This window comes from Vipera ursinii, assembly GCF_947247035.1.
Source record: "Vipera ursinii genome assembly, chromosome: 1".
Taxonomy (NCBI): Eukaryota; Metazoa; Chordata; class Lepidosauria; order Squamata; family Viperidae; genus Vipera; species Vipera ursinii.
This window is the reverse complement of record NC_139512.1, coordinates 326,818,252-326,962,430: the sequence shown is the minus strand read 5'-3', so window position 1 is coordinate 326,962,430 and position 144,179 is coordinate 326,818,252. Positions and strand designations below refer to the sequence as shown.

Sequence of the window (144,179 nt, the reverse complement as noted above, 5' to 3'; positions counted from 1 at the left end):
CTCTTTGCCACACACGGCCTCCCCGACGTAATTGTGTCTGATAATGGGCCTCGGTTTACTGCTGCTGATTTCCAGGCGTTCTTGAAGGCGAACTGGATTAGGCACGCCACCTCCGCGCCTTTCCATCCATCTATCAACGGGCAGGCCGAACGGATGGTAAGGATGACCAAAGACGCACTCCGGCGCATCATCAGCGGGGACTGGCACCACAGACTGGCCAAATTTTTACTAGCCCAACACACAACACCATGCGTGGCTACCGGCAAGAGCCCAGCAGAACTGCAATGGGGACGGCGCCTCATCACCAAGCTGGACCGCCTACACCCAGACCGGGTAGCAGCCGAAACCGGAAGGGCAACATCACCATCATCGCCAGCATCACTACCATCACCATTGCCATCATCACCCACACACAGGGTCCTCAACCTGGGGGACCTGGTCTGGGCAAGGAACTACGGGGCTGGACATCCTTGGGTTCCGGGGACAGTGGTCGGGAAAACAGGACCCCTTTCGTACATTGTAGGGTTGGAGGGGGACAGACGCATAAGGCGACACATCGATCACCTCAGAGGAAGAGTCCCTGAGCACGTCACACACGCCCCTGAGCGCGTCACACACGTCCCTGAACTCAACACACACGATCAGCAGGAGGACCACACTCCAGGAGGGGTCAACCCAGCTGAGGACGTCACAGGGCAGGGACCAGAGGAGGAGGACTTCCTGATGCCGGCTCCTTGCAGCCCTGCACAAAGGCCTCAGGAACCCACGGTCCAAGCCCAGGGGCCAAGCACACCCAGACGATCCACCCGTCCACACAGGACACCAGCCTACCTGTCGGACTATGTGTGCAAGTGACCCTCACACAAGGACACCACTGTTTTTTATATATATATATACTCATAGTTATAGTAGTTGTATGTTGTTGTTGTTATGTGGGTCTTCTCTAAGGGGGGAGGGGTGTTATGTATGCAGGTATCTGCATAGCAACAGCCTTCAGGGGGCGTTGGCCTGGACAGTTTCGGCGGGAAACCTAGGGCCAACCCCATTGGCTGTTAGCTTACCTGGCCAGGTATATAAAGAGGCCAGGTAGCCCTCATTCCCCAGTTCACTTCCCCTTCCAATAAAGAGCTGAACTCACACACCGGCTGGCATCTCTCTTGCGTCGGACCCACTACACAATAATGAGGACCCAGATTGTTGAGGGCAATATGCTGTCAACTCTACAACGTCGTTCTAGGTTGCTGCAAGAGGGGGAGGGAAACCGAGGTATTTTTGCTAGTCTAAACATGAATAGATCCCATGGGAACCAAGCTCATTCCCATGCTGTAGTGGAGAAAGAGGGATGTCCAGCCAGAAAGCCTGCCAAGTAGTTCTATTGCAGAATGTGATTTATGCCTAAATGGGGGTGGGGGGAACTATTACATTGATTTACTTTGAACCTTTTTGGGGGGAGGGATTTTAGATTTGGTTTAATTTTTGACCGTGTCATCATCATGTATCCAATAAACATGTTCTTTGAGGAATTCTCGTGCCTCGGAGTTCTGATTTATTTGGTTCCACTAGTCAGAACCATGACACTCTGTAAACCGCTTAAAGTGGGCTGTAAAGCACTATGAAGCAATATATAAGTTTAAGTACTATTGCTATACAGTATTACATCAATCTATTCCATACATGCACACATACAGAAAGAGAACATATTTGTGTGATCCTCAGTGAAACTTTGAATAAAATCATCTGTCCTGCATACTGTTGATATATTCAGCTGGGGTGAACTCTCTTAATTTAAAGTGATAACACACATCCCACTTCCTATCTCATTTATTTAAAAAAAAACACAGAAGTTTTTAAAATCAGTTTTACTACTTTCCCCTCTTTTGCACAATATGCTCAAATGGCTAGACTGTGCAAAAAGCTAATCTCCACTAGTTATGTACCAGACATCCTTTAACAGAAACAGCAAGCATCCAACAGTGATGTTGGATAATCAATAGAGTCTTCAAGGATAAAAATAAGCTGGGCAAAATCTATAGTTTTGCTTCTAGTGTGTTGGGGAAACACTGTTAATGAAAAATGAGGTGGATGTACCCACTGCACATTTTTGGATTACTGTTTTGTGCCATCAATCTGAAGCCTAATGAAACATAGACCACCTACAGGGGAGGAATATTGTGTCCTTCTGATAAACAGCATCTAATTTTCTAACTGACACTGGCATCCCTGACTAGGATCAACTGAAAACATTTCCTGTTTCTGGTCAAAAACATTGCAAGCAGAAATCTCAATGCAGCTACAGCCCCCCCCCCCACCACCATCCAAGGAAAATTCTTGTTATAGATGCTAAGAAAGAAATTACAGCCATCTGCATTACACTGAAGTGTCAGGTATCTCACCTCCAAGGATGGACACAGCTTATATTCAAGTCAAAACTAATAAACATTCCTTTGCAATGTTGAAATATGACTGTCCAGCATAAGTGCTATTCAGGAGGCTGCATGTTTAATACTTAAGGGAAATTGCAACTCCATCCAAATCGGCATATCCTCTGAAACCTGAACCTCTCTAGGTTTTGATATTAACCTGTCTATTGTTCACTATGTATAAAAGAATTAAATTTTTGATGAAGACCAGTCCTTCCAAGATGATTGCCTAAACATGGTTTGGGTTTTAACTCCTATCAGCCATTACAAATATAGCCATTTAGTCTTCCAAGGGGAGCAGAAAGTTAGTACTGTTTGGTTCATTTCTTACAGAAAGTATTTTTGGAGGAAGCATATGTCTTCCATATGACTGGATTCCAGATTAAATGGGCCTTTGATCTGACCTCAAAAAACCTTTATTTAAATTACAGCAGAATTTCAAAAAGAGTAAAAAACACCCCAAGTTAAATCTATTTTACATAAGAATTGCCTTTTTTCTCTACATCTTTTTATATCTCAGCAATGCCACCTTATTACTGTATGTATTTTTGACACAGTGAAGAGAAGCATTTGGAGCCACAATTTTTTGTAATTAGGCCTCTTGCCACCACTGATCATAATTATGTGCACCTGCACAGATGTAAGAGAGCAAAATTTACGAGGATAGCTGCTTTAAGGTGAAACATCTGATCACAAGTCAATGATGCGATTGTAGAGCAAAGTTATATTTTACACATTCAGTATTTAAAATACATGACAGGTTTTTTATAATATTCCCTTGAACTTCTCCAGTTTTATGTGAATATTTAGAATGTATGCATCATAGGCACATTTGCTTACACATTTCCTTACTGTTGTCTTCTACTGAGTGTTCGAGGAATATAGAAAAAAAGATACTGCTCACTGTAGGCTTGATATTATGCAAGAAACAAGCATATTTGTCAGAACCCTGTCTTTCTATGGGCAATAGAATTTCTGTTCTCTTTCGGGTTATAATAATAATAATAATAATAAGTTGGAAGGGACCTTGGTGGTCATCTAGTCCAACCCCCTGCTAAGGCAGGAAACCCTATACCATTTCAGACAAATGGCTGTCCAGTCTCTTCTTAAAAACTTCCAGTGTTGGAGCATTCACCACTTCTGGAGGCAGGTTGTTCCACTGATTAATTGTTCTAACTTTCAGGAAATTTCTCCTTAGTTCTAGGTTGCTTCTCCTTGATTAGTTTCCATCCGTTGCTTCTTGTCCTGCTTTCAGGTGCTTTGGAGAATAGCTTGGCTCCCTTTTCTTTGTGGCAGCCCCTGAGATATTGGAACACTGCTATCATGTCACCCCTCACCCTTCTCTTCATTAAACTACACATACCCAATTCCAGCAACTGTTCCCTATATGTTTTAGCCTCCAGTCCCCCAATCATCTTTGTTGCTCTTCTCTGTTCTGCCATTCCTCTGGGAGGCAGGGAACTCGGGGTTGCTACAGTGTATTTCCTTTGCTTTGTTCCTTGTTGTATCCTCTGATGTTTCTTCCTCGCAGTGAGAATGGAATGTGCCTCCAGCCATCTGCCATATCTCCTGGCGTGGAGAAGAAGTGCAGAGACCTAACAGCCTTGAAATAGCACTGTTGTGTATTCAGTTCTTGGCAGGCATTGAGTGAGATGGGAAGTTCATATAGCAACAGGTTTTACTGAAAGTCAGAACATAACAGAAGCAACATAGGAGCTGCTGCATAGCTATTTATACGGTTGGCCGATAGGTGGTGACCAATAGGTTTAAAGCAGTGGTTTCCTGCCCAAAGACCTACTTTACTGGCTGGAGACAACCAGTCTAGGCCGGCCCAGCAACTGTTACAAACATACACTTGAATTAAGCAGTTAGCAAGCAGTACAACACAAGCAAACACTTACAGCATGTAAAGGCCAGTACATTACATCCCTTCCCCTTGGATAGCACACACATTCATTTGGTTACAAAATCTTGTAGGTACTTGGTGGGTCTTTGTGCTCATTCAGAGTGTCGGGGGGGGGTTGCCGGAATCTCCAGGTCTACTGGTTTGCCTCTGTGCTGGGTAGACCCGGGCTCTGCAGTTCGGTAGAGTCAAAACAACTTGAGTCCCTTTGGTTGGCCTGTCCTGTTCGACCCATCCCAAAGTCTAAAAGTGCCGTGAAATTAGCAGTGCTGCTACTGGGTGTCAGATGGCTGTCCGGCTCCTGAGGTCCAGTTTATTATTATTATTATTATTATTATTATTATTATTATTATTATTATTATTATTATTATTATTATTATTATATTTATATACCGCCCTTCTCCTGAAGGACTCAGGGCGGTGAACAGGGCACATATAAAAATACAGAATACAAAAATTAAAAAGAGAATTAAATACGAGCCCGAACTAAAAACAGTAGAAAAATGTAATAATCCCCAATAAAAACCCCAGCACATCCCCCATCAGGCCAGGCCGGCTTGTTCAAATAGGTAGGTCTTCAAACCGCGTCGGAAGGAGCGAAGGTCAGGTGCCATCTGGAGCTCAACCGGCAGCTGATTCCATAAAGCTGGGGCGCCCACAGAGAAGGCTCTCCCCCTGGGGTCCACCAGCCGACATTCTCTGACCGGTGGCACCCTGAGGAGGCCCTCTCTGTGGGAGCGCACAGGGCGGAGGGAAGTTGACGCTGGCAGCAGTTGGGGGGAGAGCTTTTACAGCCCCATTCTCTTGTGCGCGATATGTCTCAGAGCATACAAACTGCTCTGCTGGAGTGTGGGGTTGTGGACTCCAGGTCTGTTCCCCTTAGGAGTCCTGACCCAGCGACTGCTCTGTTAGTCGCCGGCACAACTGATAGACATGTTGGTGAATGACATGCCCATCTTCCAGGACCACCTCGTAGGAGAGTGGTCCTGACACCTTAACAACTTTCTCTGCCACCCACAACTGCCCTTGCCCATAGTTCCAGGTCCAAACCCGGTCCCCCACCTGTAAATTCCTAGGTGCCTTTGGATGTGCTGTGTCAGAGGCTATTCTATTGGAGTGCAGTCTGTCCAGTTTGGTTATTAGCCTCTTGCCCAGCAAAGCTCTGTGGGGCTCTTGCCGGTGGCTGTGCAAGGCATTGTATGCTGGCATAACAAAAAATCGCCCAGCCTGTGGTGCCAGTCCCCTGTATTAATGCATTTGAGGGACTCTTTGGTTGTATGAACCATCCATTCTGTCTGCCTGTTCAATGACGGGTGAAAGGGAGCCGACGTGGCGTGCCTTATGAGGTTCGCACTGAGAAAGGCCTGGAATTGACGTCCAGAAGCCCATGCGTTGCAAACAGTGACTGCAACACCTGGATGGTCTTTGCAGTAGTCATATTGGGAATTGGAACCACCTCCAACCATTTAGAGTGGCTATCGACCACTATTAAAAACAACTGTCCCTGAAAGGGCCTGGCAAAATCTATGTGGATTCTTAACCACGGTGTGTGCGTTTCCTCCCATCGGTGAACAGGGGGCTGCGGCATCTCCGGTCTGAACTGCTGACACATGTAACACCCATGTACTTGGGCCTCAATAGCTATATCTAGCCCTGGCCACCAGAGGTAGCTCCTCACCAGTGCCTTCATCCGGACGATGCCCGGATGACCTTCATGCAGAGACTGAAGAACCCTGGGCCTGAGTGAACTGGGGACTATAACCTTGCTGCCCTAAAGGATGCACCCCTTGTGAGCTGAAAGCTCATTTTCCAATTGAAAAAACTCTGGAACTCAGGGCCCCCACTATTTTCCAGCCATCCTGTGTGAATCCAAGCCAACATGCGAGTTAGGATTTTGTCGACTGCTGTTCCTGCAGTAACATCTCTCATATGTAGGGGAAATTCCGGCAAGTCTTGTATGGCTAAAATGCATGCAGCTAGAGCCGGATATGGCTCCACGTGTGGCAAGGGGAATATGCTAAGGCCATCTGCATGGCCCATTTCTTTGCCAGGTTTGTGAACCAGCTTGTAGTCGTAGGCCGAAAGGAATATAGACCACCTCAACATTCGTGGCGACAGAATTTGAGGTGTCTGCTTGTTCATTGTGAACAAGCCTAGCAAGGGCTTGTGGTCAGTAAAGACCGTGAACTGCCTTCCATATAAATAGTCATGGAACTTCTTAACCCTGGCCACGATGGCCAAGGCCTCTTTGTCAATTTGCACATAATTGTGTTCCACTGAGGACAAGGTCCTTGAGTAATACGCAATGGGTGACTGTCTCCGACAAGTGACTCAGCACATTTCCAACCTCATATGGGGATGCATCACATGCGATGCAAACTTGCAGCTTTTCGTTAAAGTGTGTGAGCACCAAGTTCGAGGACAACAGTGCCTTGACTGCCTGGAAACTCTTTTTGTGGAGCTTGGTCCACTGCCATTGAGTATTTCTGTCTAAGAGCCGGTGTAGCGGCTCTGCCATTGTGGCCTTGTTAGGGAGGAATGCATGATAAAAGTTTAGGAGGCCCAAGAAGGCTTGAAGCTCTCCCTTGGATCGCTTTCAGCTTTAACTCTGCAGGATGGATGCCCTTGGCATTGATTCAACACCCAATTTGTCTCTTTTTAATCTAAGTCCTGCGGCATGGAACCGCTGAAGGACAGCTCTAAGCCGCTCAGCCTGAACTTCTGTGGACTCCCTAGTGATAAGTATATCATCAAAGTAGGGGCAGACTCCCAGAATACTCTTGAGCATGCGCTCCATGATTCCCTGAAAAATCCCTGGGGCTACACTCACCCCGAATTGAAGGTGCTTGACCTTGAATTCCCCCCTGTGTGTAACAATCATTTGGGCAGCTGACGTGGCCTAGTCCACTGGCAGCTGTTGATAGGCCTGCACTAAGTCTAATTGAGCGAACATGCGGCCTCCTTGCAACGATGCCAGAATATGGCTGATGACTGGGACAGGGTACGCATGCTGCTGTAGTGCCCGGTTAATGGTACACTTGTAATCAGCACATATTTATATCTCTCTGTTGGCCTTGAGTGGTGTTACAATGGGGGTCTCCCACTCCCCACTGTCTATGGGCTGCTGCAAAACCCCCTGACTGACAAGTTTGTCCAGCTGTGCATCAATTTTATGCTTTAATGCAAATGGCGCATGGCGGGGCTTAACCCGAATTGGCAAGACCTGGATATCAAGTTTAAAAGCTATTGGAGGGACCTTGTACTCTCCCAAACTTGGGCCGAAAACATCTGTGAATTCCTTGCAGACGGAAGACAAGTCTTGAAGTTTGACCTGCAGTCGCAACTTTTGTTTAAGAGATCAGTGGGCACCAGTGCGGAAAACACTCTGGCGGCTGGAGCAGAATCCTACTTGGTGTTGCCCTGGGGCCCCGGTACCTCTCCTGAATGGCTCGTCCAGCTGGCGGTCCCTCTTGCGACCTCGACAGATGGCAGCAATGTGGCCTGGTTTTCCACACGCCTGGAACGTGGCTATTCTGAAACAGTAATCCGCATGTTGATGGCAGGCTCCGCAGCCCAAACACCTCAGGCACAGAACTGCCTTGTCAGATGGCCTTGTTCCCCTTCCGTGGTGCCGCTGAATCTTGTCAACTTCGTGGTCGGAGTCAGTCTTCCAACCGTTCGGCATCCTCATGGTGGACAGTTTCTGTATAGTTGGCACACTTTTGGAGGGCCGCAATGCCTTCACGGCCCCTCCATCAGTCTTGTCCGCCATGACCTCCTTTAAGGCCTCTTGTAGTGAGAGAGTCTCCTTAGTGAAGAGTTTTTGTTGGAGCTCTCTATTCCTGAGTCCACAGACTAAGCGGTCTCTTAGACGCTCCTCTAAGTCAGAGACATTGCAGAGTCACGAAGCTTGATGAAGCGCTGCAATGAATTCTGTCACTGACTAACCGGGTTGTTCTTCACATTGTTTGAAGGCATACTTCCATGCTATCACTGATAGCTTTGGCTCAAAATGGTCACGCAGTTTCTTCTTGAGGTCAGCATACGGTTTCCAGTAGTGCCAGGATGACCAGGTTCTCGGCAATATTGAAGGTGGCTGGGCCGCACATGCAGAGGAGTGTCACGGGCTTCAGCCCATCTTCGCTGACTTGATTTGCATGCAGGTGGTTCTCTACACAGGAAATGTAGGACAACCATCTCTCCGGGTGTGTCACATCGAACTCTTCGAGCTTTCCAGCCTTCGCCATGCAAGTCTTCGTGGCTTGTGGCTTGCATTGCCTCATGCTGCTGGCTTCTGCATAGGCCCTGGGACAGATCCTCAGGGCGGGTTGGTCTCCAGCGTAGCTTGCTAGGCAGACCGAGGTGGGGGAACACTGTTCCCTACCAGGCTCTGTGCTGGTCTCACCCCATAGTGACTTCAGGCTCTTACAATGAAGTAGCACATCCCATCCTCATTGCCAGTGTTGTGTATTCAGTTCTTGGCAGGCTTTGAGTGAGATGGGAGGTTAAAATAGCAACAGGTTTTATTGAAGGTCAGAACATAACAGAAGCAACATAGGAGCTGCTGCCCAGCTATTTATATGGTTGGCCGATAGGCAGCAACAAAAAGGTTTAAAGCAGTGGTTTCCCACTTAGAGACCTACTTAGCCGGCTGGAGACAACCAATCTAGGCCAGCCCAGCAACCATTACAAACATACACTTGAATTAAGCAATTAGCAAGCAGTACAACACAAGCAAACACTTACAGCATATAAAGGCCAGTACATTACAGGCACCTCATCGCTCCGTTCCCACAACATTTTCACACCTGCAGATTGACCTATTTGAATCATCCAGATGGACAGTTGGAGTAGGGTTTTCATTGTCTCTTTTAAACTATTGATTCACATGGGAAACCCTCAGATCCTGCCTTCTACTACTGCTGTCAACACTTTCTAATAAAAGTTCCCTTTGAAATTTCAAGAGTTCTGCTTTCTTGGGAGGCTTAATTGAGGCAGGCCCTTACAATATTTCTACTTGAGTTTGAATGGCCTGCTCTCAGTAAAAAGAAATAACTTTACATACAAATGCCAATAGCTGAACTAACTTCAGCCAGAGTATGGCAGGGTGCCATGCCTTGCCTGAAGTACAGTATTTTCTATGGCCTGATCCTCTGACAAAAACCAACAAAACCCAGACAATGTCTGTGCAAGTTTACGCAAAATGTTATAGACCAAGAATTAAAGTGGAAGTGTGAATTCTTAAAATTGACTTCAGGCGCATTTTAACTAATTTTCAGCTGTGGGAAATTCCTTTGTTTAAGTGTAGATCTGTGTCTGGGTAAACATAAAGAGAAATCTACTAATGCAAAGAGGGCTTTTGTAATATAGGGATTTTCTCCCATTCCAGAATTGGCACCCTGATATCAAATTGGCACCATGTTATTCATTACATTCATAATGAATATGAATAGCCCCTTTCTAATGACTGAGTAACTGAAATAAGTAACTCTTACAATGGTTTACAAGACCAACTCCCTCCATTGGAGTCATCTTCTTCCATTGGAAGTAGGTAGTACATGGCTTAGTGTAAATTCACCTCAAATTAGTACCAAATTGACCATGAGAAAGCAGGACATGGCTGGTTTCATCCTTAACTGGAAATGATCAGATATACATAGCCAGATCCATTTCTTCTTTGAGATTCAAACCCTCATAGTGAATTAACTTTAAAGGTACCCAGATCCTGGCACTCAGCAGTATTTCAGAAAGGGATATATAGAATTTATCACAATAATATATAGCAGAGTTCCCCAACTTTTGGGGGTTGGCACCAGGAGTGGGGGAGGGGCGAAAGAAGGGATGGTTTTGTGCATGGGGGTGAATGCATGTGTATGTGCATGCACATAAAAACCTGTTGCTCACTCGAGTGGGACCACAAACACCTGCAACACTCACACAAGTGGGGTCACAAACACTTGCGGCACTCATGCAAGTGGGACTGCAAACACCCACCGTGATGCTTGGCCAGCCACTCATGTGGCCCAGAGGTTGGGCACCCCTGATATATAGAACGATATGTATCCTATAACAGTATACAAATGGATTCTATATTAACGTAGTATATACATCATTGTTTTTAGCCAATAGTTTTTGTTAAAGAAAAATACTTTGGATCATCTTGATTATCCTGTCGATTTTAGATACAGTGCCTCCTCCATATACATAACCTTAAAGCTAGGCTAATATGTAACCTGTACAAGGTATCTCTTTTGAACTGGGTTTGCCCCCCTGTGACTTTTCTATGCACCTTTTTTACAAAAGTGTAAGAATTTCTTGTGGAATTTATTTCCAAATCAAAGATCTTCAGTCTTTCACCAGTTTTTAGTGGGGCTTTTTTATGGCCTCCTCCCTACAGTACCTTGGTAATTGCCCTCCTTTAGACACATTCTGTTTTTTCAGGGTAACACAATATATTTTTCTAATAGAAAGGTAAGATTGCTTTTTTTAGGTTCTCTTCACTATGAAATGAACTTGTCTTTCACAATATATGAGATTAATTGTCAGTAATTGAACAGAGTTTGGAGGCTAATTATGTTAAAATTGGTATTAAAAGAATACTACTGGATTGATGGAGTTTAGCAGTTCATATTTAGTTTTTACAAATTACATTGAGTTGGGAGGCAGCAGTAAGAAACAATAAAAATACACTGAGAGCTGCTAAAGTAAATTAAGGTTTACTAGTCCTTTGAAAGACAAATGATCCAAGCACTTGTAATGCAGAGAAGGTAGTAAAATTGTTCATGACATTTACTGTAGATTTAAAATATCAAATAGTCTTGGCTGACATATGTTGAACACATTTCCTTTCTATTTTCCTTTTAGGAGAAAGACATTTTTATTCCAAAGGATGGTAAAAACAAAGGAACCCACCCTAGGTTCTTCTGGCTTTAGTTCTCTTAGGTTGCAGTAGGAATATTTAAAAATCTTAAGTTTTTCAAACCATGGTCCAAAAATAATGCAGATATTCTTCTGAAATTCATTATGTATTTTTCCAAAAAATATTTACCTAAGATATGATAAGTGTGTCTAAGGAAAATAAACACATTAATCAAAAGGTCCAAGATTCAAATTCTGTCTTCTTCGATTGAAAGGATCAAGTAACAGATTATCACTCAAAATAGTTTACAACTATTGTTCTTTTGGTCATTTTTTTCATCTGATTTTATACCTTTTTTTAATCTGTGTATATGAAATATTTCTGATGAAAGGTGATATATAAATTTGTTGCAGAAGTATGGACTACATTGAAAATATATTTGTTTCCAAATCCAAAATAAACATGTCATATTTCAGGTGGGCTATGGGTGACAGAACCTGGATTTGTAAAAACCTGGAGGTATCTTTTGGGGTTAGAAGGCAATGTTAGTGTGCCTTATGCCTCTTTGCCCTCCTCTGCATGACCTGTATACCAAACCCCCAATCATCCCAAATGACTTCCCATTTGTACATTCCCTTAATCACCACCAATGATTTTGGCTTCAAGCAAGACATATCCAAGTGGCACCCTGCCAAACTTACCAGTCCTTTCCTAACTCCCTTAAATACACCTATCAATATGGTGTTTTTTCTATCTCTCCCCCCCACTCCCCCTTCAGCTTAGAACAGGTCTCTGATCAGTGCCTGGACAGACCACCTGAAGCTAGCTACTCCCTGAATATGTTTGTGTATAGATCTTTTGCACATATTTAATTTGTTTTATAAATAAATATATCATGATAACCTTACAGCTGATTGCTTCCTCTGATTCTGTAAATATTTTCACTACTGCAGAGCTTTCCTGAGAAGTATCTGTGTTTAGCCAGAAGACTCTGATCATCTGCTCCCAATACAGCCTCTATTGCATTCATTAATGATATTTTGCCAGTATTTATTTATTCATTTATTTTCATTTATTTATTATTTGTATTTATTCATTTGTTTTTCAAATTTATGGAACTATGTATCTCATTAAGACAAGTGACTTTAATTTATTATTATATATTATTTAGCCTAGTTCAGAGAAAGGAAGTACTGTAGTTGTAGGTAATCTGGGTGAATTCACATAACCTGATCTACAGGTGTGTTTTAAAAAATAATTGTTTTATTCACATAATATACATCCAAATAAATAAAAAAGTATTATGGTTTACAACAATGGTCTGGATCACATAATATGCTAAGACATATTGTATACCTGAGGTATACAATGAGGTATACCTCATCTGAGGAATACAAATCTCTCCCAAAATTTTCAAGTTTGCAGTTAGCCTGAGTAAACAACTGCCTGAAAGTAAAAAGCATCTGCACTCTGTGTTGCAGTCAGTTCTGAACTATAGTAAAAACCTGACTTGGGAAAAGGCAAATTTCTAGAATTCATTCATAGAATTCCACTGTGCTGGAAAACTCACTTTGAATATAACTGGTATAAAACAAAGAACTAAATGCTTAGACACATTCTGGAGCTCTGGTTACTCTGGACAGATGGAGTGATGATATTTGTCATTGCCTAATTTGCCTCTGTTAGTCTTCTAGCTGGTTGGGAGACTCTTTGGTGCAGCTTAGGCAGAAACATGCTGAATAAAACAGGACATAGGTAACTCAGTCTGTAAAATCCAAAGTCTTGCTTCCTTCATTAGAAAGTTTCCATTGCAATTTGGCTCCTCCAAGAAGAGAAGAACAGTTCTATTTCTAGAGGAGCAATTTTAGATCTGATGCCATGAATGTCTTTTGTAAATATTCAACTGGCATGCTTATATAATAAAACTTTTTTTAAAAATGAAATATATTCATGGATGACAAATAAATGTGCTAAAGGTTGACACCTAGTCTCTACTAAAATAGTTGCAGTGAAAAGTATCCTACCAGAAATATTAGGATGATAGCTTTTACTGGCAAACTATGTAGGGCAAAGAAAAATATAGTAGCTTTATAGGTTCCAACATTTTCACAAAAGTATATGTGCCATGTAAAGTTCCACAGCTGATGAGAGAAAAAGCACAAGTTAAGTTTGACCAGATGGTAAAATTGGATGTTCTCAAATAAAATCAGATGGTCAACTGGTCTCTATTATAAAACCAAGAAAGCCAAATGTTTTTAAAGTTCAAAAGCACAAGGACAGAAATGGTAAATAAAAGGAAACTACTTGCAGCTCAAGAATGTGTTTGAGGGGTTCATGTATAGGCTCCAAATATGACACACACACACCCCATTTTGGATGCAGACCAAGAGTTTTGAGAGGCTAATCTTTATAGTATATATACAGAATTCTGGGCTTCCTCACAACAGCTGTTTGAGAAAGTAAAGGGTGATCCCCAGAGATAAAGTAATAGCAAAATGCAATATATCTGTGAGGGATATATTCAGATAAATTGTATTTGAATATGGGTTTAGCAGATCAGCAGAATTAGGTGTCTATGTTAGAAACTTATTTTTCATCAAACATGCTATAAACCAATCTATGTTCATTTCATCATTCTGAAACTGATGTATTGAGGGATATAAGTGAGAAATAACATTTCTTCCAGAACTGGCATGTTAAAAAGATCTAGAATATTTACAAGAAGCATATCTAGTCAAGATACAGACATAGGATCAGTTTTATAGAAGTTATGTTACATTACCATGTAGTAGGCAGTATAGACTACATATTGGCTAGGCTTTGTTTGACAAACTATAGCTACCTATTTTTGCCTGGCTGATTGACTATTTCATATCTTCGATATCACAAATCCAGAACTAAAATCTAATATACAACTGACTATAGCTCAAGGTTGCCTTGACATAGCAAAAGAAAGCAAAGAGAAATTCAAAGCTAGACAAATATTTAAATCCAAGTATAACAAAGCAAACTGGAGGATTACAGCAAGACTTTTCCTGTCTCATTCAGTAATTCTACTGAGAATCCATTGTATTTAAACCCAGTACAATGCAGCTGGCTCTGATTTCCATGATGATGTGTGCCAAAATGCAAGATTAATCTTGATACCATAGTAGATCCGACCTGGATATTGTGTACTGGGCATATGCTAAGCCATTTTACCACAACCTGGTGCTTTCCAGATGTGGTGGGACTAGAACATTCAGAATTCCCAGTCCATATGTCCTTTATCCATCCTGACTATGATTTCTGGGAGTTATGGTCCCACCACATATGCCAAAATAGGGGACTTCTGGGGAGGAAATGGCAAACTGAAGACTGTAGCATGAAGAGTCAGTGATAGACTGCGTCTTTGTAATTTGTCTCTGGACAAGGAGAGGATTGAGCTCATTCACAAGTACTCCATACTGTTGCTCTTCATGAGGAACTGCAAGGCAGTGATCTCCAGCAGGTTTAGAGCTCTGGGAGATGAAAAAATAGTTATCTTGTTCAACCCACAGTGAGCACCGTTAAGGACCCTGGGTTATTTTCAAACATGGGATAATTTTTACAAATGGCTAGAGAAATGGAGTAGAGAGTAGGAATGGTTGTATTACTATTAATGTCAAATATATGGACCCAGACAACATTGTTATTAAGCACTAAAGATTTGTAACTATAAAAACTTAATAAAATATCTATTTTTTAAAAAAAGACCCTGGGTTTGCATACTTCATTTTGTTATCACATTTGGAAATTGCTTGTTAACTGCTTTTCAGCTATTAACAACCTTTGGATTGATAAGTCTTAGAGAACTCTGTGATTTTTCTCTCAGTCCATAGGTAAAGGTAAAGGTAAAGGTTCCCCCGCACATGCGTGCTAGTCGTTTCCGACTCTAGGGGCCGGTGCTCATCTCCGTTTCAAAGCCGAAGAGCCAGCGCTTGTCCGAGGACGTCTCCGTGGTCATGTGGCCGGCATGACTGGACGCCAAAGGCGCACGGAACGCTGTTACCTTCCCACCGTAGTGGTCCCTATTTTTCTACTTGCATTTTTACGTGCTTTCAAACTGCTAGGTTGGCAGAAGCTGGGACGAGTAACAGGCGCTCACTCTGTTACGTGGCACTCGGGATTCGACCCGCCAAACTGCCGACCTTCAGATCGACAAGCTCAGCGTCCTAACCCACTGAGCCACCAGTCCATAGTGATGGAGTTTTAATTACAGATTTAAGAAATTATTTTTTTCTGGAATTAACAGAATAGCAGACTTGGAAGTTACTTTGGAGATCTTCTAGTCCAACCCCCTGTTCAAATAGGAGACCACATGCCATTTCAGACAAATGGTTGTTTAAAATCTTTAAAATCTCCAGTGTGAGAGCACACACAGCTTCTAAAGGCAAGTCATCCACTGATTGATTAATTGTTTGAGCTGTCAGGATTTTTTTTTCTTGGTTGGTTCTCTCCTTGATTAGTTTCCATCCATTGCTTCTTGTTCTGCCTTCAAGTGCTTTGGAGAATAGGTTGACTCCCTCTTCTTTGTGGAAACCCCTGAGATTTGGAACACTGCTGTCATGTTGCCCCGAGTCCTTCTTTTCATTAAACTAACAGCAAAATGATGATTGCAATTTTGATTTTATAAAGTTACAAACTTACTAAAAGAGAATGAAACAAAATATTTTAACATTTGAAATACTGAAGGATATGTTTGTACAATGGACCCAGAACTTAATTTTAGGAATGTCTGCCTCTATTGATGGATTGTATCCAAAAGATGTTATGGAAGAGGAACAAGTTTTATTAGGCAAGACCGAGACTGATCTGGATTTAGAATTGGATTTAAAGTGGATTTAAAAATAACAAGCTAAAAGAAAAAGATGCTAGAGTCAATATAAAAAAGAAACTGATGTTTTCATAATTAAAAGCAATTGTATAAACAACAGGATAATTTGGATAATGTGGATAATTTTTCTATATTGGTTTTATAAAAGTCTTGTTAAAGATTAGAAGATTTTTGTGAGAAAGGACATTATTTGAAAGGACTAAAGTAGGTTTATTTGTTCAAGATGAAAATGTAACTAAAATTGTTTATACTTGTGATGAAGATGGATTAACTCCATGTATTTCTTTTTTACTGCATTATTTTTCTTTTTCTTTTCTGCACATATTTTTTTATTTTTGTTATTTTAGTTTTGTTCTGTTTATTTTCTGTTTATTTGTTTGTTTATTTGTTTATTTGTTTATTTATTTATTTCCACACCACCCATCTCACCTAACTGACTATGGGCAATTTGCAATCAATAGGATAAAATAATATAAAGATGTGGCTAAAAAGTACATTTAAAAACAAAAATAAAAAACAAAGTTAAAAAAATCAAAGTTATAAAGTTAACAAAACTAGAGCACCATCAAGCCAAAAGCCATCTCCAGGATTGCAAAGCACTCTTCAACCCTCGTGCTAACTGGCAGAGCCAGTTCTTAACACTTTTCTGCAAAGCCAGAAACTCCTCTCTCTTCTCTCCTCTAGGCGTAAGGTGTTCCAAAAGACAGGTACAACAGTGGCAAAGACCTTCTTCCTAGATCCTTCCAGTGAAAATTTTTTAACCAATGAGGCACAAAGTATGCCCTCCCTGTTTGACCAGGTGGGAGAGGTTGCTGTAATTGGGACAAGATGGTAATAACCAATACCTTGAATAGGACTCAGAAGCAAACTGGCACCTAGTGCAGCTTGAATAGCAGAGGTGTTACATGCATAACCCTAGAAAGCCCAGAAATACTGTGCTGCTGCATTTTGCACCAGTTGCAGCTTCTGGATACTCTTCTAGGGTAGCCTCATGTAGAATGCATCACAATAATCCATCCGTGCGATGACCAAGGCATGAATGAGTGAAAGGAGAGCTTCTGTAAACGTTGCATAACCCAAAGTTGAGCAAAGGCCACAACTGCCACCTTCTTCAGTAGGAGTCATGAATCCAGGAGGACCCCCAGATTACACACTGGTCTGTCTAGGGCAGTGCAAGACCAAGACCAAAGATAGTAAACCCCCAGATACAGAGGAGTTTCCAATCCATAGCCACTCCACTTACTAGGGTTTAGCTGAAGCCTCTCACTATCAACACTGATTGAGACCAGTCCCAGAGGAAGGAAGTGAACTAGCACAAGACTGATACATCTTTCCTGATTAATATATCTTATAAAAAGCCATAAACTTTCATAAGTTGCAGCTCAGTTCATCAGAGATATCTCAATGACATTCAACATCATTGATCATTATATCTCTCTGGATGGGAAATGAAACATTGCCTTGCGGGTTTTTAACTGAGCTTTAAGACCATTGGCAAGAGAATAGAATGTTTAGTAACAAGGCATACACCAGTAGTGTGTGATGTTCCACAAATTTCCATTTTCTGGCTCTGTCTATCTTATCTATCTATGTATCATCTGTCTATCTAATTTATAATCTGCTTAGTGCTACTATAGTGGTTCACAGGGAAAAAATTCAGAGGAAAAGGCTGCTGAGACAATTGGGAGTTGCGTTCTTTTATGGTTGATAGAGCAAGAATAAATAGGAGTGTAATCAGCCTCGGTTTTCAGGAAGTTCTGTTTCATTTTTGGTTTTTTAATAACAGTTTCTAGTGGGAGAAAGGACCATAAGACTAATCATAATCACTGTAGAGAAGAGATAGTGATTAGGCAGTTGTGTGGAATTAGATTTTTGGTTATGTATGTAGTGTTTTCAATTTAGTTTTGTAAGTGAAAACATTCCTCAGTGGTAAACCTGAAGGAATATCAACATTTAATGTGGATTTATATATTTTTTCTCTGTTGATCTTCTAATTAAGGAAAAGGCCTTTGAGTACTGCATATCAGGCTCTTTCATCACAATTCTAAATCAAAATTTAAAATGTATAGGGATTTCCTTTTTTGGATTAGAAAAAGAAAACCTTCACTGATGGCAGACTATTTTTGAAGGTTTGTGCCATCGCATCAGGAAGACACTGCTGCGTATTCTTAGTCAGCTCCTAGTTCTGAAAAAAATACCAAGAGTACCAGTTAGTCAAGAGACAAGGGTCGTGAAATACAAAGGACAAATATTGCCAAAATATTCTATTTGAATCTGGAGATATTTAATAGTTAGATGATGTCCAATGAATACGTTAAACCCAGATTTAGTAGAAATATACTGTATTGTGTACTGTACTCAATAAGTTCTCCCCAAGTCTTGTTATACTGTGTCGTCATGATGACTGTGCATGTACGATCCTTGTAGGAAGGAGCAAAAGCCATTAGACTTGTATGCCAAAAGTGTGTATTTCCAGCAAGGTCACTAAACTATGGAGGTCATCCCAGCTGCCCAGCTAAAGCAAAAAGGCACATATATTGGGTAGCAAAGACATAGCAACGTGCTGGAGACAAATGATCAGTTTAGTGACAATAGCAAAGACATCATTTAATATTGTGTGAGAGAAGGCAATGATAAACCACTCTTGTACTCTATGAAGAAAACCACATGAACAGACAAGATAAAGAGACTGATGATATAATGTTGTACAATGGGTTCCTATAGTTAGATGGCATTTAATATCCTACTGAGGAAAAGCTGAGGATCTTTTAGAGTACTAATGGATTTATGACACAGCTAGAATGGAACCTTTCGGATATCTAGTTGCTGATATTGCCATATAAAAACAGAACAACCAAAGCTGTGAGGTCAGAATTACAATGGGAACATGGAACATACAAAGTATGAACATGGGAAAGCTTAACAGAGTGAAAGATGAAGTGAATCTATTATATATTGACATCTCCAGCATTAGCAAATTGAAATTGCCTAGAATTGGACATTGTCAGTCAGGAGATCATGCTGTTTATTACTCAGGATGCAAATAACAACAATAACAAAGCAATGGTGCTGCTTTCATAGTGAAGAAAGATATAGCAAAGGCAGTACTTAGATACAATGCATTCAATAAACAAATAATATCACCTAGGCTTCATGGACAACCCATTAATATGATAGTTATTCAAGTTTATACTTGAAGAGGATATGGTGAGCTTTATGATCACATTCAACACACCATGGAAACAAAATGTTCTGCTTGTAATTGGAGACAGGAATGCCAACATTGGAAACAATAAGAAGGAAAATATATTTGGACTGTGTAACCTAGAAAACAGAAATAAAGTCAGATAATGACTTATCACCTTCTCCAAGTCCAGTGATTCTTTCATTGCTAACACATTCTTTAACTAAAATGAAGCCTATAGGCATGGACATTACCAGACAGAACACACAGAGAACAAATTGACTCTGATAGGAGAGAATGTTACGGTAATCTATGTGGGATTAATTTATACATTACGGTAATCTATGTGGGATTAATTTTATTGCATAGGTCTTTATTTTGTACAATTGCTTTGGAAATATTTCTAATAAAGAAAAACAAGCAAAATATTTTATAAATAAATAAGAAAAACAAACAAACACACAAATAAATATCTAATATACTTTCTTTGCTTAGGTCCTGGAATGTATCTTTGTTGATCAGAATTTGGAAGCAGACATCTAAATATTGATTATCTGAAAAACACTAAAAGTATATAGACAAAAGGTTTGAAAAGTTAGCTATAGACTGAATCAGAGAATAAAAAAAGAGAAAATTGCCGGAATGATGAATTTTAAACTTGGTTGAAAGAAAATCACTTAACTCTAATCAACTGATTACACAGAACAAAAAACAAAGTGAGAAAGAGAAAAAAAACTCTAAGAAATGAAAAGCATAAAAGTAAGGCAAAATGCAATTTGAAAAGGAAAAACATGTTTTTATATTCTCCCCCTACCTGTGCCTAATTAAAATTATAGTGAAAATGAAAGAGAATAAACTTATATCTTTCTCCTACTGATACTGTCTTTTTAATCATCTTAGTATTCAAAAATGTTAGTTTGTTCATCAGAGCCTTACAATTCAAAATTGTTTTATTTAATTTAAAATGTTTCTCCCTAAATATGAATTTGGATTTTCTCAATTGTTTTCTAACCTGCTTTCCTTTTCTCCCTCCCTTACATTTTTCCTCATTCACCCTGATTACATCATATATTATTTCGATTTGTGGCTTCTTATTTTTATCTAAAATTTGATACCTACTGATGGATTTCTCAAAATTGTTTATCTTTAATCATGTTTACATGTAAATTCACTAGTACGATCTATTTGTACTTTGATGAGAAAATATTATAGGTACGAAAAGCCATAGAAACTATAGCTCTGATGGTTAAAAAGGTTATGCTAAAAAGTAGGCTTTGAAAAAGGATTCACAGAAACATTTTTTAAAAGAATGTTAATGCAAAACTTCATCAAGATCTTATTTGACAGCTTCAGGATTTCTACCTACATCTGTAGAGAAAGCCTTCATTGGACAATCTGGAAATACTCCAAGTATTTTCAAGGTTTGGAAGGGATTAAGAGCATTCTTTTGGGCTTTCAAAATCAGTACAGCATATGGATTGGTCTGGTCTTATACTGTTGGCTATCCCTGTAAAAGGATTTTTTTATATAATACAAGGAGACGTAAATGAGTCATTAGAGAACCTATGTACTTTATGTGTGGAAGGTAGCTGATTTATATGGTTGCTATTGGACTTTTGCCAGGAAGAAATAATTCTGGGGAGTCAAGATCAATCTTTGTATGTGCAGATAGATAAATCTCAAGGCTGTAGACATTACATTTTAGAGAAGCAGGTACCAAAGTTCGTCACATTAGAAGAGTTGAGTGCAAGCTGCTGTTCATTCCATCTTTTTCTGCTGATATGGACATTGGAACTGGTTCTCAATGTTCAGCATGAAACCGTCATCATCACCTTTCTTGTTCTCTCCTGGATGAGCTGCAGTTAAGAAGGGGGATCACAGAGGAGAAAAGTAGCTGAGCCCGATTGGACCTCCACTGCATTTAAACCAGGGGTGTCAAACTGCCGGCCCGCGGGCCAGAGCATCACAGAGAAACCACGCCCATCCCATTGCCGGCAATGGGAAAAAGTTCTCATACGTCGCGCAACATCACGTGACGTCGTGAGTTTGACATGTCTGATTTAAACAGTCCAGAGGTTGCTGGAAAGATCTGCAATCTGTGAGTTAAGAAGGGGGAGTGGAGAGGAGAAAAGTAGCTGAGCACGATTGGACTTCAATTGCATTTATACTTTTTGCTAGTCAGCTAACTAAGGTATGTAGGAAGCACATCACAATAGTAATGGAGGACTTTAATTACCCTGACATCAATTGGGAGACAAACTCTTCACCAAGTGGAAGATCAAACAGATTCCTGACAAACCTAGCAGACAAATTTGTCTCCCAAAAAGTAGAGAAGGGAACCAGGGATTTAGCCATATTGGACCTAATTCTCACTAACAGAGATGAATTGATAGAAGGTGTTGAAGCCACAAGAATCTTGTGGGGGGAGTGATCATGCAATATTGGAATTTATGCAAGCACAAGCAATAGAACACAGTCAAACTAGAGTCTTGGACTTTAAGAAAGCTAATTTCAATAAACTTAGAGAGAGCTTGGGAAGGATTCCATGGATGAGAATCCTAAAGGGGAAAACAACTCAAGAAGCTTGGGAAATTTTGAAAAGTGATATAATAATAGCCCAGTCTAGCACAATACCAATGAAGAAGAAAAATAACAACTCTCAAAAGAAACCAGCATGGCTGCATAAAGAACTCTCTGATAAATTGAAAGACAAAAAGTACAAGTATAACAAGTAGAAAAAGGGACACATAATTAAGGCAGAATATCAGCAAATAGCCCGAGCCTGCAAAGATGAAGCAAGGAAAGCTAAGGCTCAAAATGAACTAAGGCTTGTGACAAAAGTCAAAAATAATAAAAAAGGGCTTGCGTAATTCAATGAAGCTATGAGCTATGCCATGCAGGGCCACCCAAGATGGACAGGTCATAGCAGAAAGTTCTGACAAAACATGATCCACTGGAAAAGGAAATGGCAACCCACTCCAGTATCTTTACCATGAAAACCTCATGGACAGTACCAAAAGGAAAAAAAGATATGACGCTGGAAGATGAGCCCCTCAGGTTGGAAGGCGTCCAATATACTACTGGGGAAGAGCAGAGGGCTAGTACTAGTAGCTCCAGAAAGAAGTGACTGGGCCAAAGCTGAAAGGCAAAATTATACAGAAGAACTATACAAGAACAAGCTTAACGTCCCTGATAACCACGATGAGGTGGTCACTGACCTCGAGCCAGACATCCTAGAATGTGAAGTGAAATGGGCCTTAGAAAAGCTGAGCAACAACAAAGCTAGTGGAGGTGACAGTATTCCAGCTGAGCTATTCAAAATCTTAAAAGACAATAGGAATACCAGACAATCTTATTTGTCTCTTGAGAAATCTATATGCAGGTCAAGAAGCAACAGTGAGAACTGGACATGGAACTACTGATTGGTTCAAATTTGGGAAAGGAGTCCGGCACGGTTGTATACTGTCACCCTGCCTGTTTAACTTATATGCAGAGCACATCATGAGAAAGGCAGGGCTAGATGAATCAAAAGTTGGAATTAACATTGCCGGGAGAAATATCAACAACCTAAGATACGCAGATGATAGCACTCTGTACTGCTTGTAGTCATTTCATATGAGCTAGAGTGCGATAGACTTAATAGTTTATTGTTGTTAGCATATGGTTGTTTATGATGATACCACTCTAATGGCAGAAAGTGAAGAGGAACTAAAGAGCTTCTTGTTGCGAGTGAAGAAGGAGAGTGCAAAAGTTGGGTTGAAACTAAACATTAAGAAAACCAAGATCATGGCATCCGGCCCTCTCAATTCCTGGCAAATAGATGGGGAAGAAATGGAGGTAGTGACAGATTTTATTTTCCTGGGCTCCAAGATAATTGCAGATGGGGACTGCAGTCAAGAAATTAAAAGACGCTTGCACCTGGGGAGGAAAGCCATGGCAAATCTAGACAGCACACTAAAAAGCAGAGACATCACCCTGCCAACAAAAGTGCGTATAGTCAAGGCTATGGTCTTCCCAGTTGCAATGTATGGCTGTGAAAGTTGGGCCATAAGAAAGGCTGAGCGCCAAAGAATTGAAGCCTTTGAACTATGGTGCTGGAGAAGACTCCTGCAAGTCCCTTGGACTGCAAGGCGATCAAACCAGTCAGTCCTAGAGGAGATCAACCCTGACTGATCTTTAGAAGGCCAGATCCTGAAGTGGAAACTCAAATAGTTTGGCCACCTAATGAGAAGAAAGGACTCACTGGAGAAGAGCCTAATGCTGGGAAAGGTTGAGGGCAAGAGAAGAAGGGGACGACAGAGAATGAGGTGGCTGGATGGAGTCACTGAAGCAGTAGGGGTGAGCCTAAATGGACTCCAGAAGATGGTAGAGGACGGGAAGGCCTGGAGGAACGTTGTCCATGGGGTCGTGATGGATTGGACACGACTTCACAACTAACAACAACAACAAAGATAGGCAAGAAAATGGTAAGTGAGCACCTGTCCAGTTCAAATCATCAGGACCAGATGGATTACACCCCAAGGTTCTCAAGGAATTGGGAGATGTGATCTCAGAACCACTGGACTATATCTTTCAAAGATCCTGGAGCACTGGGGAAATCCAGAGGACTGGATCTTCAAAAAAGGGGACAAATGGATCCAGGAAACTACAGACCTATCAGCCTGATCTCAATACCTGGGAAGATTCTGGAAAAGATAATCAAACAACAAATCAGCGAACTCCTAGAGGCAAACAAAGTCATTACCAAAAGCCAACATGGATTTGTCAAAAACAGATCATGCCAGACAAATCTTATTGCATTCTTGGACCAAGTGACAAAATTAGTGGACCAGAGGAATGCTGTGGATATAATTTATTTGTACTTCAGTAAGGCATTTGATAAAGTAGATCACAACCTACTACTTGATAAGATAGAAAAATGTGGGTTACACAGCATTACCACCAGATGGATTTGCAGCTGGCTGACCAGCCTTACTCAGTGTGTGGTCCTCAATGGAAATGCATCTACATGGAAGGAAGTGTGTAGTGGGGTGCCCCAGGGCTCTGTTCTGGGCCCAGTGCTCTTCAATATCTTCATCAACAATTTGGATGAGGGGATAGATGGGGAACTCATCACATTTTCAGATGACACCAAGCTGGCAGGAATAGCCAACACTCCAGAAGACAGGCTTAAGATACAGAAGGATCTTGACAGACTTGAACAGACTTGCTATCTAACAAAATGAAATTCAATGGTGAAAAAAGTAAGGTTCTACATTTAGGCAAGAAAAACCAAATGCACAGGTATAGTATAGGTGGTTCCTTGCTCAATAGTAGTAACTGTGAAAGGGATCTCAGTGTCCTGGTAGACAATCACTAAAATAAGAGCCAGCAGTGTGCTGCATCTGCTAAAAAAAGCCAATACAGTGCTAGGCTGCATTAACAGAGGGATAGAATCAAGATCACGTGAAGTGTTAATACCTCTTTACAATGCAGTAAGGCAGTTTTGGTCACCACGATGTAAAAAAGTTGTTGAGACTCTAGAAAGAGTACAGAGAAGAGAAACAAAGATGATTAGGGGGCTGGAGGCTAAAACATATAAGGAACAGTTGCTGGAATTGGGTATGTCTAGTTTAATGAAGAGAAGGATGAGAAGTGACACGATAGCAGTGTTCCAATATCTCAGGGGCTGCCACAAAGAAGAGGGAGTCAAGCTATTCTCCAAAGTGCCCAAAGGCAGGACAAGAAGCCACAGATGAAAGCACCTGAAGGCAAGACAAGAAGCAGCAGATGGAACCTGACCAAAGAGCGAAGCCACTGGAACTAAGGAGAAATTTCCTGACAGTTAGAACAGTTAATCAGTGGAACAACCTGCCTCCAGAAGCTGTGAATGCTCCAACACTGGAAGTTTTTAAGAAGAGATTGGACAGCCATTTGTCTGAAAAGGTATAGGGTTTCCTGTCTTAGCAGGGGTTGGACTAGATGACCTCCAAGGTCCCTTCCAACATCATCATTGTTGTTGTTGTTGTTGTTGTTATTATTATTATTATTATTATTATTATTATTATTATTATTATTATTATTATTATTATTATACAACAATAAGATATCACTGTTAAGGATGAAACGTGTAACAGTGATATCCATTGTCATCAGGGCACTGGGAACTATGTCCCAAAACTTTGCAAAATACATGAAGAAACTGCAGCTTCCTGCAATAACTCCAGCAATGCTACAAAAAACTGCGCTACTTGGAACATCTTACATTTTAAGGAGGTACCTGGTTGATACCTAGGATGCTGGCAGCAACCCGTGTCAACCATCAGCGCCAGTCAAACTGTTGTTCATGTCTAATGAATAAAAGATAATAATAATAATAATAATAATAATAATAATAATAATAATAATAATAATAATAATAATAATAATAATAATTTGTTCTTTAAATGTGATGTAGTTGAAAGCAAAACTGACATATTATTGCTTATTCTAATTTGTATATTACTGTTGGAATTATTGTAGTTGTCAGAGGGTTAATTTGGTTTTATAACTTTATATTTTTATTTTTGTGAACTGTGATCTTTGGATAGCAATTAGCCAATTAAGAAATAAAATCAAACAATACAATAACACTTTGTTGTTGTTAAAATGAGTAGAAAACCAAAAAAATGTTGCACTTAAGAGTTCAGTACATGGCATTTTATAACATTGATTGTTGCTGGCTTTAACATTTTCAGGGCAGATCACAAAGAGCAGGCATGTCAAACTGCCGGCCTGTGGGCCGGATGCGTCATGCCAAAACCGCGCCCACCGCATTGCCAGCAATGGGGAAAAAGTTGTGATACATCACACGACGTCACATGACATCAGAAGTTTGACATGCCTGCCAAAGAGAGTGTACACTGGAGAAAATATCAAGATAATTACCAAAGATAATAACAAAAAGTTTATTAATGAAATCCCAATAATTACAGCATTGGAGAGATCCCTCTCAGACAAGAAAGAAATATACAGGTACAGATTAGGTAAAACTTGGCTCATTAACAATAACTGTGAGAGGGATCTTGGTGTCCTAGTGGATAATTGTTAAATATTAGCCAGCAGTGTGTGGCAGCAGCCAAAAAACCCAATAAAATCCTAGGCTGCATTAACAGAGGGATACAATGAAGATCACATGAAGTATTAGTACCACTTTATAATGCTTTGTTAAGACCACACTTGGAATACTGCATCCAGTTTTGGTAACCACATTATAAAAAAGATGTTGAGAGTCTGGAAAGAGTGCAAAGAGTAATAAAGGTGATTAGGGACCTGGAAGCTAAAACATGAAGAACGGTTGCAGGAATTGGGTATGTATAGTCTAGTGAAAAGAAGTTCTAGAAGTGACATGATAACAGTGTTCCAATATTTGAAGGGCTGCCACAAAGAAAAGGGGGGTCAACCTATTTTCCAAAGCACCAGAAGGCAAGATAAGAATGGATGGATGGAAACTAATCAAGGAAACAACCTAGAACTAAGGAGAAATCTTAAGGGCCAGTGCTCATCTCTGTTTCAAAGCCGAAGAGCCAGCGCTTGTCCGAGGACGTCTCTGTGGTCATGTGGCCAGCATGACTAGACGCCAAAGGTGCACGGAACACTGTTACCTTCCCATCGTAGTGGTCCCTATTTTTCTACTTGCATTTTTATGTGCTTTTGAACTGCTAGGTTGGCAGAAGCTGGGACGAGTAACAGGCGCTCACTCTGTTACGCGGCACTCGGGATTCGACCCGCCAAACTGCCGACCTTCTGATCGACAAGCTCAGCGTCCTAACCCACTGACGGTGCTTTAAATAACTCAAAGACTATGTACAGATAATCCTTGATTTACAACAGTTTATTTAGTGACCGTTTAAAGTTACAATGACACTAGGTGCCTTATGACCATTTTTCATTTAAAACCTTTGAAATATCCCCATGACCATGTGATCAAAATTCAGATGCTTGGCGACTGGTTCATACTTGACTTTTGCTGTGTCCCAAGATCACATTAGCCCCTTGTGCAAACTTTTGACAAGCAAAGACAATGGGGAAGCCAGATTCACCTAACCAGTGGGTTACTAATTTATACTAACTTGCAGTTTTTCACTAAACAACTGTGGCAAGGAAGGTCGTAAAATTGGGCAAAGCTCACTTAACAAATGTCTCACTTAAGAACAGAAATTTTTGGACTCAATTGTGGTCATAAGTCGAGGACTAGTTTGAAATGAACAGGCAATTTTCTCACCGAGGTGCAAGACAGTCTGCCCTCGTTTTTTTTATAGAGTTAATAAATAACAATACTCCGGCCCTTCAAAACCAATTTATTTCATGAAGATGAGATACACCCAATGGCAGCACTACCGCTCTTGAAGAGGAAAAAGTCTTATTGGACGGAAGTCAAATTTTGATTTCAGCGCCATCCACTTTTCTCCGAGACAGCCTGAAATGAAAGAAAGCAACAACCCCGGCCGGACAAAAAAGAAACTAACCGCCTGAAAGACAGTCGCGGGAAAGCCAGCTTACATGTCACAAAGCTCCTCCCCTCGGCGCTATTTCCCGCGCGGACCCGTGGCCGTTCTGTCCAATCAAGAGTCAAGCAGCCATCAAGAGTTGCCTCTTCGAAACAGAGCGCGGGACTGCTTTTCTCCTGTCGGTTACTGGCGTGCTCTACTTTTTCACGGTTTTGCCTGCTTCTTGTCCAAGGCTTTCCCTCGCTAAACCGAGAGTAATCAGAAAACACGGAGGCGCCCTCATGAATATTCTCGCCCGATAAAAACAACGCGTATTCCGCGCACTATTTCCTAGTCTTAGGGAGGAGACAGAAGCGCATGCGCTTGTTTTGGCGGGCCAGGGTGTGCTGTTAGAGGGGCGAAGGGAAAAGAGTAGCCAAGAAATGGCTACTGGATTCGGCTCTTTGCTGCGCGAGTGCCCGCTTCTCCTGCCTCAGAACCGGGAAAAGAGTGTCTACGAGGGCTTCGTCACCGCTCAGGTACCGAAACACTCGCGGCGGCGAGGGGTTGGTGGCGGCAGCAGGTGGATTATCTCAGTTCCGGTTCATCCGTGGTTTTTATTTTTTTTATTTATTTACCAAGAATGTGGTGTGGCAGGTAAGGGGTAGGATGGTCCCTGAAAACCACCTTGATGTTTTCCGTGTTCAGTAAGGATTGTGATCCTGTGTTTTTTTCGGAAGCTTATCCACGCCCTGCCTTGGCTCTTTTCAGGTTGCAGAAAGTGCCCTGCCTCATGTGAAAGAGATACTTCATAAATGCCTGTTTTCTCTCTCTAGCATCTCCAGTGGCATGCACACAAAATAGAGATATTGTAGAAGGGCAGCCGTGCAAACCTCTGGTATCAGAGAAGAGCTGAAGTCCTGTAGCCCTGTTAAAACTTGCCAATGTTATTATTATAAGACATAAAATAATACAGTGAGTGACCTGGAAGTTTTGGGCTTTTCAAAGTCCTGGAGAATCCATAGGATTCCCAGCCTTAAATTAGCCTACTCTTCCAAATCTGTCCTCCAGATTAGGTGCACTGCAGCCTCTTTATTTTCTGCCAGGATAAGTAAGGCCTCTCTGTTCAGAATTATTATTATTATTATTATTATTATTATTATTATTATTATTATTATTATTATTATTATTATTATTAAAACTTATATACCACCCTTCTCCCGTAGGACTCAGGGCGGTTCACAAGGCAATTAAGACAATGTAACAATACAAAAGTTAATAACAAATTAAAATAAATTAAATTATCCTTGATTAAATCTAAAACCCTTAACTCTAATTAAAACCCCATATATCATGGGATATATCCTAGAGCGGTGTTTTGCGAGTTGAAATCTTAAGTGGTTGAGGTTGAGAAACTACTGCTAGGAGCAATAGCATCAAGGAAAAAATAGCTTCCTATCATTGGGAGAATGTCCTATAGAACGCCCTGTCATAGAAGAAAAGAGTATTATTTAAGTGCACATTACTTTTACTGTATTTTCTTTCTACTTCTCAAAATAATTTATATCACTCATTTTCTAAACAAACCCATCTATTTCTAGCTTACAAAATAAAGTAAACTTGAAAAAATACACTGTTTTCCCAGTGGGGGAAAAGGGAAGAAATATCCTTCCCTCTCCATGTAATGTTTTTATAGTTATTGTCCATTTATAATTTATATCTATGTCTATAATACATCTATTATAGTAAAAGGGATTTGTAAGTTCTTTTTAAAAGTAATGATATACTGAGTTATAGTTATTTGACTTTTGCAATTCACAATTAAATCTGCTTTTGAATTCCTAAAAAGGCTATTTAAATATAATAGAAGTGAGAGTTACAATATACTATGAAACTAAAGGCTGTAGGATACATTAATTGTACTTCTCTTCAGAAATTTATGAAAGTTTCTTTGCAAAACTATCATTTGGATGGTCTCGGATTCAAATGAGAGGTGGAGGAAGAAAGGGAGACACATTTAAGAATTTAAAGGCAGTAAGATGGAAGCTTGATTGGCACAAAAAGAAGGCGAGAGTTAGATTTAAAAAAATTAGACTTGTCTCTTGGAATTTGTAAGGACAGAGCTTAAAAAAATATAAACTGATTTTATATTAAGTTTTAGATCTTTAAAGGAAAACAAAATTAAGCTTCTAGAAGACAATTTTGAACTAAACTATAGAATCTGGGTAGGGACGCGGTGGCTCAGTGGGTTAGGACACTGAGCTTGTCGATCAGAAGGTCGGCAGTTTGGCGGGTCAAATTCCGAGTGCCGCGTAACAGAGTGAGTGCCTGGTACTTGTCCCAGCTTCTGCCAACCTAGCAGTTTGAAAGCACGTAAAAATGCAAGTAGAAAAATAGGGACCACTACGGTGGGAAGGTAACAGCGTTCTGTGCGCCTTTGGTGTCTAGTCATGCGGGCTACATGACCACAGAGATGTCCTCGGACAAGCGCTGGCTCTTTGGCTTTGAAACGGAGATGAGCACCGGCACCTAGAGTTGGAAACGACTAGCACGCATGCATGGGGGAACCTTTACCTTATAGAATCTAGATTTTTATAACAAAACATAGTATTTTAATAATTGTGGAATGGTTAAGACAAAAAATATTTTTCTGATAATTGGTGATTTGTTAAGATGAAAACTAGACTTTACTGATAAAACATAATGTTTTGTAATGAACAATGTAAGTTTTGTACACAAGAGAATTATTCTTTATTGAAATAGGGAATTGTGGGTTACCTAAAAATTAAGCTTTCTTTTGTACATCATAGGCTACTCTAGAGTATTTTATTGCAATTAGATGAAACTTAAAAACAGGATATTAATATTATTAGTGAAAATATATTGAAAATTCTGTTAATTGAGTAGAAATGTATTAATTTGATTATTTTGAGTAGATCACTATTTCTTTCTTCTTTCTCTCAGGACCCCATTCACACTATTAAAAATTATGGAGGATCCCAGAAAAAGCTTTTTTTATGGATTATATTCATCAACATTGACCATTTAAAAAATCTTGGTTTTGCTCCTAGTTTCTTTTTCTTTTCTATCATGTCTTTCCTTTAACAAATTATTGTTTTATATTGAGAATTTAGTGCCATAGTATTAGTTGTATTATATATACTGCATAGCAGTGGTCTTCAATATTTGTGGCTTGGAGGCCTGGCTGGTAGGGGAGAGGGGAACTGGTCTTGGTGAGTAGTGGGCAAGCTCTGGCCTGCCACTCGCACAGCCCAATTCCAAATAGGCCATGGACTGGGAGTGGGTTGGGGACCCCTGCTGTATAGGTTTTAAATAGATGAAATTAAATGAAAATTATTTTAAAAATGTAAAAAAATAATATTAGAGCATACCTTTAAAAGTCTCTGATATGCTCAAGCATGTAGGCTTTGTTAAATACATATATCTGAAAATATGCCTAATGTGATTCTGTATTTCCAGGGGAGAGATTTTCACATAAGGATATTGTTACCAATGGATCGTCAGTTGAAAAATGCTAGGTGAGGAGCATAATTTCTTTATATACTGTTTTAATTTCAAAAATAATTTCATTTTCCTACAAGGAAAGGAATGATCATTAATTTGACTTGAAGATATTTCCAATATTAGTGTTTGTTGTTACTAGTTAAGTTTAATGCTAGTTAACTCAAATATAATTTGTCAAGTCATCATTGCAATTTATGGGAATGAGAATATTTTCTAATTCTGGAGGCTAGAACTACAGAAATATAACTAGAAAGATGTATTTGGTCTTAGAATCAATCAAACTGAAGTAATACTCAGGTAATAACTGACCGTTAGAAAACTAAAATATTTTCAATGCTCTAGCTAAGAAAGCATCACCTTCCTTTCCCAACTTGACAGTAAGATATGCACTATGATGTTCTGATTCATAGTGCATGTTATTTGTCTGATGTATCTATTACATCAAGATACCCTCATTTTTCACAAATGATCTCAGATCTGGCTTGGTAAGTTCTGCATTAATGTATGGATATTTCTACCAAGTCAAGCCCCATGTTACTGCATCATTACTCTTACCAGATTGACTCATAAGATAACTTGTATGTCTCACCTCAGAACAGCCATGCTGTTTGAGGCATACTTTACTTTTTGAGTAGGCCAGACATGTTAAACACAAGGCCCGGGGGCCGGATCCGGCCCGCGAAGTGGTTTCATGTGGCCCACGAAGCCATCCTGGAAACAGTGAGGGAACAGCCCTCATTGCCTTGGCCCTGGCCCAGAGACCCTCCTTCTGCCAGAGACCCTCAGATCTGTCCCACTCCTGCCCAGGCCCCCATAGGCACCCTTGATGTGAACGATGTAGAGCTGGCCATACCCACTCAGTAAGCCATACATACTCTAGCCACGCCCACCCAGTAGGCCACGCCCACCTGGCCCCCTGAAGGCAACCGCAATGCTGATGCAGCCCTCAATGAAATTGAGTTTGACACCCCTGGAGTAGGCTGTATGCAAGGAGTTAAAGAATCAGCCCAAGTTTGGCTTTTTAGGGACTTTTTAACTTAAAGTTTTATAAATACTCACAAAATTGAGTTTCTAACATTTGATTAAATTACAATAAAACTTAGCATCCTTATTTAAGGAAGGGAAATGGGAAAAATTGGGGAAAGTAGGGCATGAGGAAATGTCTGAAGAAGTTTCAAAGATAGAGTGTTTCTAAATTCTGACATTGTTATCACCTTTTATTCACTGATATTTCAGAATCAGGGTGAGGTGGAGGAAATGTGTGGGGAAAGCAGGCTTTAGGGTGTTATTTTGTTTTGGGAGGTTAGGTGGAGGAAGAAAAAGTGCCTGGCCTTTTTTAATTTAGGTCTCCTTTATCATTTTCATTGGCCTCAATCCATCTTTTCCATACATGGAGCAAACTGTGGCATTGTTTCAAAACTTTTTCTTCCTTCTGTGCAAGTGATTTCTTTCTATCTACACAGACTTTACCTACTTGTCTCTATTCCTACTTTAGAATTCATTTACTGAGTACAATCTAAGGCCCCCTGAAAAAAATTATGAAAGTAAGGAATGCTACATAACACAGATCGGGGGCCATGCACCTCTATAAAATTATACCAAAGCAAAGCCAAAAATCAATTTCTGACATGGCTTTTTTAAAATAGTAATTTTATGAAAACTACAATTGCAAAGATAAAATCTAATACAAACTAAAAAATAAGAATAAAATAAATAGTTCAGAAAAGAAAAAATACAAAAAATGAAAAAGAAAGAAAAAATAATATAGTAAAGAAAAAGAAAAGAACTATATAAAAATAATTTCTCCTTTTACAAATATAAATAATTTTAATAATTTTCTTAAAACACAACAAATTATCTCTTCCCATATTCTATCTGTTAAAAAAACTTAATAGCTTAACAAATCTTAAAAGGTTGTCATTTCAATCTTGATTAGCAAAAGTTCATTAAGGCTTACCAGAGATAACATAACTATTTTAACTTTGATCAAATAAACTTATTAATAGTGTTGATCTTTAGTCTATTTAAATATTTTTTTCACAAAATTCTTCAAATCTTTCACAAGCCTCTTGTAATTTAATATAGAAAAATGTTCCACATCTCACTCTTGACTTATTGTTTATATAAAACCTGTTAATTTTAAAGACATTACTTTTTTATGTGCAGTGTAGCATCCTTTTCATATTATTCTTGCTTGTTCATTAAAACCTGGAAAACAGTATCTCTTTCCTTTCTGCTTTAGATTTCTCCTCCTTCAGTCTGTAGAATTCTTATGACATTATGTGATAGCTATTCATGTGAAAGATTTAAATGCCTGTATGAAATAAGACTAGTATTTTGGATTCAGAGGCAAGAAGTGCTTAAGAGTATACATCAGTTTTAATTAATTTTATTGATTAAATTGTACACAGCCCAGAGTCCCTCTCTGAGGGAGATGGGCAGTTAAAATGTGTGAAAAATAAATAATAAAATAAAATACTGGGGGGTGAACATAACATTTATCTGCAGCAGTTCTTATACCAGATATTTTTATTGAACAAATAGGAAGATCAGGGCTTCATAAGTGTTATCCAGTATACTGCTTTTTAACAGTATTTGTTCTTGCAAGGTCTAATGTGGGAAAATGAAAGTTACTGAAATAAAATGCAATAAATAGTTGTTTTCAAAAACCTGTAAAGTTCGCATTACTTCTACAGATTTATAGTGCTTCAGATCCAAGGCAAAAAAGTGCTTTAGGGTAGGCATGGGTCCCATACTGCTCCTGTTGCAGAAAAATAAACATTTGAGATGATAAGACACTGACAGCTTGTCCATGTCCACTCTGAAGCTACAGTATCACCATTGCAAGTTTTTCCTGGGATTGCAGAATTACCATGCCCGTGGTCTCTGAAGTACCTTTTCAGGTTTAGATCCATCACGCTTCACAGCCCTACTAATTTCCAAAGCATAAATTTATTAAATATATAATATATAGATAGTTCTCAACTTATGACTGGTCATTAAAGTCATGATGGCCTCAGAAAGGCAGCTTTATGGCCTGTAAAGCATTTAGAGTTGTCATAAAATGTCACAGCCTCCTGCCGCCATGGTCACAGAACTTTACATGACTGGATTCCTTAACAATTGCTTGATTCAATAGTACAGAAAGTTGAAAAATTGGGTCTGATCATGTGGGTGCCTTGACTTAAGACCAACATTCTGGTCCCATTTGTGGTTGTGAATTGAGGACTAGCTTTAAGCTTTACAGAAGTTTTACAAATGCTGTGCTGTATGATAGTGATTGGTTTCTCCATTTATAAATGTCTATAATAGGAAATTAATAGAATAGAATAATAACTTTATTTTCACTTTGAATGTACACTAATCGGCATACATTAAAATGAAATTTCATTGCATACAGCTCTCCAAGGGTCACCGCCTCCAATATACACTACATAAATATGACAAAAACAAATAAATACCGAATTATGTATATACCCACATATATGACACAGAGAAACAACACAGTCTAGTTCGGATTATGTATAGATGTGCATGGCATAAAGTATTGATGTTAACAGATGTTAACATATAAGATGCAAAGTACTAAATTATGGGCTATTGTATTTTATCTTTCCAATCTACAAAAAATACTCAAGTATATATCTTTTTCATTTGAATGTTAGGTTGCCTGGTTTAATTGATCATGAAAACATTTTATTTCTTATAGGATTCAGTGTAGTTGGCATCTGAAAAAATTGCTTCATGGATATCATCTGATTTTAAAGCAGGTATCCATTCAAACCTGTTTAAAAAAATATACAGTAGAATCTATATTTGAAAATCATGACTGCTATATTGATTTTATTGAAATGTTTCATAGTACATGGATTATGGGTTTTATCTAAAGCACAACAAATTATGACCTTAATTGTAAGGGAGAAACAGATTCCAACAGTGAAGGCTTCTTTGAAGGAGAAAAGTCAGTTCTGGAATCATAGCAAAGAAAACTTTATAGGAAATGCAGAGCAATTAGAGCTACTATCAAATAAGGAAATAAAGTGTCAAAAAATGCTTGAAAGAATAGCCAGTGAGATAGACAAAAATAAAACTGAATTATATTCAATCAGAGATCAACCAACAGTATGTTTTGTGAAGTTGTATCATGTTAAAAATAGAAAAAAAAGGGGGGGGATTAAAAGTGACCACAATATTGTTTCCCCAATGATGCATACAGGTAGTCTTCAAGTTATTACCATAATGGAGCCTGCCCATTAGGTTGGAGGTCAGGACAAGTATTAAATAAACTGCCTCAAATAATGACCAGTCAACCCTGTCCTCCCCAGTGTACTCATTAAACAAATGTGTTAGCTGATAAGTGGAGCACAAGTGCCTCTGGTGGAGAGATTCTGGGAGGCCTAGTGCAGGCACAGGACCTCCCTCACTCCCTGAGATACTCCATGCCCTACTTCCACTCCTTGAGTAGTATATATGTCCACACACATTTGTCTTGCCAGAGAGAGACAATGGGAACGAAAAACTCTTAAGCATGCCTGCCTTTCCTGGTTTTGCCAGTACCTTTCCTCCTGCCAAGGTGCCGCTGTCTTTCGGGGGCAAAAACATAAAGTAAAATAAAATTGGTTCCTTAGCCTTTCAGAGCTTTTGCCCAATTAGTTGGCTGATGATCAGCTGGCCAGCTGGAGACTGCAAACTTCTCCTGGCTCTTGCTAGAAACCAGACCAGCTTGTGTCCCATTTTGCTGCACATGGCTCAACTTTTAGAGATGAACTTTTTTCAGTAGCTCCTCAAAGCAGAAATCTGCAGAACAATTTTCTTTGGTTGCTTCCTCAGTTGCAAGCCAGACTGGTGCACGTTTGGCTTGCAGAGTTGGAGAGCTGCGCGAAGGGAGCACGAGGCCGGTTGGGGTTCCGGGAAGGAGGGAGGAGGAAAATGAGAAAGAAGAGAAAGAAAAGGTAGCAGGAGGAAGAGGAAGCAGGACCAGGAAGAGGAAAGGAGGAGGAGGAAGAAGAGGTATCAGAAAGCAGGAGGAAGAAGAGGAGGAAGGACACGGAGCCCAGAACTGGCAAGCTAGTTACAAGTGCAGCTGGCAGGGAACCTTTGCACTGGGCAAGACAGCTTCTGCCCCAGCCCTGCCCCCTGCAGACTCATTGCATGCCTATTGGTGGAAGACGTGCCTTTAGTTCACCCCCAGCTGCGTGGCCCGGTACCTATCCACAGACTGGGGGGTTGGGCACCCCTGCTCTAGTAAATTACTTTGGTGTGCATTTAACCTCTGTTCCCTGTTAGATTTTTTTTTCCATAAACGCTTTCAACCTCTCCACTTTTCTTAATCAGGAGCTCAAAAAAATCTGTGTACCTAAATCATAGGGGGATTTGGAGGGTAATGGTTGAAATCCAATCAACTGGCAATGTCTGTTCTACTGACTGATGGTCATAATATGGTAATCCATGGTACCGCAGAGAGATTTAATTTAATTTAATTTAATAACATTTATATACCGCCCTTCTCCCTGAGGACTCAGGGCGGTTCACAGGGCAGAATAAAATAGCAAATACAAACATTAAAAAAAAGATTAAACAATTGCCCTAGTTAAAAACAATGGAAATACAGCGCTAAAAACCCCAAGAAAAATTAAAAAACCAAAGATAAAACAACCCCAGCAATCCCCATCAGGCTAGGCCAGCTTGTACAAACAGAAATGTCTTAAGATCGCAACGAAAGGAGCGAAGATCGGGCGCCATCCGGAGCTCTACCGGTAGCTGATTCCACAGCTCCGGAGCGCCCACAGAGAAGGATCTCCCCCTGGGGGCCACCAATCGACATTCTCTGATCGGTGGCACCCTGAAGAGGCCCTCTCTGTGGGAACGCACAGGGCGCAGGGAGCTTGATGCCGGCAGCAGATGTTCCCTGAGGTACTCCGGCCCCATGCCATGGAGTGCTTTGAACACCGTTACCAGTACCTTGAATCTCACCCGGAAGACAACTGGCAACCAATGCAGCTCACGGAGCAGAGGTGTAACGTGGGAGTATCGGGAGACTCCCAACACCACTCTCGCGGCTGCATTCTGTACCAGTTGGAGCTTCCGGGTGGTCCTCAAGGGCAGCCCCATGTAGAGAATGAGGGAGATGAGGGAGCCTTGAGACAGAGGTAGATGTTTAACTATTTATCTCCTTCTAAACTAAACCCTAGTGCTAATTTCACACTTTCTGATGTGAGTCTTCAACCTCACTTTAAGAATACCTGTTGCCAGGTAAATATTTGGCGTAATATAAAAAGTATTTGCATGAAATCATTAACCAAAAAAATGTTTTTCAGAGGTTGGAACATTCTTCAGATTTAGTCAGTTTCATGATAGAGTTGAAGACTATTTTGGTGAGTTACAATTTTGCAGAGGACTACTGATATCTGTTTATCATTAATGCTATAATGAACAAATGATCCTTTTCATTAATAAGCTTAATACTTATATTTTAAAATAAAATCCTTGTAAGAAATAGTTATCTCTACAGGATAACGCTACTGCCTGTAAATTTCACTTTTCAAGTCAATAGTTATAAATATAACCCTGCAAAACTAGTTGTTATAAAAGTCATTTTTATGATGTTGAATAGTCAGTATCCAAATTAGATAGTTGTTTTGTTAACAATAAATAATCTTCAATTTTTCATGGGTAGGATCAATATTGATAAGACAGGACAAGGAGTACTTGTACTGAATGTCCGTTTTTCTTCCTTGTTATGTGCTTATTAAGGGGAATGTGAAGCTATCTGAATGTATTAGCTTATGTATATATTTACATTATTGAGCACGCCCATTTTGGGCACCATGGATCAGTTATGTGGAAAGAGGTTTTTCCGCAGACTGGAGGGGGCGTGGTTTTGTGTGCTGCCTGCATCTTGTGGATGGGGCTTTCCTTGTTTGTGCGGACTGGTTGCTGGCATGCCGCGGCCCTGTACTGGTCCACAGACCGGGGTTTGGGGACCCCTGCAGTACATGATTCTGATATAGGGGTATATCTTTGGTTTTAAATCTTGAGCTAAGATAGGTGGCCTATAAATTTAACAAACAATAAAAATAAACGGCTTTAATGTCTATTCTGATTTTATAGTGATAAGTAGAAATAGTAATACCTTTAGTAAAATGAAGTCTGGTGACAGGTTCCATAAGAACTATTTTCATTCATGTAATAAATAAAATATGAATATTTCATTTACAGCAAACTTCACTGCTTCGGTGTCTTTTCCCCTTTTAATTCCTTTTCTAAGTCTGTAAATAGTACTTTGCTTAAAATGTTTAGAGTATAATTATTACTTACTACAGAGGATTTAACGTTTCTCTTTAGAGCATAACTATTTTGCTGCTCAGAGAATGCCATTCACAGAGGTATTATTTGTAATAAATACAGCATATAATGTGGTATAAGTGTACCTTTTAGATAGTTCTTTTGACATTTTTATCATAGACTTTTCCATATCTTCCATTATTTTATGACTTTTCAAAATTATTAATTCTTTTAAAGATTGATTGCTCCCTTATTGTAGCACTCATATAGCCCTTAAAAGAAAAATATAAAGAACCACGAGCAAGGCTCATGTTAACTGGTCCCTTAACTCCTATGAAAAAGCCTATCTTTTAATTATTATTTTGTATGTTAATAGTTTTCTAAGGATATGCCCTCCCCTCCCTGTGCTATAAAATTCACAACTTTGTACCTTGATTTTAGAAAAAAGATTTTATAAAAAAAGATTAAAGCAAAAAAAGCCAATTTTGCCCCACACAGGACTATTGAATGTAAAAATATAAATGTAAAATCGCTGAATGTAAATTCAGCATTGTAATGCTGCATAGTTTGTGGTTTGCATGAGCACATTACCTAGGGAAAGCACTGTATTTATTGCAGATAATCCTTTAAAAATTGAACTTTTAGAAACTGAACTGAAATTGGATGTTGTAGTCTTCTCTGTTGTTAGCCATCTTGAGCACATGAGTGGTGATAGAGGAAAAGAATGATAAGAGGGGAAAAATCCAATAAATGTTATGAGATTGTATTGTCACATTACCTTTAATTTATTTAGATTATCTTTTATTCTCAAATATAGTCACCAAAAATTCCTTCTCAGGTTCATTTTTTTTAACTAAGTGCAATTAAAAATCTCCACTGTACTAGAGGGATTGTGCTGATGTTGAGAATTTTCTATATGTATCTTCCCATTAAGACAGCCATTCATTTAATGGATCCCTTTCTTTTTAAAGTGTGCTTTTAGCCAGAGTGTGTGACTATTACCATTTTTTAAACTCTGATACATACTTCATATATATGCATATATGCATCGGATAATACCTGTTTAAAATGTGGAGGGGACTGCTAGCCAAGTGTTTAAAAGCAGTTTAATGGATTAAGGTTTTTCCTGTTTTAGCCAAGAGACCTTGCTGCTATCCATCTAAAATGGCATGACTAGAAGCGCAGCCAAATGTTATCTATGAGAAATGAACCCAACTGAATTGGGTTTACTTTCAGGTAGTTGTGTATTTATGAACTTATGAACAATTACCTGCCCCTAATCACATTGATTATTTTCAAGTTTATTTCTGAGTAATGTGAACAGTTGTAGTGTATGTCATACTGAACAGGAATATAAGCAGAAATATTTCTGGTTTTAATTGTAAGATTCATAGGCAGATTTGGTAGATGGTTAGATAGACAGACAAGAACCAAGTTACAAAAAATGAACTTTTTTTTTTACAAATAAAAACAGGAACTTGCTTTGAAAAATACAGAAGAATTGTGTGCTCAACCACCTCCACAATATTATTCTGGCCTCATCGGAGAAATTGAAAATTTGGGATGGAATAAGTATTCATATTTATTATCTTCTGCAAATACCAAAAAGTTAACCTGCCAGCTTTTAAAATACTTTTATATAGTACACTGGATTTTGCTCTGATTATTTCAGTACTTACAGTTTTGCTTTTTAAAAAGTTGTAGTTAATCAATATTTAATAAAGTTTAAAATCATAATATTATATAAAATGTCATTTATACTTACAGTCGCTCTACTTCTGAATTTGATTATTTAGAGCAAAACTCCCACTTCAGGATATTTAGGATATTAGTATTTTGGGCTTCTTGCTCTGCACTTAGGGAACTGAAATCTAGCTTAACTTTTGGCTTACAGGAACTTAGTCTGACTCCTTTCCAATTCAGCCTGATTTCTGTCAGAAAATCAGAATGTTTTTAAGGAAGAATACTGTTAAAATGTCACTTTTTAAATATTCTGATACCCTGCTTGATAGGATAAATACAAAGATAGTGTACAGTATATTGCTTCGTAGGAGCAATCATTCTGTTTTGGAAAAGCAGATATAATATACCATGATGTGATCAACTAGCCTTTAAATGGTGGTTTTACATACCGGCATCTTGGGTAATCCAGCCTATTCCATCTTTAACTATGGGGGGTGAGGTGTTACCTCCCGTAGATAGGGCTCGCAACTTGGGCGTCCTCCTTGACTCACAACTCAGTTTGGAAGATCACATAGGAGCTGTGACCAGGGGGGCTTTTGCCCAGGTTCGCCTGGTGCGCCAGTTGCGGCCCTATCTGGACCGAGATACCCTACGTACAGTCACTCGTGCTTGTGACCTCTCGAATAGACTACTGCAATGCTTTGTAAATGGGGCTGCCCTTGAGGACCACTCGGAGGCTCCAGCTGGTGCAGAATGCAGCCGTGCGAGTTGTGATGGGGGTCTCCCTATACTCCCATTTAACACCTCTTCTCCGCGAGCTGCATTGGCTCCCAGTTGCCCTCCGGGTGAGATTCAAGGTGCTGGTGATGACCTACAAAGCCCTAAATTACATGGGTCTGGATTGTTTACGGGAGCACCTTCTGCCAGCATCAACTTCCCTTCGTCCAGTGTGCTCCGACAGAGAGGGCCTTCTCAGGGTGCCATCGGTCAGGGAGTGCAGGCTGGTGGCCCCCAGGGGGAGAGCATTCTCTGTGGGTGCGCCTGCCCTCTGGAATCAGCTCCCTGTAGAGCTCCAGATGGTTCCCGACCTTTGCTCTTTTCGCCATGACCTGAAAACCTGGTTATTCGAGCTTGCCAGCCTGCACTGAGGGATTGGGATTTTAAATTTTAGAATTTGATTTATTTGGTTTGGGGCTAAATTTAATTTAATTTATTTTTAACTTTGTATGCCATGTTTTAATTGCCCTGTACACCGCCCCAAGTCCTTTGGGAGAAGGGCGGTATATAAATCTAATAAAATAAATAAATAAATAAATATATTTCTACCTATCTCACCTTACTTACTAATTTTCAGTTTTGACTGCCTGGACTAAAATAGTGCAGACCAAAATGCACAAGGAAAAAAAAATTACATGGACAGGCAGGTGGGAGGAATAACAGATGGGTTACAATTAAAACGTTTTATCTGCCATTCTCCCTCCCAATTTTAGCTATTGCCATTTTGAATATATACCACTAGAATGAATTTTAAAAACTAATGCTGTGTCTGGGCTATTTCACTTGTTTGAAAGAACCTTTTGTTGTCTATAATCTATTGAGAGAATGAATTTTCCATGAAATATAAATATCATATGTTAAAAGCTAGCTTTATAGCTCCAGGCAAAACAGTGTTATGAGAAATATGCTTAAAAGTATAAACCAGTATAGTATGTGTGTGTATTTATATCTATATCTAAATAACCACTTGGTAGTTTTTTTCCTGCAAATGTGTGGTCCACTCCCCCCTTCCCCCAAGATCAGTATATAAAAAGTAACTGCAAAAATGAATGAAAATTTTGCCAGGAAGTGTATATGTAGAGAAATAAAGGCTGACAGAAGTACACTTTATATGCCAAAGGTTCCAGTGATAAAAAACTGAAACGTGTTCATTTCCACAGCATGAGTTCTGACACACAGTATAAATAACCCAGAAGTATATGACTGAATCAAGCAGTAAATTTATAACAGCAAAAAGGTCTGTCATATAGATGATTTCCAATTAATATATTTAGAATAAACTAATAGAAATGAATTACTAATAGAGTTACATCATAACTTGTTTTTTCTTCTTCTTGTAGGGTTGTGTTTATAGATCCTGCTTTTAGTACCATCAGGTTAAAAGCTGAAGATTCTTCTGGTCGGGATCATCAAATCACCTTGAAATTAAATTCAAAAGTAAGAGTTTTTAAAATGTTGGGAACAAACCATAACCTGATGAAACTGCCACACATGATTTTTATGGATGTTGATTAGCTGAAAAATCATATACAATCATTTGTATTTTAAGAATTGCTTTTACTTTCAGTTTAAATTATGCAGTACAGTTGAAACATATAAAGGTTTCTAATATAAAAAAAACTAGTGGGAACAAGAGGGAATTCTGGATTTTGTCTGAGGAATTAATGATCCCATCTCGGCAGTCTAGATTGATATGAGAATTAGGTTTCTCTATTTCTATTCAGTCAGATTTCAAAAATTTATCTGAGGGTCAGTTATTTTACTTAGAGAGCAAATTACAAAATAGATGATATTTTAGGAAGAGTAGTGCTTGAAAAGCCATGCCATATCAGGATTATTGCAGGGAAGGTTGTTAGGAGGTAACAAATTAGGGGATGGATGTTGGAGAAAGACGTTATGGAAAAGAGAATTTGAAAAGGAGTTGCAAGAATCTGGACACTTCAGGAAATGGTTCCCAGCCAAGACATTGTTGGATAATGATGGAGGTGACAGCCAACTCTTGGCAGTTTCTTCCACAAAGGTAACTGGAAGGAAACAGTGAGAAAACAATGTAGTGATTGTCATTGTTGATCACACAGCCATAGAATGCGAGATGGGCAGCAAATAAATTTAATAATAATATTAAACAGCAAGTTTCATCTCTGCTAAAGAAGTTAAAGAAACAGTGGACCACTTGGTTAACTGCTGCAAGAAGATTGCACAGACTGACTACAAACAATGACATGACAAACAGAATGATCATGAGTGGGCAAAAAAGCAATGAGAGCAGGAGTGACTTCCGACTTCCTTCTGACTTCCACAATGACTTTCCTTAAAGAAGCTGGTAGGGAGCATTGAAAAGGATAATCACCTGACTGTGGTGATGCAGCAATATTGAAGTGGGCACGGCTTTGCTAAATTTCAATTGCAGGGGAGCCATGGTTCCCAAATTTTGGATGCACAAGTTAGCTTATTTGAGGTAAATTGATTCAAAAATTGTTGCCTATGATGTACCATTTCACCCTACTGAAAGTTGCAGACAGACACAAGAATTTCAGTAGTATGTTTCTGCTGGTTCGGCTTGGGTGTCTAGAGAAGCTCTTGTGAAGTAAATATTAATACAAGAAGCCCTTCCTTAAGAAATATTTGTTCAGTGACTATTTGAAGTTGAAACAGTGCTGAAAAAAATAATTTCACAGCTCGTTTATGACCTTTGTAATGTCCCTCAGTCACATGATTGCCATTACAGTAAGTATGACTTGTCCTATGCCTGACTTGTGTTTTCTTTTTCTTCCTTTCCTTCCTCCTTGCAGAGCAGATTGATAGGGGAGGATGGGATTGCAAAAATGTAAGCTGTTTGCTCTTCTACATTTCAAAAGCAAGAGACTGGGAGCTCCTGGCACACTACAGAGTTTATAGTATGCTCTAGGAATCACTTGATCTCCAATCTTTCTCCTCTGCTGGGGAGCAGGGGAGGGAAAAAAAGCAAGCAGTTTCTATAGGGAATCCTTTTGTCTGAATCCTTCACGGTGGCTAGTGCAATTGCATTGGTCTTGATTTGTAGAAGAGCAGACAGCCTGCTCTTGAAATAATTTTCTCTCCATCTCTTCTTTGCCTTATCCTTCCAAACCTCCCCTCTCACTGTTTGGTTCTGATAGACGAGGACTCAGAGTGGTTTAACAATGAACGAGTTTATTGAATACACAAAGTCAACTGTCAACTGTCAAATGTTGCAACCTTATATAGGGGTAGTGTTTGAAGTGTAGCCAATCGATGGAGCTTATTTTCCCGCTCCTAGGTTATTGCAACTAATGATTGCACCTGGATTTCCCGCTCAAACCCTGCTTATTCTGCAATCAGCTAATTCCCTTATTAATAACTATTTACATACACAACACCCCTTACCCCCCAGTTGTTGTTAACTCTTTACAAAGTCCCTTAAATATTTTGGTGGCCTATGTATTCTAGTAGGGTATCTATTACTCTGGCTGCTGGGGACCCCTTTTCCTGATTGACCGCTTGGCTGCTCGTCTGTGTTGGACCTAGGCTCTGGGTTACTCGACTCTGATGTTTCCCTGTTGCTGTTTTGTGCATTGGTTTGTGTTTGAAACTCAGTAGTCACTGGCCTACCTCGCAGGGGTACCACCCAATCTATTTGACTAGATTGTTGTTGTTGTGGGGATGCAGGGGAAGAGATGTTTTGCCATTCCTCTACCACGCTCTCTGGCATGTTGTTATTAATGAATCTGGATGTACTTCCTTCCCCAATTGAGCTTTGGCCCCCCTCTGCTGGTAAGCACCCACTCGATCTCTTCCTCAGCTGATCTGTGTATTTTACAGATCCTATTCCCTTCCCCCTCAATAGTGTACGACAGAGGTCCTAAAATTTCAGTCACCACCCCTGGCAACCATTTGTCCCCTTGGGCGTAGTTCCTGGCCCAGATCAAGTCCCCCACTTTAAATGTTCTGTTAGGAATGTCCAATTCAGCGCTTGGAAGAAGTCTGTCGGGGTGTAGTCTGTCCAATTTGGTGGTTAGTCTCCGTCCCCACCTCATTTCAGCTGGACTTTTCCCTGTAGCAGAACATGGGGTCGTATGTTGGGCCAACAAAAACTCGGCCAGTCTCTGATGCCAGTCACCACGAATGATTCTTTTTAAGGCGTCCTTGGTGGTCCTCACATTCCGTTCAGCCAAGCCGTTGGTGGATGGGTGGAAGGGTGCTGATGTCCTGTGCTTAATCGAGTTGGCCTTGAGGAAATCCTGAAATTCAATAGATGTGAATTGTGGCCCGTTATCAGACACGATTAAATCAGGCAACCCATGAGTGGCAAAGAGGCCCCTTAATGCCTGTATGGTTCTACCTGAGGTTGCTGAACTGACTGGTACTACCTCTAGCCATCTAGAGAAGCTGTCAACCACTACCAGAAATGTTAACCCTTGGAAAGGCCCAGCAAAATCAATATGAATCCTGGACCAAGGATTTCTAGCTAACTCCCACTTATGCGTACGGATGTGTTGTTGTTCAGGCCTAGAGCGTTGGCATAGATGGCAATTGGCAACACATTCCTCAATGTCCTTGTCCAGTCCTGGCCACCACAAGTGACTCCTAGCCAACGCTTTCATCTGTACTATTCCAGGATGTCCTTCATGTAATTCTAGTAAGATGGCTGATTTGTGGATTCCTGGAATAACCACACGATTTCCCCAGAGTAAACATCCCAGATGAACTGACAGTTCATCTTTCCTTCTAAAATAGGGAATGTATTTTTCATCCGGGTTGGCGTTTGGCCACCCGCTCAGGACCCAGGCCATTACTCTCTTTAAAGTGTGGTACTTATTTGTTGCCTCAGCTATATCTTTAGCAGTTAGGGGCCAATCGGGAATATCCTGTAGGGACATTATCTGTCCCGCAGGTGCAGGGTCTTCCTCTGTTATGTTTAGGGGCAATCTGCTAAGGGCGTCCTCATGTCCCATGTCCTTGCCCGGTCTGTATTGGAGGGAGAATGAGTATGCTGAGAGGAAAATGGACCACCTCAGCATTCTAGGTGACATTATTTGGGGAGTCTGTTTATCTGTGGTAAACAGTCCCAACAGGGGCTTGTGGTCTGTCAGTATAGTAAAGTTCCTACCATAAAGGTAGTCGTGGAACTTTTTTACTCCTGCCACTATTGCTAATGCCTCCCTGTCTATCTGAGCGTAATTCCGCTCTGCTTTGGTTAGTGTGCGTGAATAGTATGCAATTGGTCTTTGTATTCCTTGTTTGTCTAAGTGGCTGATTACAGCCCCTACACCATAAGGCGAAGCATCGCACGCCAGGTAAATAGGTTTATTTTCTATAAAGTGGGTTACAGTTGATTTACTGGACAAAATGTCCTTTAGAGTTTGGAAACTTACTCTGTGTTTGTCTAGCCATTGCCAAGGAGTCTTCTTATCTAAGAGTCTGTGGAGGGGTTCTGCAATGGCAGCCTTGTGGGGCACAAACGTGTGGTAAAAGTTTACCAGTCCGAGGAAGGCCTGTAGTTCCGCCTTATTCTTTGGTTCTGGGGCCCATTTAATTGCTTTAATTTTGTCAGGGGTAGGGTGGATTCCATTTTTGTCAATTCTAAACCCCCAAAAATCAGTGGATTTAACCCCTATGCTACATTTTTCTCTTTTTAGTTTCAATCCAGTCCTCCTAAATCTACCCAGTACCTGTTCCAGCCGCTCTACTAACATTTCCTCATCTTTTCCAGCTATCAGGACATCATCAAAGTAAGGGCATACTCCAGGTATGCCCTTTAAGGTCCTCTCCATCACTTCTTGGAAGATGCCTGGAGCTGCTGCAATACCAAATTGCAGTCTATGGACTCGGAACGCCCCCTTGTGGGTAACTATTGTCTGTGCCTCTGCAGCCTCTTTAGAAACAGTCAACTGTAAGTACGCATGCGCCAAGTCTAGCTTGGCAAACATGGCGCCGTCCTGGATCGTGGCGAGGACCTGCTTCACCGTCGGGACCGGGTAAGCATGCTTTTTCATTCCCATGTTCAGGGTGGCCTTATAGTCAGCGCAGATTCTCACATCCCCATTGGGTTTGAGGGGTGTGACAATCGGCGTTTCCCACAAGCCACCCTCAACAGGTTCTAAAACCCCTTGGCCTACAAGCCTGTCGAGCTCGGCCTCGATTTTTTCCTTTAGGGCGAAAGGTACCCTTCGGGCCTTAAGCCTGATCGGTTTTACAGAGGGGTCTAGGTTAAATTTAATTGGGGGCCCTTTGTACCTACCCAAAGACCCATCGAATACGTCTGCAAATTCATTGCAGACTGATTCGAGGGTCTTATTTTTAATTACTGAATTTATCCCCCCGATCCAAATGCCCAGGGCAGGGAACCAGTTAACCCCTATTAAGCTAGTCCTATGTCCCTCCGTGACTATTAATTCTAAGACCCCCTTAAATCCCTTAAATTTAACACTAAGGCTGACCTTTCCTTTTATTTTTATGGGGCTTTTTTGGAAATCGGTTAATTGAATATTTGTTGAATTAAGTGGAATTTTTCTTCCACTTATTTGTTCTATCCTCTCAAGGGTTTCAGTGGAAATTATTGACACTGAAGCCCCTGAGTCTATTTCCATTCTGCAAGGGACCCCTTGCAGGTGGACTGTGATTTTTGATTTTCCTCCAGGAAAATTGTACCTTTTTTCCTGTCTCCTCCGGCTGACACGCGCCACCTCCCCTAGATTTGGAATTTTAACCCGGGGTTTAGGGGTCTCCTTGCCACTTAAACTAGGGGTTACCTTACCCTCTGCCCACACATCGACTTCGTGGAGGCGGTTGTCACGAACACGGCTCCTACAGATGGCCTGAATGTGGCCGGTCTTGCCGCATGCCCTGCACTTTGCGGTACGGAATCGGCAAGAGGCGCGGGGATGGTTGCCTCCGCAGCTGCCACACCGGTTCTGGTTGTCCGTGTCGCGCGGTCTGGTTGTGGTGTCCCGCCAAGGTCGTTGTGTCGCCGTCGCTTGTCTTTGCGGAGTTGCGGGTTGTTGACGACGGGCAGGTTCAGGCCCTTCACTTGTCTTGGCGCCAATTTCCCGAACCGCCTGGAGACTTCAGCGATATCTTCTTCCCATTGCTGGTCCGCCTCCCCGCAGTCCACATAGCCCTCTTGGTTGATCTCGGACGATGCTGCCATGCTACTGCGGGGGGGGGGGTCGCGATACCCGGTTGATTCGTACGTTAAAAGTTCATCGATCACCTCCTGCAGATCGCCAGTGGGTTTGGATATAATTCTGTTTTGTAGCTGCTCGTCCCGCAAGCCCAGTACTACACGGTCACGAATTCTTATTTCAAGATTATCGTATTTACATCGTACTGCGGCTTCCCTGACGGCAGCGACAAATTTTTGTATGGATTCTCCCGGCCTCTGGTTTCTTTTCTCAAAGATGCGCCGCCAGAATAGTTCGGATCTCCTAGGTGTAAAGTGGACCTTTAGTTTGGCTAGGAGATCGGCATACGGCACGCTTGAGACCGGTTGCGGTTGACACAGTCCGACAGCGACTCGATAGACCGGTGTGCCGCAAATCGTCAGTAATGCTGCCGCTTTTTTCCGGTCGTCTGTGATTCCGTTCACTAGCAGGAACCCTTCGACTTGTCCGACGTATTCTTCCCAATCTTCGGGGAAGTTTGGGTCGAATTCCTTCAATGACCCGATCTGCGCCATTCGGAGAATTTTTCTTATTCTGCCGCGGCCGCTCGGTTGACTTTGACACGTTTCCGAATTTGCCGCCTTTGTGCGACAATTCCGCCGATTCTCTGGTCTTCTGTCTATCCCACCTTCGTCGCCAATTGTTTGGTTCTGATAGACGAGGACTCAGAGTGGTTTAACAATGAACGAGTTTATTGAATACACAAAGTCAACTGTCAACTGTCAAATGTTGCAACCTTATATAGGGGTAGTGTTTGAAGTGTAGCCAATCGATGGAGCTTATTTTCCCGCTCCTAGGTTATTGCAACCAATGATTGCACCTGGATTTCCCGCTCAAACCCTGCTTATTCTGCAATCAGCTAATTCCCTTATTAATAACTATTTACATACACAACACTCACAGTCCCAATTAGGCTCCTTAAGCAAGGGCTACCTGTAAAAAGGATTTAGTCAGAAGGCAGCCCTTTTCTCTGAGCCCTTGCACAGTGGAATATATTCTCTAAATATATGCTTAACTACTATCCTTCTGATGCTTTAGCCATTCTTTCTTAGTTGCACTTTGGGCTGGAATGAATTATTAAAGACAGCTAGCTTTGTGGCTTTGATATTAATTTGGGATGAGGTGGGGCATTAATTAGGGTTAGCCTTTTTTTTTTCACCACTCAGAATCTGTTGGTAGAGGTGGTCTACAAATGCTCTAAGTAAATGAGTTAGATAGCCTTATAATAGCCTTATTAACTAAGCAGGCTCACAAAGCAGAGACTTGATTTTACGTAACAGTTCATAAGTGCAAAACAGTGGGTAGAACTGTAGTCTAGATCAGTTGCAGAAAGCACTTTATAGTGCATTCAGATGAAGTATTCTTAATTTGTCATATACATATTTTTTTTCTGATCAATAATATAGAGTGAACATTTTAATAAAATCTTTGTTCGATGTGTTTATGTACACTTAATTAAATATTATCAAATAAAGTTTTAAAATGCTTTCTGTGTCTTTTGAGGCAGTACTTACAAAACAGTACTTAAACCAAGAACATTCAAATTCAGTTTCTTCTTATGCTCTGTTTTATGTTATCCAAGATGAAAATATTGGCTGGAAAGTTATTTTAGTTGCAGCTTGCAAAGAACAGATTATGCAAGTATCTAGTTGAAACACATGATCATCAATCAACTCTGTTTCACAAGATTATAGTGATGAAAGAATCAATTGTGTTTGTCCTTTTTAAAAATGTGTCTGGCATTTAAACTTGCCACTGGAGAAAATTAATATATGAAACGTGTGCTTGATGACATGAGAATTTGATTTGTAGTAATTTGTGTAATAAATGTTCTGAGCAGTTCATTCATATGTTACATTTATTTAAAGAAATAAAAGCAATATGTTTTTGTGGACAATTCTGCCAAAGTGAAATACATTCAAGGGCTATTGATTTCAAAAGAAACTTAAGCATATGTTAAACTGAATTCTCATTGAAATCAATAAAGTTAAAATACCCTCTTGTCTTAAAGTATTCTAAAATTATAAGATGTCAATTCAGGGAATCCCTTACATTTTTAAATGTTTTCAATGGAACAAATAACTATGTGGATTTAGAAAGGAAATTGATATAATTCTATCATTTGCTTCTTCCTATTCCATTAATTTATGCTGATTTCCCCCAGCTTCCAAACATTGTTTACAAGCACAAACCCTAATGGAGATTTATAAAATGATGCATAATGTGAAAAGGATACATAGAATTTTATTTCCCTCTTCCCATAATGATGGAATTTGATAAATACAGTTATGGCATTGATTATCTGTATGGGAAGAAAAGTGAAAGAAACTACTTTTATGCTGCTCTAAGGTTAGATGAGGGACAATATCTTAAATTGTTTTAATCGCTATTAAATATGTTAATATCAATTTGGTCTGTCAGTCTGTCATAATTACAGAAGTAGCATTTGAAAATCAGCAAAAGGGAGTTGTGTTCATGCCATACTTCTCAGAAGTAGGAGTTCACTGATTAGAATTGGGGCATTATATTTGAAACCCTTTTATTTAATACTAAAATTTCTTAAGTTCTTAATGTTTACCTCTTGTTTTACTTTCTAGTATTAGTTACTACAGTTTTCACTGACAAGCAGATCCTGTGTATGGAGTACACTATTTCAGAAGAAAGCAAAAATTACTTCAGCAGGATTTATAGCCAATGCAATTTTAATTTGCATAAAGATGTATTTTGTGTTAAAGAGGAAGCTTTGATATTTTGCAGTTTGGGAAACTCAAAATATTTAGAATAAACATTTTCAGACATGCATGATACTAGTAAAATGAGACAAAATAATATTTCAAATTAAGCAAGCAATACTTTAAATGATATTTTGTTTGAAATATTATGGTCTGATTATTAAAAATATTGTATATTTTAGTTCGTTTAAAGAAATAGATACTGTAGAAATCTACATCAGAGTGAAATGATACTAAATGAAATGATTATTTTTTTAAACTTTGGAATATTTGAATGATGTACATGTTTACATATTTGGTTACATATTTGATAATGGTGATTAATTGTAATTCTTAAATTAAAAGTAAAACTTATAAAGACACATGGAACTACTAATTTTGTTACATTTTTTATCAACAAAAGTTATTTTATGGAAAATTTTGCGAGTACAATAAGAAATTTAAGTAAATATTGTAAAAATATATAGGTATACTCAGATGGGCCATATATTCTCTCTCTCTCTTTCTTTCTCTCTCTCTCTTTGTAATTATATTGGATAAATAATACTATACTCAGAAGAAATATAAGATATTTGTATTATTTAGAAACCGATAACTTAAGATCTGTATTTTAGAACTATAATTATTGGACTTTTAATAAACAGTAAATTCCATTGAATGTTCCTGTTATTCTTCCATTTGAACAAATCATTTATATTGCTGAATTATCTACCACCAAATTCATATTTTCTACTGGTTTTCACACTAATTTATTGCCATACTTTTTTTAGGTGAGCTTTTTTCCTAATATATGAAAGGCTGAAAATTTGCAGATTCCTTATTTAAATACATTATTATTTTCTACAAGATTTAGATATTTAAAGTAACTTAATTTATTTTTCCAAATCCAAAAAATAGTTTGCAGAGAAAAAAAATGGTGTATGGCTTCTCATCTGTGATTCAGATGAATTCCCTTAATCACTCCTTTTCTGTTATATTGCTTGTTCAAAAATTATTAGTGTAACCAACTAAAAATATCATAACAAGAAAGCATAAGAGCTTTTGCAAGCCATAAAACTTTTGTTTTAAAAATGGAAAGTACAGCAGGGAACATAAAACATAGTAGACATAATAAAAGTGCAAATTTGAATACCAAGTAGCCAGAGAAATGGAAATAAATTTGAGTGTGACCTAGATGAGGAGCAGGTGTGAAGAATCAGTAGGAGATTACCAGAGGCAGATATAAAGTTACAGAGAAACTGAAGTTCATTACCATAGAAGTCAATCGGATGTGGTCTATTACTGAATTAAGTTAGCAGGAAGACTGAAAAAAAGTAAAATAGTACATTCAAAGTAGTAGGTGCATGTATCCAAGATTTGGGTAGATTTATTTGGGAAGATTTAAATTGTGTTTATATTTAACTGATGAGTTTTAATAATGAGCTTTTATTAAGATGAATTAGGGAAAGTATCAATATTTTAATCAATGTATCTATTTCAGTATTAGCCATACTTGTTTTATTGCTGCCTTTGTACTCATTTCAATGTACAGAGCTCATATCAGTTGGAATAGAAGTTTTGAGAGAAAGTGTGACTGTGTGTCTGTATATATACACACACATGCATGCACACACACATATACACATATATACATACATACACATACAAGCACGTACATAATGAAATCAGTTGTAGGATGTGAATAAAAACTGAAGCTAGACAACAGGTTTTTTATTTACAGATATTGGAAACAATTTTCATTCTTACTGATAAAAGCAAGTGTAAAATAACATGTAAAATATGTTTTTTTTTAAATTAGAATTGGATAAATTCTCATACCATAGAAATCCAATTGTAAGAAAATTATTTACAGTTGAATCTAAAATGTGAACGACGAGCGGGTTCCTGATAAGAAAATAATTTTTACAAATATGTTCTTGCATTTAGGAAAATATTTGGAAAAATTCTTATGATTCTTTATACAGTATTTTAAAAGTTGCTGGGAATCAGGTGGCATATAAATTGAATTCATTATTAGAATGACTTTTCTGTTTATAAAAAAGATGTAATGTGTTTATTTCAATCTATCATTTGGTTTTGTTGCAAAAATTGCTCAAGGAATAAACATGGATTTTTCTTTTTTTTTTCTGTGTCAGTATCCCAGAGAGCAACCAGACTGTCTTATTGACTTACCGGTTCAGTTTTCTTTTTCCTGGACTCCACAGGTAAACTACCATTTATTTGTTTCCTTGTGAAGTATATATGTATTTGAAAAGCTGTTAGGCTCATATCTAATATACAGTTTAAACAATTTCTCCTCTATGAATTAATAATTCAATTAAATTAATCTTGAATATAATATAAATGGTATAGTATCCAGTGAACCATAAAATGGGCTCTTGGCTTAAGAGTATGTTTGTATGTAAATTATTCACCATTTTGAATAAAATAAAACTGAAACAAAAACAGTTTTTTTTTCTTCCAGTGAATGTTATGTATCCAACAGTGTTCAATAGGAATTATTCACAAGCCAAGTGGTCATTGAACTTTTGTTTCATTAGTGTAACTTTACTTCTAAATCCTATTCTGTGGTGGCAAAATTATCTCCAAACTCATAGGTATCAATATTTCTAAAAATAAACATGGGTGTAATCTGAGACACAGCGAGCCAGTTTGGGCTAGTCATTCTCCCTGATCAATCTATTTCACAGGGTGGTTGGGGGGAGAAGGGAGGAACAGAAGGTATGCTACTTTGAATTGTGTAAAAATAAAGAAGGATGTACATAGAATCTGAAAGCAAAACAGATTAAAGCATATGTGGGCTATTGACAACCTACCAGTTAGATGCTCAACATTCAGGAAGCACTTTAACAATATATAATTTCTGCTTCTAAGGCTATGGTAATTCAAATTCTGCAATTTCTTGTTCAAGTTAATTGCAGAGTTTACTGGAAATCCTCATTGTTTCTTAATAGGTCTGGTGACTTGAATGCAAGCATATCAGTTTCTAAATCCTCAGCATGCCTTGCGGTGGCTTTAGAAATATTCTGTGGATATATAAAGATGACTTGGAACCTTTAATAAGATATACCTGAGACAGGCAGAAATAGTTACAAGATACAGATAATCAGAAATTACTTTTGACATAGCGAATACTATATCTTATCCTGGTAGAAAAAGTTGCTAAAGATAGATTCTTGAAAACCATACTTTATTTTCACACAATTAAAAGTCTCTGCTGCTGATGGGATGCCCCCCCTCTGGCAAGAATGCAAAGTGCTTAATTTTCCCATCGTTTTCAAATACTGTATAATGAACATATTTGGTATTTTTCTTCTTATGTCATTGGGTATAAAGAGAGCAGCACAAGAATAAAAAAGCCTATCTTCAGCCCAGATGCACACACACTTTTTAAATAAAGGCTGAAACCTGGCTGTGTGCTATATGAAATTTCAAGATACTGAATGTTAAAATTGCACTATAATTCATGCTCAGTGTTTCACCCAAACTTCCAAAACCATGTATTCAGTTCTATGTCTAATCAATGGACAATTGGCAGTTTACTTTCCTTTTTCTTGGAAAAAGCAAAATATAATTTGCTCATATTATTTACTTTCTAGTTCACAGTCTCTTATAGTATTAAGCCTATGCCACTGCCCAACAGCCTTAAATTTCTAACCTATGGTTTTCTTCTAGTTGTAGTTTCATAGCTGGATAATCTTTCTTTTTTTCTGATGTTACCAGTCTTCTACTTCAGTAGCATATGTTTCCTAAGCAAACTATAGTACATTAAGCTTTAAGACCTTCTACTATATTAAATTTTGAAAAAAAATATACAGGTAAATTTTGTGAATCTATGTCAGGTCTTATACAAGAGTGAGCTTAACGTCCCTGATAATCACCATGAGATGGTCACTGACCTCGAGCCAGACATCCTAGAATCTGAAGTGAAGTGGGCCTTAGAAAAGCTGAGCAACAACAAAGCTAGTGGAAGTGACGGTATTCCAGCTGAGCTATTCAAAATCTTAAAAGACGATGCAGTAAAAGTGCTACACTCAATTTGCCAGCAAATTTGGAAAACTCAACAGTGGCCACAGGATTGGAAAAGATCAGTTTACATTCCAATTCCAAAGAAAGGCAGTGCCAAAGAATGTTCAAACTATTGCACCATTTCACTCATTTCTCATGCTAGTAAAGTTATGCTTAAAATCCTACAAGCTAGACTCCAGCAGTATATGGATCGAGAACTACCAGAAGTACAGGCAGGATTTCGAATAGTCAGAGGAACTAGAGATCAAATTGCCAATATACGCTGGATATAGAGAAAGCTAGAGAGTTCCAGAAAAACATCTAAATCTGCTTCATTGACTATGCTAAAGCCTTTGATTGTGTGGATCATACCAAACTGTGGCAAGTTCTCAAAGAGATGAGCATACCAGACCATCTTATTTGTGTCTTGAGAAACCTATATGTGGGGCAAGAAGCAACAGTGAGAACTGGACACGGAACCACTGACTGGTTCAAAATTGGGAAAGAGGTCCGGCAAGGCTGTATACTGTCACCCTGCCTATTTAACTTATATGCAGAGCACATCATGAGAAAGGCAGGGCTAGATGAATCAAAAGTTGGAATTAAGATTGCCGGAAGAAATAACAACAACCTAAAATATGCAGATGATACCACTCTAATGGCAGAAAGTGAAGAAGAACTAAAGAGCCTCTTGTTGCAGGTGAAGAAGGAGAGTGCAAAACTTGGGTTGAAACTTAACATTAAGAAAACCAAGACCATGGCATCCGGCCCTCTCAATTCCTGGCAAATAAATGGGGAAGAAATGGAGGTAGTGACAGATTTTATTTCCCTGGGCTCCAAGATCACTGCAGATGGGGACTGTAGCCAAGAAATTAAAAGACGCTTGCTCCTCGGGAGGAAAGCCATGGCAAATCTAGACAGCACACTAAAAAGCAGAGACATCACCCTGGCAACAAAAGTGCGTATAGTCAAGGCTATGGTCTTCCCAGTTGCAATGTACGGCAGTGAAAGTTGGACCATAAGAAAGGCTGAGCGCCAAATAATTGAGGTCTTTGAACTGTGGTGCTGGAGAAGACTCCTGCGAGTCCCTTGGATGGCAAGGCGATCAAACTGGTCAGTCCTAGAGGAGATCAACCCTGACTGCTCTTTAGAAGGCCAGATCCTGAAGCTAAAACTCAAATACTTTGGCCACCTAATGAGAAGGAAGGACTCACTGGAGAAGAGCCTAATGCTGGGAAAGATTGAGGGCAAGAGAAGAAGGGGACGACAGAATGAGGTGGCTGGATGGAGTCACTGAAGCAGTAGGTGTGAGCTTAAATGGACTCCAGAAGATGGTAGAGGACAGGAAGGCCTGGAGGAACGTTGTCCATAGGGTCACGATGGGTCGGACACGACTTCGCAGTTAAGAACAACAACAACAACATGTCAGGTCCTATTAAGTGTTGTAATTATGGGATACTATAAGTACTAACATATTAATACAGTAAATATATTTTTGTGAAAAGAACCATAGTATAAAACTTTCAAAGCATAATTGTAATTTACTGAGGGATGATGTTTTTGTGTAGACATGCATGCCTATGTAAAGCATATCTTCTCAAATGTTTAACATCAAGCCTACATTCATAATGAAATAGTGAAGATTTAATGTTAGAACATTAACCTTAATGTTATGTTAGAACATTTTTTAAAGAAACCTTTGTCCTAATTCTGTGTAAAAGTATTCATTATGTATAGTTTGTTACCATGTTCACCAAATAAGAAATTGGTGTGTATCAATGTACTGCATGTATTTCATGGCTGGTGGGATGTTGGCAACAATATATTGACTTGTATGGTAGTCTTAGCTTAGAGATCTTAGCTTGCTAAGAATAGTATGAGCATGCATGATTTCTTGGGAAACGCTGCAAGACCCCTTTGTGTGCAGGGGCCTGACTTTCCTTGCCTCACCTCACTCTGCAGGATGAGCCTCCCACCTACTGCCCCAGCTCCCAGAGACCCCTGGATCCCCCCAACCCTGTCCGGCCCCCACAGGTGTCCGATGCAAGCGACTTCAAGGTGGCCATGCCCACCCCAGCCATGCTCACCCAGGCGGCCACAACCATCGTGCCCCCCCAAGGGCAACCATAATACTGATGCGTTTGAGACCCCTGTGCTAGAGTGACTGATGCTGTTTCAATCTTATGCTGAACTGTGATTGAGAGGAATATAATCTATTTCATCTAGGAATCCTTATAGCTGATTCTCTGCCTTCAGTTAAACCTACCCCCAAAAGGGAAATTTGGAGACAGAAGGCAGCATGTCTCTCAGAAGTCCAAAAAATTGAGAAAACTGTTGTCCAGTCCAGTTCAGCCCCACTGGAGCTGAGCAACCAGTTTCACATACTTCCCCTGGAATAAAACATCTAGGCATCTAAAGAAGAGCCTTCATCAAGTATTCCAGTAACAAAAAGGAAGGTAGCCAAGATTTCCCCCAAGAAAAAATGGTATGTGTTGATGATAGGTGACTTTTTTTTTAAGGAACAGAATCAGCAGTTTGTAGACCAGACAGTCTATCAAGGGAGGTATGTTGTCTTCCAGGTACAAAGATGAAAGATGTGGCAGAAAGGCTTACCAAAATAATCAAGCTCATCAATTATTATCCCTTTCTATTCTTTCACATTGGGACAAATTAAACAACAAAGAGCCTGAATATCAAGGGACTTATGAATGGTTAGACAGGAAAGCCAAAGAGGAGGACAGACGATGTTCTCATCTGTACTTATGAAAGGTCAACTTCCAATTGGGGGAACAGAGGATTTTAGAAGTAAACTGCTGACCCAAGAGATGGTACAGAGAACTTTGGATTCCTAGACCATGGTTTACATTACCTATAGGAAGGGTTTCTGGCAGGGAATGGACTAAACCTCACAAGAACTGGGAAGAATATGTTTGGAAAACGTTTGGCTCAGCTTATCCAAAGGGCTGGGTGCATTATCAAGAGCATACTGTCCAGATTATTTGCAGTAGTTGTTTCACTGAAATTTTGTAGATGAGTTTAGTATTTCATAGTAAGTGAAATTTCCATTCATATATAAATGATACCACATTGTTGGTTAAAGAACCGGAATGATTGTCAGTGATTGTTAGATAGTTTGTAGGATACAATGAGAAAGAATCTGAAAACTAATATATCAAATATCAAGGTAGTCATATTTGACAAAGAAAACTGACTGAACAATTGCAAGTTATATGTAAGCAGAAAAAACACAGCAAGTAGATTTGTCCATCTTGCTAGAAATCGGCAACAGATAGGAAAATTGAGACTTTTAAGTTAGATAAATGCTAGTAAAAGGATAGTAGATAAAATGTGATCCATTGCAAGGAATGAATGAGTATCAAATAAGTGAAAACGAGTGTAGTGAGTCATGCTTATTTTTGGTTTGCTATTTCTTACTCCTTTTTTGCACTTTGCACAGCATCACTTATGCCCAAAGGGATGTATGTATATTCAGGTTGACTTTTTCCCCCAAATTAAGAGATTTATATGTTCAGTGAGCTATTTGTTGGCAGATTTTCATTTGTCCTTAGTATTTTGTGTATTCAGCATATATCTTCTAACATTTGATGGGTATTTAATTCTAACAATTGTAGGTCATCCTAATGAAAATGTTGACAAGATCCTTAACTCGAGGAGGACAAATGTCAAAATTAGAATACTAGCGCAGAACTTGTTTTAAAAGAATCTAAATAGATTTCACATACAATAATTGATTTTCTCCTAACATCTTTTTCCCATTTTGTGTTCCTCTAGTACTTTTGGACTCAAAGCTTGATGGTGGTTCTCCCCCCTCTTGCTTTTTATATAATAATAGACATGGCTTTATGGCGTCTGTATTAAAAATGGGTAATTTTCCTTATGGTCCCTGTCTTCCTGCTGGGTTGATAATGTTTTGATGTATTTTTCTTGTGCTCTGATGAGAGGTCTGCTGCTGCTGCTCTGACATATTCATTTGGATGAATAATTATAACGTGCACAATGTCAAGCTGAAGATGGTAGGGTTTTGTGCATCATGACAAGCCTAGTAGCCAGTGCAGGTGTCTCACAGCAGGATCAGCAGCAGCCAGTGGATTCTGGTGGCAGAGGAGACATTTTAAAATAGTCAGAAATCCGTACAAGGGCAAGGCTGCTGCCATTGTTCCAGTTGCCATACATACAAAGCTTTCCAGTGACAAGTCCCCAGTACAACTACTTACTTCAGTTACAGACTTTCTTTTGTCTAATTAGCAAAATTCATTTGCTGTCTGTTTCATTTTTTAAAATGTCCAATTACTGCAGGTATTTATTCATGGGTTAAGGCACTGCCTTTTCCTTTGAATTATTAGTCAAATTATTTCTAGTAAAATACATAATACTGGATTTTTTAAAGAAGCATGGAGGATTTCTACCTTTGATGACTAAGTCTTCAGTGAAATTACTGAATATTAAATCAATAATATATACAGCATATCTGACAGCTGGAGATGTTTAATTGAAATCTGGTGGTATTATTTTTTTGGTCAATCTGAAACAGGAAGGATACTGGAGAAAGGGTTCCAACTCAGGTAAATGACAAAAAGATAATTTTGCAAGCAAATGTGAAAAAAGAATAAATAGCGATCTTGAGGGTTACCTAATCTATATTCTTGCTTTGTCAGGACCTGTTAATACTATATCTATATCTATCTATATCTGTCTATATCTCTCTCTCTCTGTGTGTGTGTGTGTATTACTTAGTGTTCTAACCAATGTAGTAGATAATCCCTATCTAGTAAGTGTTTTGCACCATTATTTATATTAAAAGAATATTAAATTCCACATAAGCTTCTGTCTGTGCACCTTAGCTTAGGTTATGTGGCTTAGTATCCAAAAGAAGTATGCAAATCATGGAAGCATTCACAGATTAATGGACTGTGAAGCTGTTTAAGATGTTCTAATGAATATGTTGGTAATAGCACTATATCTCCCAACATTGATTTTTAAAGTAAGCTTAGATGGAAAAGCTGTTTTTTAAAAAGGTAACTTTTCAATATTATACTTTTTGAATAGTCATTCATCTAATTTTATTTATTTATTTATTATTTAAACTTATATACCGCCCTTCTCCCGTAGGACCCAGGGCGGTTCACAAGGCGATTAAAACAATATAACAATACAAAAGTTAATAACAAATTAAAATAAATTAAATTATCCTTAATTAAAATCTAAAACCCTTAACTCTAATTAAAAAAACCCAATTACAATAGGTTAAAAATTAAACGTTCTCAGTCCTGGCCGGAAAGCTCAAAGAGCAAAGAACGAACAAAAATCTGGGGCAGTCCTGAGCTCTACGGGTAACTGGTTCCAAAGGGCAGGCGTGCCCACAGAGAAGGCCCTCCCCCTGGGTGTCGCCCTCCGGCAATCCTTTGCCGGCGGCATCCTGAGAAGGCCCTCCCTGTGGGAGCGCACAGGACGAAGGGAACTTGATGCCGGCAGCAGGTGTTCCCTCAGATATCCCGGACCCAAGCCATTTAGGGCTTTATAGGTCATCACCAGCACCTTGAATCTCACCCGGAGGGCAACTGGAAGCCAATGCAGCTCACGGAGCAGAGGTGTTACATGGGAGTATCAGGGAGCCCTCATCACAACTCGCGCGGCCGCATTCTGCACCAGTTGAAGCCTCCGAGTGGTCCTCAAGGGCAGCCCCATGTAGAGAGCGTTACAGTAGTCTAACCGGGAGGTCACGAGCGCATGAGTGACTGTGTGCAAGGCATCTCGGTCCAGATAGGGCCGCAACTGGCGCACCAGGCGAACCTGGGCAAAAGCCCCCCTGGTCACGGCTCCTATATGATCTTCAAAACTGAGCCACGAATCCAGGAGGACACCCAAGTTGTGAGCCCATCGACGGGGGGTAACACCTCACCCCCTATCATTAAAGGAGGAATAGAATGATTCACTTGAGATGCCTGTACGCACAGCCACTCAAGTCTTGGCAGGATTGAGTCTGAGCCTGTTTCTCCCCATCCAAACCCGAACCGCCTCCAGGCAACGAGACATCACGTCCATCACTGAGTTGGTTTAGGGTGAAAAGAAAAAGTTGGGTATCATCGGCGTACTGATGATACCTCACCCCTAAATCACGAATGATCTCACCCAGCGGCTTTATATAGATATTGAACAGGAGGGGAGAGAGGACCGACCCCTGAGGAACTCCACAAAGGAGAGACCTCGGGGCGGACCTCTGCCCTCCCGTCAACACCGACTGCGAACGGCCCAAGAGGTAGGAGAACCACTGTAGAACAGTGCCCCCCACTCCCAACCCCCTGAGACGTCGCAGTAGGATGCCATGGTCGATGGTATCAAAAGCCGCTGAGAGATCTAATAGGACTAGGACAGAGGAACAACACCTGTCTAGAGCCCGCCAGAGATCATTCATCAGTGCGACCAATGCCGTCTCCGTGCTGTACCCGGGCCTGAAACCCGATTGGTACGGGTCAAGATCTAATAATATGCCATATCCCTATTTGGACTGAGATGCCCTACGTACAGTCACTCATGCGCTCGTGACCTCTCGGATTGACTACTGCAGTGCTCTCTACATGGGGCTGCCCTTGAAGTCCACTTGGAGGCTCCAACTGGTGCAGAATGCGGCCACGCGAGTTGTGATGGGGGTCTCCCGATACTCCAATGTAACACCTCTGCTCCGCGAGATGCATTGGCTTCCAGTTGTCTTCCGGGTGAGATTCAAGGTGCTGGTGATAACCTATAAAGCCCTAGATGGCATGGTTCCAGATTATTTACGGGAGCACCTTTTGCCGGCGTCAACCTCCCATCGTCCTGTGCGCTCCCACAGAGAGGGCCTCCTCAGGGTGCCGTCGGTCAGGGAATGCTGACTGGCGGCCCCCAGGGGGAGAGCATTCTCTGTGGGCGCGCCTACCCTATGGAACCAACTCCCTGTTGAGCTCCGGATGACTCCCGACCTTCGCTCCTTTCACCGCAACCTGAAAACTTGGTTATTTGAGCTTGCCGGCCTGGACTGAAGGACTGGGATTTTAATTTTTTTAATTTTTAACTTTTAGAATGTGTTTTACTTATTAGGGCTAATTTAATTTAATTTAATTTAACTTTGTATAGTGTATATTGTATATTGTGTTTTAATTGCCCTGTACACCGCCCCGAGTCCTTCGGGAGAAGGGCGGTATGTAAATCCAATAAATAAATAAATAAATAAATAAATAAATAAATAAATATATTATTATTATTATTATTATTATTATTATTATTATTATTATTATTATTATTATTATTATTCAGCTTGGAAGCAAGATGTAGTAGAGTGGGTTCTACATAGTTGAAGACTTTCCTCATATAAATTTTAAATAGAAGAGAGGGTTTGTTTTTTTTTAAAAAAAAACCAGACCTAAATTATCATAAAGGAAATAGTTCATTTATAAAATGCTGATGGAAACTGAGCCAATAAACCTTTGACCATGCTGGGAACTGCAATTGCAGCATCTCTGAAGGGCACCAAATTGAAAAAAATAGTAGTGGTGGACAAGAGCTGAACAAATAGAAATCATGCAGGAGTGTGAATTTGTTAGTTCAATTCAAACCAGTCTTGTCTTGTCTCAGAGAGGAATTGCTATAAATCCTAATTATTGTGATGGCCCTTTGTGTGCATTTTACAGCTACATTATAACTTTTGAAACGTGAACATTAAAGAAATTTTAAAAATCCAAGTAAAGGGGCCATCTCCTGCCTGTTTTTTTTCTACCCACCTAATCTAGTCCAGCAGGAGGGGTATGGTCCAGCTCCCATCTGCTAAGGCTTGTCAGCTGACAATGTCCAGGCTCTTTGCGCAGTGGTATCTGCACTGTATCATTCTTCTGGAGATTAGATTGGTGACCTCAGGTTTCCAGAAGGCCTTGAAGACTTGAGTCCATGCTCAAGCCTGGGGCCCTAAATGTGTGCCCAAGATGATAGTGGTTCAAGTAAGCAGTGATATACTTGATGTTAAAATTTCATCTATTCATACATCCATGCTGGCAAATTATGTGTGAATTCTTTCCAGAATCAAAGTGCTAAAATTTGATTACATGATTTTCTAGTTTCTTAATATAAAGAAAGAGTAAGCAGAATTGATGTATTAAATCTACAATAAGGTAAATCCGTGCTGTGCAACATGTCCCCTGAGGCACATATATGCCATCCTCAGCATACTGGAGTGATGGTGATATTATTCATTCAGTCGTGCCCGATTCTTGATGATTCTGAAGGCCGGGTCTCTCCATATCTTCTGATCTTGTACAACTTCTTTGAGTTTTTCTATGCTGTGGTTGGTGTCAGCTTTCATGGTGTCCAGCCACCATGTTTTTTGATGGCCTGGTTTCCTTTTACTGCTAATTCTTCCAAACATAATTGCTTTCTCCAGGATGACAGGGCCACAGAAAGCGAGATGCAGTTTAATGATTTTGCCTTCTAGTGACATGTTTGGTTTTATGCTCTCATGTTGGAATAATGCCATTGAGCTTTGATGGCAAAACGATCAAAATTTATCTAGTGTGTTTCCTCCCTCAACCCAAAAATAGAGGATACTAATGTTAGTGAGGGATCCTTACAAGGCAACCACTCCTGTCCCATTGTGGCTGGTATATCTTTGCTAGTTTAATGCCAGTTATTTGTTTCTTTAGTACTGTAAATGAGGGTTTCTCTCTTGAGAGATAATGTTGATGGAGAAGAGGATATGAAATTTTGTTGTTGTTTTGTAAGTGACCACCAGGGCATCTATTTCAGCTTTTCATATTTTTTCAGCTTTTTAGGGACCAAAGTCCCAGCACCATTCATAAAAACTAAATTTTTGAAAATCAGTTTCAAAAATGGCAACTTCAGACTATTTTTTAAAGAATTCAGGGTAGTTTGCCTTCCAGAAGCTCTTGATTCTATTCTAATCATCTTTGAATTTATAGAAAAAAATCTTCCCACCAAATTGCCCCCTTCCATTGTTGTAATGTTCTACTTGTCACCAAATTGTTTTTTACAGCATTCTTTAAAGATGCCCATTTGTTTGTTCCATAAAATAAGAATAGATGTTGAGAAAATAGGTTGCTTCAAATTTCTGCCCTTGGACTACTTTTTGTTTTTGCTTCCCCCCCCCTCCATTCATTCAGAACAGATTCTCAGAGGCTGCCTGGACAGGTCCCCACAGTTTTCTACGCAGAAATTTTCAGAAGTGGTTTGCCTTTGCTTCCTTCCTAGGGCTAAGAGATAATCACTGGCCCAAAATCACCCGGTATGCTTTTGCCCAAGGTGGACTAGAGCTCACCTTTCCCAGTTTCTAGCCTGATGCCCTAACCCAGACATGTCAAACACAAGGCCCCGGGGTCCGGATGCGGCCCGCAAAGTGGTTTCATGTGGCCCGTGAACCCATCCTGGAAACAGTGAGGGAATGGCCCCCGTTGCCTTGGCCCTGGCCCAGGGAGGCCTGGAGCCAATGTACAATTTCATGGTGGCCATCTATGCTGAAACGCAGTCTTACCTCCACAAGGCCGTCTGAAAACAGTGAGGGACTGGTCCGTGCCGTGTCAGCACTACCCCCTGGGCACATGCTGGGGAGGTATCACCCTCTGTGAGGAATGAAGAAATGCATCATTGCCTGGAAGTGGCCAGCACATGGCCCTGCCTACTTCAGGCAGGCTAGGGGCTGGGCAGCATTGCGCTTCTCTTCAGATTCGTGCCACCCGGCTCAGCCTCTCGGCACTGTGAGGAGAGCGCCCTGCTGCCTGCCAAAACCAGGCAGGCTGGGGTCTGGGCAGCATTGCGCAGGTAATATCGACTCTCATGCTGCTCATGGCATCCCCTCCCCCAGAGCCCACCAAGCCAGATATGTGAAGTAGGCAAGGGCTGTGTGCTGGTCACTTCCAGGCGATGGTGCATTTCTTCATTCCTCATGAAGGATGACACTTCCCAAGCTGCTTTTCTTGCCTGTTTTTCTCACTCCCTCATCTCAAATATTTTCCCACCACTCGAAGGAAGGAAGGAGAGGGAGGGTCTGAGGGAAGTCCTGCCTTAGTCCTTCCCTGCTGCCCTTTCACCATCCCCTTGCCCCCTCTTCCTGGCCTATCCTGGGGGGGGTCTCCCATCCTATTGCTAAGGAAGCTTTGGATACAAAGCCAGTCTCCTCACATGGAGAGGGAGTGGGCCTCCCTCTTGACTTTGCCCTCGTACCCATCATGAGCAACCTGGCTAAGGAAAGCAAGCACAGCAGCAGCAACCTTGAGGAGGTAAGTGCAGCTGGGTGCCCCCTTGGGGAATTGGGGCTGGGCTTAGTGCTGCCGGTGCTTGAGGGCTGGGCTGGGCATTTGACTTCCATGCCACCGTCCAGCTTCCCCCCGCATGGCCTAAGAGGAACAGTGAGGCTCCTCCAGTGGACCATGCCTTGGCACTTCCCTCGGTCCCATCTCCTTCTGTCAGAGACCTTCAGATCTGCCCCACTCCTGCCCAGGCCCCCATAGGTACCCTTGACATGAAAGATGTAGAGCTGGCCATGCCCACCCAGTAGGCCACATGCACTCCAGCCATGCCCACCCAGTAGGCTGCACCCACTCTGCCCCTCCGCCCCCCCGAGGGCAACTGCAATGCTGATGCGGCCCTCAAGGAAATTGAGTTTGACACCCCTGCCCTAACCAAACTTGCTTCTCAAATTTGCTTATCATTGAGTTTGACATACAGGTGAACATTTTACTCTTTTTACCAGTATGCTCCCTAGAACTATGGGGGCAAAATTTTAAAAAAGTGAATGTACGATCCTGCATGCTTTGAAATAACTGGGAAGAAGAATTTTGGACTGCATGCAGATATAGTAAATGGAATGGAACATCCTGAAGTAGAAAAAGAACAGAAAAGTTCTTTATCCTATTCTGGCAATCTACTCCATTTCTATAAGAATTTATGAAATGTCTATACCTTTTCTAGAATTAATTTGCAAGTTTTGTGGATTTTCCTCTTGCTGTGCCTTATTTTAAAATATAATGTCTTCAGTAGAGTTTCACTTGCATCACTGTTTTAGAGAAATGCATATAGTTATTTTCATGTTAATTTGAATGGGAGGGACATTGTATATCAAAGGTTATCCACTGCCTTGAGATAAATTTAAGGGGTAACTGTAAATATGCTAAGTAAATAATGCTATCTTAAAAATCATAGGGCAGCAGATTGGCTTAACTATTTCATTATTGAATCTCTTCCCATGGAAGACATGTAAATTGTTTAAAGGGAATATACAGAAATGATCTAATTGAAGTGTAAAATTGGGAATAAATTCTTTATAATTTGCATGACAAAGTTGTGTAAATGTTTTTAGTATTGGAATTCAGATATGCATATGGAAAGGCAACTACAACATCAATGAAACATGCAAATAAGATCAGATGAGCAGATCACTCTAAGATTTTGCTACCTTTCAAGGAACATCACTGAAAAATTGCAATTAGTATTAAAATTAATTGGATTTCAAAATTCTAATCCCTTGGTGTCTTTATTTTTACTAAAAATTCCTTTGAATTCCCTAAAGAAAAAGATAAAAATGGCTATTAAAAGGATTTGTGTGTATATGAGGTAGGAAAATGTAAAAAATCAAAATGGAAAGCAACTGTTGCAAGTACCAGAAAATTATGCTATTAATTTAAGTGTCATCAGAGCACAAAAGATCACATTCCAAGACAGTGTGAAAATTATTAAAATACTGGAAATAATAGTACTTAAGATGAAGATATTATGCTGTAAGATCTGGTTAAGTGACTGACACTATTATATCACTTCAGGTATTATAAAAGTAACAAAATGCTTTTAAAGATAATAAGCGTTACATTTTGAGATTGGCAGTATTCACACTTTTCTGCTTAAGTGCTTTCTCACTTTAATATAATTTAATAACAGCAGGGAGAACATGTTCTTTCTCAAGCTCTGTCCTTTTAAAAATATTTTTCAAGTGTGTAAAATCTCAAAAACTCACCTGAGCAATTTTTAAACCATCCACAACTTTTTTTTTTGACATTTTGAAGAAAATGGATGAAAAGATCCAAGTTTGTATATTCCTCAAAAAATATAATTTTTGCTTTGCTTATTAAACACATTCCACTGCTAAAATACTAGGCTTTTTTCTGCTATAACTGTGAGAAAAAGAAGTTTGGTGTTTTGGAGATGTGCATGCTATACAATTCTCCCCTGTTAATCCTGGATTTCAGGAGATCTCTGTTTAAAATATGTTAGATTTAATGAAGAAAAATTAGAAAAATAGGCCCCAGTTATAAATATAGTTTTAAACAGACACATAGTAGATTTGCAATACATTTTTTAAAATGTTTTAGCACTTCAAATTACTTGGAATTTTGCATGTGAATGATTTTTAGGTGCTTTGCAAAAATAAAGCTGCAAGTTACTTCCTTAATTACTCACAGGTATTCTTCATTAAGTACAAAAGAACCTTTTTTTACATGATTGTACTCTGAATAGTTTTAAGTTTAAATGTAAAAAATTAGAAATATTTTAAAATACATTTAAAAGGTGAATCTTTTTAAAAAGGGATTGAAAGATTAATTGTATGCATAACGCATAGTTACAGTGAACTGTGTGTATATAGTAAATTTTCAGCTGACAAAAAGCGAGGAGAACCTGTGGCCTAGAGGTTAATATAGCTGCCTAATATGTAAGCAGCCCAGGTTTGAATCTCAGAAGGGTATGGCTAGTTGATGAGAGCTAAATAGCTCGAAATAGCTATACTAAAGGTAAAGGTAAAGGTTCCCCCGCACATGCGTGCTAGTCGTTTCCGACTCTAGGGGCCGGTGCTCATCTCCGTTTCAAAGCCGAAGAGCCAGCGCTTGTCCGAGGACGTCTCCGTGGTCATGTGGCCGGCATGACTAGACGCCAAAGGCGCACGGAACGCTGTTACCTTCCCACCGGAGTGGTCCCTATTTTTCTACTTGCATTTTTACGTGCTTTCGAACTGCTAGGTTGGCAGAAGCTGGGACGAGTAACAGGCGCTCACTCTGTTACGCGGCACTCGGGATTCGACCCGCCAAACTGCCGACCTTCTGATCGACAAACTCAGCGTCCTAACCCACTGAGCCACCGCGTCCCTCCATAGCTATACTAGTCTCCCTTTAACTCTTTGTCAGTAAAATTTACTATATATGTGTTTTATAATTGCTACATTTTGAAAATTGAAACAATTAATAAACAGTACTTCTGTATTGCTTTGTTAAAGGCCGCTTATAATATTTCTTACAATTTCCTTCCATACTAGAGTTCCTTACTGAGCATTCACACTCAGTTCTTGGCAGCATTAGAATCACTGAAGGAGTTTTGGGATGTTTTAGATGAAATTGATGAGAAGACCTGGGTCCTTGAACCAGAGAAACCCACAAGGAGCTCCACTAGGCGAAGGATTGCAATTGGTAAGAATAAAAAAGACAACTACATAGGAACTTTAGTGGTTAAGCGAGATAAACACAACTTTAAGAAATCATGTTTCTATTAAAAATGCTTTTTTCTTCCATTACACATAGCATTTCAAAATTTGATTATGTCTTCACTGAGGGAGAAACCTCTCCTTCTTCCTGGTATTATGGTTTATGTATTATATAAAGGTAAAGGTTCCCCCGCACATGCGTGCTAGTCGTTTCCAACTCTAGGGGCCGGTGCTCATCTCTTTTTCAAAGCCGAAGAGCCAGCGCTTGTCCGAGGACGTTTCCATGGTCATGTGGCTGGCATGACTAGACGCCAAAGGCGCACGGAACGCTGTTACCTTCCCACCATAGTGGTCCCTATTTTTCTACTTGCATTTTTACGTGCTTTTGAACTGCTAGGTTGGCAGAAGCTGGGACGAGTAACAGGAGCTCACTCTGTTACGCGGCACTCGGGATTCGACCCACCAAACTGCCGACCTTCAGATCGACAAGCTCAGCGTCCCAACCCACTGAGCCACCGCGTCCCTTATATAAAGTTAAATAACCTTAATAGTAATAACTGTTTACGGAGTCTCTCAAACTGTGGGTCATAACTTCCAGCTGGTTTATATTCCACTTTTTTTGTGGGGGGGAGGGTGTTTTTTTAAAAAAAGGTTATAGAAACAAAGTAGTCATCCTATCAAACAACTGCCCTCTTCTGCTTTTCTTGGACAACATTTATCCCCTCTAGTCCACTGAAACTAAGCTATAACTTCTTCAGCAAACCTTTCATTTTGGAAGATACATATACCATATCAGCTACTTTTTCAGATCAGTTTTTATAGCACAGAAGGAAAGGTTTCCTAATATACCCACCACATAGGATTTTTTGTGAATACCTGAACTAAATATATTAAATTACTGTTTTTATAGAAATACATGCATTTAAAATGTACTGAAATATGTTAGTTAATTTAATTGAAAAATGACTTCAAATAATCAGTATTAAGAAATAAAAAAGAGGAAGTAAGTAGAAAGGTCAAGTCATTCTGGACTTGTTAGATGCTAATGTACTAAAATCTAGTCAGTATCACATACATAGTTAGAAATGGTAGATAAGTATTTTGAGTTCAAGGGTAGAATTGTAATTCTTGTAGTTTTGGAATACTGTGCATGGCATCTGTACAATTAAGAATAATGCCTTTTTCTAAAAAAAAAAAAAAGGACTGGATAGCTAAAATACTGTTTTGTCTGTCTGTTTCAGGAAGCAACATTTCACTTAATATAGAGGTAGATCCCAGACACCCTGCCATGCTTCCTGAGTGTTACTTTCTGGGAGCTGACCATGGTAGGATGGCTTCTCTTTCAAATATTTTCTGTAGCAGAGCCTAATATTTTATGCTAGTATAGTTGATCTTGACGTATATACTTGTTATACTGAAGTATACTGAATATACTTGTTTCAGGCAAGCAATACAGAATAACATCATTGAACATATTTTTTATAAAAGTCCCTATAGTTCAGAACTATGGTGCTGGAGAAGACTCCTGCGAGTCCCTTGGACTGCAAGGCGATCAAACCGGTCAGTCCTAGAGGAGATCAACCCTGACTGCTCTTTAGAAGGCCAGATCCTGAAGCTAAAACTCAAATACTTTGGCCACCTAATGAGAAAGAAGGACTCACTGGAGAAGAGCCTAATGCTGGGAAAGATTGAGGGCAAGAGAAGAAGGGGATGACAGGCAATGAGGTGGCTGGATGGAATCACTGAAGCAGTAGGCGTGAGCTTAAATGGACTCCAGAAGATGGTAGAGGACAGGAAGGCCTGGAGGAACGTTGTCCATAGGGTCGCAATGGGTTGGGCACAACTTAGCAACTAACAACAACAAAAGGATAGAACTAAATGTACTATAACAAAATGACCACAGAAAAAAATGAAACATTTCCCACAATAAAAAGTGAATTAAAAATAAAGTCCCCAACAGAAGTTGAAAGAAATAAGACCAGAGCTTTTAAAAACTAATAGAATACAAAATTCTTGTAGTAAAAATTGGATGTAAATTAAATCAGATCACTTGCGCTACTCTGGGAGAGTCCTCTCAATGTTGATTTTCATATGGCAAAAGCGAAAGTGACCCACAACTCCAAAGTAAAGCAATAAAAAGATGCAAACAAAATCACGTTAAATCCAGCAAGGGGTTATAGAATAAATCAGCCTTCAACCAGTCAGTTAACAGTTGAAGATGTAAGTCAGAAAGAAAAAGAAAACTTCAAATGTGCAATTAAAACTGAGAAAAGACATAGCTTTTTGGTTATATAGACCTACATCTTTAGAGACACATCAAGTTTGCGTGAAAACCAAACAAGTGGAAAAGCCTCCAGTCTCAATTCTTATTTATCGTCTCTTTCTCTACACTCCAAGTTTAAAGAAGATAGAAAACTTATGTTTGTGTTCAGGTCAAACCCATAATCCTTCCAAGTATCATGAACTACTTTTTTCTCCTTCTTCTAAATATATTACTAGGGCTTGCATCAAATATGGGCAGAATCTAGGCCACTCAGGATCTTGTTTAGATCATTAAATGATTTATATGACCCAGGAAGGCACTTAACATATTTTAAGCAAGAAGTGATTCTTTGGCATCATTTAATGCAGATTAATTGTATCATAAATGTTGAGAGGTCTGTGAATGCATTCTTGATTTGTAAATTAGCACATTAATGAACCACAAGAATCTAATTTTTTAAAGCACACACATGTATAGGAATAAAAGTAAGCTATGCAAAACAATTCTCTCAATCTTTATCCACGAAATTGTTTCTCTCAAGGGACAGTTCTTATTATTCTAATGGGGCCATTTTCGTTTTTGCCCCTTGTTCCCATTGTAGAGCTCTGTTTTAATGCAGGGATATTTGTCTTTTCCTGTCTGTCTTTTATCATTAGACAGATCAAAAGCAAATTGATTATTCAGTTCTTGTGTGAAGGCAGCAATAAGTTCACAGAATTGAGAAGACTAAATTACCTAGATGTTTTATCAAGATCAGAGGTGCTTCTTTAGTGGGATTGTGCAAACTTCAGTGGGATGATTTGATCAAATTATTTCTCTAAAATATGCCCCTGAAAAAGGTGACAATTTCCAGTTCACGTGGAGAAGCCACTTGGCTTCAAGCAAAATAGCCATTCAAATCAGATTGGCTGAGTGAAGCTCTGGGACAAGTTGAAATTAATTTGGAAAAAGCTACAGAAACAGAAATCTGATATCTAATTGAAGCAGCAGAAAACCCTTGAAAATCAAGATAATTTATTCAAACCAACTCTCATACATGTACAACATTGTGTAGAAATATTAAATAAAATGAATATTGAAAATATGTTACGATGCATGTGCATTAAAATTATATAGTGGTGCCAATCTGTAGTTTGAATTTGAATTATTATTCAAATTTATTATAACTTGTCTTATGAGTCAGCTGCTCTGTGACTATGAGAAAAGTTGTATATGAATGAAAAAAAGACATTCTTGATCGTGAATCCATTATCTGCAAAATTAGGGAACCAATTACAGATGAACTATAAAACCACCAATTCTGAACTATAGAACTACCATTCCTTCATGGATTAGATATTCTGAAAAATGTTTTCTTGTGAAAAATGTAAACTTGTGCATAATTTGTTTTCAGTGGTAAATCCGTTGAAAATCAAGCTGAATAGCAATATACATATGTGGTAAGTATATCTGCTTGTAAATATGTTTAGTTAATAATTTAATTAAAATATTTGTAATAGTATTTTCTCCTTTTGTAGGAACCCGGAAAATAGTTTATTAAAAAATTTAAAAGAGATTTTGGAAATTGATTTCCCATCTCGAGAAGCTCTAGAAAAAACTGTAAGTTATTTCATACTTTCCTTGAATATTACAGATTTGGAAATAAAACAACTATTTTTCAAAGAGAATGTACGTGATTAAAAATGTTTGCTTGTACATAGGGACTATTCTATAGATAAGATAACCTTTATTGTCATTTTTTTACTGTGGGCACAACGGCACACATAAAAAATGAAATTTAGTTGCCCGCTCTCAAAGTGAAACATACATGACACCTAAACATACTATATACAACATACATATAGATCCACAGGGACGGTGGCTCATTGGGTTAGGACGCTGAGCTTGTCGATCAGATGGTCGGCATTTTGGCGGGTCGAATCCTGAGTGCCGCATAACAGAGTGAGTGCCTGTTACTCGTCCCAGCTTCTGCCAACCTAGCAGTTTTAAAGCACATAAAAATGCAAGTAGAAAAATAGGGACCACTACGTTGGGAAGGTAACAGCGTTCCATGCTCCTTTGGCGTCTAATCATGCCAGCCACATGACCACGGAGACGTCCTCGGACAAATGCTGACTCTTCAGCTTTGAAATGGAGATGAGCACCGGCCCCTAGAGTCGGAAATGACTAGCATGCATGTGTGGGGGAACCTTTACCTTTATAGACCCACACCCCTACATATACATAAAACATAAATATTAAAAACTGACCATCTTGAATATGTAACGCAGGGGTCTTCAAACTCGGCCCTTTTATGACTCATGGACTTCAACTCCCAGAATTCCTCAGCTAGCATGTCTGGCTGAGGAATTCTGGGAGTTGAAGTCCATGAGTCATAAAAGGGCTGAGTTTGAAGACCCCTGATGTAACGGAAGGAGGAAGCTTGGGAGTTCACAAGGTTAATGCTGTATGGAATGAAACTATGGCTGAATCTGGATGTTCTGCTGTGGATACCATGAAACCCCCTCCCAGAAGGTAACAAGGAAAACAGGTTGTGAAGAGGATTTGTAGTGTCCCAGATAACCTTATGGACCTTGCTCAAGCAACGCTTCTGTGCTATATCCTGGATGGGAGGGAACTGCCGATGATCTTTTCGGCCATCCTCACCACTCTGCACCGTCTTCCTGTCTGAAGCAGTGTTGCTTCCAAACCATGCTGTGATGCTGTATGACAGGATGCTCTTGATCGTCCCTCTGTAGAAAGTGGTCAGGACAGGGGAAGGAAGATGTGCTTTTCTCATGCGATGCAGAAAATGCAGGCGCTACTGTGCCCGCTTCACCAGTTTCTCACTGTTGAGCAACCAGGCCAGCCTACTCCTTAGCTGCACATCCAGGAATTTGATGCTGGTAACCATCTGCTATATATATAGGAAGGTCTTGTAGAGTTGTTTGGTATCATAATTAATTTTAAATGTAATAAATTTAATACAAGAAATAAAAAAAAAACTGTTCAGGTGAGAAGGTACACTAAGCTTAGAAAGAAGTTTGCATTCTTCCATCAACCTTCCTGCCCATTTTCTTCTATCCTATTTTGGGAAATTCTGAGAACAGGCTAAATAAAATACAATCTATTTATGTTGGGCAGCTGTGCAGGAAGGTCTGGACTTTAAAAATCCATAAACATCTAACAGGGTAAAATGCATCTTAGTTCCTGGAGTTGGCCTCCTATTCAGATTTATTCTTCCTATGTGCTCACATTGAATGAGAATAATAATAAAAAAATTGGGAAGAATACAATTTCTTCTTTGCCCGTAGAATGTCAGGTTTGTGAATGCTCTGACTAGGTGTAATTTTGGAATATCTCAGTATCATTTTCATGATGCTGTTTATTCATGGAGAATTTGTTATATCTTGCACATATGTATTATATGTGACACTATGCAATAATACATTGGTAGGTTACTGTAATTTGAGAGCTTTCATATCACCTAATGCCCTTTCCTGTAATAAGATGTATACATCAAGATCAGTTGAGAAAGGAATTGCTTGAGATTAATCAAAGCTCCATTTGAATCTTTATATGCTGTGATTTCCTATCTTCAGTCTACTAATAGAAAATCTGTGGTAGAATATCAAAAGGCAATATTTGTCCATGTATCCTGCCTTGGGTCTCATTGTTTTATCATCCTGTGAGTGATAAAATGTAAAGCTAAGCTGATTGAAAGATCTTAGTTAATTAAAGAAGAATACAAAAAGTTAAATTTGCATGCAAATAAAACACTGGATGGGAAAAAAGAATACTTATTTCTAGATGGCCTCTGGTGATGCATATATATCTACTCTTAAAAAAACACTGTCTCATCTAAAATGGTGACTACCATATACAAGTTTTATAAATACTGATTAAAACATTTAAACTTGCTTTAAAAGACACAATTAATTAGAAACAGTAATGTGTGTTTTAACCAATTAAGTTTAAGACTAGTTCTTCATTGTAGCTCTGTGATTATCTCACATGGGATGAGGCAAGAGCCCGTTCAGAACAATCTAGAACTTAATGGGATTTCCTAGTAGGAGCTCCGTCCCATGTGAGGCATGCCTAATAAGGCATGCTTCCTTTAATCCCTTTAGTTTTATTTTCTACCAACACAGTAATAGCACATTCACTTTTAGAAATATTTATTGATTCTTTTAGAAATTTTTCTTTTCTTCCACTTTGTTCAATTTCTAAACAATTATATATCTTTGTTCCATTGTGGGATATAGGTTATTGACTCCATTCACATATGGCCTTGAAGGCTCCATTCCACAGCAAACCCCCTCCCCCCCACAATGGATACAACCTAGGCTCTTGCAAGCACTGCCAGATATTTACAAAATAGAACTGTACAAGTGGTTCAGATTAGATTCTAAAAAGTTGATTAAGAGTACATGTAGAAGAAAATAAATATACTAGGCTGCTGCTCCTTAAAGGATCCATGTTTGTAGGATTGTTTGCTCACTATGGCAGGCAACCCCTTGATTCTGGGAAGAGGCATAACTGCTTTAAAAAAATTGCAGACAGCTCTTTTGTTCACACCCCTAAACCCCAAAGCATCCTTTTTGGAATCAGCTAAGATACAGCACAAAATGGTCTTGGCACAATTGTTTCTCTCATCTATAATCCATTTTTGGGGATACAAATTCTTTACCATTTTTCAGAAAATCTTTGTCAACTCTTAATGACCTTATAGATTTTCTCTATCAACAATTTGTCCCTAACCCAGTTATTCAGATCATCCAGTGGTGCATTTATTGGATGATCTGTAGCTATCTGCCTTGCTGCTGGTCATCCTTTTTTTTAATCTTCTACCTTTCTCAGCTTTAGAGCCTTTCCCAGAAAGGTCCCCTAAAGCCTAATTGCAATCAAGTTTATGATCCCTATCTTTGCTGGCATCCCCAATGCACTGCTATATTGGGGATGCCAATAATAAGTACTAGGAAAATAAGTTACCCAAATCTTTTTTAAAATATCCTGTGTCCTTCCAAACAGAATAAAAAGTCTCTTGATTAACCCAGGATAGACCTCTTATTATTGCAGACCCCTCATTCCTAGATTTACCGGTTAGCCATTCTTCCTTGGATTCAAGACTTGGGAGAGAAATTCATGCCAAGAGCTTATTCTCCACATTTTGCCCAGATAGTTCCTTTCTCCAATTAATCTGTTTGGGAGGACAAAGTCCATTTTAGTATTTCAAAACAAGGTATTATACTTTCTTACCAACTGAGGTATTTAATTCCCTCTAGAGAAAAACGCCTATTTTCTACTTGCAATTTTGTTTTTGTGATTTTTTTTTCTATTTGTATTTACCTCTTTTTTATGTTTTACGTTTTATCTATTGTATGCTACCCAGAGTTCCCTTTAGGAGATGGCCAGCTATGTAAATTTGAACAAATAATGAAACAGTATTCAAAAACCGGTGACTGTTTTTTGGCTTTTCAGGGTCACTCTCAGCATTTTCCAAGTAAATAGTTTTAATCATCAAACTTTGTTTCAAGCTAGGTAAGGAATTAGTGTTCTCTCACAAGCATATTCTGGGACCTGCATGGGCTATTCTTGGCTTTGCAAAGATTGTGCTGTTTGTTTGCCTCTTTTATGGACCCAGCTAAGTGCGGAATCTCCCAGGGCCTCCCCCACTCATGAGGAACCCCATGTGCACGTAACAATCTACATATTCATTTAATAGTGGCATCAGGGAGAGCTGGGTATGGGGGATAACCGATTATCCTTCTCCACTTGATACTGGGAGATCTCAGTGTCCCTCTCATATTCCACTGTCTGTTTTAAATAGGAAGAGATTCAGCAGAGGCATGACTAGTTATGAATGTTATGCACAGGGCAGGACTCCTATCAAGAAACTCTATAAGCCATAAAGATGTAAACAGGCTGAGTGCAGATGTATATCATGTATATCATGTATATCAGTGGTTCCCAACCTTTTCCATACCCCACACCCTAGAACACTTCTGATATATTCTCACACTCCTTACAAAAGGTCAAAATGAATTATGCATATACACTATAATTTTGAAAGTTCTAAACCTAAGTTTTCGCACCCCCTGGAATATCATCTCACACCCCCAGGGGTTGTGAGCACCCCTGGTTGGGAACCCCTGATGTATATGAATTCACAGATGGCTACTTGAAAACACAATTATAGGTAACCAGTTTGCCTCTTAAGTTATACTGTACTGTGCTATATAAAATTGATAAAACTAATGATTTTAAAGAAATCATTAACATGTATTAGAACACAGCATAATTGATGAACTCTAGACACCCTGTTGAGCCATCATATAATTTGGTTTGTCTGCTATTTGTTTTTTTCCTAAATCCCGGTTGAACTTTGGCTTAGTGCAGTGTATGTACTAAACCTACTCACCTCACTAATATAGTTCTGTTTTATATTTTTAAGCACTTCTCTATGGATTGTGGTATTTGCTATGCTTATCGCCTAGATGGGGCTATTCCAGACCAAGTTTGTGATGACTCTCATTGTAGCCAGTCTTTTCATCAAGTCTGTTTATATGAGGTATGATTATCAGAAGCATTCAATATTGTATTTCTTCTAGGCTTTTAACTCCATGCAGTAACTGTACTAATTTAAAACTAAGGGAAATCTAATTGCTTAGTAGAGAACAGGATTTTTACAGAAAAAATACACTGATATAGAATATTATTGCTCAGATATCATAATGCATCGTTTACTATTAATTTTATCTTTCTTGTGCTCAATCTTCTCCCTAAGTAATTAATAATTACTGCAAATTCTTCTTTAAGATGAGCCTTAGAATTGTTTCTAAAACAAATGTAACACCTAAATATAACAAAACTATCAGAATTGGTTCTCTTAAACAAATAAACTTCACATCCAAAGATAAGTCTGGTGTGTGTGTGTGTATGTGTGTGTCAGAAAGAGAGAGATGGATGTTGGATCAGAATGTACTGATTTAAAGCCTTGAACAGGAGAGATGCTTATCCTGTTTGCAGCATTTTCATAGCCATCCTCTATCTTCAAATGCAGCAAATAATACCTTATTTTACTCTACAGTGGTTACGTGGGCTCCCTTCAAGTCGACAAAGTTTCAATGTCATATTTGGTGAATGCCCATATTGTAATAAGGTAAGCAAAGATGAATAAAAATGCTTCCAAATAAATTTGAAAATAACACGATTATAATAATCCATGGGAAACTTCATTATAGGCTTGTGATGAATCCCAGTGTAGAAAGCCTTACAATTTGGAAGTTTAGGGAATGGTGTATTTTTGAAATGTTTAAAATCTCACAGTTTTTGCAAAATATTGTAAGCAACTTTATATATTAACTTTGCTTTCAAAACCAATTTATTCCAGCAAATCACACTGAAAATATCTGCTCAGAAATTCTGAATACAAATGGATAATTGCATTTCCTTCTCCTACTGGAGAAGATATCAAAGGTAATAGAGAGAGAGCATTATTAAGAAGAAGAGGACAACAATGGCCACAATATACTGAAACAGTTTTCCATGCAGTCCAATCTGAGAGGGGCGGTGTGTGGAAGAGCTGGTCAGAGTTTGCACAAATTCTGTTTGATGGATTGCTGAATATGTGACTTCATTTTCTCTACAATTTTCTTGAAGATTCTGGAAAGAATTGCATGAATATGTCCAGGGCAATGATTTTATATTGTCCTGAAAAAGAAGGCAAAAACATTGCTAATGGCAATTTGATTAAGAGCAAATGTTCGGTACTCTGTTGCTAGAAAGGTTGTCTAAATATTTTCCCCTTTGTTCTTAACTTATATTAAGAAAGCTAACTAAGAATAGTAACCATATTGTGATTTTCTTTTTTAAAAACAATAAAGTGGAATGATCAAAAAGATGTATCTGAAGAGTATTTTCTTAAGAATGTTTTGCTGCAAACTGGCTATGGGCTTACAGTTGTTCCACTTGGACAAGACCCCTGGAATTTGTCTCATTCAAGCATTTTGTGAATAATCATACTTTTATAAAGTATGGAGAACGTACGAGTCTAAGGACCATTCCCATTCCCAACCACATCCAAATCAAACATTTCCATTTATTTCTTGCAGATCATTCTCTGTTTATAAAATCACAGAAAATAACAATTTTCCAAATGTGTGGTGTTTCAATCTAATTGAAGCACTGCATAAATACCTATTGTACTTAAATATCCTTAGCCTTAGTTGTAGCTTATAAGTCAAAACACTAAAATATTAAATAGCTACATTTGTAGGGACTTTATTATATGGGCAATATGAAATTGCTTAGCTTAATGTTGCACTGAGTAATAAATATGTAAAAAAGTTTTAAAATTTTAGAAGACTGAGTAAATCTGGAAGCCTTTAAAATTAGGAAGCACCATACGAGTTATAATAATGGAACAGAATATTTGTTCTTAATGTTATGTTCCTGGCAACATCTGTCAGGGGCATTAGGGCATATTATTTGTTTGATAGTAATTTCTAGCAATATTTCCATATTCATAGAAAGCATGTATTTCAAGACAAATATTTCCATACTTGAGTTCCATTTATCATCTGTACTTCATGTTCTAGGAAAAAAAATAAAATGAAAAAGAAAAAGGTTTTAACAAACAGGTACAATTTAATGCAACATAACAAACTCACCATTGAAGTTTGAGTAAATTTATTCAATCTAACCAGTTCCGGCTTATTTTGTATTTGGCTACTTTTCATTTGTGCAGTGGCTTTTCTAAGATTAAAAAACTCCTCATTCTCTAGTTGGCTTTCTTGTCCTTTAACTTGCTTCAGTGTTGGCATCAGCAAATGAGCCTATTAAATGTACAAATTAAGCCATCCTGAGTGCAATCCATGAAATGATACAGTACTGCAGCCTTCATCCACTGAATTAGTTTTACCTAAAAGAACTTGAGTCGTAACATGAAATAATCACAATACTAGAAAAAACATTGCTAACATGCAGCCATGCAAGGAATAGACAAATTTTATGAAATTAGCAGCTATTTAAGATTGCTACAATTTGCTTTCCTAAGGCAGCATTACTTTTTTAAAAATTGTTTCAGTATTTTTGTAGAGAAATAGAGATGACTATTAGTAACCTTTAGTAGAGGTGAAACCAAGTTTGTCAATAACTAACATACTGTATTTTAATTTCAGTATCTCAAATGGGAAATACTAACTAAAAGATTTTCCTTAGCTCTTTAAATAGAATAACCTATTTGTCTATTGCATGTTGATAGGCAATATCTCTTGGTTTCCTTATGCTTCTTCCTTTAAAATTTTCTATTAAGTAAAGATACTGGTTTACATGCATGAGGAGGCTGTTTAGATTGAAATCTGGGGACTTCCGGTTTTGTGTTGTAGCGCTCGGTTGCGGGATCACGGACCTCCACACCCCATGGCTAGTTTCACCCTGCCAGGGGACCCTAAATGGGTCTAATTGCCCTGGAGAGATGGTGAAGAAAAGAAAGGTAGCCTGACGATTCTGGAACGACAGTGTTCGTTTCACTCGATTTGGGGGAAGCCTTCTAATCCAACAGGAGAAAGGCTGGTCACACTTTGTTGACCAGCCAAAGCTACTTGCAGCCGAAGTCCAAAGGCACTAACCAGCACAAAAGCATCCTTCTATAGGCGGAAGTGGCGTATTAAACCCTTATGGGGAATAAAAATATAAAATACTACAGTTTGGATAAATTAGAAAGCTAAGAAAATTGTTAAAACTCTATACCTGAAAAAGTATTGATAAAATTATATATATTAAAAAGAAGAACAAAAATAACTGTTTTAAAAAGTTGGAAAATGAACAGTGACATCTAGTGGAGGATTAGAGAAAACTAGCTGCATTGACCCAGAAGTTGGTAAGATGCCTAGAAATAGCAAAAAACAGCTGAGAACAAAGCACTGAGCTATCTACTACTGAGTGAAACTACATATATTTAGAAACTGCTGACCTTCTGGGATTATAAACACACTGACCTGCATTTTGAACTGTTTGCAGAGAAAGAAAAATCTTGGCCTTTGGCTAATCTTCTAAAGGAGAAATTACTTTAAAACTTTTAGATGGGTCAAATACTTTGGACTGAATCCTGACTGGTTGATAATTACAAGACCCCTGAAAAGAAGAACTGTCACAAAATATTGTTTTCAGTGGTACCTTGACAATTGGAAACATATTGGATTATAAAACTATTATATAAAGATAAGAACTATGTAAGATCTGGCTGTTTGGATTTTAAGATGGGCTGGCTTGATATAGCTAATTAAAATATTATGACACCAATGAAAAACTACTTAGAGGGGAAAGATAAAACAGATATATACCTATCTAAAAGTGATAGAAAACCATACCCAACACTTTCTCCTGAAGACCCCAGTTTGGAGTTTCGAAGATCTGCAGGAAAAATGAGTCAAGACAAAACAAATACATTCCAGGAGAAAATATACACAATACTGCGACAGATTCAAACGATAATTGTTTCAGATCATGATGAGATTAGAAATAAGTATGACGATATAAATGAACATATCTCTAACTTAAAACCTACAATATAAGACTCAAAAAATGACAACAAAGAACGAACAAACAAATTAGACAGCAGAACATAAATGAAAGTGATTTAAATAGAAAAGCTACAAATGAAGAAAACTACAATTTAATACAAACAAAAAAAATCTGCAAAACCTCACTGTAACAAAGAAGACAAAAAAGATGCTTTATCCTCCAGGACTTCAAAACAAATTTGAAGATAAAAAAGAACAAATAATATGGATTAAAGAACTGTCAGAAGAATCACTAAAATGTGGGAGACAAAAAACTGATACTATACTTGATTTGTCTTTTTTGTCCTCAACAACACTTGCAAAAATACAACTTGGCAAGACAAACTTTACTGATTTGGAAAGCAACCTGACAAAAGAAGATTACAGTTGGAATCAAGAGATGTGATTCAATTTATCAGATGGAATATTATATAACTAAGCATTTGTTTTAATATGGTTAATATATATATTAACTATATTCCAACAAATATATATAAAGTTTGGATATAAAGAAGCCCTAGAGAAAGATTATCAGATGGTGTATTATAGGATTAAATATTGTTGGACTAAAGCCAAAAGAATAGATAATAGCTTGCAAAGCGCCCTATAGTAAGAGGAATAAGATATATAAGTAATATAATACTTTTAGAATATATGAAATGTTAAAACATTGAGAGGGTCTATTTAAATGAAAAGTTTGGATATTTAAAGGTAATGAATTTTGAGAAAATTATAATTGAGTGGTCTGAATACTGAGGGGAAACTAAGCTTCAATAAGAACCTTGGAAACGACATAGTGATTTAGTAAGATGACATAAATACAATGGAAACAAGCTGATTAAAAACTTGTTATATGTTGGTATATGCATAAATACTAAAAATGTTTATATTCAACTTGGTATATACTGAAAATATTAAGAATTATATTTGTTTAATGTAGACAAAAGGAGAATATTACTGGAAGAAGAGAGGATCAAGAGATATATTACCAACCAACATATTAATTGTAGAAATTATCATTGTTTTAAATATATGAACCAGACAACACACTGTTCACGAAGCACTAAAGATTGTTATTGTAAAAAATAACAAAATATTATTAAAAAATAATTGAAATCTGAACAGCTACAAAATGCATTTGTGCTGTGTAGCCTAGAAGAGAGAAGTAACAGCAAAAGGAATGGGAAAGATTAGCAAATTATACCTATGTTTAAAGGTAAAGGTTCCCCCACACATGCGTGCTAGTCGTTTCCGACCCTAGGAGCCGGTGCTCATCTCCCGTTTCAAAGCTGAAGAGCCAGCGCTTGTCCGAGGACGTCTCCGTGGTCATATGGCAAGCATGACTAGACGCCAAAGGCGCACAGAACGCTGTTACCTTCCCACCGTAGTGGTCCCTATTTTTCTACTTGCATTTTTACGTGCTTTTGAACTGCTAGGTTGGCAGAAGCTGGGACGAGTAACAGGCGCTCACTCTGTTACGCGGCACTCGGGATTCGACCCATCAAACTGCCGACCTGATTGACAAGCTCAGTGTCCTAACCCACTGAGCCACCACGTCCCTTATACCTATGTTTAGAATAAGATTTATAAAGTAGGATGCACTGGCAACTATCGAATAAAATGCACTGGCTTAAGCACACACTCAAATGTGCATGTCCAATTCCAGTATTCCACTCAAAAGGCAGAAGTTGTGAATTATTTCAAGAGAATGGGCAAAGATTTTTCATCTCCAATTCTTTAAAAATATTTTTACAAAATAGATTTAAAATTTTGTTCCAAATACCAGGAAAATAGGGTTGCTTTAATTGGGCCATGAGTACATGTTCTTTTTTATTCCAGCCTTTAACAAAAAGATATCCAAGCCAGAGATCTTAAAATTATCTAAGTAGGTATAAATCCTTTTATTTATCACCACACTGATACAAGCCTAATTTTAATGTAACTGTTTTGTGGACATACAGAATCTGAGTTTTGTTAAAATTGGATGACTTAAGGCAATAATTCACTGCTATCAGTAAATATGTTTTTCTTTCATACAAGTGTTTCTAGGCTAGAAAAATCTAATTCATTTAGCAAACATTCAGCTTTGAAGCAATCCTTCTTGTCTTTATTTGTTTAATCAAGGATTTACTGTATTATGACAAACACCAGACATACATAAAAATTAAAGGAATATTCATTTTTAGAAACTCTTGCCAATATTATTAAATCTGTGCTTCTGCTAGCTCCATATTTGGAATATGAAGCATCCTCTTCCATCTTTTTGTAATAGACAGGAGGACAAAATGAATTATACTGTATTTGCTACTGTATATGATATACCTAGCTATAAATAAGTATTAAAACTTGTAAATTACACCTGGTACAAAATTGTCATATATGGTAGGTGATTTGTCCTACTTCAATCCCAAATCTGAATTGCAGATATCCTCTATTTTAAGAGAGAGTTCTGAAGCAATTGTAAAAAGTGACTAAGAATGGACCCCACATATCAAATTTGGAATTAGTGGGAAGCTTTCTATAAAACCAGATTTGTTTTTAGCAACATATAGTAACAGAAGCTGTGACAATTGAGATTTTTTGGTTAGGAGCTTTATATGTACTTGCAAACAGCAAACAAATTCAAACTCCCATTTTCATATCAAGATTTGCGTGATGCCAATTATCAACTCTGCAACGAACCTGAATGATGCCATTTTGGCTTGTTTTCGGTTGCCACCAGAGTGGGAGGAAAGTGGTGGCATTTTTGTGCTAGCCTAAATAATTCTCTGTCCTGTGGGAACCAAGGTCATTTCTGTTCGTTAGATTGGGGGCTAAGCCTAATGTTAGAAAACCCACCAAATTATTCTATTGGGGAACATAGTTGATTGCACAGTACTGGGGTGGGAAGTTTTAACTTTGTAATACTGTAACTTTTTGGAGGGAAGTCTGTCTTGGTTTCACTTTTGACCGTGCCAATACTTTGTAGCCAATAAACAAGTTCTTAAAGCCTTGGAGTTCTGTTTGTTGGTCTCATCTATTGGAACCATGACACCAATACTGTAACCTGAGACAGTAAACTAACCCTCAAAAAGTAAGTTTTTTTTCCATTTTCAGATTAATCAATGCAAAACATAATTCTGTAATCCATTCCTATATTGAAATCATACAGGTATTACAGCTGGGATAAGTGGTGCTGTTAATTTTCTGCACCACCATCCTCACCTTTAGTTTTACTGCCTTCCTTATACCAGCATAGAACATATGTTGTACCTCCTCACACGTACACGCATGATAAACACAATAATAATAATAAAATTATTTTTGCAAATAATAGCAACAAATGACATTTTGTTCCTCTGAAACTTCCCCGCACCACTGCAATCCTGCATGGCAAAAGCACAATTGAAACAAAATACAGCTTTAAAAGCAGGTGTATTGTGACATACAACAAGCAGTTAAAAAAAAATCCCCTCTGCAGACCAACCTCTGGCTAGAATTTTACTCCTTGTTCCCAGCCTAATCCACCACTTTATTTATTTTTATTATTAATTAAACAAGTTTATACAATGCCAATTTCACTATCTAAGTGACTCTTAGTAATTATTTTTCTATACTTTGTGTGTGTGTATACACATGCATACATACATACATATTCTCCAAACTGATAAGACTTATGAATCTTCTGGCATTTTATAACTTAGATTTCCCAAATTTGAAAAGCTTGGAGGAAAATGTGGAGGCAGGAGGCTGAATCTGAAAATGGAAGTCTGCTTTGTTTTCTGAGGAGCTCCTATAAATCCTTGGACCCTTGCTTCAGAGGATTATGTCCAAGAGGAGCTTTTAATGTAGAATTATTAAGGTTATTGCTATAGCTTTAATAGAATAAGTTACTATAACTTAGATCTGTGTTTACAGATGAGAGAAGGAACTTTGTCAAAAAGCAGATCTCTTAATTAAAAATGTGCATATTTCAATTAACTTTAGAAAATTGTACCAATCATAGATACAAAAAGAAGCTGCTCCAATTAATTTAGATTAAATGGCAACCACAGCAGCAAGGAAATGGCTTTTTGCTTTGTGGAAAAAGTAATGAAAAAAAAACACCAAAGTCTATAAAACTCTGAGAAAAAAAAAGTCTTGGCAATTACCAAGATCAAAATCCAGTGGCTTTTTATTAAACATGAACTTTTGTTCTGCTTTTCTGCACAACGTAAATAGTGTTGACAATTGGGTTTCCAAAGGCACTTGCTACAATAAAATGTAATTGTATCATGAGAGAAAGGTGACAATCGGGAGATCATGAAAAAATTACATATTCTCGGTGGTAGTTAATTAGCCATGCAAAAGCCCCTCAAACAGAGATTCTCTTCTATTAGGAATGATTACTATGCAGACCTACCGATGTCAATACTAGAGCCATTCAAATACTTCTTTTGCTACTAATTGAAGGTTGTAAAGCTTTGGTGCCAAGGTTTGGCTTCCAAAGAGCTAATTTATGACTAGGCTGCTATTTTATGTCTTCAGTTGCAACAGCTACAAAACTCAGCAAAATCAAAACCATCTGTGCACTAAGATTTGGATCACCATTTATCTTACAGCCGATCAGTCACTTTAGTTTTCATCCCACATTTTTTGACTAACATGTTTTTGACAGTCCAAAGTTCACTAGGGATATTAAAACTGAATGACATCTTGACCTTGCCTTAATGAATACTCATCAACAAAGACTTCAGACTTATCCATATGGCAAGAGACGAACCATGCCATGTTTTTAATTGGGGCTGGGAAGTGTTAATCATATTAATCCAAAATTAATAATAAAGATTTGTTATTCTGTTACTACTATTGGTGTTATTATAAGTTTCCAATAACAAAAATAAGCACTATGGTATCACAATTTATATTGAGACACATATTGTAATCCAAGTATAGACCTTTTGGAAGGCAAGAATGAAAATCTGCCCAAAAAATAAAATCTTGAGGTTGGTGCTAATAGATGGAGCAATAAAAAGCAACTGCTTTAAATATGGTCTGGGAGACGTTGCCAGCATTCATGATGATTCACAAATACCACAGAACACAAATTATATTGTGCAGAAAGAAAATGAAATTAAACATATCTGCTCCAAGAAAGATAATATCCCCCAACTTCACTGTAACATTCTTCTTTGGAACCTATCCAAGAAAATGTCAACGTTTCATAATATGCTAGATTATCTAATCTGAAGATTTAGCACTTTTAACATTGAGCAATGCTTGCTCCACACCTTAAATCAGAAACAACTTTAATACTTAAACATGTAATATAATTTACTTTGCAGTTTACTTAGATGCCACAGTCAATTTTTACTCCAAGTGATGATTAACAAATGCTCGCCATTTTAATCTCTCCCTAGCAATAATCTGAAGCTCTTCCAAGGTGAAATCTCCTGTAAAGCAAGCTTAGTACTGAACGGCTTCTTGGAAATATTGATGCAGTTCCTCTGAAAGCAAGATTGGTTACTGCCTTTTTCTTTCCCAGTCTAGTCTATTTCGATATTTCATGGAGGTCTTCAATCTATGTACTAACTGGTCCAACTAGCTTTTGAGTCAGATTCCATTAGCTGCTAAGGACATACCAGCGATCTCTTTGATCCTCACCTCATCTATTATTTTTTCTTCTATTTCCCTCAAAAGTTATCACATTTTCAATTCAGCAATTAAAAGGAATAATTTGAAAAAGACACATACACACCTACAAATTTAATTTCCCCAAATATTAAATGTGATTTAAAGTTAACCAGTTCTTACAAGATGTATTGTTACCTCATATTTATTTAGACTTGACCTTTATTGTTTCATTACTTACTTTTCTGTGGTGAATTGTGCATTCATTTAGAGAGGTTTGAACAGAGGTTAAATCCAGTGTCTCCTTGTAACAAATTCCTTTTTGTTCCAGGCCATTCAAAAGGATTTTCCTCAATATTTCATATTGGGGTTTTTCATCATATGCTAAATTAGAGACATTTTTTAAAAAGTTGGCTATTTCACCTGGAAAAAAAACATAACAGATCAGTTAACTCCCACCAATTATCTAATTTTAACCATACAAGTATTTACTACATTAAGTCATGTATCTCTCTAGACCTTCATTCCTACTTTCAACATTGGCTAATCAAATGTCTGTGACAACTATAGATTTTTCCATTATACCAAATACACATATTTTATCAGGCATTTTCACAGAATTTACAGAAATAATGCAAACTATAACCATCGGTTACGTCATGGGCCACTTAAGTTCATTCTACTGACCAATTAAACAGATGAGCATTAACTTAATGTAGTTACTGTTTGGAATAAGTATCTGAAAAAGTTGGTGTTTCTACAAGATTGCAAATAAATACACACCAGTTTATTTTATGCCATACCATATAACATGAACATACTGTATTTAAATATGAAGTACAAATAACTTGAGATCATAGGGATAGTAGTACTGAACTCCAGAGTTTACTCTAGGATACATCTGAAAAAAAGAAGATAGGGTAGGGATAGAAAACTCATATGTATACCTTTAAAGCTCACTTTAAAGTGAGCACATATGAGCAAACCCTTTACTTAGTATCTTAACCTAGCCCACGAAGAACTGGAGACAAGCATATAGTGATTCATCAGTGTAAAGAAAAATAAACATTCACAATTTGCACCAAGGCTATTTGATTCAAGGTACAGTCCATGCTATCTCTGTCTTCTTATAACTTGCCTTATGATCTCCTGGCTTCCCTGCATTTGTGTAGTGTTAACATTCAAAAATGCAATTATGTGGCTGCAATTACACCAGTAGCATGGTGGTGGTGGGGTTTCACCTTAAAACAAGTTCCAAAAGTGGATTGGAACTCAGGGTTATATTGCAAATCTTTTCAATATAACCACCAAAATGTTGCTTTATTTGAATGATACATTAAAAAATCCTAAGTATTTTATGTAGAGTGGAAACAATTTAGTAATGTTCAGACATTTATTTATTTTAATTTATTTTAATCCCATTTATATCCCGCCCTTCTCCGAAGACTCAGGGCGGCTTACAATCTAAGCACAAATCAATGTGCTTAGCAATAGCCTTCATTCTATGTATATGCCTGCTTATTAGGGCTTTCGGGGGCCCCCCAAGTGGCATTATTACGAAGTCAGCTTATTGCCCCCAACAATCTGGGTCCTCATTTTACCTACCTCGGAAGGATGAAAGGCTGAGTCAACCTTGAGCCTGGTGGGACTTGAATCTGCACTAATTGCAGGCAGCTGGTGTTACTTAAGGAGGCATTAGCCCACTGCTCCACCAAGACATAATGTCTAAATGTGCATTCCACATATAATAAAGAGGATATCCAAAACAATTGTCTTAGTACAGTTATTCATTGAACAAAGGGGAGATAGCTATAAGGCCTAATGGCACTCAAAAGCTGAAATGAAGTCTCAGCCAACAGCAGAACATGACCAATCTTCCTGGGCTAAAAAGGTTATGTAGCCTCAGCCCTGTTTAATGCTTGGAGAGAAGACTACCAGAAAATTTCAGACCTATTGGAAGTCACAGAATATCCTAAAAGAAGACAATGAGAAATTAAATCAATATTGTAGAAAAAACTGCCTAGTCATCAAAAACGGGATCAATCTGAGGACATTTTAATCCTTTTATTTCATAAGATGGAAGCAGGGGTTTGTCAGCAAAAGTAACTTAGAATGAAATGAAAATAGGAAAGTCTAATGTAAGAAACTTGTCAAAAAGAAAAAAAAATGAAAGGACACCATCTCTCCAGAATGCTTGCAGTTGTTCAGACTCATAACCAGAAATCCAGCTACACAACTTAGATAATATTGTCAAGTCCCAAAAAAACACCAAAGCAGTTTCTGTGAAGTGTCAAACAAGCTACTGGTAAAAAAAAACCCTTTATAAAAAAGAAGACGTAATATGGGTTACAACAAACAACATAGTACAATAATTGTGGGCAATTTGGGCTAAAAGCATTAATTATTAAAATTATAGAAATATCTTCTAATGAATTTATAAACGGTTGGGTAGTAAAGGAGATAGGGACATACAAAAAATATCAAGACAGTGCAGAGAAACTAAATGAATTATCCTTACTACTGGATATGTATGACAATATTCATATTTGAATACACATAGAAACTCTGAAATAGTAACATAAATATTTCCTTGAAATTCAGTTGGCAGGACCAGATGGTATTCAGCCACAGAGAAGTCAAAATGTATAAATGCTGGTCTCTTAACAGTATTACATGTCCTTAAATCAACCTCTGTATTAGAAAAAGTAGTACAGGAAAATTCATCTTTAATCCAGGGAAAGTACAATAGTTAATGGTTTTAGGGAGCAACCTAAGAAGTGATAGGCTGCTTAGTTTATTATTTGTTTCAAGTGAACTATTAGGTTTAGGTTTTAGGTTTTATTTAATTTGTATACCGCCCTTCTCCCTAGGGACTCAGGGCGGTTCACAGGGCATATATAAATAACAATACAAAAGTTAAAAAAAGATTAAACCAATGCCCAGTTAAAAAACAATAGTACAATACTAAGAACAACAATTTAAAAACCCATATTCCCCCATCAGGCCAGACCAGCTAATTCAAATAAGTGGGTCTTCAGGCCGCGACGGAAGGTTCGGAGGTCTGATGACATCCGGAGCTCCACCGGCAGTTGATTCCATAATGCCGGAGCGCCCACAGAGAAGGCCCTCCCCCTGGGGGCCACCAGTCGGCATTCCCTGACCGGAGGCACCCTGAGGAGGCCCTCTCTGTGGGAACGCACAGGGCGGAGGGGAGTTGACGCCGGCAGCAGGTGGTTATTAGAAGCATTAGCAAAATTTACAGTATCAAGCCAGTAGGACAAACCTTGCTGAGGAATGTTGTTTTTATAGAAACAATCCCACTAGGTTCAGGGTTCTTCTAAAAGTGTCAACAAGTCTCTTCTGAAGGAGACTGCAATAGACTTTGTTTACTTGAATTACCTAGTACTGATACCACTGCTGTTCATAATCCGGAGGTGGCTAATTTTTCTGATTACACCAAATAATTCAAGCCACTTAAAACAGATTACTCAAGAGTTTCCAGCAAGGGGAATTTGCATTAAAATAGCATATGTACTCATAGTGATTTATTTAACATTTTAATACTGCATTAAGAAAGTGCATTAACAAATAACTTTTAAGTAAGTAGACATGCTATTCACTGTACAATTATGGGGACCAAAAAACAACCCATTATCACATGTAGGTTGATAGGCTTTCAGCCAGGTGATTGGAATTTATTCTGTGATTGTGATGGAGGTTCAGTATCAATACTGAACAAGTATTCAACTGCTATGAAAAAAGGCAAATTCCATGTTGGTAATCATTAGGAAATTTAAAAAGTGCTCTTAAACAGCATATACATTTGGCAGCTACATATATTTTGCAGAAACATTCTTTCCAGTAAGCTTTAAATGTCTTTTAACAAAATAATTTGGGTTTCATCAAGCTGAACCAGTGTGCTGGTATATACTATACAATTACTGCATTTTGGCTTCTTGTGTGAACATTTTATCTCAGAATCATAGAGCAAGTTAAATTGAACAAACACAAGCAAGATAGCAACCTAGCAGCAGCACAGTATTTAGCAAGACAAAAGTACCTGTAGTATTCAGCATCTACTCGTTTCTAACTTCCTTTCAAAACCAACATCAGCCACTTATTGTGGGATTTGGGTGTTTTACAAAAAATAACATTAGCCAACTATTCCTTTCTCTCTCACTGGAAGAAGCATCCCTATAGCATATCTATAAAGCACACATCACTTTTTTTCTCTTTTAGCAAAACACCATAACAAGCTCAGATGACTGGTAAGTGGCAAAGGTTAAAGGGTAGTTCACTTTTATGGAAGATTCTTTTCATTCAAAGTAACTCTAGAAGGCATTGCAGTATGCTGTGCCCAGCGAAAGGCAGAAGCAGGAAAGTAAGGGGAAAAGATTTTGACCAGGCCCATAGCTTGATAAGCTTCAAGGAAAGAGAAGTGTGTCCCTTTTTCCTCTACCACTGTGAAGGTACACCTTTCAGCATTTTCAAGCCAAGTTTGAAATAGAAATATTGACCATTTGGAGTCATAAACCAGGCAATTTGAGTGGCCATCCTCCAGGGAGAAATATAATAATGCTCACATGTGTTTACACTTACCACAGTTTTCTCCTGCAGGAGCCCACCTTGTTACTGAATCTGGCAGTTCATCAAGCAGCCTAGAACCATAAGAATGAGCCACTTGTGAGATTGGGGGCAAAATGGTAATCCTCCCTTTGGAAATTAACAAGTTCTTTTCTCTTTGGGAACCAAGAATAATTAGTAAATCTCCCTCTCTTCTGTATTAACTCTTTACAGACAGCTATTAGACTACACAGAATTATGGCTAAGAAAATAAATTCACAAGAGCTCCCGCCAATTTTTTTGTAACTGTAAGAGAAGAAATTCATCCCAGGATAAATTTGCTTTCTTTCCTATTAGACTATAGATTAATAGCCACATTTTAAAGAGTTCACTGATTCATCCTTGTTGCTCACAAGTAGATTCTATACACTGATAGTATTTGATAAATTGGCTATTCTTATTTATGCCTATTCAGTTCAGTGAGGCTTATCCCCAAGTAAGTATATGGAACACCAATCCATGTTAATTTCAAAACTGCACCAAATTAAGAGAGTTTCTTGCTTAATGAATTTATAAGTTAAACTGAACATTCTTTTCTATATCAGAGAATGCTATAGAAAAGATGATGCTTACCTATGAATCTGCTTCTTCTACCTTTTAAATTATCTCTACAAGGTAAGGACTGAGAAAACCTTGGGATATGTGCTTATCACAACCTTCAAATCTTCTCTAAAAGATTACTTTTAACAGAGGAAAATTAAAATATTTATAGACAAAAAATGGACCTCAAAGGTTCTAACATTTCAGCTTTTTTTCCCATTAGGAAGCCTCCAGAGGCTTTCACCACCTATCCTGACATCATTAGCAAATTACATACTATTCAGAAGCTGGTCTGAAGTCAATATGTGTGTCAATTGCTTGCTTATACAGGCTTATAGAACAACAATCCACACACACACACCCATACACAAATTCAGTAAAAAAGGTAAAGATAAAGGTTCCCCCGCACATGCGTGCTAGTCATTTCCGACTCTAGGGGCCGGTGCTCATCTCCATTTCAAAGCCGAAGAGCCAGCGCTTGTCCGAGGACGTCTCCATGGTCATGTGGCTGGCATGACTAGACGCCAAAGGCGCACGGAGCGCTGTTACCTTCCCACCGTAGTGGTCCCTATTTTTCTACTTGCATTTTTACGTGCTTTCAAACTGCTAGTTTGGCAGAAGCTGGGACGAGTAACAGGCGCTCACTCTTGCTACGCGGCACTCGGGATTCGACCCGCCAAACTGCCGACCATTTGATTGACAAGCTCAGCGTCTTAACCCACTGAGCCACCGGGTCCCCAAATTCAGTAGCCCAGCATGAACACATTATAGCCTTTACTACTAGAATGTACTGTACTAATCACTGGTCTAGATCACTGTCAGTTCCATTATGCCCTAAAGGCAGGAATCCAAAAGAAAGAATTCATGGCAGAGGGTGACCAGCCTCTGCTTCAGCACATCAAGCAAAAGAGAGTTCACCACCTTTCATAGTAATCAGTTTCACAGTTTAAATGCTCTTATGAATCTTTGTTTTTTGGTAGTTTTGGAAATGCAAAAAAATCCCCACCTTTTGTAATTCAACATTTTAAAGTTATCATTTCTTTAATATGAGGATGATTCAACAGCAGAAACAGTTTCTAAGAGTACTTCTATTGTCTATAGGAGCTGCATTCTTTGAAAGCAAGAGTGGCCATTAATTAAGTATAGCTTTGATAGGAAGTTCTGTCCTACAGTAAAAACAAACAAACAATATCACTAAATTTACTCATCGAACAAGCTTCTTCAGCTCAGAGGCTTCTTCAGTTCAGAAGCTGAAGAAGCTTCTTGGATGAGAAGTAAAAGGTCTTCAAAGAAAAACAGAAAGTCCAGTTGTCTCGTGAAAAAGCATCTTTGGGATATTAGCCCAAGATTTTCTGGATTATTTGATTGGTCATGTTTGGATAAAGGTGTTAGCACAGCATGCTACCTTCTCCAACCTATCACTAACAAGCATATGTCCAGACAGGGCTACCAAATAGTATTTAAAAGCATGGGGGAAAAAGCATTAGAGATAAAGCTTTTGTTACACGTTGATTAAAAAGTGTTGCAGAATATTCTCTAGATCACGGTAACCCACAGCTCTGGAGCTGCATGCAGCTCTTTCACCTTCTATTGCGGCTCCAATCCTTTCTGCCATTTGCAGAGAGAGAGAGAGAGAGAAAGAGAGAGAGAGAGAGAGAGGCACTCGTGCTTTGCTTCCCCTCTCTTTCTCAGGGCTTCAGATTTGCCCTGCGCTCGGGTGCCCTGCACCCTGGGAGAAGCCCAGCCAGGAAGTCCCTTTCCCGGGCTGGCCCCATGTGAGGCACACGTGGCCGGGGAGCCATGCAGGGCAGCCCCAGGATCCCCCCTGGGAGCAGCCCGCCGGACCCTCCACTGAGCAGGCCAGACCTCCCACAAACTGCAGCCCCGAGGGAGCTCAGCCCCTGCGATCCCTAGCCAGTGCTACCATTGGCCCCGCTGGCCGGGAAGGCATGCAAGGCAATCAGCCCGCTCCTCTCCCATCGCCCGGAAGAGGTAAACAATTAGTCCCCATTGCTGGGTTTTTCCCCACATGCAGGGCTTACATTGGTGGCGGAGACACAGCAAGGGAGGGAGGGAGGGAGGGAGAAACAAGCTGCTCCCTCCCCAGCCCTCTTGCCTTTCCCTTGCTCCCCCTTGCCCGGGTCATGCTTCTTCGACAGTGCCTCCGCCCAGCGGGGCTCCTCCATCTCCCGCAGTGGGGATGCCTCATCTGCAGGAGGCAAGCGAGAGCGTGAGCGAGGCTGTCCTGGGAAGGGCAAGTGGCAGAAGAGAAATGGGGGTGGCCTTTTTAGCAGCACCTCAGCCGTGGTATGCAGTCAGACTCGCTTGCCAGGCTGCCAGCTCTGAGTGCTTAGCTAGCAGGCAGTCTGACTAACACGAAGGAGCTGCCCCGGATCCCAGGCTAGACGTTGGGATTGAGACCTGCCTGCTCCGTCCACTGACAAGCAAAGTCAATGGGGAAGCCAGATTCATTTAACAATCGTGCTACTAGTTTAACCACTGCAGTGATTCACTTAACAACAGTGGCAAGAAAGGTTGTAAAAGGGGGCAAAATTATCTTAATGTTTCACCTAGCAAAAGAAATTTTGAGCTCAATTGTGGTTGTAAGTCAAGGACCTGTACAGACATTCAGCCTATTTTTGTTTAATTGTTTTAAAAATCTATGTTTCACATTATGCTTAGGCCTCATTGTGTGATCTATGTTGTGCCAAAATATGAGGAGCTGCTTCTTTCCAAGTACAGATGTTTAACCATCACTTGTGGAATTTGTGACAGTGCTAAACAAGTGGTACTTATGATTGATGCTCAGTTCTGGCCCTCGCAGCCTCCCTGAAATCATGTGATGGTGATCTGGACACTCAGTGTCTGGCTTCCAATCACATGATTGTAATTTCCAATGTTCCGATGTTTCCCACAATGGGGAAGCCAGCAGGAAGCGGTATATGAGGTTCTCACTTAACAACTTGCACACTTTTTGCTTAGCAGCAGCAACTAAAACTGCTGTTGCTAAATGGTGTGTTTGCATGGCATCACATTATATAATTATGTTGCTTAAGGCAATACTAATCCCAATTGTCACTCTTAAAGGACTATCTGTAGCACTAATAATTTAAGTGAAACAGATTAGCTTGCCTGTACTAAATCTGGGGTCCTCCTGTTGTTTTAGCTAATAATTCCTTTCATTCCAGAAAGACTAATGCCTGCTGGAATCCAAAGCCCTGTTTGGCAAAAAGCTGGCTTAACTCCAGACAACTTTAGCTTCACAAATTCTCCAGCAGATGTCTTCTTCATTCCTTTTGCCCCAAATCCTATTACTTGAGTTGTCAAATAACCAATATAGTCATTTGGCTTAACACTACATCTTATCACTACATGTCGAGACTCTAGAAAGAGTACAGAGAAGAGCAACAAAGATGATTGGGGGACTGGAGGCTAAAACATATAGGGAACGGTTGCTGGAATTGGGTATGTATAGTTTAATGAAGAGAAGGGTGAGGGGTGACATGATAGCAGTGTTCCAATATCTCAGGGGCTGCCACAAAGAAGAGGGAGCCAAGCTATTCTCCAAAGCACCTGAAAGCAGGACAAGAAGCAATGGATGGAAACTAACCAAAGGGAGAAGCAACCTAGAACTAAGGAGAAATTTCCTGACAGTTAGAACAATTAATCAGTGGAACAACCTGCCTCCAGAAGTGGTGAATGCTCCAACACTGGAAGTTTTTAAGAAGAGACTGGAAGCCATTTGTCTGAAATGGTATAGGGTTTCCTGCCTGAGCAGGGGGTTGGACTAGATGACCTCCAAGGTCCCTTCCAACTTCTTCTTCTTCTTCTTCTTCTTCTTCTTCTTCTTCTTCTTTTTCTTCTTCTTCTTCTTCTTCTTCTTCTTCTTCTTCTTCTTCTTCTTATTATTATTATTATTATTATTATTATTATTATTATTATTCTTATTATTATTATTATTATTATTATTATTATTATTATTATTATTATTATTATTATCTGACATAGAACTTACCCTTCTAATAAATATAAAGATGTTTCATATAAGAATTGAAAGGAGCCAAAGAGATATGCAATGAAATAATTATTTACAAAACATTTTCTCTGCATTAAGCTAGTTAATTTATATAATGTTGCCTCACACCAAGCGTGCTAATTAATCAGATAACAACTTAATGCAGAACTCATAACTACACAAGTACTTAACTTGAGAATAACCAAATCTGGGCCTTCAAAGCACGGGTCTACAATTTGTTCTTCTATCCACATTAGTAAGATAAATATTGGAAATGATGTTTAAATCTTTTTAGTAAAATATCAAGAATCCTGAAGAGCGTATAGGTGTGCATATAAGGTAAAGGGACTGTTAGGAAAGAGATATACCATCCTGTCGTGGGGTAAACTATTGAGTGTAGAATTAATATTTTTTAAGGATTACATTGACTGAATACTGAATTGCATTAAGAGGTAGGTAGTGGGGAATTGTAGTGATCAAGAGTTCTAAATGTGAAAATATTAAACAATACTGTACAAAGTCAACATTTACAGATACAATCTGTATTATCTGCAGCCTGCAGACTAACCTCCCTCCCTGTCTCTGCAGAGAGCCAGTGCCAAACTGAATGTGCAGATTGATTTCTTCAGAGCAAGCCCTCCCTATTGTGTACCTCTGTTGTGACTTGCCCTATTTAAAAGTTTGCTCCCTTGGCCACTTGTAACCCTCCACTGCAGCATAGCTGGTATATTATAAGACAAGAAACTGGCTGTGTGGGGCACAATAATTCACTTACTCAGGTCCCACAGTAAGGGCAGAGAGGCTGCCACATAGGTTCCATTTTGCTGGGGCTAATTACATGCTTTCAGGGAAGGAAGCAGGTGGAATTCCAATTTCATTTTGTTTTTCACACTTATGAATGGCCTTTCTGAAAATAGCCTTTAAAAAGAATGGAATAAACGGGAACAATAACATTGCATTAAAAAGCAAGGTATCAAGACCTTAAAAATAAAACTTACAACTTATCAACAACCTTTTTATTATCCAATAGTTAATCAATGCCACATGCAAACATGTGTAATAATTATACAAAGTCTCTCAAATAAATAGAATACTGTAGTTGTAATTAATAATTGTCCAGTTGTATTCAATGAGACGCTGCTGGAGTATTATATTCCAGAGCTTAGTTTGTATTTTAAAAATTCAAAACACCAAGATTCAAAATAGTAGGATAGAAACACTGCTGTACAGCCTGGTTTCATCTATTTAAATGAAAGAGGTATGCACTACAGAGTAGCGGAAAACGGATGGGAGTTAGGGTGGACAGACTTAAGCAATGGGATTCTCAGAATTAGCCATCTCACAATATTATTGTGACAGCATGTGACCCCCATCCTTGAAAGTTTCAAAAGCTTCGTAAGAATATATTCATTGGAGAACAAATGGGATCCAAGTGTAGGTGAATACATAGAGCACCTTTGCAGCAAAATTAGACTATCATTATCAACCTTATGATATTAAAGGAGTTCTCTAGGCTGTGATTGTTTAAGAAAAGTTCATTCACTGGGGATTAAATCTGGAGTGTAACACAAACACAAACACAACCATACATGGGTTCCTTCCAGTGACTAGGAATGCATTGCTGTTATCTGGTCACAGTCTGGCCCACATACGCTTGTTGGTAGAGTGACAACTGCAAAAAAACTTGTGCTTTTTCTCAAAACAAGTCAAATCTGTTATCCTCCTGGCAGCTTAGCAGAACCTTCTACTGCCACCTTCATTAGAGTTGCCAGCTGCTGCCCTTTACCATAAATAATACAAAAAAGGAGAGATAAGCAATTTGACTCCCTCAACAATAAGCTTGCCTTCCAATGGATTTTACAAAAGTGGGTCAAATATTAATTAAAATAAGAGCAATACGCAGTTCTTTCAGAAGTGCAACTTAGGGGCCAATGCTTTCCATCCACAGATCTATTTTATTTCATACAGCTAAAACCTAGGTTTGCTTTGATTTGCTGAATGAGATTTTCCTTTTGGAGCGGGGGGGGGAGGAGGGAGAGGAGGAATTGATTCATTAGGAAGGCGATCCCTGCACAGACATATACCCCATTCTTTTAACCTGTCCTGCTTTGCAGAGTTAGGGCAGAAAATGTAATTAAATAAATAACACTTTTTTTACTTGGTTTTTGCAGCCTGCACAGCCTCAGGATGCTTCAAATTCTGCTCCCAGGGTAGACGTCTGCACATCCACTGCAACATACAGTAGCCCAAGATTTCAAGGTCCCCTCTTCGGGATGGTGCTAAATTAGGAATTTGAAGGAGAAAAGAGAAATTATTACTGGGCTAGTTTCCCCATCACCACCACCTTTTAAAAAAATAAAAAAAATAAAAACTATAGTAATTTAACGCACTGGTTCAGCAAAAGAGGGAAGCGGGCGGAATTATGCAGTGTTTTTTCAGCTGTCCCAGGAACTCCAAACGGCCTGTCTTTTGGCTGCAATCCACAGACAGGCAGCGATTTGTTGCTCCTGGGGAGGGGCAGCTTCCACACCTCCCCCATCCCTTTGCTTGCCCTGTCACATGAACTTGATCCCCATGGCCTCTGACATGATCCAGACAGCCCATAACCCGGCACCAACACTTTTTCCAAGAGCCAGGCAGTAAAACAAAGAAATAAATGTCTGCTCCTAAATTGCTAACACATGTTCCAGGAAGTCCATGGGGTCCACATTGGTCATGCCGAGACCCTTCGAGAGCAGACTAAACAGTGATGGCCTTTCCTGCTCCTCTAAACCAGAGCTGCTTGATGGCTGACAGCATGACAACAGTGCCCTCTAGTGGGCTTACAACTTGAGCAGCAACATCTGCACAAAGAGACAGGAACGCTTTCACATAGCTTGAAATAAATAAATCCCTGGGCTCTTTTTGTCTAAAGTGTTTATTCAGTTTAAATCTAGCTTTATTTCCAAATTATTAAAAGAAACCATTTAGGGTATGTAAAATGTACTAGCAGAGCTAGTATATAAGCCACTAGCTGTCTTCAAGATACGTGAGTTTCTCAATGGCTCTTTCTAGCAACATGCGTCTAAACACTCTATTAAAAATAAAATAAGAATCAAGGAGATATTAGACTCATGAAGTACAGTCACAAGAGAAGCAACACACACACACACACATGCACACACAGAGCTACATGTAACAATCTTTTTTTTCTAAATTATTCTAAACAAAAGACAGGATTTTGTACTTGCATGAATGTATGCATTGTACATACATTCAAAATATGATCTCAACTTTGCAATAACAAACAGGGAAAGAATAACACTACAGAAATCAGAAAATCCATGCCTGGTAGAGATGACAGTATTTATAATTCAAGATATCTGCAAGTCTCCATATCAAAAAAAGCGTGCTTTTTCCAATGTGTACTTCTGCACTAGGAATCTGACAGTTTAGATCCAGGATGGGATGGAAGAGGCTGCAAAAAACTGATGGCCCAGAGAAATTGTTCCCAACACTGACCCAACAAGTTCTATATCGTGAACATTAATTACAAAAATTACATTCCTGAAAACAATATTTGATTAAAGAATATGGAAGTCTAGTCTAATAGAACTAAATCCATTCCTGTGCATATGCACAGCTCTTTTTTATGATGAAAGTACATACATTCTTACATGTTCTCTCTATATTAACTGCTGTTCAACTACTGGATTATGAAAGTCCCTTCAATCTAGGAGGATGCTATCTTGTTGTCTTGAAGGTCTCTTTTATCCTAAATCAGCTTTCATTCTGTCCAAACCCCAAAACATTGCTTGTGGGCATTAAAATAAACAAAATCAATCTTCCACCTCCTTTGCAGCATTTTAGTTGAACTCCAATAGTAAAAAAATTAACAAATTATTGTATTCCCATCTATGTCTACAAGTGCTGTCGTAATACAATCACTTAACAATACTCAAAACATTAATAAAAAATGTATCACAGACATGGCAAAATCATGGCTAATCTCCTGTAGAAGAATTGTTACATTTATGGAAATTATATTTCTCAGCTATCATCTAAGGAAAGTATATTATAATTAATTCATAGTAAATGTCCGGTCACTCTGTGTTCTATAACGTCAAAAGTAAAACATTAGACAATTTCAATTTTCCCAATACTGTAAATACACAACAAACCAAAAATATTGTTGATTTTCCAGATGTGGAAATCCATTTTTCCTTGTTATTTTATATTCAGGTTATCGGAGTCACAATATTTTAGAAATTAGCATGTTTTCTAAATTCTTCAATCTCTAGGAAAAAGAAAAAAAGGGTTGCTATTTCCTATAGTCAATAGAGCTCTGATAAAATATGCACACTAAATATTACTGTCAACGATAAGGAACAAGACCACAAGGTGATTTAATGACAAATAGAAAGTTAGAGTACACAAACTACGCTGTCAGTTTGCTATCTTGAATTAAGTTTCCTTCTTCTTAATTAAAAATAAGTTTCATTTCTGAGCATATTCTGTAACATATATGCCAAAGGGATTGTGCTGTTTTATCCTGCTTTTCTTCATATTGTGAGGCTAAAATATTTTTTCAATAGAAATATTAATAAATAACCATAATGCAAATATTGGAAAAAGATGTGTAAAATGTGCAGAAGCAGAATTACTGGCACTCCCAATGTTTATTCTTAAGAAAAGATAAATCTGTGTATGGAAGAGGAGAAAATAACATGTTACATCATTTTAAAATGTCATAAACAAAGTGACAATTTGAATAATTTCATGTCTGAAAAATGCCCCTCTCTATAATCTAACACTTTTGCAAGCCTATATTTTGCTAACAAAAAGCAAACTTTCATTTAGAATCAGGTTATGGTCATTTTCTGTAGGCAAATAGGCTTTTTAAACTGGAACTATGAAAAATAGGCACTGTATTTTCAAACGACCAATAGTTTCCCCCCAAAAAATAATTTATTTTTAAAATGGGTGAAATTAAAAATGCAGAATGTTTGTTTTTGGTTACGTAACTTTTCCTTTGGAGAATGGTCTTGTTTTCTTAAATAATTCTAAGCCAAGTAAATATTGTTGTATGTAACCATTTAACAGTATAAATGGTACACTTAAAATTTCTACATGTTATAATCCACTTTTACCTTATCCCCAAAAGTGGCAATGAATTCAGCATATTGAGGACTTTTGCTTTCAAATTTAATATAGAACTATAGAGTTGGAAGGGATCTTGGAGGTCTTCTAGTCCAAACCCCTGCTCCAGCAGAAGACCCTATACCATTTCAGACAAATGGTTGTCCAGTCTTTAGTGTCTATAGGGCATTTGATAAAATTGTGGAAAGGAGGTGTTTAGTGATTAAAATGTATCCACTCCTTATACTTATGTGGACTGCAATCATTACCAAACCTGCTAGATGCTCGCATCCCAGTTAGGTGTTAACTTATGCCCTTATTAAAACATTGGCCCTGATTGGTGACAGAGGGAAGAATCGGTCAAGAATGTATGGCCCAGTAAAACAAATTGTTTCTGTTAACTGACCATGTCTCAGAGGTAGGATGGCTAGCATGCCAACTTTGTAGGAAGGGATCAATAAAGAAAATAGAAAGAAAATGAAGCTTCAGTGCCATGAATGGACACTATTGCTTCTTCATGATGATTTTCTGAAAGTTTCAAAAAAGCAAATATGCTTAAAATGCTTTATGCATAAAAATTGCATTAAACTTACACTTTACTTATCCCCATACAGAAAGATGAAATATGCACTGCTCAAGAAAGTGATGGGATTTTTACCACTCTCTGAGTTACCTGGCTGAGTGGGCAACCCATGAGCAATCCTAAACCACAAAGTGATTCCCAAGTACCTAAAGAGTTCATTTAGCCTACAAGTAAAACCGTACAATGCATTCAGCAGAGGCCACTTCAATCCCATTTTGCTTTCATTTTAGATGCCAGGGATAGAGCTGGGAGTTTAACACATGCCCCATTCCTGGAATTAAAGCTTGAACTATCTAATGTTGGCAACAGCTTCAGAAATAGTGCAATCCTTGCATGGTATGAGATGCAGCCTTGCATAGTAGTGGGGAAAAATGAGCTTGGAAACAAGTTTAAAATACCCAGCAATCCTTCTGATAACATCAGTCTGTAAAGCATTCCTCTACAGGGATCAAAATTTGGCCAAGAAAGAGGAAGCGTAAATTCTACCTCTTATTATAAATTCTGCCATATGACCAAGCATATAGAGAAACAATTGTGATACAAAAAGTCGCTAATATTAAGTATGAAATTTTCTCATCTGCAAGAGGCTACATGTGAAATATTTTATAATATATTTTTAAATGGCACACAATTATCTTTATGGTCAGTATAAATCAGTTCTCTAACTATCTTTTTTTTAAAAAAAAAACAGATTACAATTATTTATTTTTAAAGTACATTTTGCTTACCGTATATACTTGAGTATAAGCCGAATTTTTCAGCCCACTTTTTGGGCTGAAAAATTCCACTTCGGCTTATACTCCAGTCAACAAAAAAAACTTACCGAGGACTTGTGCGCGGCCGAGGCTTTGGTGCTTCCGGGATCGCCCGCACCTCTCCCAAGCCACCGCCGTCCGAGACCTGCCGAAGTTTGGGGAGGTTTGGGGAGGTGCGCGCGCACCTCCCCAAACTCCGCGCCTTGCCTGCCTGCTTCTTTCCGCAGCGGAAAGAAGCAGGCAGGCAGGGCGCGGAGGAACGGAGACTTGCCGACGTTTGGGGAGGTTTGGGCGTCTCCCCAAACCTCGGCAGGTCTCCGTTCCTCCGCGCAGACCTGCCGACGTTTGGGGAGGTTTGGGCGCCTCCCCAAACCTCCCCAAACCTCGGCAGGTCTCCGTTCCTCCTGCCGACCTTTGGGGAGGTTTGGGCGCCTCCCCAAACCTCCCCAAACCTCGGCAGGTCTCCGTTCCTCCTGCCGACCTTTGGGGAGGTTTGGGCGCCTCCCCAAACCTCCACAAACCTCGGCAGGTCTCCGTTCCTCCTGCCGACCTTTGGGGAGGTTTGGGCGCCTCCCCAAACCTCGGCAGGTCTCCGTTCCTGTTTGGGGAGGTTTGGGCGCCTCCCCAAACCTCGGCAGGTCTCCGTTCCTCCGCGCAGACCTGCCGACGTTTGGGGAGGTTTGGGCGCCTCCCCAAACCTCCCCAGGTCTCCGTTCCTGTTTGGGGAGGTTTGGGCGCCTCCCCAAACCTCCCCAAACCTCGGCAGGTCTCCGTTCCTGTTTGGGGAGGTTTGGGCGCCTCCCCAAACCTCCCCAAACCTCGGCAGGTCTCCGTTCCTCCGCGCAGACCTGCCGACGTTTGGGGAGGTTTGGGCGCCTCCCCAAACGTCCCCAAACCTCGGCAGGTCTCCGTTCCTCCGCGCAGACCTGCCGACCTTTGGGGAGGTTTGGGCGCCTCCCCAAACGTCCCCAAACCTCGGCAGGTCTCCGTTCCTGTTTGGGGAGCTTTGGGCGCCTCCCCAAACCTCCCCAAACCTCGGCAGGTCTCCGTTCCTCCGCGCAGACCTGCCGACCTTTGGGGAGGTTTGGGCGCCTCCCCAAACCTCCCCAAACCTCGGCAGGTCTCCGTTCCTGTTTGGGGAGGTTTGGGCGCCTCCCCAAACGTCCCCAAACCTCGGCAGGTCTCCGTTCCTCCGCGCAGACCTGCCGACCTTTGGGGAGGTTTGGGCGCCTCCCCAAACGTCCCCAAACCTCGGCAGGTCTCCGTTCCTGTTTGGGGAGGTTTGGGCCCCTCCCCAAACCTCCCCAAACCTCGGCAGGTCTCCGTTCCTGTTTGGGGAGGTTTGGGCGCCTCCCCAAACCTCGGCAGGTCTCCCTTCCTCCGCGCAGACCTGCCGACCTTTGGGGAGGTTTGGGCGCCTCCCCAAACGTCCCCAAACCTCGGCAGGTCTCCGTTCCTGTTTGGGGAGGTTTGGGCGCCTCCCCAAACGTCCCCAAACCTCGGCAGGTCTCCGTTCCTCCGCGCAGACCTGCCGACCTTTGGGGAGGTTTGGGCGCCTCCCCAAACGTCCCCAAACCTCGGCAGGTCTCCGTTCCTGTTTGGGGAGGTTTGGGCGCCTCCCCAAACGTCCCCAAACCTCGGCAGGTCTCCGTTCCTCCGCGCAGACCTGCCGACCTTTGGGGAGGTTTGGGCGCCTCCCCAAACGTCCCCAAACCTCGGCAGGTCTCCGTTCCTGTTTGGGGAGGTTTGGGCGCCTCCCCAAACGTCCCCAAACCTCGGCAGGTCTCCGTTCCTCCGCGCAGACCTGCCGACCTTTGGGGAGGTTTGGGCGCCTCCCCAAACGTCCCCAAACCTCGGCAGGTCTCCGTTCCTGTTTGGGGAGGTTTGGGCGCCTCCCCAAACGTCCCCAAACCTCGGCAGGTCTCCGTTCCTCCGCGCAGACCTGCCGACCTTTGGGGAGGTTTGGGCGCCTCCCCAAACGTCCCCAAACCTCGGCAGGTCTCCGTTCCTGTTTGGGGAGGTTTGGGCGCCTCCCCAAACCTCCCCAAACCTCGGCAGGTCTCCGTTCCTCCGTGCAGACCTGCCGACCTTTGGGGAGGTTTGGGCGCCTCCCCAAACGTCCCCAAACCTCGGCAGGTCTCCGTTCCTGTTTGGGGAGGTTTGGGCGCCTCCCCAAACCTCCCCAAACCTCGGCAGGTCTCCGTTCCTCCGCGCAGACCTGTCGACCTTTGGGGAGGTTTGGGCGCCTCCCCAAACGTCCCCAAACCTTGGCAGGTCTCCGTTCCTGTTTGGGGAGGTTTGGGCGCCTCCCCAAACCTCCCCAAACCTCGGCAGGTCTCCGTTCCTCCGTGCAGACCTGCCGACCTTTGGGGAGGTTTGGGCGCCTCCCCAAACGTCCCCAAACCTCGGCAGGTCTCCGTTCCTGTTTGGGGAGGTTTGGGCGCCTCCCCAAACCTCCCCAAACCTCGGCAGGTCTCCGTTCCTCCGCGCAGACCTGCCGACGTTTGGGGAGGTTTGGGCGCCTCCCCAAACCTCCCCAAACCTCGGCAGGTCTCCATTCCTGTTTGGGGAGGTTTGGGCGCCTCCCCAAACCTCCCCAAACCTCGGCAGGTCTCCGTTCTTCCTGCCGACCTTTGGGGAGGTTTGGGCGCCTCCCCAAACCTCCCCAAACCTCGGCAGGTCTGCGCGGAGGAACGGAGACCTGCCGAGGTTTGGGGAGGTTTGGGGAGGTTTGGGGAGGCGCCCAAACCTCCCCAAACAGGAACGGAGACCTGCCGAGGTTTGGGGACGTTTGGGGAGGCGCCCAAACCTCCCCAAAGGTCGGCAGGTCTGCGCGGAGGAACGGAGACCTGCCGAGGTTTGGGGACGTTTGGGGAGGCGCCCAAACCTCCCCAAACAGGAACGGAGACCTGCCGAGGTTTGGGGACGTTTGGGGAGGCGCCCAAACCTCCCCAAACAGGAACGGAGACCTGCCGAGGTTTGGGGACGTTTGGGGAGGCGCCCAAACCTCCCCAAAGGTCGGCAGGTCTGCGCGGAGGAACGGAGACCTGCCGAGGTTTGGGGAGGTTTGGGGAGGCGCCCAAACCTCCCCAAACAGGAACGGAGACCTGCCGAGGTTTGGGGACGTTTGGGGAGGCGCCCAAACCTCCCCAAAGGTCGGCAGGTCTGCGCGGAGGAACGGAGACCTGCCGAGGTTTGGGGACGTTTGGGGAGGCGCCCAAACCTCCCCAAACAGGAACGGAGACCTGCCGAGGTTTGGGGACGTTTGGGGAGGCGCCCAAACCTCCCCAAAGGTCGGCAGGTCTGCGCGGAGGAACGGAGACCTGCCGAGGTTTGGGGAGGTTTGGGGAGGCGCCCAAACCTCCCCAAACAGGAACGGAGACCTGCCGAGGTTTGGGGACGTTTGGGGAGGCGCCCAAACCTCCCCAAACAGGAACGGAGACCTGCCGAGGTTTGGGGACGTTTGGGGAGGCGCCCAAACCTCCCCAAAGGTCGGCAGGTCTGCACGGAGGAACGGAGACCTGCCGAGGTTTGGGGAGGTTTGGGGAGGCGCCCAAACCTCCCCAAACAGGAACGGAGACCTGCCGAGGTTTGGGGACGTTTGGGGAGGCGCCCAAACCTCCCCAAAGGTCGGCAGGTCTGCGCGGAGGAACGGAGACCTGCCGAGGTTTGGGGACGTTTGGGGAGGCGCCCAAACCTCCCCAAACAGGAACGGAGACCTGCCGAGGTTTGGGGACGTTTGGGGAGGCGCCCAAACCTCCCCAAAGGTCGGCAGGTCTGCGCGGAGGAACGGAGACCTGCCGAGGTTTGGGGACGTTTGGGGAGGCGCCCAAACCTCCCCAAACAGGAACGGAGACCTGCCGAGGTTTGGGGACGTTTGGGGAGGCGCCCAAACCTCCCCAAAGGTCGGCAGGTCTGCGCGGAGGAACGGAGACCTGCCGAGGCTTGGGGAGGTTTGGGGAGGCGCCCAAACCTCCCCAAACAGGAACGGAGACCTGCCGAGGTTTGGGGACGTTTGGGGAGGCGCCCAAACCTCCCCAAACAGGAACGGAGACCTGCCGAGGTTTGGGGACGTTTGGGGAGGCGCCCAAACCTCCCCAAAGGTCGGCAGGTCTGTGCGGAGGAACGGAGACCTGCCGAGGTTTGGGGACGTTTGGGGAGGCGCCCAAACCTCCCCAAACAGGAACGGAGACCTGCCGAGGTTTGGGGACGTTTGGGGAGGCGCCCAAACCTCCCCAAAGGTCGGCAGGTCTGCGCGGAGGAACGGAGACCTGCCGAGGTTTGGGGAGGTTTGGGGAGGCGCCCAAACCTCCCCAAAGGTCGGCAGGAGGAACGGAGACCTGCCGAGGTTTGGGGAGGTTTGGGGAGGCGCCCAAACCTCCCCAAAGGTCGGCAGGAGGAACGGAGACCTGCCGACGAGCCGCGGCTACACAGGGTATTCCTGTGTATTCAGGCTTGCAAAATGGCGGATCGAGCCTCTGCTGGCGGCAGAGGCTTGCAGAACGGCGGATCGGCTTATACTCGAGTCAATAACTTTTTCCAGTTTTTGGGGGTGAAATTGGGGGTCTCGGCTTATACTCGAGTCGGCTTATACTCAAGTATATACGGTACTTGAGCAAAAGAGCAAATTACATAAAAATAATTTAAAAGTATAGCAAAACCTAAACAAATAAGAAAATAGAACATTATAGGCATGCTTATTTTAATATTTCCTTGGCACTGAAAGGACATCAAATTTCTGATATCATAACTAGAAAATCCTGTCCACACTTGCAGAGAGATGCAAGAGAGAGAGAGAGAGAGATTGAAATTCCAAGGAAGAGTACACTCATCAGGCTGCTCATGTACAAGATTGGGTCATTGTAACAGATTCAGCAACTCTCCACAATAAGCCAAAAAAACCCCCAAAACAAAACAAAACAAAACAAAAACCCCTCCTCCAAACCTAATTTACAATGCAATGCTAGGCAGATGCTACTCCTCACAGCCAATTTCTCTACTGCAACAACATTACAGTATCAGATTGGAGGAGATTCCAATAAAGTCTGTGGTTAGAGTGGTATCTTTTCCGAAAATGTGTTACACTATCACCATGAAAATTAACCAAATGATCTGCCCATCTCTGTATTATGTTCACTGCATTATATTTACAGAATCATAAATTCACAGTTAAATCATAGCTTCAGTATGCAATTTAGTCAATAGAAAAATGTGGACCCCCATACTTTCAATTAAAAACCATTGTCTATCATCCATGATGTCTCTTGCTGTCAAGGATATCTGTCTACTTTAAAATCAGGGAGGCCAGACAAAACAGTTTCTCTCTTGGTGACTGGCAGAGCAAATGTTACACTTCATGTAATTGGCTACTCTACAAGTCTTTTCACTCTCACTTCACCATCTCCCATAAGTGAATGGCTTCCTACATTTTCATTGTATCCCCAATAACAACTTTGTTACTTTATGAATGAAAAAAGAGCTCAGATATTTGTACAAAACTCATAAAGCAACTCACAATTTTTTCATAGGTAGCATTTATATTCATGTATAAACATTCTGAACCAGGACAGAATAAGCAATTGGTCTTAAAGTCATGCTTCAGGTATAACTAATCTTGACTACTTCAATAGTTTTGATATGGTCAATTGACTAATCAATAAAGTTATATTACCATCGGAGTACTTCAGTGTGCTTTACGTGGGTCTGTCATTGAAAAAAATTGGGAAATTGCCACTGATGCAATAGGCCACGCTGCAGATTGGTGGAAGAGAAATCATGATGCCTGCATTAGAAGGTAAGCAATACGGGTCACTATTTTAAGGTGCTGGCACCATCTTTTCTCTACTATGAACTTGCCCTGTTACTCAGATCAGTAGAAAGGGACCTTCTTAAGATCCTTCTCCTACCAGAACTTCATTAAGTACTTTAGAAAGGAAGTTTTTCATCTGACCACTAATTCACACAGCACATTTCCTGCTTGGCCTTCATTCTCTCAACACTTCGGAAGATATTAAAATACATCTCTCTCACCAATCTTTTGACTTTGTTTTTCATTGCATTAACCTTATTGTGTCTTACTCTCAATATTTTTTAGTTGTTCAAGGGGTTTCTACAGCAGTGTTTCTCAATCACAGCAACATTAAGACCTGTGTACCTCAACTTTCAGAATTCCCTAATCAGTACACTAAGGTACTGATTGCTGAGGCAGAGAAAAATTGGCCTTAAAGTAACAGAAAGGCAAGATATAAATTGAGTAATAAATAGACATATTAAATTAAATATATTTTCTAGTCAACCATATTACTAGGCAAGAAATACAATGGTTAGTTAATTTAGCTAAGCAAATTTCTTTCACAGCTTCTTCTATAAGTAGAATTTAACCTACAGTAACCAGAGAGAGCCAGAAATTTTGGCTATGGCCATCTAATGAATGGTTTCATGACAGAATGAGTTAGGCTTGGATTTAGTCAGTACATTCTTTTTCTCTTTAAATTTCATACATTTTTTTTACTTTCAATACTGATTTTAATGCCTTATGTAGCTTTTGTCATCTTAATATCATGTTAGTTATTTTTATACATTTTGTTATGTATACTGCTTTTCAGTCTGCATTTTTAAATATTGTAAAAATGATATTTATTCAGTGTACTTCTATTTTGATTTACTAGTCTAGTCAATGTAGTCATCTAGTCAATATGCTCTTAAAGCAGCTGTGCCAATTCTAATCTGCTTTTTGCTGTTGTTCTGCATTCCAAAAACCTGTGTATAATCTACATTTTATTTATTGTCTTAATTTTGTAAGCTGCGCTGTACATTTTTTATAACAGAAATAATACAAAGGAAAAAAATCCTCATTATAAATTTATCTCAAACTACATGAGACTGTATCAAAGGCATCTCCATCTTGGATGCTTCATGACCGAATGTGGTTTTGAGTATAAGTCAGATTTTCATATATGGAACTGCCCTATTCGTATTTTAAGCTACGAACAAGCATGCTTTGGTGCTGTTTTCCCAAATTAATAAAGCATAATGAGATGTTGATTTGCAGCTCTTTTAGAAAAAGAGTAAAGCTGCTAACATCAGTTTTCTAATTCATTTGTTAACGGAATAGGACAGACGGCACCTGAATTGTCTCACCTTCCATCCTGCCCTGATATACACATGCTGGAACAAATTTAATTCAGACAGTTCATACTCCTCTGATGTCCATCAATGATGGCAAATTAAAACCAGTCTTATGCACTTGGTACGCAGAGCCTAGAGTATTTAAAAGAAGCTCGATACGCTGAGTGCAGTATATCTCCTGAGAAATTAGGTATTGACTGCATGCCTCACTGAGTAGAAAATCTACAAAAATCCATACACAGCATTGACCCAAATATTACTTTTTAACACTACTAACAATGTAACAAATTTTTAAGAGGCCTGCTTGATACAGGTATAATTCTCTTTAATTATCAAGAAACAAGCAGGAAAAAGCAACACTATTTTCACAGTGCAACATTTCAAAAAATGAATGCTCAATAAAATGCAGTCAGGTTCCATGATAAAAATAAGCCAATTGTATAGTTGCTTGGAGCAATGGTCTTAAGGACAAGAAATTTAATCTGGAGGAATAGGAGCAAGAAATGCTAAATGTTTATTACTTAAACAGCATTTTTATGAGTTTTCAGCTGTTTTTATTGTATTTGTCAAAAGATAGTCATAATTCTGCTTTAAAGGACAAACAAATCTTAGTTATGCATGCAGAACCGAAATATTGTTTTTATTCTCATCTTAGAAACATAAGCGGGCATCATATAAGCAGCTGATCTACTGTTACTTATGTAAACCAGTGATTTGAGTGGGATTGTTTGCATAAAAAAACTGTGCTCTGTTTGCATCATACAGGAACAGTCTAGCACCACCTGCCATTCCCTCCAACATCCTTTCTTTTCCTGCCAATCACACCCCTCCAGAGAGATTCCTATCCTGCAGAGTAGCCAATTGGAATGGCAGAACCCTCCTGAGAACAGAGAAAGTATGGTTCCAGGAAGTTACTGCCCCAGGCTAAGGAGACTCTACTTCTTCCCCCATTCATCACTCTAAGTGGCTGCTTTCTTGTGCCTATGATAGGACTGGCCATGACTCCTCCTCTGAAACACGGGATTCTTGAACTGTACAGTCAGGAATGAGAGTTGTATGTTTGATTCAGTGTAGGAAAGGAATAATCTCAGGATGGGGTAAAAGGAGAAAAGCCACAAGGTTGGTGTTAAATTAACTCAGACATGTCAAACACAAGGCCCGGGGGCCGGATCTGGCCCGCGAAGTGGTTTCATGTGGCCCGCAAAGCCATCCTGGAAACAGTGAGGGAACGGCCCCCACTGCCTTGGCCCTGGCCCAGAGACCCTCCTTCTGCCAGAGACCCTCAGATCTGTCCCACTCCTGCCCAGGCCCCCATAGGCACCCTTGATGCCAACGATGTAGAGCTGGCCACGCCCACCCAGGCCATATGCACTCTAGCCACGCCCACCCAGTAGGCCACGCCCACCCTGGCCACACCCACCCGGCCCCCTGAGAGCAACTGCAATGCTGATGCGGCCCTCAATCAAATTGAGTTTGACACCCCTGAATTAACTGATCAAGAAAGCTCATATTCTAAGATTGCTTCCATAGCATGTGGATGGTTATAGCATTTTTTTTGCACTACTTTAGTTATGCTAAGTAAAGGTAAAGGTTTCCCCTGTCCAGTCATGTCCGACTCTAAAGGGCAGTGCTCATCTCCGTTTCTTAGCTGAAGGAGTCAGTGACTATACCTATTTATCTACTTGCATTTGCATGCTTTCAAACTAAGTCGGCAGGTGCTAGGGCGGTGTGTAACGGGAGCTCACCCTGTTGCATGGTGTTGGGTCTCAAACTGGAGCTATCTGCTTTCCAGCTGACAAGCCCAGTATCTTAACTGCTGATCCATCATGCCCCAACTCCCAGTTATGCTAAATGTAGATAGATTTGAAAGTAGTCAATATTTATTATTAATATCTACTGTCACAAAGAAAAATTGTTGGAGAGTTTTATCCCCTTAGAAGCTAAAACAAGAAACTATCTCCAAATTGTAGTCAGAGTTTAAAATACATCATATTTCCCTATAGCTTTAACTGCTTACGACTACAGAAACAGAAAGAAAATGACTTCTGCACTGAAGAAGTACATTCCCATTCACTATGGGAATGTTCTCTTGTCAGAATGCATACTCAATTTTTTCTTAAAATATAGAACAACTTCTCTGTAGGGACTTAACTATAACAAAATAAACATGCTGGTTGTGATTCTACAAGGCCTTTTAACCCTTTTGTCATCCTATCTTATTCTGCAGAAACCCAATTCCACATATAAACGAATGCTTTTCACTTAAAACATTTGCAACAGAAAAATTTGGGAACAAACAACTCACAAAATACTCTCCCATGAAATTCCAAAATGTTAAATATTGCATAGGGTTTGATACTTTGAGAATGCTACATTTTGCACAACTAAAATCTATTTGCCCAAACATTTTTAGCTCTCAAAAGCATAGACTCTGGAAGATACATGTACTATTTGTTTTGCAAAACTAACACATTAAATAACACTACAGACCACAGAACTAGAATCTATAATACAAATGCATTTAACTTTGTCTGAGAACTAAGCAACAGAGTCCCCCTGTGCCACAGAGATAGCCACCCAACCAATAGCTACAAATCCCTATTTTTCATCCAATAATTCTGCATAAAACTGCTTTTCAGCAAACAATAATTCCCCAGCTCTAAAAAAACAAACAGTAAAAAACAGATCATCAATAGACTTAACAGATTCTCATTCTCTTTATCCCCATTGTCCAGGTCAGGAACTGCTTGGTCATTACAGCTTCTTTAGTCCAAAATGCTTCTGGCAGGTCAAACAGTGCAATTGTTTCAGCATCAGAGAGACACAAAAGTCCCATTTCATTTTTCCTAATGACCAGCCTTAAATGACTGCAGGTCTTAACAGTACTGGCAAATTATCAAGGCCTTCTACATTACATGGTCAATGGTCCTTTTAATAGAAAAAGCAATAATATATAGTTGTTTGCACCAAGTAAAACTCGTTAGAAAGTATTAGTTTAAGATAACAGTTCAGGAGCTATTAACAACTACAAATGTTTGCAGAAACAACTCCCCTCCTCCTCCCTTCAAGTGAGCTGCAGATGATGAGGGATACGAAAGAAATTCTGCATTTTGTACCACGAGTGACTTGCTAGCTGGAAATTTGTTGAAGTTGAAAAAATTTGGAGAAGACTGAGTTACACTGATGTAAGCTGGAATGTGAACTGTGAGACAGTTAAAGGAAGTCATACAGAGGTGGACAATGAAGAAAGAAACAGATAATGTCATATACGTAGGCACAGCAGGAAGTATTTCTAGGTAGTATTGAAAGAGACCAAGAATCTCAAAGAAAAGTCAAACTTTGCCAATAATCACTTTTATTTTTTCATACTAGCATAACATGAGAATTGACTTTGTGTCTTGCTGACATAGCAACTAAGAAAGTCGTGTTGCATTGACCATTATTGATTGCAAGCAATGCAAGCTGGGGGGAGGGAGAGGGACACCTATGCCGTACCATATATTTTCAATATTGACCTTCCACTCCTTTTGTATGGCTCTTTGGGTTGGCTATTGAATTTGGACTGCAGGGTAATAAACAGCTGAGGTTTAATTAATGGTAAATGAATACAAGACACAGGTTATGACTTTAACTAATTAGGGAATTGTTGAATTAAGTCTGCCTTGGAATGCAAGGCAGTATAATCAATACCCAATAAAAGGACTATGTATGTAATTTACCTGCAAATGTGTTTCCAATACCATCAAACTGAGTTTAAATAAGTAAGATATATGAAAGCCTACCAGAAAAAGTTTTTTTTTTAAGTTAACACTTCACATAGCTTACAGAACAATGAGAGAAATAGAATTGGTTTAATATGAAAGACCAATCTTACCCACAGATTCAGTGTACGATAAAGAAGTAAATGAAACAATCATCACGTCTAGTAAGAGCAAAATGATGGACTGTAAGTTTACCAAGTTTTGTGGTTGAATGTTTGGTATGAGGTAGGATACTAGTCAGGGAGGAGACAGCATGTGAAAGAGATGCGTGCTCCTACTGTTTGTGTATACTGGACACACTGAGAAGCTTTATATCAAACCATTTAACTCTGGTTGCGGAACAGCCTTGTTTTTAGGCTCAATGTATACAAACAATCCCCACTAGGGAAGCTTACCTCTCCAGCCTGTTCTCTAGAAACATGACTAAATTCTAAGTTTCTGGAAGCTTTGTGTAAATGCTATAGTCCAGGGGTAGGCAACCTTGGCTCTTTTATGACTTGTGGACTTCCAGCTGGCTCAGGAATTCTGGGACTTGAAGTCCATGAGTCATCAAAGAGCCAAGGTTGCCTACCCCTGCTATAGTCCTTTAACATATATTTCAGAAGTGATATTGTGCATTTTCAGTTAGTCCACATATACAGAAGGTCTTTACTTAATGACCATTCAGTGGCTGTTCAATGACCATTTGAATTTAAGATGATACTGAACAAGTGAAAATTACAACTGCTCCTCGTACTTAAAACGGTCACAGCATCTCATGACCATGTGATCACCATCCAGGTGTTTGGTGAACAGTTGATAATCACGACACTGCAAGGTCACATGCTCACCATTTGCACCTTTATTCACCAGCTTCCTACAAGCAAAGCCAGTGGGGAAGCCAGCAGGTGATCGCAAATAGTGACATTTCACATTTAACAACATTTCAGGATTCGTTTAATGACAGCAACTGGAAGTGTTGCAACTTCCACTGCTAAACGACACAGTTACATGATACTACATTTTACGATGGCTTTGCTTAGCAACAGAAATTGTTTGCAATTACTGTTGTTAAATGAGGCTGACCTGTATTTAAACTTTTTAATTTATTATGTTGTTGGTTGCCTTAGAATTCAAATCTATTGACAAGAGCAATCGAAATAGTATGAGTATCAGGAAACCAGTTCTCCTCCACAGCTGCTGATGAGACAATGTCTATGTTTCACAGATAATATCTATCTGTTATGTACTTGACAACAGCTCACTGAATGAACAATAATGTAGCATATTATGTGAACTTAAACAAATTCAATCAATCAAACCACATTTGGAATCCACATTTTTGATCTCATAAATACTTTTGAAATTTTGAAAACATATTGCGGATTCTTGAACAAAATGCCTCTGGGAAGAGAGGAATTATTTGTTCAAAAGAGGTTGTCATGACCAAGTACAGTATACTATCAGCCATTTTCCCCTAGCACTCCATCCTACCCCTTCCTTATCCATTCCCCCCCTCCGCCAGAATAAATGGGTGAATTTTCAACACGTCTTCTCCTTTAAATGTTCCCATCCGATGCAACACTGGAGGCATGCCTTCTTCATGACTGCCTCAGCCCCTTGGAACAGCCTCGCACCCAAGCTCAGCGGGATCCCTACCCTTAATTAGCCTTCTGGGGGGCTTTAAAGACGTGGCTGTTCCCCTGAGCATTGGGATAGGATGGGAGTTGAGCTGCAAGGAGGTTTGAACTGGCAGGAAAGAGTACTTTTGTTCTTAACCATGTTTTTGTGGATTGTCATGAGCTGACAAAAGTCACTGCATATAAGTCCTGTAAATAAATAACCAATCAATCAATCAATCAGTAGGATGCAGCCATCCTTATTTATATGTTCTAATAATCTTTATACAGCCCATTTGGTTTTCTAAGGAAGTTCAGCAGTCCTCTAAGGGTGAAAAAATTATATGAGTGTGTGGTGCTTTTCAACATGTCAGTTTCCAATTTTTAATTAAAATAACGTTTTAAATATGTAAAAAACTAGCTAGGCAGTGAGACTTACTGTACACCAAGAGATTTCAGAAAGATATAATTTAGTCACGGAGTACTTGGAAAAGAAAAGACAGGTGGCATAAGGATCAACTTAATGTAGGCTTTCATGCATATAAGGGTCAATTGTAGTTGACTACAAGTCTCACAGTCCCCAATCAGCATGGCCACAATAATTGGCACCACACTGCGTAAAAATCTCTTTTGCTGAAGTGGGAAAACCCAAGTTGAAGGTATTGGACAAATTCAGGCCAATGTTGGGGAGAAACCACCCGAGTTGGGAAGAGGATTCAATTGGGGACTTATTCTGGACTTATTACATATACAGAAGAGAGCAATGCCTTTGGGCCTTATCTTGGCTTTCCTGGGCAGAAACTGCCAGTCTGGGGAGATTCCTGTGAAATAGGCATAGAAAGAATAAAGTAGCTATTCTGAACTCTACATATGTGGAGTCAATCACTATCTCTCAGACTAATCTAGGGGATGTAGCTGTGGGACAAAACTTGGAGGGAGTATTTTCAGCTGCCTTGAACTTCCAAAAAAAAGGGAGGCAAATATATTGAATAAATAAAAATAATATTAAGAGACTTCTAGTTGTATGGTTCAATGCTTATCATTCAGACCATCAATCGTTCTTTTTACAGATCGGCAACCCACATGGAGCATGGAACTGGCTTCTAACTTATGGAGCACACAGTAGAAACTCCATAGTGAAAGATTCTAAAAATATTCTCAGGAGCAAAAAAAAAAGATTTATCTTTCACAATTGCACAAATGATTATATTCATCTTAATAGGACAGAAAGTTATCACATGCAAAAGCCACTTCAGCTTTACTGAAACCCAACTCCCACGTTTCAGAAATTCAGCAAGTAATTTCCGAAGTGTTTGAAAGTGGGGAGAAGGAAGGGGGAGTGAAGATGAAAAAACTAACCTACTCCCCTGTGTGCATCTATACTGGTAAACTCCATTGTCCCATTATGGCCCCTTTTAGGATTTTCGTGATATTCTTTGTGGTTCCCACTGGGACAATATCTGTAGGCGAGTCCATAATCAGCAAGATAAACCTGGAAGACATGAGCAGAGACATGAATAATGCTTTCGTCCTCTGAAAAAGTATAACCTTTCTAATTAAGCCAGAAGAAAATGGTGGCTTAAGGACACTGTTAGATCTGCATTTTATTAAGCCAAATTGCACCTCAGGATAAAATATGTACATCTGGGGGCTATTAACAGCTACTTTCTCCTTCTAAGTTGTGTGCCTTCTATGCGCTGCCTTATTTCCAAGTAATACAGAATAAAATCACATTTTGTCTCTCCAGGTGGGCATCCAGACATCATAAAATGCAATATATATTTTATCTTTCTTCATGCTGCTTATGGGAGCTCTCCTTCTCACAAACACACTCACATACAGATCCCACCTTTCAACAGCCAGCCCTGCAACAAGTTCAAAATAGGCTCAGCTACAGGCAAGAACATAAGAAAAAGTTTCACAAATACCCATTGTGATAACCTACCAATTTCCTCCCTAGAAAGCATTATAGAGGAATACAGTTTTCTACAACTGAATGAATGTTTTTCAGAAATTTTCTAAGACATTACAATCCCCCAAAATGAAGGCAGTATCATCCTAAAAAGGTGGATTCTGCAACACCTAGATTTGGCAGAGATTAACAAAACAGAGTGCCAGTTTGGTGTAGTAATTAAGGCATCAGGCTAGAACAAGACAAAGTGAGTTCTAGTCCTGCCTTAAGTACAAGGCCAGCTAAGGCCAGTTACTTTTTCTCAGCCCTAGGAAGAAGGCAATGCAAACCACTTTTGAAAAACCTTGCCAAGAAAACCACAGGAACTTGTCCAAGTAGTCTTCAAGAATTGGACATAAAGCGGAGGGGGAGTGAGAAGCAAAATTAAAACAAAACAGTAATCCAAGGACAGAAACCTAAGCAAGACCCTTTCTTAGGGTCTTGCGAAAGAACAGGGTAGAAGAGCAGCTAATGACCCTCTTTTACCGGTCTACTATAGAGAGCGTCCTCTCGTATGGTATTGTGGTTTGGTATGCTGGTCTGACAGCCGCGGATAGGAAAGTATTACAGAGGGTAGTGAGCACAGCACAAGACATTGTGGGCTGTTCCCTGACACCACTGGATGACATTGCCAGGGCTCATTGCCTTGGAAGAGTGAGGAAGATTCTCAGGGATGACTCACACCCTGGACGGTATCTCTTTACTCTCCTACCATCCGGTAGGAGATATAGGAATATAGCCAGCCGTACCAACAGGCTGAAAAATAGCTTTTATCCGTGGGCTGTTAGGCTTTTAAATGGGACATAATCTTATGCAGAATTGACTTGGGAGGCCGGTGTGTGGTGTAGTTGGTTCACATAGTGTGGTGGGATGGAGGGTTTGTTGTCACTGTGTGTTGGGGGGAGAGAGCATGGGGGGGGAGGCTCAGCTAATCTCAATGTACACATGTTGTACTTTCACAATAAAGGTTTATTATTATTTAATACCAACTGACCTCTTAACATCTTATTTTTATCTTATAGCACTTACATTCAATGAGAAAAATCACCCTGATATATTTATGATAGGATTTTCTTTTTTAATTAAAGTTTTTCTATTTAATAGAAAAACATGTTAATATTAACATATAAACATAGAATTATAAAATAAAACAATTTAAACTTATAAACTATCGCAGAATGCAAGACCTTTACTTCAAAACATTTTGTTTGTAGGGTAGAGTAAGAGTTGGAAACAAGGAACAGATGGCCAAGTGTGGAAAGAGAAAAGTCCTGTTTTGGCATATTCTTCACCTTCTTCTCCAATGGAATGTTTTCCATTGCCACATGTGTAACATCAAATTTGGAAGGAAGTATACTCTCTATTTGCACTTCATATTTCATATTTCAATCCACTATAAGAATTAGGGCAATAATAATTCAGACAGATCAGGAAAATACCCATCTTAGTATGATATTTTGTTTTTCACAGAAGCCAACTGGTTGCAGGTAAAAGATGGAGATGTACTTTCTCTTATCATTGTTCCCCTGCAATTGGTGTTTAGAAGCATTCTATTCTCGACTCAAAGACAACTTTAGCATTTCCTCCTTAGTAACTTCTAGCCTTACCCATCACATCAGGGTGAATAAAGCCTGCTATCACTATTATTACTTTGGCAGAACAACATCTGTATACTTTAAAGTCTACAAAGGGGATCCTGTCTTAGACTTTTTAAGATTACAGCTCTTGACAGGCTTGTTCTCAAGAATTTAACCCATCTTGCTTTAAAACCATCCAAGTTAGTGATCGTTGCAGTATTTCATGTAAATTCCACAGGTTAATTTTGCAAAATAATAAGAAACAAAAAATAAAGATCTTGGAAGTATGTATTATACAAATGGAAAGCCAGAAAGAAAGAAAAAATGTTATAGAAAAGTATCACTTTTTACACTTGTACTTACACCCCAGTAAATCACAGATGTGCATCTCCTATTGGGCCAAGCTACGAATGGTGTTTCAAAGGTCATTCTTTAAATAACAGAGCAGAGATGAAGAACCAGGATAAAAGTGTAATTTAATTCCATTTCATTCAACATTCAATTAATATAATATAACCAATTAAGCGAAAAGTACATTAGATTACACAACATGCAACATTTCTTGTGAATGATATGGACAGTATGATCAGTTATGGCAAAATTTGGGCTTCTTGTTGCATGTGCAACCAAAACCCAGTGTGTGCATACTCTTCCATACAAGCAAGGATCTTTAAATAATACCTTGCAAACCAGGTATATGATTAAAATCCAAGTAATTGAGGTCTAGTTCTGCCGTAGCTAAATGACCTTAGGCCAGCCCTACAAGGGAGGCAAGGTAAACCACTTCTGAAATCTTGCCAGGAAAACTGCAGGACTTGTACAGGAGTCAATGGTGACCTGAAAGCACCGAAACAACAACAGCTCACTATTGTCTGCATCCCATCAATTAGCCCTCTTATACGACTTGATTATGTTTACATAAGAACAGTGATACGAACATATCACTTAAGAGACATGTAGTAATAATAAATTCAATACCAAAGTTAGTGACCAACATGAAAAACTATTCTAAAAAGTATCAAAGAAGTCAGGGTTGGATACTGTTGTTAAGATCCTCAAAAAAGAAAAAGATAAGGAAAAAAAAGAGTTTATGAACTGATGTATGTGTAGCTGGAAGGTATGAAGGAATACAGTGAATGGTGTCCATATGAAACTGATTAAGATTTCCTCTTCTTTATCTCTTGCTTTTGATTTGTTTTGCTTACTATTTTTACAGTTTTTCTATGCCACTGTATAACTCTGCTTGCCTCAAAAAAGAACATGATGTCTATGTGAGTATGTCTTCTTAAATATATTCTTATGTTTGATAATTTTATATTTCTGTCATGTTAAAAGTTACAATTAGATGCAACTTCTGCGGACCTCTGAGCATTGCACTCAAAGCTTCTGTGGGCTGCATATGTCCCTCTAATTTTACATCGTTGCTGTATCTTCATTCAATGAAGTCTTTCAAAGCATTAATGGATAGTAGATGAATGAAACTGGCAGCATATAAATTTCATAAATAAATATTATATGGCTCTTAATGAAGGGCAAAAATGGTACCCATCAAGAATACATTCATTCATTCATTCATTCATTCATTCATTCATTCATTCATTTATTTATTTAATTTCTATACCGCCCTTTTCCCGAAGGACTCAGGCGGGTGTACAGGGCAATAAAAATACAATAAAAGTACAATATACAAAAGTTAAAAATAAGATTAAATAGAACTAGCCCATTACAATAAATGATTAAAAATTACTAATTAAAATACCCCAAACCCATTACACCAGGCCAGATTGTTCAAATAGGTAAGTTTTCAGATCACGGCGGAAAGAGCGAAGGTCAGGAGCCATCCAGAGCTCAACCGGTAATTGATTCCAAAGGGCTGGCGCGCCCACAGAGAATGCTCTCCCCCTGGGGGCCGCCAGCCGGCACTCTCTGACCGGCGGCACCCTGAGGAGGCCCTCTGTGGGAGCACACTGGATGAAGGGAAGTTGAGGCCGGCAGCAGGTGCTCCCGTAAGTAATCCGGACCCATGCCATTTAGGGCTTTATAGGTAATCACCAGCACCTTGAATCTCACCCGGAGGGCAACTGGAAGCCAATGCAGCTCGCGGAGTAGAGGTGTTACATGGGAGTATCGGGAGACCCCCATCACAACTTGCGTGGCCGCATTCTGCACCAGTTGAAGCCTCCGAGTGGTCCTCAAGGGCAGCCCCATGTACAGAGCATTGCAGTAGTCTATACAAGAGGTCACGAGCACATGAGTGACTGTACGCAGGGCATCCTGGTCCAGATAGGGTCGCAACTGGCACACCAGGCTAACCTGGGCAAAAGCCCCCCTGGTCACAGGTCCTATATGATCTTCCAGACTGAGCTGTGAATCCAGGAGGACACCCAAGTTGTGAGCCCTATCTACGGGGGGGTAATAACTCACCCCCCATGGTTAAAGATGGAATAGCCTGAATTTCCCGAGATGCCGGCACACACAACCACTCAGTCTTGTCGGGATTGAGCCGAAGCCTGTTCCTCCCCATCCAGACCCGAACCGCCTCCAGGCAACGGGACATCACATCGAGGGCATCACTGGGGTGGTTTGGGGTGGAGATCAAGAGCTGGGTATCATCAGCATACTGATGATACCCAACCCCAAAACCACGAATGATCTCACCCAGTGGCTTCATATAGATGTTGAAGAGGAGAGGTGAGAGGACCGACCCCTGAGGAACTCCACAAATGAGAGATCTAGAGGCCCTCTGCCCTCCTGCCAGCACCAACTGCGAACATCCCAGGAGGTAGGAGGAGAACCACTGGAGAACAGTGCCCCCCACTCCCAACCCCCTGAGACGCCGCAGTAAGATACCATGGTCGATGGTATTGAAAGCCGCTGAGAGGTCTAATAGGACTAGGACAGAGGAACAACCCCTGTTCTGAGCCTGCCAGAGATCATTCACCAGCGCGACCAATGCCGTCTCCGTGCTGTACCCGGGCCTAAAACCCGATTGGTATGGGTCCAGATAATCAGCTTCCTCCAGGAACAGAGGGAGCTGATGCACCACCACACTCTCAACAACCTTCGCAAGAAAGCGAAGGTTGGAGACCGGACGATAGTTGTTCAAAATAGCCAGGTCCAGGGCAGGCTTCTTGAGGAGGGGCCTCACCACCGCCTCCTTAAAGGTGGTGGGAAAGCAGTTATCACTGCCTGGAGCCAGCCTCGTGTCCCCTCCCGAGCCGCATAAACCAGCCGGGAGGGGCACGGGTCCAATAAACACGTGGTGGAGCTCAGCCTCCCCATGATACTGTCCACATCTTCCAGAGTCACAGGATCGAACTCTTCCCAGATAACATCACCAAGACCGCTCGTGTCACCTCCGCCAGACTCTGCCCAGTCGGAGTCCAGACCATTTACAAATACATATGATGAAGGAAATACTTTAACAATGCAAAATTCAACAATGATTTTTTTAGAACTTTAAAATGACTTTTGCACCTTAATGGGAAACTATTTAGCAAAAGTTGAGATTATCCTTACACTTTACATACCCAACAAAGTTTGAAATAACTGCTTTCCCACACAGCCAGTATGCGGGTGCTGTGAGTTGGGAAAGAGGAAAGGGGAAACAGTTCTACTTTACTTTTACTATGCCAAAGAAACTACTTTTTATATCCCTCCTTAACTATTTTTGTGTCCTTTTCAGAGGCGAGTTCCTGTCCTAAAAAATATGAGCATTACAAGAAATGACCTTGCTCTTAATTTAATTATGTTGCTCTTGATGCTCTTTCTCTGATCTTTTTCTTTTTTTCAAAGCCAAAGGGAAATAATCAAGTTATCTTGTAACCGATTCCATTAAAACGATTAGCTCCTCTCTGGGCTTCAGGCATGTTTTGCAATCTTGGGATGGCTGAAGTGGCAGGTTTTAAAATATCATTTCTTCTTGCAGCATCTTCTATGCATATTGAGAATGTGGCACCAGGAGCATGGTGCTTTTATTTCATGGGACTGTTTTTTTAAGATTATATCAGTGCATGTCTCATCCAACAGATCTGTACAGATTATGATACAAAGACTAAAGTCTGGAAGCAGCATCTAGAATTCTCAGACAAGGCAAAAAGCTCTGTTAGCCTGACTGCCTCGATTTACACTTGTGTTTTTTGGTGGATTCATTTTGCTTAGAAGTCAACCTAGCCAAGCCAGAAGACAATAATGCATCAAATAAATGTGATGGAAAACACAACAATGGAATTGACTGGAGCAACTGTACTACTGAGCCTATCAATTCAAGACACAGCCTAAATTCAGTGTAATTTTGACATGGAGAGGGTTTTGTTATATATTGCACCCAAGCCCAAACTCCACCCATTATTTAAATTTATTTAAATGACAAGCAATTTAGAGCATGGAACAAAAGGATTCCATACAATTATCTCATGTACAAGGGAGTAATTATTTAACCTAGTCTACCAAGAATAGGAGAGGAATATTAAGGCTAAAGGGAAGATGATGATGACATCACTCCTAAAGGAGTGTAGATAAGGAAATCAGCAGTCTAGGAAGTTGCAGAAAGACATATTTTTATTTTCAAGGGAAGTAGGGAAGATCAACTGTTGTGGATACTTAAGGGACACAGATCTATACCAGACTAGAGCAAGGGTTCCACAAATTCATTATTCTTGATATTGAATTCATGTATTATACTAAGCCATAATGTGGCTAATTTAGATTTGGTTTAGATTTGGTTCATGTATTATACTAATCCATAATGTGGCTAATTTAGATTTGGTTTAGTCACTGTTGTCTGTAGATCATAACAGATGAATAGTGTATTACGTGAACCCAGCCAATTGTGACTTATTCAACAAACTATGATCACTTTGAGGCTTTGTATGAAATATAAATTAAGCCGCTGTAAAAACAGTAGTTGATTTTTCAGTCTAGATTCTTTTTCAGCCCTACCTTGATATATGAGGGATTGAATCTGGAATCCTTGGCATACAAAGCAACTATCCCTCATTTTACCGCAACAGAACAGAGTTACAGAATACTCAAGCTTAATAACAAAAACTGGAATGGATTAGTAGCTTTCAAATGACATACCTTCAGATATTAAAGAGTGCCTTAACAAGAAAATTAGTCATGAGAAACAAGCTTCTTAGAAAACAGCTTGTCCAGTGCTGATTTTCCTCTGCAAGGCATTCCCTCTGCTACAGGATAACATTGCTAGAAATTGTCGAAATGTTCATTCATTAATAGTCCTCTGCATTATACTTTCTTTCATCAGGGAAGGAAAGCTTCTCATATTACACTGCTGTGTTTTGTGGAACACATATGAATTGAGCTTGAGCTTAACAGCCAAGAAAACAGTAGAAGTCTCTCTGGAAAAAAAGACTAGGGTGACATATCAGGGTTCCAATATCTAAGGGGCTGCCACAAAGAAGAGGGGTGTGTGTGAATCTATTCTCCAAAGCACCTGAAGGCAGGACAAGAAGCAATGGATGGAAACTAATGAAGGAGAGAACCAGCCTAGAACTAAGGAGAAATTTCCTGACAGTGAGAACAATTAATCTGCGGAAGCACCTGCCTTCAGATGTTGTGGGTGCTCCACCACTGCAGTTTTTTAAGAAGAGATTGGACATCTATTTGTCTGAAATGGTATAGCATGTCCTGCTTGAGCAAGGGGTTGGACTAGAAGATCTCCAAAGTCCCTTTCAACTCTGTTATTCTATTATATATTCTGGAATACTCAATAGAAAAAAGAGTGGAAGAGTCTTCATAAGTGAGAATTTTTTATATGCACAGAGAATCCAAGTTAAATCTGTAGAATCCACAAGCACCAATCTTATCGGATTAGATTATTATAAAACAACATATGCTTGGTTTTATTGCATAGCACTAAGTAGCAAGAGAATTATAACCATTTTTTGTATTATTGCAATAGCCAATTACTATTAATAGTCCTAAAGTTTGTAATTCCTTGGCTTGAAATACAAATACAAAAAATTGTCTTCAAATCCATTAGAGGGAAAGTGTACTACTGGGAATATTCATACACAAAAGACTAAAAAGATTGCTGATTAAATTTTTAGATTAGAATGTCAATGGAGTAAAATTATTATAGAGGAGAAAGAAAGTTTTTTCCCCTCTTTTTTAATATTTTATACAATTTAAGATTGATGTTATTTGCTTGCTAGAAAAGTATATTAGGGTTACGGACTTAAAGTATGTGTTGAACTAAGAATGGGTATGTAAGCTCCTAATTAACAACAAGTTGTCTTAGAGATTGCCTAAATTTTTTTTTATATATACTCTTTTTATTTGAACTTTTATTTGAATTTAAGGATGATTTGGAACTGCGAGACATTTGGTGTGATACATGCAAGAACTATTTTTGATTATAGTTTAGTTTGGTCGGAGATTATTAAGATTAACAGAGATAAGCGCTTTTGGCGCGTAACTGAGAATTTGTTTGGAAATTAGAGAAAGGTGGGAGAATGCAAATAGTAGGTGAAAGTTTTTTTTTCTTTTCCCTTTTTTTTGAAATTAATATAAATAAGGACTGGGATTAAGAAAATTTATTTTGAGTAAAGATCTTTTTCTGTTTTCCTCTTTTTCTTTTCTACTTTATTTGTAATATTAATATTGTTTGTACTCATTTTATATGAGCTAGAGAGAGATAGAATTTATAGTTTATTGTTGATAACATAGGGGTGTTTATGTTTGTTTTTTGATTTTATGCCCTGTATTTAGCTCTGGGAAGTCGGGGGGGGGGGGGAGGAGGGAGTGGGGGAGAGGGATAGGGGTGGGGGAGGGGGGGATTAAAGTCAAAATGTATTGAAAAACTTTTTAAATAAAAAAAAAGACTAAAAAAAATCCCCTGCCCTTTTGCTTACCTGTTTATACAACAAGCATTCCAAACAACACATTCTAAATAAAAGCTCTGCAATGACCTCCGGGAAACCAAAAAATGTGTTTTAAATATTCACATACATGCCTCAATTATCCATGTTCAAGTTTTTTACTCACAATATTTAAAGGCAAAGTATCCACAGGGTAGTAGAAAACAGTTGGAGAGAAAAAACATTACAAACACATGGGAAGTATTTCACCTTTCATTTTTTTTAGTCGATGGAGTTGCCATATAAACCTGATGAGATATATTGCTTTGTTATCACAGTAATAAATTTGGATCACCAGTGTATTAGGAGGCCAACTTAATTAGGCTGCAGAACTCAATGACAGCGTTATTAGCAGTAAAACGGCAATCAACTGCAGCACAAGATGTAAAACTTGATCTTCCCAAAGTATTTATCCCTGGGGGCAAGGAGTTCTGATTGACTTCTGGGGCATTTGTAAGCAGGGAGCCTGATCCAGCTGTCCCAAAATCATTCTCTGTTGAAGTTGCAGGGATTACTCAGCACACAAGTCTCACAGTTGTACTGATATTTTTTTTACGTTGCAAAACATACTTAAGTGCCTAATTGTACACTTCAAAATTTAACTGAGATTGTTCTGTCACCATTTTCTGTAAAGTTCTGTAAAATAATTTCCTTTATCTTAAAGCAAAATAAAAGCAGTTACTACGTATTCTATATTTAAAAGTGTATGTTAATGTCCAATGGTTCTCTCCCATTTCAAAGTATAAATGAATCTTGTCCAATAGACTTAATACAAAAAAGCCCCAACATCAGCATCTCATAAGCAGTAATTCAACAGTTTGTTGAAACCATCATTTTGAAAATAAACGTAAGTTATTAAAGATTATGCTGCAATCAGAGATGGTTGAATCTGAGTCAGTCATAGTTGCTCTATACAGGCTACAGAAATTAATGAAGTTTGACAACTTTGAATCTGTGGATTCCCACCTGAAGATTTTCAATGAAAAATACTTTCTTTTAAGGCAGGAATTTCCTGAACCTGTCAGGCTACATTATGATTTTTTGGGGCAAGTCAAGTTTTTTCAATAAATCTGCCACAAGCAAATTACCCAGCAACCATGGATGCCCTTAACACTAGATTTTACCACACCAGCAGCAACCTCTTAATTTGTCAGCTATGAAAGAGGTAAAGAGATTCAAAATACTTTTTCAACTGGAAAAATGTGTATTTTAATATGCTAATTAGCTGTACATGCATTTTCATATTGATTTCAAGGCATCTATATAAAAAATGAACACATAGAGTAATTTCTTTCACATATATAAACAAGGCATCCAATTCTTAAAGGCACGGAAGGTTCAGATGTTTTTTTTAAAGTATTGGTAACAAATCACTTCATTGAGCTACCACACAGAATAACAGTTTGAAAATCGGACAAACCCTTATGCTTTCTTCTCCTTAGCAATAATGCATATAGTTTTAAGCAACTACAATGTCTCCACCGTCCTGATTTTTTGCAAAATCAAGGAACATTTAACAAATAAAAAATGTATGTATATGGGATATATTTATTTACCTTATGTGGATTTTTGTAGTCCAAAAGTAAATTTGCTGCTTTAATATCCCCATGCACGTATTCATTTTCATGAATATATTCTAAGACATCGAGCTAGTAGGCAAGGAAAGACTGTGTTACAAAGGAAACCAGTATTGGTATTTATATTACAGTCATCCCCACAAGCTTAAAGGTTTAACAAGTTTTATTAAATACATGAAGAGAAATATTACAGGTAGTTCTCGACTTACAATTGACAATTGAGCCTAAAATTTCTGTTGCTAAGCAAAACACTTGTTAAATGAATTTTGCCCCATTTTACAACCTTTGTCACGGATCTTAAGTGAATCCTTGTAGTTTTTAAGTTAGAAGTATGGTTGTTAAGTGACTCTGACTTCCCCATTGATTCTGGTTGTTAGAAGGTTTCAAAAGGAGAACAAATGACCCCAGGACACTGCAACCGTCATAAATATGAGTCAATTGTTTTGATTACTGAGCATGGGGAAGCCACAATGGTCGTAAATATGAAAAATGGTCATAAGTTACTTTCTTCAATGCCATTGTAACTTTGAATGGTCACTGACTCGGGAATTCTGGGAGTTGGGGTCCATGAGTCATGGGGGAGCCGAGGTTGCCTACCCCTGCACCAGGCTCAAGGTTGACTCAGCCTTCCATCCTTCCGAGGTAGGTAAAATGAGGACCCAGATTGTTGGGGGCAATTAAGCTGACTTTGTAATAATGCCGCTTGGGGGGGGGGGCGAAAGCCCTAATAAGCAGGCATATACATAGAATGAAGGCTACTGCTAAGCTTGTAAGCCGCCCTGAGTCTTCGGAGAAGGGCGGGATATAAATGGAATTAAAATTAAATTAAATTAAATGAACTGTTGTAAATTGAGGACTATCTGTATTTTGAAGGAAAAACATATTTCTTAATCCAGAGTGAATAGGTAAACTATTTGATTAAACATCAAATATAATACATTGGTAGTATATTTTGAACAATCACTTAGAAAGGGCTAAGAAACTAACAGCCTTTATTCCCACCTTCCAGAACCTTCTGAAAACATATCACTGAAATTTGGTGCCACACTACTGGTAAAATGCAGCTCATTTTTTTTTGCCAATTTTTAGATTTCAAGTAATAAAAATCTATGTAAGTCATGACAGACTAGAAAGATCTTTTAAATATGAAATGCAGAAGCTCAGCTCAAATTTTAATTAATTAGTTTCAAATCACTACAGCAAAGGAAGAGAAAGGTGGAGAAAGTCCTTCTTCTTTGTAGTCATTCTTTCAAGCAAAACTAAACAAAGATCATTTACATATGCAAGACAGTAACTAAAACTCAAAGGCCCATTGATCCCCATCCCAGATTTACTCTGAGGTTTCATACCTACCACTTGCATCCCAATCTGCAGAACAGTTTCCTTGTCAAATGTTCTTCCTTTTCTTTCAAAGATGGTTTGAAGATCTTCTCCTAATCTTTCCATCACCATAAATCTGTAACTAATATGACCACAAAGAAAAACAATGAAAACATACTGCCAACAACAAAAGCTAATGTATATGAGTGAAATAAACTGATTTGTTTTACTATAAAGGTAAAGGTTCCCCCGCACATGCGTGCTAGTCATTTCCGACTCTAGGGGCCGGTGCTCATCTCCGTTTCAAAGCCGAAGAGCCAGCGCTTGTCTGAGGACGTCTCTGTGGTCATGTGGCTGGCATGACTAGACGCCAAAGGCGCACGGAACGCTGTTACCTTCCCACTGTAGTGGTCCCTATTTTTCTACTTGCATTTTTATGTGCTTTCGAACTGCTAGGTTGGCAGAAGCTGGGACGAGTAACAGGCGCTCACTCTGCTACGCAGCACTTGGGATTCGACCCGTCAAACTGCCGACCTGATCGACAAGTCAGTGTCCTAACCCACTGAGCCACCGCGTCCCTTACTTGTTTTACTAGATTAGGTATTAATCCATCTAATGTGGCAGTTATGCAAAGCATATCCTTCCACATTATCCTAAAATGTTTCCTCATTTCTTTCAGGGAAGGACAAATAAAATTCCCTACCCCCAGAATTCTTGTTCAGCTCTACTGTATTGTAATGTCTTCCTTACCTTTTACCAAGATGTTTGACTTGGCCTGATCCCAAGAAAAGAGGAATGCCTAAAAATGTTAGTTCTTTCAGCTTCATCCATTTTTTGACTGAGGAAACATGTGAGGAAAACAGGTTCATTAAACTGTCCAGCTTCTTTTAAAAATGAAACATAATTATGGTTTTTGGAAACATCAGAATACAATATTATTAAAATGAATATACACATTAGGTACATTTGCTAAAAGTGACACTGAAGTAAAAGTTGAATTTTTCCAAGTGATTGTTCTCAAGCTATTATTCCTGAAAAAGTATTAATGGCAGCTTGACTTAGGAAAGTTCTGTTGCCTGACTTACTATGTTCTTGTTTTGCAGCTCGTTGGTAGAATTTCAGTTCTGAAAATAAGGGCCCGTTTTCAAGATATTCCTATAGAGATATATATAAAGGCAAAAAGTTTCATGTCACTTTTGTGTTACATATGACTGAGTGTTGCACATAAATAGGGAAAGTGCTAAGAAGTGGAGCTTGATTAAATATGAGGAGAAAGGACAACACACATCATCTTTGTCTAGTCACTCCATCTAGATTTTGTTTGCTTTGAAATCCGGAACAACCAAGGCATTCTAGGCTCCAGTTCTGTTGAACTATGGTTGGCTTGAAAGAGTCTGGCAGAGTTTTGAAAGGCAAACCTTTTGTCTGAATTATAAAAAAAAGTTTTTTCCATGTTTTATGTAGACCCCTTATGAGGATAATGCCTTCCAACTATACATTACAAAATTTTCAAAAAGGAATGAAAGCATGGGAGACTTTGATAACTGAAACATCTTTTGGGAGACTGATTCTGCCTTGCGTGGTCCTTCTTAGGAAATTTATAATTTCTGTGGTGGTAACTTTGTCTTTCAGGTCATGGAGAAAGCACAAGCGAATCAGGCATCCCTGACATTTTATTAATCAATAAGAAAGATTTTAGTACTAAGGAGATCAAAGTAAACTTCCTGTGTAATTTTAAAAATACTATTTTAACTAAATATACCATTTTTTTAATTCAAAGAAGTTTGGAAAGACACTAAGTAAAGTAGCTCTGCCCATCTGTCTATGGGCACAGTAACTCGAAAAATTGAACAGAGCAGAGCCACATTTGTTTTGGTGGAAGAAGATGGCAAAGGAAAGATGAATGCATAAATGGGTGGATCAAGCTGGAGGCTACTATATAGCTATTCCAAAAAACAGTTACCTCCATCTCTATGGGAGAGCAGTTGGGAAGTGGATTGGCTTATTACTGAGTATTCCATTCTAAGTGTTATTTTTTTTCTGGTCACAAGTTCCAGAGCAGAGCATACAATGCTCACCTTATGCTTTCCAATCCACACACCATGTGATGGAATTTAATAGGCTGGACTCCAGGAAGGAAGGTCTGCATTCCAGAGGAATAAGAGACAACTCAGTTCAGATAGTTTGTGTGAGAGAAAGAGGGTGAAGACAGCCTTTCCCTAATAGTTCTCACAAGTATATCCTTCATGTAGGTAGTAGTCTACCTTAGTTTGGCAAGATTCTGTCTATAGGTGAGGAACAATAAAGAAATTGTTGGAATAATCAGTGTGTGTCTTTCTTGAAAGAGACCTGAAACTCAAAAGTACTCATCAACAGGCAGGATCACCAACAACACAATACAGATACCTCCTATAAAAACTGTTAGTAAAGGTTGGAAAGAATACCAGAATCAGAGTAATACATGGTGCTAACTTTTCTAAAAAAAAATTCCTTCCTTTGTTGCATATTTTTAAGATTGTAATTGATAGAGCAAGTATTGTATTGTTTTAAGGTGCTCTGTGAATCTTCTGTCTAAAAGAGTACATTCACTTTAAATAAATAATAATGTAAGGAAAGTATGCAATTCCATTGGATTAGAAATAATAAAAAGGCAACAATATTTTTAAAGTTATAAAAATTACCACTTTAATGACGTGCACAGCATTGTCTTCTACTGGAACATCAAGAAAAGGGGAAGCTGCAAGACAAAATTAAGGCAGAGAAAGTTATGGAAGACTTCAACCACTTTATCCAAAACTGAATTTCAATTCAACAACAGAAGATATGATGTTCTTGCACAAATTATATTACAAACAGGAAAAGCATTTTTCTTTAAAAAGAATTTGGCTAAAAATGAAAGAATGTAATTTTTTCATTGTTTTGTTCATGACATAGGATAAAGCTCTACCATTAACATCATTCCTGTTTTTACAAGATTTAAAGAAATAGGGGGACTTCCGGGTGGCTCTTCAGCAGTAAGGACGGTCAGATTCGACTGCCGGCCCTTCGATCCCGTTGAAGCGGCGGAATAGCCGGTGATCAGCTGTTCTGCCGCTCAAAAACCCCTCTCCTCGGGCAAAGAGGGGAGGGGGAGCTTCCAGGTAGGGGTAGAGCTCCCCTAGTGGCCCAGAACATTTGTTCTGGGGCATGAAGGGTGAGAGCCCCCCCGAAGCCTGGGAATACTCCGGAACGAAGGACTCTTCTGCTTAGGCAGAACAAGACGCTGAATCCACTCCTGCCGGATCTGATTGTCATCTTGAGTTACGGTAGCAGCAGAGCTGATGCAGGAGCAGTATAAATAGCAAGTACAAAGCTTTAACTCTGAAACTCAAATTCTCTTCCTACTCCGATTGTTTTAAAGAAGGGGAAGATGGCGCCTGACGGACTTTTTTTTTCTAACAAGAAGTGAAAGTGTTTTTCTTCAAAGTAAAGTGACTGCTTGAACTGAGTGGGAATATGTAAAATGGACTATCAAACTTTAAAAGAGCTTGCTATAATTTGGAGGTGCTAAAAAGTTATTTTCAAGATTTGGTTATTTCACAGTTTAACTATAAAGTAATAAATGGACTAGAAAGTGAAAGTGTGTACTGAAAATCATTAGTCGCAAAAATGGCTCCCAAACTGCATAGACCCGTTTTTAAAAGTGCAGAGGTATTGCTTGTTCAGCAGTCTGGAACACAGTCTTGGAAGTTACCCCCCGAAGCTGCTGCATCTGTATTGATTTTAAAAGATTTACAATATGCTTTAAATGATGCCTTAAAAATCCAGTCTGAAAAAATATTTGAGAAGGTGGCAGAATTTATTGAAAAGGAATGCAAGAAAATAAGGGAGGATACTTTGATGGCACTTCAAGTGTTCTCAGGCTGTATTGAGAACCTGGATGAACGTGTGGAAGAAGTGAAACAAAATAATCTGATGCTGGAAGCTAAAATAGGTGAAGTGGAGAATAAAATGGAAAAACTTGAAGATGAAATGATGATAATGCAATATAGAGATATGGAATTCGCCTTGAGGATCAGAGGTTTGAAAGAGAACCCGCAGGAGAATCTGGAAGAGACGTTGGTGGGTGCTTTGGCGTCTATTTTGGGGTTTCAACCTGAAGATTTTTTGGGGAAGATAGATAAAAGTGTTAATTCTTGGATTGCTAAACAAAGGAAACTGCCAAGGGATGTGGTTGTGTATTTTACAAAGAGAAAGATTAGAAATGAGATCATTCAAATCTCTTATAATAAAAGACTTAAAGTGGCTAATCAGGAGGTTTTGATTCTGAAAGAGATTCCCCCAAGAATTTTGAGAAAAAGGAAAGATTTTTTTTTCTTTCTGGCAGATGAATTAAGAAACAACAGCTTCGGTTCAGGTGGGAGATACCAGTGGGGATTGTGGTGAATCATTCTGGAGAAAGATATTGCCTTAATACAGTAGGGAAGGCACGTGATTTTTATTCTAATGTATTGAGAGCAGGCACACCATCATCCTCAGAAGTTAAAAAAGGAAAGGAAGAAGAAGAGCGACAGTTACAAGAAATAGTTTCGGAAGCTGTGCAATCCTTGGTTTTATTTAAAGATCTTAAGATTCAAAGAATGACACGGGCTGCATCTAGATTCAAGGAATAACAATAATAATAACAGTAGAGATTAAAGTCAAGTGTATGTAAGGAGGACATTGATAGAAACAAGATTTAGTAATGGAATTTGTTAAAGATAGTAGGATAATCAAGAATTAATAATGGTGGATATTTGGGGATGGTATTTACAGTAGATCTTAAAAATTAGTATGTATGTATTTAAATTGCTAGTCTAAATGTTGGAGATGTGGTTGTGATGATGCAATGTATTATTATGTATGGTTGAATTGTACAAGATTACAATTTTAAAAGTTAAAGTAATTTAGTGGAATATGTAAGATTTTTAAGAAAAAGATAAGGTTTTTCTTTTCTCTTTCTTTTTTTCTTTTTTCTTTGTATAACTATTTTTGTAGGGTACTATTATAGATTGTATTGTTATAGAAATTAAATTTAATAACTATAGTAGAATTTTTGATACTGTTATATTGGAGGAAGGCTGATTTGTTTATTATAGAAGAATGGATTTTTAAAGTTTTCAATTAGGTAGAAAAGGTAGAATTTGGAATATGTGAAGAATATTTGTAATGGAGATATATATTGTGATGTTTAAACAGAGTTAAAGTGTGAATGGATTTAAAGTGTAATTATAGTTTGTTAGTATATTTTAGATTAAGATTGTGAAAATAATACCCTGTATTCAGCTTTGGGAAGTCAGGGGGGGTTGCATGTGGGGGTGGTAGGGGTATTGGGTGGGTTAGGGTATGGGTTGGAGTAAAGGTAGGGGGGATGGGGTTTATGCTTTTTAAAAAAATGTACTTTAAAATTTTTAATTAAAAAAAAGATTTAAAGAAATATGTCAAGAAATCACCAGTTTGACTTCATTATTCAATGAAGGACTAGAACAGACTTGGAACTGCAGGCTTCCCCATATAACATAATTTAGGGCAGCTTTTCCTAAGATGGATATGATTAGATTTAGATACATAGATGTCATCTCTCAACATTTTCAACCAAAGTTATGCTGTCTGGATAATTCTGGGAGATGAACACCACAGATCTAAGAAGATTTTTGAGGAACCCTGATTCAGAATCCAGAACTCCTACATGTTAAGCCTTCTGAGGAGAAGTAAATAGTTTCTCACCCCCACACTGGCTATATCCATATTTTCCTTTCCTTATCTTACACCAGTAGAAAATAGATGACTTCCAACAGGACTTTGAAATTGACCCCTAGTCTAATTAGTCCTTTTGCATAATTTCTGTCCCATGCTGCACGAAAATGTGGACAATTATGTCCAATGAAGCACTAGTATTTATTTGATAGGATTCACATCAGGCCCATTCCAAGTGGATCTTCTCCAGATATCACTTCAGTTTCACCTCTTAGGACTCAACTACTACTAATTCCAATCAAGTTATGATTGCCTTTTAAAATAAACGTCTTCTAATCTGTACACAATTTTTAAAGTTCTGCTCAAAGTAATTTAGTATGCACCGGAGACAAATTCCTTGTTTGTCCAATCACACTTGGCCAATAAAGAATTTTATTCTATTTGAATAAAGAATATATTAATTTAAGCAGTTGAAATCCAAATCAGAATACATAATAACAAAATAACTGAGAGGGGAAGACATTGGCTACCTTTTCCTAATGTGTTATTCTGTCATTTTGACCACATTCATTGGAAAAGATGATAGGTGTACTGCAGAACATGAGGAAGGCATTTAATAATAACCTCTAGCTGTTCAAATCAATGCTTTAATCTTTTGTTTGTACTTCTCTTCCATTTTATGCATGTATTTGCTTTATAAATAAACCCAATACTATATAAACCCAAGATTTTCTTAATTTGTACAACAACTTTAATAAAAGGATATGCAATGCATCCATTTCATATAGAGTAAGACCCTTTTTCCTAGCTAACCAAGTATTAACCGCTGAAAGTGTCTTGCTCTGTGATAAGAAAAGAAAGATCTTCTGCCTGCACAGCATGATTTCTGCCGTTAAGCCATGGCTTTCCCCCATAGCTTTTGTTAGTTTTACAAGCAAAAGTAACATCAGAGCACACTTCTGGAGAATATTGCTTTCCCCCCCCACACACACACAATGATAACCTGGCACCATGGCACCCAGAAGTCCGACAAAGTAACTTGCTAGTTTTGCTTGCCAGCTGGAACCTACAAATTTCCATGTACAACAGTTTATTTGTGTAGCAATCATCTCCTGAAATAATGGAAAAAGTGCCTGCAGTACATCTTGTGGAGTCAGTTTTGCAGGCAAAGTTTGCACAGAGGGAAGAGGAAAGCAGTGCCTATTGGCAATTAAATAGAATTCCCAACTCTTGTCCACAGCTGATCTCATTGCCACTGCTGGAGCTCTGGCAACAAATACTCATTTTGCAAATATGGATGGCCTCAAGAAAGTGGAGGTTTGTGCGCAAGCATGCTGTGGTTATAAAATTTTGAAGAGTATTAATTTCCTGTGGGCATTACTTATATGCTAACATCACAATATCTACAATCTGTAGACATTCCAAGATCAGAAAGTACAAATTCTGGTGATATCTCCCCCCCCCAAAAAATTCTTTACTACTTTTGCAAAGTAACAGCTAGGAAGATAGGATTTAGTTTTATGTTTTCCTTCATCTTTTGTATCACCTTTCACTAGCCAGGTGCCCTCCAGATGTCTTAGAACAACTTACAGAATTCACATCTGATAAGCCAAGATATATAAACTAAATGAATCTGGAAGTCCTCTGGTCAAGGAAATCTTGTTTACATATTTCTCCTTTCCTAATTTTCTATTTCTACTCAAATGAGCAATGAAGCTAAATGGAAATGAAACTGTTTAGTACTCAAGTGGAGACCAAGGAAACGTCACTTTAACAATTTTCAGTACTGCAAAACTAAAGCAAGGCAAGAATATTTATATAATGTAAAAAATATTTTAATCAAGGAAAGTAAAACATTTGCTAGCTTCTGCCTGGGTACTAATCCTAGTAAACTATCCAGGACTGTGCCTCATGTGGCATTTAAGATATAAAGTTCTTTAATTTTACCTGATATACATCTGGTTTCTTTTTCAAGTGCAAGTGAGAGAAATAACCATGTTGAAACCAATCCTAGACCCCCCTTCCCCATCTATTCTTCACAACTTTCAATTCTGGAATCAGGGTTTGTGGGGAATGGCGGCAAAGTAGAACTAATAGAACATAATCACTGGATTTTTTTGCACCATGAAGTACAACTATATAAACAAATATTGGGAAATTACCCACAAGGGAAGAAATGGATTGTGAAGATTCTGGAATGCTGAGATAGCCAAATTGACTGCTTTAACTAGAAATACCATAAGACATTTGTCAAAATTTGATGATTAAAAACCCCTTATTTTTTATAGGAAACAGAAAAAAATGTATGGTTTTGAGGATTAGAATAAAAATAATATAGAGAAAATGTACGCAATACTGTAATAAAAGTTAGATTTTATATCCTTTTAACTGTTGTAAAAAAATCAGAAGTCACTTTTTTTTCTTTGATTTCTGCATTGTCTTTGCTCTCTTTTCTATTTTTTCACTTTTTAATTCAAAATATTAGTTCTTGCTAGTTTCAATTCTGTATTAAAATTATGAAATATTCAGAAATTATGTGTTTTAATTTATTCAATATTTGGGTTGGAACAGAAATTTAAAAAATAACATAATAATAAAGTTGGAAGGGACCTTGGAAGTCATCTAGTCCAACCCCCTGCTCAGGCAGGAAACCCTATACCATTTCAGACAAATGGCTGTCCAGTCTCTTCTTAAAAACTTCCAGTGTTGGAACATTCACCACTTCTGGAGGCAGGTTGTTCCACTGGTTAATTGTTCTAACAGTCAGGAAGTTTCTACTTAGTTCCAGGTTGCTTCTCTCCTTGATTAGTTTCCATCCACCGCTTCTTGTTCTGCCTTCAGGTGCTTTGGAGAATAGCTTGACTCCCTCTTCTTTGTGGCAGCCCCTGAGATATTGGAATACTGCTATCATGTCACCCCTTGTCCTTCTCTTCATTAAACTAGACATACCCAATCCCACCAACTGTTCCTTATGTTTTAGCCTCCAGTCGCCTGATCATCTTTGTTGCTCTTCTCTGTACTCTTTCTAGAGTCTCAACATCTTTTTTACATCATGGTGACCAAAACTGGATGCAGTATTCCAAGTGTGGCCTTACCAAGGCATTGTAAAGTAGTATTAATATGTCAGGTGATCTTGATTCTATCCCTCTGTTAATGCAGCCTAGTACTGTGTTGGCTTTTTTGGTTGCTCCTGAATCAGAAAAACCACCTGATTCAATGTCATATCCAAATCAAAGATTCAAAAATCTTTTATCAAGGATATGATGAAGTACTGTAACTTAAAAAAAAAGTTTCAGCTATTTGAGGTTAAAAACAAAAGTAGACCCTTAAAACTGGGAAAATGTCTGATTTCATCATTTTAGGTGCAAAGATTTTAGAAGCAGACCCTTTAAATCCTAATTATTATTCAGGAAAATATAGTTTTTCCTCCTTTTATAAAGTGGGGTATAAAATATTAAATCTCTTTTGCAAACTAAATATAAAGCTCAATATTAACATCTGCAGTGTCCAATATGTCACAGTCAGTGGTGCGATTCAACCAGTTCAGCAGAACCAGTAGCTAATATTTGGTTGCCCAGGCCCAGAATGGACTTCCAGAAGCGGCATCCACACAGAGAACTGGTTGTTCACATATTTAAATCCCATCACTGGTCACAGTGGACTTCTAGGAAGCCAAAAAAAGGGGGGAGGGGGGGAAGAGGGCAAAGGAATATATACATTTCCTAGTTACTGAGGGATGATTCCAAGTTGTAAGCTCTCTCACACAAAATATTTCATACTACTTATCTTACCTAGGTAGACTAAGCCAAATCCTCCATAAGCAATCATAGAACCCAATCTCCAGTTCCGTTTTTGGGTATCCATCAATATTATTCCTTCTTGAAGAGGATCTGGGAGGTTGTTCTTTCTATGCTTTTGGGGAGGCATTATGCCTGAACAGAATGAATAAAAGACAACCCTTAGAAAAAACAGCACATGCTTTTTCTCCATAGCCTTCTTATACAGTTTTTTAAAAAAAAACCAAAACCAAAACCACCACCTTATAATGTCATCTTCTGGTAATAGAGATATCAGCAAGCTTACCCTCTTTGTTACATCATAAAGTGATTCAGCTGATGATGTAAGAAATCCTTGCTGAATATACTTGTAAAGGGCAGCTTTGGCCATAATACAATCACCTTGAGTTGTGAGAATGGAATGTTATAATAAATATATAATAGTGATAATTTGCCTTGTCAGTTTCAGCTGTTCAGAGTGAATCTTCCCTGATGTCTTTAGTAATAACGACTTTTCCCTTGTAAACTGCAAATGATTGGCTTGATTCTGGCACTACTATTTGGATGGATCTTCACTTGTTAGATACATTCAGTCAGAATATATTTGCCTCCCTCTTACTTTGTTTTTCTTGTGTGAATAATAAGCACATTTTTTTCTTGAGACTAAAGTCTGAAAACCCCTTAAGATGATTGAAATTAAGCATCATGCAATATTGTTCATAATGTTTTGGGCAATAATATCAATTTAAGATATTTTTCAGCTGTTTTTCTCTATGTACACAATTGCTTGCTTATAGTTTAGCTATAACTAAGGCATTTCATTTAAAAAACCATGAGTAATACAATGCATGGTTGGTTTCAGTGCTCTAAACTCATGTTGACTAGGCAACCAAAAGCAGCACATTGTCAAGACTTAAATTCACAGCAAAAAGCATCTTTAATGCCTTTGTATGTTCTCTGCTTGGATTCTTTCCCCTATTAACATATGAGAAGAAAATGGATCAGTTAACAAAGGTGAGGAGAAACACTCTCCTACTACTTTCATTAATTCCACACTACAGTAATAGGGGAGGTTTCGAATCCAAGACTGGTGTCAAAATCCCAAACCCAAATTTTCAACCCTTTTTCTTATCCTGGAAAAAAACCTGAATGTTTTACTCTTTTTATTAGTTATATCATAATATCTATTTTTTTAAAAAAAACAAAAAAGTGGGCTAAGACATTTTTACTGCCATGGAAATAAGTAAAGAACTCACTTCCTTAATTTCTGTGTGACAGCAATTGAAAATAAAGTCACAAGACCAAGTGCACAAAAATTCAAACGCAAATTCTAGAAAGCGAAACAACTCTGTATCTGCTTTCATTCCATCTAAGGCAAGACAATATTTAAAAGCAAAAACAAGATTGTGTATGTGCTGCAAAATAGTACTTCCTAGGAATCACAGACTACACCTTCTGTAGTCCCAAGCCAATTTTGTTATTGTTTCAGGAATTGTTTTTTTTTAAAAGCTCTCACTTCCACATAAAAATAAAGGCAACTGTGACTTGGACTAGCAATTACAGAAGTAAGAGTTGTGAGTACTTTATATTCACAGTGTACTTGAATAATGATTTATACTGTAGGTAAGTTTGAAATTAAAAAAACAATGTATTGTTATAGATTACTTGTATTTTATTACTTTTTCTTATTTAGAAAGAAATGTGCTTTGCCTCCAGAGATAAAATATAAATAAAAGAAGATGTTCTAATGTAATGTATACCTCTCAATATTCAACTATATTCCCATTGACCAAGAAACAGCCAGGGGGTGAAACATGCTAACTGTGCAAGAAGAGATGACTTGAGCTTGAAAGATTCCCTGGAATTAACATGCAAGTCAAACTTTCTTACAACTCTGCCCTCCTTATGAGGGAATAGACTACATACATGTATTCCTACAGAGCATCCGAAAAGAGGTGGGAGGCATTGTGCCCTTCCTATCAACTCCAACAAAAGCAGGACTGACATATTCAGCAACTCGGTGGAAGCCACTTTCACGACCTACCGTATCTTTGTGGAGGCTACATGTACGACACGCTACTCCCAGCAGCCTTAAAGGGAACTCATTCCCCAGCTTTCCAGGTACTCTAATAGTACCTACACATATTAAGAAAGCACCAAGAACTTTGGAATCACTCCCCGGGTTATAGACTTATTAAACAGGGCGGAGGAATATTCGGGGAGGGCAGGTTAAAAACATTTAGAAAATTAGAAAAAATTCTCTGGCCTCCCAACTCACTCTCAGCTTACTTCCATTAAGACTGAAAAGAGTGAGTAGGCAAGAGATAGCTGAGGTGGTGACCAAGAAACCACAAATGGAGCAGAGCTGGCCATGGAGTTACCTCCTAGGACAGCCGCTAGTTGCCCTTTTTCCTTGATTCTCACACTCGTGCCATTATTACTCTCTCGCCCAAAACTGAAAAAAAGTCAAGACAAGGGGAGAATAAGCGGAAAGGGCCGAAGCTCTTCGCTCTCGCTTCGGAGACGGAAGTTGAAGAAGGCATCACACACACATGCACAGTCTTTCCCGGTCCCAAGGGTACAAAGAGATCCTTTTGCCTTCTTGGCCCCTTCCACCTACCTTATGTACAACTAAAGCCACACACCCCGCCTTTCCCGCTCCGTGCGGCTTCCCTTTTTCCTCCACGTGGTACCTCTGACGCTGGGCGATCCCAAGGGAATCCTTGGCGGCTGGCGGCCTATCAGAAGTGAGCGTCCCGGCCAAGCGCCGCTCGCCCCCCCTCCCGTGACGTAACGCGGCACCCCAAAGTTACGCGTCCGTGAGTAAAGTAACGGCGGTGAGAAAGCGAGGCGCCGGTCATTGGGCAATTAGTTGCGCGTGTCCTCTAGCCCAAGACCAAGCCAGTCGGAAAAGGGGGGACAGGACCCCACTTCTTCCACTGAAGTGGGTGGGGGAGACGAGGGCCGTGAAGAAGAGGCGGTGACGGTTCAGCGAGATGGTGAGATTTGCGGAAGAGAGAAAGAAGGATTGCCAACCAAACCGGCGGGTGTTACTTTAAATCAGGGGTCTTCAAACTTGGCCCTTTTACGACTTGTGGACTTCAGCTCCCAGAATTCCTCAGCCAGGCATGCTGGCTGAGGAATTCTGGGAGTTGAAGTCCACAAGTCGTAAAAGGGCCAAGTTTGAAGACCCCTACTTTAAATAATAAGTATTTATCACACTGGAATGCTCTCAGTGACTTTGGGCAGCTCACAGCAATCAAATGACAATAAATCAAAAATGACAAGTGCGATGAAGATGAGTTGAGAGACCGCACAATCGCTGGCCAAAAGCCTGGTTGCAGAAGTCTTCCCAGCTTTTCTAATCAACAGCAGAGTGGTAACTAAATTTCAGTGAATTTACTGCTTTCTTTCCCTCCCATTTTAGCCTTCTTCCCAGCATCAGCACAACAAAGTTGCTTATAAAGCTGCAACTTTGACAAAGCTGTGGAAAGAGACATAGGTTTCATAGCTCTGCAGCGACCAGCAAAAAAGAAAGGAAAGCCAAAGGAAAGAATTTTTTCCTTCAGAAGGAGTGGACAGTCCAAAAGAGATGAAAAGTATAGCAACACAGCAAGACAAAGCACAATGTAAAAAAAGGTGGAAGAGCTCTACATACTGGCTGATAATAGAAAAAGAAAAAAAATCTCAGAGAAGGGGACTTAAGGCAGGCAGACTTAAGAAAAAAATGTTGATGCATACTAATAATAGTATACAGCACAGTATACCTATTCACAGTCACTCATGCCTTAGTCCAGTGGTAGGCAACCTCGGCTCTTTTATGACTCATGGACTTCAACTCCCAGAATTCCTGAGCCAGCATGGCTGGCTCAGGAATTCTGGGAGTTGAAGTCCATGAGTCATAAAAGAGCCGAGGTTGCCTACCCCTGCCTTAGTCACTTCCCGTCTTGACTATTGCAATGCGCTCTACATGGAACTGCCCCTGAAGAGCATCTGGAAGCTCCAGTTGGTGAAAAATGCAGCAGCCCACATGGGTTTTGTGCAGACCTTAGTGTGCAATATGTCACCTCTACTATGAGACCTGCATTGGTTGCCGATTTGCTTCCGGGTGCAATTCAAGGTGCTGGTTGTCACCCTTATAGCCTTTCGTGGCTTGGGACCAGATTATCTGAGGGACCGTCTCTTGCCGATCACATCCACTTGACCCACTAGAGTGGGGAAGTAAAGAATGTTGCAGGTCCCATCCCCCCAGGAGATACATCTGGCGGGACCTAGAAGGGCCTTCTCCGTGGTGGCTTCCTCTCTCTGGAACATTCCCCCAGAGATGAGACTGGCCCCTATTCTAGCACTCTTCCAGAAGGCACTGAAGACCTGGTTCTGCCAGCAGGCCTGGAGAATCCAGACCGGGCTAGAGGCCATTAAATGGTTAGTTTGAATATGTGTTGTCGCTGGGGTGGGGGATGGGGGATTATTATTTTATTATTTTTTCTTGTTATTTTTATTCTTTTATAGTGTTTTTATATCTGTGTAAACTGCCTTGAGTCGCCATGTGTGAGAAGGCGGCAATATAAATAAATGAATAAATAGGTGATTGTAATAGATAATAGAGTAATATATAATATTAATTGAACATTAATAGTAGAGAGTAGTATAAACATTGTCATAATATCAGTAACTCAAGAGGATTAGTATATTGTAATAGTAATTATCATAGTATAGTACTGGTATAGAGGTAGCAATAGAAGCACTCACCTAACAGTTTTATATGTTTATTTTTACAAAATAAAAGTCTTTCCAACCTTTACAAGGAAATATAAAGTCACCAGCGCTTTTCTGCCTGTTAATTTTGGGTCAGTCTTAATATTTTTTTTCTTCCTAACATTTGCGTGCAAACGCAGCCTCCCCCCCCCTTTTTTTTAACCAACTGAGTGTCAATTCATTGTAACAATAGGAATTGGTGGACTAGCTTGTTGCCTGAGTTCATGGGCTGAGAGAGAAAGAGAGAGTGGCCTGAAATCATCTAGCCAACTTTCATGCCTAGGGCGAGATCAAAACTCACAGTCTTTTGGTTGCTAGTCTGAGGCCTTAACCAGCTGGCTCAGGAATTCTGGGAGTTGAAGTCCACGAGTCATAAAAGAGCCAAGGTTGCCTACCCCTGCACTAGACAAATGTGCCTCTCTTGGGTCAGTCTAATGGGATAGAGTTTTAAAAAGAATCTATGACAAGCTGCATCAATGGAAGTGTTATTTATGTATCATTTATTTATGTAAAACGGTTCGGTTATTTTTATGCCCTTTTCAAGTTCTGTGCTCATTTCTGGGCATTGCATTTCAAAGTAATGTAAAATGTGAAGAGGTTACAAGAAATTACAGTTGGGGTTAGCAACTAAGTTCCATAAAGAGAGACTGAAGGAACTGAGAATACATTTAGTCATGAAAAGGGAAATCAAAATCCTAGAGGAATATTACTGAGGAGCATGCCATGATCTGTTACTTTTATTCCAAGGCTACAACTACAGCTACAGGAGAGAAGATATGGGTTTAAAAATTAAGTAATAACTAAGAGAAAGAACAAGTCACCAGTAGAACTAATTATTGAGAGATACTGAATTTCACTGGATTTGTTCAAACAGAAGCTAGGAACCAACTTCCAAGGTTGCTTTCATTTGGATTTTTCACCAGCTGAGAGCTGAATTTGAGAGACTAAATGATACTTTTCCATGTATTACAGTTATTTGGAAGAAAATTGAGGAAATCAGTGAATATATGATGGTCAGAATATCCCACCAATAACCCAATTTTCAGTCTTAATTTTAGTCCAATTATTTTAAGAATAAACAATGCAATCCACAATAAACAGCCACTTAAATTAATATGTGTTCTGTGATCCCAAGCTTAATACTTACTACACTTTCTTTTTAAAAAAAATCTATGTCATATTTCTTTGGAGTTTGCTGCAATCCACCAAATTTAGTGCAGTTGGCTTTGAAGCAGGCATGGATAGAATTCTGTAGTTTAGTGTCACTTATTTTAAGAACATAAGGAAGTCTGTTGTCATCTGCCTAGTTCCCCCAACAGCAAGTACACAGAGGTGTAAAGCCTCTGGACTTGGGATATTCTGTGCAGCCAGTGTATCTAACAGTTTAGGTTCATTTCTTGAACTTGTCTAATCCTAAAGCTGTTTTAACTTGAGGCCATCCTCACATCATGTCCAATGAATTCTTTCTAAGTGATGTACGAGATAATTCATTTTTATAATTTATTTGTGTAAGATCACTTTCACAATCATTTACTCGAAAAAGAGGGAAATCTGTATTTTTGCTACTTGCAGTATCCAGTATGTTTCCAACATGCAGCATGGCCATTTTTGTATTGTAGACTTTCACTTCTCTAAAGAGCCTTTTTTTTTTTGCGGTAAAGAATTGCTCCGAACTCCAGCACAGCTTATGCCTTTATGACAATCTGTAGTCATCAGTGAAATATGGTGGCTTTTGGGTCATCATTAATGTCAGCTGCAGACCTCAAAGGGCTGTGCAGAATGGATGGCAGAGCTGCAACTGCTTACAC

General features: G+C 39.4%; 2 protein-coding genes across 2 annotated transcripts; one reads left to right on the top strand and one right to left on the bottom strand.

Annotated features, from left to right (window-relative positions):
• Positions 1-28,092: 28,092 nt before the first annotated feature.
• On the top strand, positions 28,093-78,072 carry FANCL (FA complementation group L). The gene is made up of 14 exons (XM_083379598.1): positions 28,093-28,207; positions 31,149-31,207; positions 34,903-34,963; positions 37,511-37,567; positions 39,952-40,049; positions 42,278-42,374; positions 52,965-53,033; positions 68,135-68,285; positions 69,541-69,624; positions 71,956-72,001; positions 72,080-72,161; positions 76,996-77,112; positions 77,632-77,703; positions 77,935-78,072. Exons 1-14 carry the CDS (start codon positions 28,112-28,114, stop codon positions 77,968-77,970), a joined length of 1,125 nt encoding a protein of 374 aa, XP_083235724.1. The 5' UTR covers positions 28,093-28,111; the 3' UTR covers positions 77,971-78,072.
• Positions 78,015-140,038, bottom strand: VRK2 (VRK serine/threonine kinase 2; the record flags this gene model as incomplete). The annotated part of the gene is made up of 13 exons (XM_083379596.1): positions 139,995-140,038; positions 137,629-137,769; positions 130,804-130,859; positions 129,208-129,277; positions 128,873-128,960; positions 128,156-128,264; positions 126,782-126,874; positions 116,176-116,308; positions 98,032-98,152; positions 91,295-91,353; positions 86,937-87,118; positions 79,214-79,378; positions 78,015-78,254 (listed from the first exon to the last, which is right to left on the bottom strand). The coding sequence occupies exons 2-13, from the start codon at positions 137,762-137,764 to the stop codon at positions 78,015-78,017; spliced, it is 1,452 nt and encodes a 483-aa protein (XP_083235722.1). The 5' UTR covers positions 137,765-137,769; positions 139,995-140,038.
• Positions 140,039-144,179: the final 4,141 nt, after the last annotated feature.

Excerpts from the sequence above, each read along its gene's own strand:
- FANCL (XM_083379598.1), top strand. The coding sequence starts at position 28,112 with ATGGCTACTGGATTCGGCTCTTTGCTGCGCGAGTGCCCGCTTCTCCTG. Across the intron at positions 72,002-72,079 it reads AATAGCAATATACATATGTG|GAACCCGGAAAATAGTTTAT; the intron begins GTAAGTATATCT and ends CTCCTTTTGTAG. Across the intron at positions 72,162-76,995 it reads GAGAAGCTCTAGAAAAAACT|CACTTCTCTATGGATTGTGG; the intron begins GTAAGTTATTTC and ends TATATTTTTAAG.